The sequence below is a fragment of the Onychomys torridus genome, chromosome 5, assembly GCF_903995425.1.
Source record: "Onychomys torridus chromosome 5, mOncTor1.1, whole genome shotgun sequence".
Taxonomy (NCBI): domain Eukaryota; kingdom Metazoa; phylum Chordata; class Mammalia; order Rodentia; family Cricetidae; genus Onychomys; species Onychomys torridus.
In genome coordinates this window covers 128,890,402-129,012,297 of record NC_050447.1, presented here as the reverse complement: position 1 = coordinate 129,012,297, position 121,896 = coordinate 128,890,402, and the positions used below count along the sequence as shown (strand labels likewise).

Below are 121,896 nucleotides of genomic sequence, written 5' to 3'. Positions count from 1 at the left end.
GCCCAGGCTGACAGGAACTGCCCCTGTGCTCTGCTCCTCCTCAGGTTGGGGATCTGGCTGGGGCCTTCCCGTAATTAGTAGACTCTTGTTAAGACCCAGTCGCGCCACACTTGGGCCAGCACTTGTTTTTGTTCCCATGTGGAGGCCCTTGCAGGAAGACCAGACCCATGTGCGCAGCCCCATAAATCCAGTCGGCGTCGCTCATTACAACGTTCCGCTTCAGGACTCCGCCAGCCTCAGCCTGCGAGGGCTTCTCAGGCCATAGGGCCTCCCAGCAGCCAGGCCCAGCTCTCTGTGCTGCTCACAGGCTCAGACATGAGCTCATCCAGCACACAGCGTGTGAGGAAGTGGCCGGGCGGCTCTCTGGAAACACGGGGACAATGTGCCTATTAAGGCCTTTTCAGCTCCCGCCCCACAGAGCAGGACCACCCCACTCTGCACCCTGCCCAACTCAGGGTAGTGCTTCGAGAAGCCATTTCTCAGAGATGTGCCCAGGGGTGTGGCCTGTGCTCTCAGCAAATGTCACAGGATGTCACTGAGCATCAGAGACAAAACAGTGGCAGAGATCTAGGCTCAGAAATGGAAAGCTTCCAAAGCTGCCCTGACTCTCGGGGGGAATGGCCCACTCTGCAGGTCATCACTCCTCAAGGCCACCATCGCCATGGCTACAAACAGGAAGCTCTTTCCCACCTTGGTCCCCCCTCCCCAGGGGACCCTGCAATAAACAGATGACTGGACAAGGACACATGTCTCCTCACTGGGAAGTCTGGGAAGGTGGACGGACACAGAAGAACCCCAAGTAAGAGGGATGGTGTCCTGTGGCCTGTGACCTCCAGTCCCTGTGTCCTGCCTGGCTGATCTTTTGGTTTGTGTTCCGAGGAACTCCTAGGAGAGTGGAGACCTAAGCTACCACTGTGAGAGCTTGTGAAAAGTCACCTCCCCTCTTGTGTAGGGTTGGTGGTCCAGGGCTAGTCACAAATGGCCTAGAAGTAAGAACTGCTTTCATTCCTTAATCACCACATAGGGTAGAAGCTGTGTGCTGGTCAGAGTTCACACCCAGACTAGCTATGACCAGGTTTTGGGGAGCAGCTTCCTCATCCATGTGGTTATTCCAACCATGGGCTAATTAGGAGTCACCTTTATTGTATGAGGCCAAAAGGACTGAACACTTTGGAGACCCTCTCCATGTGGCACTGTCATGGCTCAGAGCAGCCAAGCAATGTCTAGCTTGAAAAAGAACATTCTAAAATAATATTGGCTAATATGGCAGACACTAATTACAAGTGGTTAAATTTAAACTAATTAAGATTAAATGAAGTCACTAATTCATTTCCTCACCCATGCTAGCCACATTTCAAGCATGTGATGGCCACACATACATAGTCAGTGGGTGCCATGGTTTGATGGCATTGAGGACAGAACATCTCTGGTATAACAGAATTATACTGAGCAGCTCGATTCTAGAACACCAAGTCCACAGCGCCTACCAGAATAACGTTCTGAGTTTTCTGTGTCATTTGATTCAGAAAATGGAACAAATGTCCCAGTCAGGTCATCCCCAAGAGCAAATGATGCTGAGCTACTAAATGTGAGAACCAGAACAGAGAGCACAGCAATGTTCACACAACAAACATTGCTGTGCTCTAGGAACACAGAAATTCCTGACACCCACCATCATGTAGAACTCCTGAAAAGGGCTTCCCTGTTAGTGGCACACCTCCCCTGTCCAGACCCAGGAGGCCACAGGACCCAGGTGCAGTGGCCAAGCCAGGCTTGGCTGCAAAGCTGGCAGGCGTTCTGAATGGATTTGCACAGTGTGAATGTATTTCCTTCTCTGCATTATTCCACTCCTCTGGGAGCCAAGGTCCCCTCAAGTTCTTCATGTAGATGCCATCCATGCCTTGGAGCTGGGAGGGGGCACCCTGAGTCAGTGCTCACCCAGGTCCCCAGATGACCTGCTCCTCTGCAGTCCACCTGGGTCAGTCCCCATGCAGAGATGGTGAACTCAGTCAGCTCTCTGCTACAGCCCTCTTCAGGGGTCAGGTTCGTGGAGCTGGGATGGGCATAAGTGTCAGGTGATGCCCAGTGCATGTGTCTGAGGCTAGGGGTGCCTCATGTTCCTGTTTCAAGCCACAGCCAGGGCACACAGCAGGGAAGAAGGCAGAGCAGGGGGCCCAGTGCCTCAATTTGTTAGCCATCTTCAGCTGTTTATTAAGCAGAGCACTGGCTTCAGGGCCATGTATGCCTGGTAGTCCTGAGGGGACTGTCAGCAGCCACTTCCTCTGGGTCACGGAAACCTCCTCCATTCCAGCTCCCTTCCTCTGACTTGTGTCCTTATAACAAACACGAGTCCAGCACTCAGAGCAGTGACCACGCCCAAGATGACAGGTGGAGAAACTAAGGCTGGAAGAGCTCTGGCAGTTGCCAACCCTCTGTACTACCTTGGGGCTTGTCGCCTGCTCCCTCAGCTGTCCAAGAACAAGGCACCTGGTGCCATCTGTGGCTCCTGAAGTCAAATGAGGAGTCCTCTTCTCCGTTCCAGGCCTCTCAGTGTCCCTTCTTACTGTAGGCCGCCCAGGGACTAAGTCACCCGGCAGGATGACCGCTGAGAACTGTCACTCTGTTAGAAGACATTTCCTCTCCCACAGACACCAGCTTGTTTAGCGACTCAGAACCACCGGCCCTGTAATGGGTCCAAGAAATGGTCCTGGACCACAGAGCTCCCACTCACACCCAGGGGTCACCGAGGACTCACCAGGAACAGCCTGCCAGTCTCGGGGCAGTCTCCCAGCTGGGCTCCTCTGGCCACTGGCATGAGCCCATTGTGATGGAAAGGCCCAGGCATGCACCCAGGCTCTGGCCTGAATCAGCACACTGGAACAGCCCAGGCTCTGCAAAGGGCAGAGGGAGACACAGCACCTCCCTGAGGCCTCATCCTACATTTGTCTTGCGGAAGCCCTAGGACTCCGGTTTAAGAGCCTTTTTATAGACTCCTATAAAGGAGAAAGTGAACTTTTACCATGTTTGCACTCTACTAAGTCAATACACATAAAAAGGATAACAGCTGAGCTTCCTCTGCCCACTCGCAGCCCAGCCAGCCAAGGGCAGTAGGTGCCACCAGTTCCTGTGGGCACCTCAAGGCAGCTCTTTGTCACCCCAGGCTGGAAGATGGCCTATATTTTAGAAAGTAGAGGGTGGGCACTGATGAAGTTGGAGGCCCTACCCTGGCTGGGTGAAAGTGGGGGGTTGGGTGATTCCTGTCTCCACTGAGCAAGATGCCCCCCCCCAAATGCATGGCTTTCATGACTTAAAGATGGAGAGGAGGGGAGAGCAGGAAGCTGTAGTTTTACTAGGAATTCTCCACCATCCTCCTTTAGCCCCAACACGCACGCTGCCCTTCCATTTAAAGAGAGCTTCCTTTTTGCTTTGAACTTACCCCTTAAATCGAAGCAGCCCTGTGCTGGCCCTTCAGGTTGGAGGTCCACCTCCAAAGATGCTTGCCTACCTGCCTGGGAGGAACAGGGGGACTGCTTGGGGCACTGCTCACCTTGGGGGTTGTCCTGGAGGATGCAACCTGCCTTCCTGGCAGCCCATCGGAGTCAAGGGAATCAGGATTTGATGCCTGAGACCTAGTAACATCTCAGAGGTGGGGTTGTAGCTGTTAGTGCAGAGCCATCCACCCACTCACTCATCTGTCCTAGGCAGCTCCTATGTGCAAGTCACAAGAATGATGTCATCATGTCAGTGGTAGCCAGGCTGGGCTTCCAGCTCTAGGTTCTACTAACTGTGATTTGGGGTCTATTTCTTAATCTCTCTGAGTCTATAACTTACCCATACACAGACACACCCCCAGCCACTGTGAAATAGCTGTAAAGATTAAATGACATGATAGATGTGTCTGGAATGGAATGGGTCCTCAATACACAGTAGCTCAGAGCACCAACACCTCTCTAAAGAAGCGCCATGGTTTAGATCTTGTTCTCCAAAAGCCCACACTCAGAGGGCTCCCCTAGCATGAAGCCATTGGTAGTGGATGGTAATGTTAACAGGGGGCCCCAGTGGGAAGGAAGTCTTCGGGTCACTGGGGAGTAAGCTATAGTGTCTTGGTCTCTTCCTCTCTTTTGCTTCCCAGTGTCCCCTGTTTGTAAGGGTTCTGCCCCACTGTGAAGTGCAGCCTCAGCATAGGCACACAAGCAATGTGATTAGCAAACACAGACTGAAACCCCCAGAGCTGGCAGCCAAAATAAAGCCTTTCTCTTCCTCAGTTAGCAGTCAGTCGCAGGCATTGGTTACACTCATGGAAAGGTTCCCTGGCTTGAGAAAGAGCCAGGCTCCTAAGCAAATGAGAAAGTGCGGGGTGATCTTACCTTGATCACGATTAGTGCTGGTTCTCCTGAGGAGGCAGGGTCACTATGATGTTCTTAGGCCTCGGGGGAGTCAGTCTAATACATGACTGCTTTTCCATCTGCTCCAGAAGATAAACACCTTCTTACCTGGGTAGTTAGCTGCACCAGGCTCCCTAGAGGCCAGGGCATCCAAAGCTGCCTAACTAGGGAGGGCCAGCAGGGGTAGGCATCCCAGACAGGGCCACCTAGCATCCCTCTTGCAAGCTAGCATCTCTCTGCTGCATCCCAACTGGGAAATCTCTGGGAAGTTGATATCCCTTTTCAAATTCTAAGAATTATCTGCTAGAGGTCTTTGTGAATTTCATATATCCTGAGGGAATCTGTGCAATAGTTTCATCTTGTTTCTGAATGGGGCAAAACCCCATCAGTGTTGGTCATCTAAACAAGCTGGGGGGAGCTGCAGAGTAGCCCTGTCAGTTAAGTTCTTACCTTACAAGTGAAATCATCACCATCCACATAAAAAGCCATGTACAGTGCACACCTCTGCAAACTCAGTTCCCAGGGCGGTGAAGACAGGTGGATCAACAGAGTCCACTGGCCAGGCTGTCCAGCCAATCAGCAAACAGGTGGAAAGCAATAGAGTAAGACATCTCATGTTGACCTTTGGCCTCCACACCCATGTATGCATGCACATATGTGCACACACAAATATAAGAAAAAAAAAGTTAAAGGCTGAGTCCAGTCCCAAACCAATGAACAAGTCAGACATAAATGGAGTCACAGAGACTGTGTGGGGAAAAGGAGGGAAACAGAGATACAGAGGACAGAATGATGCTCAGAAGCAGTCACCAGACTCCTGGCAATGCCAGGGAGGCAGGTGGCTTCTCAATCCCTCTGCTTTTCAGTTTTTCCCTCCCCCTCCTTGATAACAGCCCTGAAATTGGACTCAGTGGGTTATAAGAAAATAAGGATATGAAATTTGAAGAGTGGGAAGGATGAGGGTGGATCTGGGAAGAGTTAGAAAGAAGGCAGGGGTGAACGTGATGAAAATACATTGTGCACATTTATGAAAATACCCAAAGAACTAATAAGGTTTCATATATATATATATGTGTGTGTGTGTGTGTGTGTGTGTGTGTGTGTGTGTGTGTGTGTGTGTGTGTGCATATATATGTACATATATACATATGTGCCAGGGAAGATGAGCTCTGAGCTGGGCCTGGAATGAGCTCCCTCTCTAGGGATATCCATGGAAACCAATACATTGTTTATTGAAGACAGCTGCAAGGCATGTGCCTTTGTGAGTATTATTCTATCAGAGGAAACCTTGGGGGCTCCAAACTGGCCTCTCAATGACATGAGAGTCCAGGGCTCAAAAAGGAAGGGGCAATTTCTGAAAATGTCAGCTAATTCTCTTAGAGAAAAGACTAGATCACTTACCTCTTAGCCTGGCTTCTACCACAGGGCCTGGGACAGATGGATTCACAGGAAGCAGGTTGCTCTTCAAGCCCATTTGACTGAGGACGAGGAAGGCAAGGGAGCCTCCGGAAGTCCAGCACAGGATGTGCAAGCCGAGCCTCCTGGGCTTACGACAGCTGTACTTTGGGGAAAAAACAAAAACTGCCACCCTGTGATGCAGGCTTGTTTCTGGGCCTCTCCTAGAAGCACAGGCCCTTGCTATCATTCCCAAGAGAACATTCAGCCTAAGCCCCAACCAGGTCCACCAAGAAAGGGCACACCTGATTCTGTCCAAGCTTCCTAACCCCTTCTCACTATTGGAATGGCCTTTGAAAGCAGATACAAAAAAAATCTCCCCTTTTCCATGGCTGTCCAAGGCTTCTCTGAAGATAGTGGCCAACACAAATACCACCCGAAAAATGAGACAAGGAAGTTAACACTCAGCTTTAGGATGGTAAGTATCTACTTGTGGGTGGTGGGCCAAACTTCACAGAGCAACTTCCCAGACCAGGGTCATCCATCCTAAGCCCAGGGACACCACAGGGAAAGTGTTCCCCGATGATAGTTGTTCCAGGATTTTGTCCCTCATAGCACCTTGCTCCCAGGTCCTGAGAAAGCTGGACAGGCAGAGGTTAGGGTCTCATGAAAGCTGGACCCATGCACAAATGGAGAAACTCTGGCCATGTGTGACTGACCAGTGCAGAAACAGTGTGGGTCTCAGAGCTGAGGGCTGGGCCTGGAAGCAAGGCTGAGGTGATTGCTCAGCTCATCAACAAGCATGGTTTGCTAATTTCTATTCAGAGAATCATCTGGTGTCTCCCTGGATGACAGCCCTTGAGTCCCCTCTAAAGTGGTTGCTTATGGACAATCTGCCTTGTAGATAGTCTGGCCTTTCCATTCATGACCACTCAGCAGCATCTGAGCTCGTGTGTGACCTAAGGATGCCAATTCTCCTGTAACCTGTAAACTGCAGTGTAGGAGAAACTGCTCTAGGAAGATACCAGATGCCCTCTGACCAAGTGAGATGGTGGCTTGTAATGTAGGATCCAACTCTCAGGTTACTTTTCTTGTTCAGGACATTTCAGAGGACAAGATAGACCCTGGTCCTTGAAGAGCCAAGAGGTTTCACAACTGGAAAGCCCAATTCTGCTTCTCACAGAACAGCCTCAGAGCCAGGTCTACTGTCTGACAAACCCTTGCCAGGGCATCTGAGCCACTGCAGACAGAGGCAGTGAGTGAGATGATGTAGGACCAGTATGACACTACTGACAGTGTAAAGTGACGAGTCTCAGCCAGCAGTAGAGGCAGCGGAGGCAGTCACTTGAGTCTGTAGAAAAAAACCTTTAAAAAAGCAAAAATGCAGCTTTGCACCATTCAGAACAGGGACCGACTGCCACATGAGCGGGTAGGTTCTAGATTATTGCAGAGAGCAGAGGCCAGCATGTCATAACAAGCAAATACATTTTTAAACATCCAACAGTTTTAATTAACTGTACTCAACTAATTACCTTATCAGTTTTGAACAGACTTCCCTCATCCATCACTCCTTGCATATGACCAGTCAGCATTCTACAATAAGGAGCCCTCTCTTCTACCATGAGGGACTGACTGCTAGTTAATGGCCCTTAACCCATCACCATGACAATGCGTTTTGATGCTCAGACATCCCAGCCTGGACCAGGGGGAAGCTCTTCAAGTCACTCAACTCCCCTTTTTACAAGACCTCATCCATCTTTAAGCCCTTTCTTCATGCCTTCCATAATGAGATGCCTTGAACTGTTCATAATGAGGGTTCAACTGTTCCTGCCCAGGCTTTTCCAAAGAGCCCTGTTGCTTTTGTGGAAAATGCTCTCTCTCTCTCTCTCTCTCTCTCTCTCTCTCTCTCTCTCTCTCTCTCTCGTGTGTGTGTGTGTGTGTGTGTGTGTGTGTGTGTGTGTGTGTGTGTGTGTGTAGGCCAGAGGGCAGTGTTGGGTGTCTGTCTTTATTTATGTATTGGTATTTTGAGACAGAGTCTTACTACTACACAGACCAGGTTGTCATAGAGATCAAGCTGCCTCTGCCTCCTGAGTGCTGGGATCAAAGGTGAGCACAAGGTCTCCAGGCAGAGTCTTTCTAAACTAGAGCTCTCTGATTCAGCAAGGCTACCTGACTAGTGAGCTCCAGGCTGCTCCTGCTCTATGTCCCCGCCCTATGATTACTCAAAAGCACTGTACCCAGCTTTTCACATGGGTGCTAATGATTCAAATTCAGGTCCCCACACTTGCATGGCAAGCACTCTACTTACAATGTCATATCCCTGCTCCATAACTAGATTCTTAAATGTACCTGGCTGCTGCCCCATACAGTTACCTACTGCCTGGCCTTATTGTGGGGTTGGATTGCTTAAATGCGGTTTCTTAAAGCAGTGGTTCTCAACCTTCCTAATGCTGTGACCCTTTAGTACAGTTCCCCATGTTGTGGTGACTCCAACCATAAAATTATTTTCATCACTTCTTCAAAACTGTAGTTTTGCTACTGTTATGAATCATAATGCAAATATCTATGTTTTTAGTCTTAGTCTTAGGCAGCCCCTGTAAAAGAGTCATTTGATTGCCCATTTGAGAACCTGTGTTTTAAAACTCAAGTGAATTATAAACTGCTTACTGTGATATTAACGAACATGAAAATTGTAAATGAACGCATTGAATTGTGTAGCCTTACCCCAGGTTAGCTCTGGACGCCTTCTATCTCCTCCACATTGCCCCAATGTTCTTCCATAACCCTCTCCACTCCGGGCAGTCACAGATCCCTCACCATCTCTGTGGACCTGCCTTTGTGGGAAATTCCACATAAGAGACATTGCATTAGCTGTGCTTTCTCTCTGACTTAATTCAGGCAGCACGTTTTCAAAGTTCATCCATGTTGTGACACTGGTAAGTAGCCCCTTTGTTTTTACTGTGACATCACACTGTGCTTAATGGATGTCATGCTTCATTTATCCAGGAATCAGCTGTCAGCTGATGGACACTTGGCTTGTCAGTTGGTGACTATTATATATATATATATCACTGCTATGAATAATCTCATACAAGCCTTCTCAGAGTAAACATTCTTGTTTATCTTGGGTAATATGGTTGGCAAAGTAATGGGCATGTGTTGGCTGCTCATTAATTGACCTTAAGAAAGCAAGATGATGTGGATTGTTTTATATTATGCCCATGCTCTAATCCCCAGAACCTGTGAATATGATACTGTAAGGAAAGAAGGAATTAAGATCTCCATATACTGCAGGTTACTAATCAGCTACCTGTAAGGAAGTGAGATTATATGGACTATCTGAGGAGGCCCAGTATAATCACAAGGATCCTTAAAGGGGAGCGTAGAAGAGAAAGGCAGTATGATGGAGCATAAGGAGTCCTCGACCTACCGGGGCTGGCTTTGAAGTTGGAAAGGGTGGCAAGGAGCCAAAGGACTCAGGGTGGCATCTAGAAGCTGGCAGAGAAAATGAAAAAGCTCTTCCCTGAAGCCTCAGAAAGGAATATAGCCTGCTCACTCACCTTGATCCAAGAAGACCCTATAGGACCCTGCAGGTCACAACTGTAAGATAATACATTTTTATTGCCTAAAGCCACTCTCTTGGTAGTAATTTGTAATAGTAAGAATTGAGAAAATCAACACAGGTAGGTGTCTAAGGGTGGATGCTGGATTAGACTGGAAATTTAGGTTTGACTTTTTCAGAAATAGACTTTTTTAAGTGGCTGTACCATTTCACAGTCTTACCAGAAAAGTGTGTGTTTAGCTCCTTCTAGAGCCTTGGGACAATTGCGTTTTACTGTTTTGTTAATTTTATTATTGAGTTTCAGGGGAGAGAATTTTCCAAGCTTCTCATCCCACTGTTCCAGGGCAGAATAGCTTGTTGACTGAGTCATTGAGAGAGGAAAGACTCAAAGAAAAGCCAAATGTTTCTTACTGATTTACAGGCACTGTTGGAAGGTGAGAGACTCTGGGGATCCATCTCCAGCTGGTGATTTGGAGTAAATTATCTCACTTTCTTCTGCTTATTCACTATAAAACAGTGTTAACTCCAGGATTTGCCTCCTAGCTGTGTGCTGGAGATAAGACGGTACAGGTGCCAAAGCCGTTAGCTGTCTATAGACCTGTGATGGGCAGGCCAGAGAGAACAAACTAACTTCTGCCAGCTCTGACCCACCGAAGGAGACAGAGGAGGGGGGGCTGAGGATTACAAAGAGCTTGGGTTCTTGAAATGTTTAAACACTTGTCTTATTTGACATGTACATTATTTTGTATATTAATTTTCAAAATGAGTTTTGTTGTGACCCCATCATGCATGTATATAATGTACTTAACTCACATTTACCCCCATGATTCTCTCTTATTCTCCCTTTCCCAATCCTTTACCCTAAAAGTTGCCTTTTATATCCATGTTTCTCCCTTCCCTGCCACCTAGAGCCACATGAAAGAAGCATGTGACATCTGTCTGTCTGAGTCCAGTTGATTTCATTTAACATGGTAACTTTCAGTTCTATCTAGTTTCATCAACAATATAATTTTACTCTTTGTTATGGAAGAATAGTTCCCCATTGTGTAGCTATCCCACATTTTTCATTGATGAACACATGGACTGATTCCCTCAACTGGCTATCATGCATAATGTTGCTATAAGTGAAGATGCTGCTGTATCTGGTACACGACTGTTTCCTTTAGGAATGTACCCAGGAAGAGCATAGCTGGGTTATATGGTATTTCTTTTTTTTTTCTTTTTCTTTCTTCTTCTTCTTCTTCTTTTTTTTTTTAAATTTTTAGGAATGTTATACTGGTTTCCATAGTGCCTGGACTAACAGTGTAAAAGTGGCCCTTTCCCATCATGCTCTCCGTTTGTTATTGCATTCCTTATATCCTCCCTGGATGATGCAGAATGCCAACCTACCTCTGATACATATTTTCCTCACAGCTAAAGACACCAAACAAGTCTTTCATGTACAAATGAGCCACCACATGTACATCTTTTGAAAATCATGTGTTCAGCCCATTTGCCCATTCATTAGCTGGCACATTCACTCACTGGGAGCTTGATGCTTGAAGTTCCTTATACATTTTAGGTATCAATACTCTGTCAGATGACAAGATTTCCTCTCGTTCTAAAGGCTGCCTCTCTTCTGTTGTTTCCATTTTAATTGGTTGTAGTCTCACTTGACATGTTTTGCTATTATTTCCTGAGCTACTGGAGTCTTCCTTAGAAAGTCGTTGTCTGTGCCTACATCTTAAAATGCAGAAACCTAAAAGCTAAGCACTGAATCCCATAAATCACACCTTGCCAGTGAAAGCCACATGCCACCATCTTTCTTTATTGGGCTGGGACTGCAGACTTGACCACAGTCAGCACTTACTTCCACAGTCTTCAAAGTGGCCCCCTGGGAGATGGACTGAGAAGCATGCTATCTGGAAGACTGGAAAACTGAGGCACAAATTTGCCAAGTGGCTCACTCATGGCTCTACAGAAAGAAATGCTGCTAATGTTGTTTATTTTGTGTGAATATGTATGTACATGTTCATGTGTGTGCAGGTGTTCACCCACCTGTGTGTATGTGCATGCATGGTGGAGGCCTGAGGCAAGCCCCCCAGACCCTCTTGATTACAAGCATGTGTTGCCATGCCCAGCTTTTCATGGGGGTGCTGGGGATCTTAACTCAGGTCCTTTTGCTTGCAAGCACTTTAACAACAGCCATCTATCTCCCCAGCCCTCCAAACCTTTTTCCTTTTACAGTGTCACTGGTTGTCACCCCTAGACATGGTTTCCACCCACTGGTGTGGAAAGATTATGGTTCATCCAATCCGATGTTACTAAGGTGTTCAACAACCGCAAGCACATGCAGATCTCATTACCCTACTTCTCACCTTACTGGGCACAGATAGCCACGCGTGGCTTGGTGAAGAGTTGATTCTCTGTCACAGAAAGGAAGCCATGCTTAGGCTAAACTGGCATCTGTTCTGAGCCCAGTACTGTTTTTAACGCTTTTGTAAAAATGGAATAAGTCGAGGCATCCAAGGTCAATACACCTTTCCTTGTTTCCTGCCCCCAGCTCACAGTGAAGGCCTTGCCCATGGATTCACAGTCCTGCCCACAGCTCCTGTCCTCAACCTTGCCAAGACAAATCCTTCCTGAGGGGTGGCCTCCTCCCACATCCCCCACCCCCAAGTCAGGAAAGTCTCTAGTGGCCTCATAGTTCAAGGCCTGTCACTTCCCTCCATTCTACCACAAGGAAGCAGGAATGGGAGGTGGGCTGGCTTGCCTGCCAGACAACTGACAGGTAATCACAGATCTTTTCAAATATTTATTTTTATTTCGTTTTCATTGGTGTTTTGCCTGTATGTATGTCTGTATTAGGGCAGCAGACCCCCTGGAACTAGAGTTACAGACAGTTGTGAGCTGCCGTGTGGGTTCTAGGAATTGAACCTGGGTCCTTTCGAAAAACAGTCAGTGCTCTTAACCACTGAGCCATCTCTCCAGGCCCTAAACCCAGTATACTGAGACTCAAGACTCTTTGAATGCCTCATTCCTCTGCACAGCAGCCTTTGCCGTGGAGACCCCCCCCCCCTCCAGCTTAGCCTTGCTCTGCTCCACCTGACACAAAGCATGCAGTGCACAGGCTAGATGCCTGTGTCGCCCAGGGGAGGGTGTGCAGTGCACAGGCTAGATGCCTGTGTCGTCTAGGGGAGGGTGTGCAGTGCACAGGCTAGATGCCTGTGTCGCCCAGGGGAGAGGTGTGCAGTGCACAGGCTAGATGCGCTGTGTCAGGGAGGGTGTGCAGGCACAGGAGATGCTGTGTGCTAGGGAGGGTGCAGTGCACAGGCTAGATGCCTGTGTCGCCCAGGGGGGAGAGGGTGTGCACAGGCAGTCTGCTGCCACAAGATCTGCTGATCTACTGCAGCTCAAAACCACAAGCTGATGTTTGCGATGTGACAGTCCTTTTACTGAAAAGCAAGGGGTGATTCACTCTGTTACAGTTTGGGATGTTGCTACTCTGGAGAAATCTAATCCATTAAGTGAGCCATACCTGTTCTCCTGAGCCACACCTCTAAACTCTGAGAGGGCAAGGTAGAAGAAAGGGGGATGTGGAGAGAACATGGAAGCAATGTGAAATCACATCAGACCCTGTTTCAAACCCAACATGAGTAGCCATGCCTATGGTCTGTCATGACCCCTCTTTCCTGCCCCCAGGCCTCACAAAGTTGAGTGGAGGTACTGAGACAATGCCCTCTCAAGGCCCCTCCCCCTGCTGTGTGGCAAGCAGTGGGAAGAGCAGCCCCCTCCCCAGCTCTCTGGCCACAGCAGTACCTCAAGCAGGGAGCATGTCCCCAGGACACAAGGGAGGGCTAGGATGTGTGCCCTGTTCATGACTTCAGGAAACTGTCTCCTCTAATCACAGAATGAGATCCCTAGGGGTACTTGGCAATCAGGGCTGCTCCCCACATCCCTCAGGGCCAGGCAAGGCAGTGAGGTTGAGAAAGGCAGTAGACAAATATTCCAATCCCACTTTTGAAGGCCAGCCAGCCTTAATCATTCATTCATTCATTCATTCATTCATTCATTCATTCCTTTGTAGCCTATTCGGTGACAGCAGCCAGGTAGGAATTGGTGACTAGTATTTATTGTGAGATATTTAATTACACTGTGTCAAGGTAAGTCACTGTGATGGGTTTAACAAAAAGCTAAATGGCCAATAGCTAGGCAGGAGGTGTAGCAGGGACTTCTGGACAGAGAGAGCTTGGAAGAAGAAAGGGAAGACACCAACCAGACACAGAGAAAGCAGGATATGCAGGGTGGGAGAGGTAAAAGCCATGGGACAAGTGGCAGGACACAGACGAATAGAACTGGGTTAATTAAGTTATAAGAGCTAGTTAGAAACAAGCCTGAGTTAAGGCCAGCTTTCATAATTAATAATAAGTCTCTGTGTCATGATTTGGGGGCTAGTGGTACAAAGACCTGACTATAAGCATTGCCCCAGCACTCTACAGTTTCCAAATTAATTTTACCTTACTTCTCTTTGGTGACTCTCATGACATCAAAGCAGGGTTAATATTCTGCCAGTTCCCCAGATGAGCATACTGATGTCAGGAATGATTTGCCCTGAACAAGGAAGTGGCCAAGTCATGCTAAAACCGAGAATAGAAGTACGTAGATGGACTACATGTGCTATCTAGAGACCTAGATCCTCTTGGGACAAGATAGGTGTGCTAAAGTGCAGTGTATCAGAAAAATTTCGTGGCCATACATATCTATAATCCCAGCACTCTGAAAGCTAAGGCAGGAGGATTGTGAATTCAACATCAGCCTGACTCAGAACAACCACCAGAAGCATGTCTCTGCTATGTACGTACTGCAGGGCGTTGGTAGTCAGGGTGCCCCTTCCAGCCTTACACTACTACAACACCACTGCTGCCCCCTGTCCGCTGTGGTACTTCACTGTGTGCCTAACCAACCTCATTTGCACACAGCAAGCATCACCACATCATCCAGAGGACTCCAGTGCATGTTCCACGGAACACTTTAGGATGTTTCTAGGCAGCTGGCCTGGCACACTGTGATGGTTCAGGATTCTACACTAGACTGACCAGAGTCCCCAGGCTAGTGAACCAGTTTCCTCCCTGCCTGGCCTCCCAGGAAGAGAAGATCAAGATAGAAGGAGGAGGGGAAGGAGGAGGCGTCCGAAGGGATCTGTGGCTACCTCATGCCCAGGCATTCCCAGTTCTCTCCTTTGTCTACACCCCTGTAACTGAGAGGCCTGTCTAGACTGAGTGGCTACTAGAAGTAATCCCAGGAAAATCTCCCTGAAACCTGATCGCTCTCCTTATCGAGGGGCAGGCAGATTAGCCTGACTGATTGAACAATGGATGAGATGTCTTAACAGGGTCTCTATGTGTCTCTGGTGCAGAAGAGGCTCCAAGAGCACAGGACCCACCTAGTGGGGGAATCTGTCCTTTGGGGTCAGCACTGTGCAGGTGAGAGGTTTGGGAGGATCCACTTCCTCTAGGGTGTCAACTCTAACCTAACCACCAGGGTCCCTCCTGGGGCTTGAGGGCACCACAGTATAAGTGCACAAGTTCCCGTTACACACAGAAAGGTTGTCCAGCCTGGGCAACTCACTCAAGGTCACGTGAAGAGTAGGGAGTCTGGAGCCAGCTTGTCCGTTTGACAGAAGCCCCAAGCTCCTCTCCACATTCCTGTCTTGCCCTTGGTGGTCACAGAGCTGGGGTCAGCTAGCCAACTGTGGGCCTTGTCTGGGGCTCAGATGACATTCTAACATCACCCAAACTGCGTCATCTCCATCACCAATTCGAGGACCAGCCCTCACCCCTGCCTTGTTCTCTGAGGGCTTCTAAGGGTAAGATCAACCTGTGCCTGAGATGCAGATCACATTCCTCAACTACCAAAACTCAGAATTGATTTTCTATTCATCTAAAGCAAGAGGCTAGCAGCAATACACAGGAGGATTGCTCTCTACCTGGTACTTGGGGAGATGCTTATATACTGGAATGGGGACTGGGGGATCACTGTTCTGAATACCTGTGAGCTGCTCTGATGCTCTGCTAGGGCTTCAGGTCACAGATGAGGAAACTGAGGCTCCAGAAGAACCCATCAAGGAAATTAGACAGCTCTTCCCTTAGGATGCACCTGAGGGGTTTCCATGGAAACACTGTCAGCTCATTAACTAGAGTGGGTAGCACTGATCTCCCCTAATACCTCTGAGAGGTTTTGCAACCTGAACACCCAGCCAGGGTCCTAATTCATCTCAGCAAGTGGCATCAAATGTGTTTCTGTCTCTGTGATCTCAAATTGGATAATCCTTGTCCTCCTGGCTTTCCATTGGCCAGAGTAACACCTGGCATGTCATAGCGAGCCCTTTGCTTGTGTGTGATATGGTTCTGATAGCTTCAGCTGTCCGTACGGTACCCCAGCACCTCTGCAGACTGTCCAGAGTGAAGCAAATTCTCAGCTCAGGATCTAGCCCACCCTGTCCCAGACTGTAGTTGTTTGGGTCGTCTGTTGCCTCCGTTTCCACAGTCCACTCAGCTTACAGAAGGCATAGGCAGTGCCTTCATCTCTAGCCAATGGCCACCTTCTTCATGTGTTTTTATGGCCAGGCAAGGATAGCAACTGAGCCCGGCCCTCCCATAGGGATGGGGACCAAGCCAATGGGAGAAGGTCTGAGATAGTCCTGACTCTGTCATGAGGCAGGGAAGGTGGGGCAGAGGAGAGAGAGTCAGGCAGTAGCTTGGTGTTAAGAGCAAAGGAGGCAAAGAAAGCTGGTTGCACACCCAATTTCCCTGGGCAGTGGTGAGACAGACCCTGGTCACAATGCCATCATCAACTCAACTCAGAGGACATAGAGTGTGGCTGGCTGGGACGTTTGAGGTCAGACTCAGATGACACTGCTGTGCAGCTGAGGAAAGGGAGCCATTGATGGCACAGGGCTGAGTGCCCAGGTCATTGTGGGGACAGAGCAGCAGGTGGACTGGGATGGGGCAGAAAGAACGGAGCCATCCATCCAAGAGAGCAAGCTCTAGGATCCATTTTCCTTACCCTTTATAAGCTGTGTGGCCTTGGGTAGAATACTTAACCTTTCTGAGGTGTTTTTCTGCTGAGTTGAAAAGAGACCATAACAGCAGACCTGTCGTGAGGATTAAACTTGATAATGCATGAAAAGCATTTGGCAGGGTGCCTGGCACACAGTAAATGCTCAATAAATGTTTGCTCAGAAAAACAAAAAGGCGAAGGCTGATTCTAGGGGCCCTTCCCTCCCCCAGTCCTCTCAATCAATAAAAGCAACCCTTTTATCTAAATCCCCGGGTCTAAGCGGAAACCAAACACAGCAGCTGCAGCCCTGCCTTCTAAGACCTACACCCCCTGCCCCGGCTGCTCCAGCTCGGCCCTTGCTGCTGTGGCCCAGGAAAGAAGGCTGGCGCTGTGACCTGGCCATGAACCTCCCCCAGCTCCCACACACACACACACAAAAGCCATTGCTTTGTCTTACCAATGCTCTGCTCAGCCCTGACTCCCTGCCCCATCAGGAGCCCACGGACCTGGGCAGATCCTGACAGAGTGGCACACCTGCCTGGGGTTGCTGCCTGGCCCAAACGTTGAAGGCTAAAACAACTCGTTCTTCATACTCATTACTTTGGGTGGTATTTTTTGTGCTTGGTACTGACTCCTGCATGAAGAAGGGAAATTCAATCCAGTGTAAAATATGCTTCACAGAAGACAGGGTAACACAAGCTTTTCATATGCTGGGAACTTTCTGTTGGCCTTTTCACAAGAAAATTGTGGAGTCTTTCAGGTGGACTTGGAGGCACATATACCCAGACTCTCCATGGTGGCTACAGAGAATTACCCTGCTGACCACATGTTGGATGGAGGTGTGGGGTTTCCAGTGTGCTCATCAGCTGCTATGTGCCACAGTCACAGGCAGGCTGGACACCACCTCAGATCTAAAGGAAAAAAGAGGCTGCGCTCCTGCTTGCCTCTGGATCACAGTGCATCTGCCTTGCTGTGCGGCAGATATACCACAGGCCAGGAAGATCCTAGGCTGCAACCCCCTTTTTACCACTTAAAAATCTGCAAGGCTTTCTTGATCTGACCCTCAGCTATAGGGTTAAACTGGGTCTCTGCCAGCTGCAAGAGGGGAACTAAATATGACAGCTGAGCCTGTGTCCAGCACGCCATAAATATCTGTCCCTTCCACAAGTGTCCATTGCAGAAGACAGCACAGCTGAGCCACCCTCATCCCCAAAGTAGGCCAGTGAATCCATTATCTAGAGAGAGCGAAGTCATTTTTAAAATTACTATTACTAGATCATTAAGATAACAGGGATTTTTAAAAAGCATCCACGGATATTATCTAAATAAGCTTCAAGTTTCCTGGGTGTGCAATAAACAGATAAGCATGGAGCCTAGTGGCCCTGGATGAGAACTAAGCCCTGGCCCTGTTTCCAGAAGATGGAAGGGTGCTCCTGTTCTTGCAGTGTTCTGTCTCACAGTAACTGTTCCTTACTGGGAAAACCACATGGAAAAATCCATGGAAAGGTGCAAAGTTCATGTCAAAGTGGAAGGAGGCATAAATCCTTCATGAATGTGTATCTTTCACTTTTAAAACTAGAGGACACAGCTCAGCGGTTAAGAGCACAGCTTCTCTTCCAGAGGACCCGGCTTTGGTTCCCAGCACCTACATGGTGGCTCACCACTACCTGTAACTCCAGTCCCATGGGATCCACATTCTCTTCTGGTCTCTGTCGGAACCAGGCACACATGTGGTACATGCATGCACACACGCTTGCACACATACAAACATACACACACATACATGCAAAACACACATACACATAAAGTAAATTTTTTAAAAAAATTTTAACTTTAAAAAAGTAAAATGAAGAGGCTTTTCAAAATTGGCTTGTGTTTCCAGTTTCTAGTGCAGACTATCTAAAACTATAATACCAAGTTATAAACTCATTCTAATAATGTACTAAAACTTCTTGCTGACAGGTCTTGGTTGGTAGAATTCTCTTTCAAATGTAAAGTGAAATGTTCCCACTTTGTCTCCAGCATTTGTTTTTTGATAAGCACAGACATACCTGGGATCCAACGCAGGCAGACAAGAGCAGGAACACTGTTTCCACAAGTTTTCTGAGCCCCTCCACAACCAATTCCTTCACTCCAGACAGTGGTTCTGTCTGTTCCAGAGACCCATGTGGAAGCATCCTCCTTCTGCTCAGCATGCGGGGAGATGTACCCTGGATGCTGTGTTTATCAGTAGTTCGCTGGTGTGTGGGCTTTGGTTTGTTATTTTATTGCCAAGTGCTATTTCACTGTGCAAATGTACCACAATCCATCCATTCACTGACTGATGAAACTCGGGTCATTCCAAGTTTGAGGCTCTGATGAATGAAGCTGCTATTAATACTCACGTAAAAGTCTCTTGGTGAACATATGTTTCCATTTCTCTTGAATAAATACCCGGGAATGGAATATGGCAAGTGTGTGCTTTACTCTGAAGGAAACTGCCAGCTCCTTTCCCAGAGGGGCTGCCCAATTTTACACTTCAACAAACAGTGTGTGACAGTCCCATTACTCCACCCACCAGCACTTGGGATCACTAGCTTTTGTTTTATTTTTTTTTTTTTACGTTTGAAATATATTCTCCCACAGATTTATTGAGGTATAAATCACAGGCAATAACATTTGCTGGTTTTAAAGACACAGTTTGATTAACTTCAGTACTTGTATATAGTTATGTAACCATAACCACAATTAATATACAGATACACAGTCAGCCTTTTCATTGTCCCCCAAAAGTTCCCTCTGCATGCTCTCTGCAGTTAGGGAAGTCTAATGGCCTTTGACCCTGCCCCCGCTTTCCTCCCCACCCCGACCCGCACCAATCTCCTACAATCTTCCTTTCACAGAATTTCACAGAAATGGGGCCATACAATGAGTGGGTTTTTCACTCAGTGTTTTTTGAGATCCAGCCATTTTGTTGTGTGCAGGACTATTTCTTTTATCAATCAATATTTGACAGTGTAAGTCCATCACAATTTGTTTATCTCTTTGTCGCTGGGTGGTTACTGTGCTGTTCCCAGCTTAGAACTCTTATAAATAATGCTTGTAAGGCTATATGAGTCTTTTCCATTATCCTTGGGTAAATAAAGATTCCCGGGAGAGTCCTTGTTCCCCTCTGAGCTTCATAGTTATTTACGGTCTGTATTCCTACCAGCATTCTGGTTTCCTGAACTCTCACCCATTAAGCTATGCTTACAGCATTCTAGAACTTCTCCAGTTTGCAGCTCCAAGTGTCTCTAAACTGGCCCCATAATCAGTTCCACAGGCCTAGGAACCACACTGTCAGGTTCCATCCCAGTGGCAACCCCCATCCTGGCGCCACTTTAAAAATGTAAGTTGCTTTTCTTGTCAACGGGACCCAACACCTGACAGATAGATATACCTTAAGTGGGAGAGGCGGCTTCAGAGAGTGTAGTCCATGGCTACTTGGGCCCCATGTTGCCTGGGAAACATGGCAGGAACATTTTATGAGGATGCTTTTTGCCCGATGGCAGGCAGGAGATGGAGGAACGAGACAGGAAGGTGTCCCCAAGAGCCCCCAGGGACTCACTGCCTCCAGCTAGGCTCTGTCTGTCTCAGTAGACTTCCACAACCTCCCTGAGGAGTGCCTCCTCCATCTGGAGATGACCTGTCCAAGCTATGAGCCTACGGGAAACACCGTTTATTCAAAACAATAATATCAACTTGAAGAAAAGGAAAAGTTTACTTGGGCACATGGCTTCACGGGTCTGAAGGCACAGCTGCTCAGCCTGTTGCTTCCAGGCTTGTGGCAGGCAGTGTATCCTTTAGAGAGCACAGAACAGAGGAAACTCAACATCCCATAATGACTGGGAAGTGAAGACAAAGAAAAGGGTGGCCAACCCAATATTCCCACGTAAGAGCAGACTCCAGCCAGCTAAGTTTCTCTAACCACACTCCACCTCTTACAGGTTCTGCTGTTCTGAAACTTCAGCACACAATCTCAGACCAGGAGAAATGTCCCAGAGTTAGAACCATCCACTCATACCATGTCTGGCCCCTGAATGGCACCACTAACCAATTGTGCCTAGCGGAAACTTACCAGGATGTTCACCAGCTTATGTAAGGTGCACATTCATCCATAGAGCATGTGGGGGGAGGTCACTGCCCAAGAAGACACATCCCACAGGACCTTTTACTAGGAACCTGTCTATGCCCCAAACAGAACAAGCTGAGGTAGGAAGGAGGAAAGAGGGCTTAGTACTTTCCTGGATGGCACTTGCCTAGATAGTGTTCTGGTAGATTGCTGACCCTCACCACCAACAGGACCCAGATTCTGCCCATCCTTAGGCAGAGTCCAAAGAGAGTGGTGAGATTACCCCTCAGGACGTGGAGCCTAGACCTATCCCCACCACTAACCAGCTGGCATTATTTTCTGAAATAAAGCTAGGAGAGTGCCCTTCATCCTGTCCATCTATGACTAAGAAACTGTGCAACTGCATCAGACACACCAAGGGGTCCAGAAGCATTTGCTCTTAGAAGCGTTAGCACCATCTTCATCTTCTTCTTCCTCTTCCTGCCCCATCTCCCCACCCCCTTTCTCTAGTCTACCTGTGTGGCTTTTCCTGGAGAGACACCTTAAGACATCTGTTCACTCCAAAAATGGCTCCAGTGATGGACCAAATACCCAACTCCACCTACATTTACCTTAGTGAACCTGTGAGTTTACTGGGGTGACTTAGAGGCAGTAAGGGTAAGGAGCTACTTAGAGGAACATGGATGACTGACGGGCAGATGCATCATAGGAAAGTTGGTGACAATTGTAATGGCCACAAGAACAAAGTCAGAGTCTTTACAAAGCACTCAGCATTCCTTGTGGCCTGGGATTTTAATAAAAAAAAAAAAAAAAAAAAAAACGGTTGTAGATGTTTTGTGTATGTGTGTGTGTGTTGCGCCACTTGCATACCTGGTGCTCATGGAGGCCAGAAGTGGTCTTCAGATCTCCTGGAACTGGAGTTACAGATGGTTGTGAGCTGCCATGTGGGTGCTGGGAATCAAGGTCATCTAGAAGTAGAGCCAGGGCTCTCTCCAGCCTCGCAGTCTGCAGCCCTAGTTATGACCTGTCTTTGGAAGCTAACCCTCACCTCTCCCACATCTGCCCTGCCTGGAAAAGAGCCTGAGTTTGTAGCCAGTGGTACCTGGCAAGCATTGGTTTAATGTGATCATAACTTGGGTGGTCAGAGAAATGAAAACACATTTTAGACCAGATTTTCGGCACATTTTAAATTCTTGCCACTGGTCCTCAGCAATGCCAAAGAACATCTGAACCATAAGGAATGTGCCATGGAATCCCATGCCCAAGGAGGAGCATGTGCTGAGCATTGGCCAGTCCTACAGTAGCAGCAACAAGGGCACTAAAGCCCTAAAAGGAACCAGTCCTTTCAGGTTGTCCTTCTCTTTCTGTGGCCACTAGAATAGGTTCCCTCATACAAGAGTATCAGTAGGTAAAACAAATGAACAAGGACTCTCCAGGTCTGAGGACCACAAAAGAGGGGGCCTTGGAAGCTGGAGTGATCAGAAAAACCAACCCCTTATCCCATGTATAAGCCAACAACCTCCTAAGCAAGACCCATGCTGCACATGCACAGAACCTACTCAGACCAAGAGCTGGCCACAGAATGCAAGGCTGAACCTGCAGCTTGAACCTAACTGGTAATGGCCTGCAAAACAATTAACGTTACCTAGAATATTTCACAGAACCCATGGTTTCACAACTTACCATATAGTATCCCAAGTTCAAAATTACCCAACATAGAAAATATCTAGAAAAATCTGACAATTATCAGAGGGAAAGACCATCACTGGGCATCAACCCCAAGATGACTCAGATGCTTGATTTCTCACACTAAGATTTTTAAATGTAGCTACAGAATCACCCACCATAAAATAAACATAAATAGTCTCAGACTGAACAGAAAACAGATGTGTAAATATATAAAAACAACAATGAAGAAGAAAATGCAGATTTCATAACTAGCAAATTGAACATCTGAAATTTCAGATCACAGGATAGGTTCACTAGCAAGGAGATTACAGAAGCAGGAATGGTCAAAATGAACATGGAGTTTTAAAAGAATTATCCAAGTTAAACAATAGAAAGTTTAAGGACAAATGAACAGGATTTCAGAGAGCTGTGATAATTTCAGAAGGTCTAACACCCATGTCATTTCAAGTCCCTGAGGGAAAAGACAGTAGTACAAGAGGGAAAAATACTTGAAGCATTTTCAGTTTGAAACTTTGGTAAAGAATATAAAGCTGCCTTTTCATCAAGATGGCGCCAAAGGCGAAGAAGGAAGCTCCTGCCCCTCCCAAAGCCGAAGCCAAAGCGAAGGCCTTGAAAGCCAAGAAGGCAGTGCTGAAAGGCGTCCACAGCCACAAAAAGAAGATCCGCACATCACCCACGTTCTGGTGGCCCAAGACCCTGCGGCTCTGGAGGCAGCCCAAATATCCTCGAAAGAGCGCACCCAGGAGAAACAAGCTTGACCACTATGCCATCATCAAGTTCCCCCTGACCACCGAGTCAGCCATGAAGAAGATAGAAGACAACAACACACTTGTGTTCATTGTGGACAAGGCCAACAAGCACCAGATCAAACAGGCTGTCAAGCAACTCTATGACATTGATGTGGCCAAAGTCAACACCCTCATAAGGCCTGATGGAGAGAAGAAGGCATATGTTCACTTGGCTCCTGACTATGATGCTCTGGATGTTGCCAACAAAATTGGGATCATCTAAACTGAGTCCAGCTGGCTAATTCTAAATATACTTTTTCACCATAAAAAAAGAATATAAAACTATGAATAAATAAGCTAAACAGAGTTCAAGTTGAGTAAAGTTAAAGAAATCACATCTAGACACACAAAAACCAAACTATTCAAAACTGGAGATATTAGTGGAAAAAAAAAAAAAAACAACAACCTAAGAGCAGGTAGACAGTGCATGGTCAACCCATGTGCATCCACTCAACTGGTTTTTGACAGTTGGGAAAAGACCAACTCAATAGATGGTGTTGGAAAGCTGAATGACCACATGCAGAAGAATGAAAATGGGCCCTTCTCCCACATCAGATCCAAAACCAACTCAAAATGGATCAGACTTCAGTGCAGAGCATGAAACTCTAAAACAGCTAGAAGAAAAGGTCAGGCAGAAGCTCCGCACGGTGGTCAGGATCACCTTTTGGCTATGACCTCAAAATCAAGGGCAGGAAACCAAATAACATCAAAACAAACAAAAACCCTACACAGCAAAAGAAACAATTTACAAAATGAAGAGATAACCCACAGAATGGGAGAAAAATCTTTGTAAATCACCTCTAATAAGAGGCGCGCGCGCACACACACACACACACACACAGACACACATACACACACACAACACAACACTGTGTGATTTTCTCCGGGAGCCATGTAAATAAATGTCTTCACCCCAGATAGGACACTCACCACAGACCAAGGAAACAGCCCCACCTGTCTAGCCTGATGGACCAGTGACTAACTGGGTGACTGACAGGATGGAAGCAAGCAATGACGGACGCGAGGGAGGACAACTGGAGGCTAGAGCAGTCTCCCTGCACCTCGAGCAGGTGTGCACCACTTATACCTCCTCAGGGAGGGGCTTGTGAGTCCTCCCCACTTCCACAAGGGAATGTTAGTAGGTTCAGTTCTGTGAGGGTCTCATGTGGGTACTCAGGGATGCTCTTGTTCAAATGGCAATGACCACATCATGCCTGGGACAGAGCTCTATAACATACATTCAAGGAATGCAAACTCAGTAACAAGAAGAGAACGTGAGCGGGGCAGTGGTGGCACACACCTTTAATCCCAGCACTCAGGAGGCAGAGGCAGGCAGATCTCTGTGAGTTTGAGACCAGCCTGGTCTACAGAGCGAGTTCCAGGACAGCCAGAGCTACACAGAGAAACCCTGTCTTGAAAAAACAAACAAAAACAGAGAGAGAACTTGATTTTTTTTTTTAATTGGCAAAGACCTGAGCAGCTATTTCTCAAATGAAGGCATTCAAATGATCAGTAAGTATGTGCAAACTGCTCAGGATTGAGATGGTCAGTTCTCCCAACTAGGTCCTTGCCTTACCCTCTCTAAAAACCAAGTGGATAGATGGGGAAGAGAGTGTACAGACAGGAAGTACTTTATTGTCAGTTTGGGATTAACAACTTTAAATGATAAAAACAAACTTTAAACAGTTGCCGTGTGGGATGTGACAATGCAGCTGAAGAGATTTGAACTCCAGTCAGCAGCGGGACAAGAGTCAAGAGCCACTACAGCTCCAATAGTACCACAGCTCTCGAGGGTCTCTGAGGCTGCAGGTCAGGAAGATGGGAGAGTGGAAGAAGCTCTCGCAGCTGCAGGTCAAATCCTGGAGGCTAGCTCAAGCCTTCTCTCTGCCCAGGGTAGAAGCCTCAGGTGCAGGGTGATACTGATGAATCTGACCCTGGCACATCTTGAGGGTGGTCTTTCTACTCCTTCTCCGTCAAGCTCAGTGGTGGTTCTGTGCTTTGAAGTCCACTGCATCTGAATGTATAGGGGGCCAGCTAGGCCCTGATTGGTTGAATGTGGGTATGCAAATAAGGTGAAAAAATGAGACCAATCAGGAAAGAGCTGTCAAACCTGGTTTAAAGGAAAGGGAGAGAACTCTCAGTAGGCCAGGAGTAGCCAGGAGCTCACAATCAGGTCTGGCTTTGTGCTTTCTGCCTCTGCAGTGGCAAGGGAAGAGATATTTGCTTGGTTCCCATGTGTTCCACAGTTGGCTCTGGGCACCTCCTTTGCCCTCACAGCTTGAACAAGCTGGCTGTCAGAAAGTTCTGCGTTGGAAGAGGAACTCCTTTCCCTATCAGTGTTTACTAATCACCAGGGATTAATGATTTAAATTAAAACAACAGTGAGACAATTGCCAAAATACAGAGTCAACCTAGGTGTCCATCAGTGGATGGATGGATAAAGAAGTGGTGTGTTACATATGCAATAGAAAATAGTCAGTCTTAAGAAGCGTGAGGACCCTGCCATTGCGACAGCAAAGGTAAACCTAGACGACCATGCCAAGTTAGACAAGCTAAACATAGAAAGTCAAACACTCCATGTGTGTGACCCAAAGAAGCTGGCCTCTGAAAGTAGAATGATGCATACCAGAGGTTGGATCTGGGAAGGGATGGATGGAGAGGGCTTGATAAAAAGGCACAGTGCTTCAGCTAAATAAGAAATAGGTTTTGAGGGGCTAGAAAATGACTGTGTTGGTAAAATGTTTGCTGTATGACCATGAGAACCTGAGTTTGCAGATCCATCACCCATGTAAAAAGAAAACAAACAAACAAAAATCCAGGCATGGCAGCACACATCTGTAACTCCAGCACAGGAGTGTGGAGACTGGTGGACCCCTGAGCTCCTTAGCAGTCATCCTAGTCAAATTAAGGCGCACCAGGTTTCAGTGAGAGTCCTTGTCTCAAGAAACAAGGTGGAGGAGCTGGAGAGATGGCTCGGTAGTTAAGAGCATATATTATTCCTGCAGAGAACCCAATTCTATTTCCCAGCACCACATCAGGGGCTCACAATAACCTGTAATGGCAGCTCCAGAGGGGCTCTGGCCTTTGGAGGTACCTGCACTCAATGTGTACATGAGGGAAAGAAGGAGGGAGGGAGGGAGAGAGAGGGGGAGGGAGGGAGAAACCCTGTCTCGAAAAATGAACAAACAACAACAACAACAACAAACAAAACAAAACAAAAAAAAAAAAAAAAGGAAAAAGGATCCTGGAGCATTTTGTGGTACCAAAATGTAAAGAAGCATTAAATGACTGGGGGCTGTGGCTGCAGGCCTGTGGCTGCTCAGATGGCCTGCACTTGATCCCTAGTGGAGCGTGCTCTCTACTATGGTGATAAAACACTGGCTAGAAGCAACTTGAGGAGGAAAGCATTTATTTGACCTCACAGCTTACAGTCTATCATGAAGGAAAGTTAGGTTGTTAACTCAAGACAGAAATCTAGAGGCAGGGACTGAAGCGGAGATCATGTGCAGGAACACTGCTTACTGGCTTGCTCCCTGTGGCCTGCTCATTCTGATTTCTCCCCCCCCCACACACACACATAACATTTTTATTGAGAACATCACATCATGCACCCCGATCACAATCCCTTCCCAGTCCTTCTATGTATACCCCACCTTGTGATCCCCCAAAGAAGATAACGATGATGATGATGATTATGATGATGATGATGATGACAATAATAAAAGAGTCTACTTTGTGTTATCTATACATTCACTGGAGTATGGTCAAATTCTTAGTGGTCTGCCCCTCAAATAGAACAGAGTCCTTCCCTTCCCACACCTCTGCCAGAAGCCATCAACTGTGGCGAGCTACTCCTCAGTACCTCTGTCACACTTTTTAAGAGTTCTCTTTGGTGGCTTCCTATTAGGTTGTTACTTTTGGGGGTGTTGAGGGAGGTGGTAAGGGTTGTCACAAAAGCCTTCCAAATCCCTCCCTCTCAACTGTGCATCTGTAACCACCTCCAAATCACAGCAAAAGCAGCCTCCTTGCTCTTCAGAGTCAGCAGGATCATGGGCCTCCACATGGTCTTTGGTGACAACACAGATCACAGACCCCCTGTTGCGGTAAGAACACAGACCCAGACAAGGTCCTCAGCAGCAGTGTGGCAGTGCCAGCCACTCAGATCAGTATGGCCCTGCTGCAGCACAGCCCACGGACATCTGCCTGGCCTTTGGTGGTAACTCAGACCACTGACATCAACGCAGACCCTGAATGCAGTAGGGCTTTGGGCCCAGACATGGTCCTTGTTGGCAGTAAAGACCCAGATATCACCGTTGCCTCAGGTAGCAGTGCATCAATATGGCCCCCAGCAGCAGCACAGCCTATGGATATCAGGCTGCAGCATAGACCTCAGATATCTGCCTGGCCCTCAGTGGTAACATGTGCCACAGCCATCATCCCAGCCCCCAGCAGATAAGAGGCCCAACAGGGCGAAGGCCTCAGCTGCTGGCTCTTGTGCCCCACAACCACCCATTCTGATTTCTTATACCACCCAGGACCACCTGCCCAGGAATGACATTGCTCTTAGTGGGTGGGACCTTCTCACATCAATCATTAAGAAAATGACTTGCCTACAGGTAATCTGATGGAGGCATTTTCTCAATCGAGGTTTCTTCTTCCCAGATGACCCTAGCTTGTGTCAAGTTGACAAAACACCAATAACCACAATCTCCAACCCCCCTCTCCTGAAATAAATAAATAAAAGATAAATCCATGTAAGGGTCATAGGGTCACAAAAACCAGCCTCAAAGAATTCTCAATGGCCAAAGCAAACACTATTTGAGCATCAAAACACATTTAAACAGATAATCTATAGAATAAACATATGGGGGTCAATACTGACATAATAAAAGGAGAACATGAGAAAGTGAGGTAGAGGGACAAGTCTTTACAGAGTAATTGCAACCACTACAACCAAAAGGAATAAGGTATCAGTGGCCCGTCACAGTGACTGCTGCAGACACAATCCACAATACCAGGATTAGAGAAATGCTTAAAAACAGTGGGGATTTGCCTAATCTCAAAATAACTCCTCCAAGGTACTTATTACAGATGGAAACTTTCAGCAGAGAATGCTGTCAAGACCACGCAAGTGGGTGGAGCATGTTAAATGCTACAAGCAATGAGACAAACAGGTGGCGAACTAAGAAGGGCCTAGCACTTAGAGGGAACCCTTGCCTCAATGTTCAATCTCCACCTAATCATGAGAAAACAGCCCCAGCTCAAGAGACAAACCACAGAATAGCCCATCTAATATCACAAAAGCCAAGTGAGGAACTGAAGTAGACAGGAGGAGACCAAGGAAGTGTGACAGCAAAAATTCTCCTGACTTTCCTGGGAAAGCCTGTACAGCCAGAATAAAGGCTGTTGTTAAGTTCATAGTATTGGAGCAATGCTCATTTCCCAGTTCTAAGAATTATACTATGGCCATGGGGATGAAAGTAAGGAAGACAAAGTCTCACTACCAACTCTACAACTTTCTTGTAAGTCAAAGTTACTTATTTCAAAGTTTAATTACATGCATGTATAGGTGTGTATATGTGCATATGAGTGCAGTGCCTGTAAAGGCCGGAAGAGGGCACTTTATCCCCTGGAGATGGAGTTACAGTTACAGACTAGGTTTGCTGGTCAGTGAGCCTCTGCTTCAACAGCACTAGAGTTTCAAGCACTTGCTATCATATTTAGGTTTTCACTTGGCTCAAACTCAGCTCTTTGTGCTTGTATGGCAAGCACATCACTGTGTGAGCTTTCTCCCCAAGCCCTGGATTTGGACTCTTGATAATACTGGAATGGCTAAGACTTTGGACTATGTGGATGGGATATATTTTGCATTGAGAGAAGGACATGAATCCTGGGCAGGATGCTATGGTTTGAACATATCTAAATGTGTCTTCCAAAGATTCATGTGTTGGAAGACTGGTCCCCAAAGGCAACCTTGGCAGTGATGTGCCTTTAAGAAGTAGCACACATGGGGAAACACTTGGGTCACTTAGGTAAGGGGAGCTTGGCAGTCTCCCTCTGGCATCCAGTTTTGAGATGTGATCTATTCCTCACACACATGCTGCCACCATGAGGTGATGCACCAAGAGGGCTTTGGCCAGAGAGAAGCCCATGCCAGTGTGATGCCTTGGGGCCTCTGGTCTGTATGAATTTAGCTTGCCCTTGGGTATTAACTCCAGTAACAAAGAATAGATTGATGCAATCGCCAAAGCTAACAAGGGCGTCAAGTCAACTCCCTGGGTGAAAAGCAGAGCTTTTTTAGAGGATGAGTGCCATATACAAAGTAGTAAATCTGAATCCCTTCTTCATATTAGGCACCAAACCTAACTTGAAATGGGTCAAAAATCTAGATGTAAGACTAAAAACTGCACAGCCCTTGAAAGAAACTTTCAACACACATCTCTATGACTTTTGTTTGGGTGATGATTTCTTGTTTCTTAAATATGATTCTATAGATACAAAAAAAAGGAATAAACTGGACACTACCAAAATGTTTAATTCATACTTTAAAGAACATTACCAAGAAATTAAAAGTCAACCCACAGATTTGGGAAGAAAGTTTGCAAATCATATATTAGAAGACACAAAGAACTGGGCCAACTTGATAATAAAATAAATAACCCAATTTTTAAAAACAGGCCAAATATGTAAATAAATACCTCCAGAGAAAATGATAGATGGATGGCCAACACACACATGAAAAGATGCTTGCTACAATTAGCTATCAGAGAAAAGCAACTCCAAGCCATGACATGCTTCTTAGTCCCACTGGGACAGAAGCAATTAAAAAAAAAAAAAAAGGACAGGTGGTGGTGCACGCCTTTAATCCCAGCACTCGGGAGGGAGGGAGGAGGATCTCTGTGAGTTCGAGTCCAGCCTGGTCTACAGAGTGAGTTCCAGGACAGGCACCAAAGCTACACAGAAAAACCCTGTCTCCAAAAACAAAAAAACCAACCAACCAAACAAACAAAGACAGACAACACTTGCTAAGGTGGAGGAGACGAAGAAAGAAAACGGCAGAGCTATTGTGGAAACAATTCGGTAGTTGCAAAGAAAGTTAAATACAAAATTATCACACAACCCCAAATCCTACTCCCAGATATAACTCAGGAGACATGGGAACCTGATATTCAGAGGGCTGTCATTCAGAGCAGCAAAGATGGTGGAGGAATAGTACAAGATAAGCAAAACACAGCATATCTATACTATGTAGTAGTACATATCCATAAAAAGAAACAAGGAATTTTGTCTGCATTTTATTCCACGATTTAAATAAGGATGATCACAAAAATAGTATACTAAATAAGAAGTTAGATAGAAAGGGACCCATAACTCATGAGTCTGCTTATATAACATGTTCAGAATAAGAATCCACAGGGGAAGGGAGCAGGTTAGTGGTTTTCAGGGGCTGGAGAAGAGGTTGGAGAGGGTGATGCTCATAGGTCTGAGGCTTCTTTGGAGCCGGAAGAAAAGGGTCTAGAGTCAGATAGCAGCAACAGTGTCACAGCCTTGCAAATGTACTAAAGCCACTGGTTTGTACATTGTTTTGAAGGTGGTGAAATTTATGGTATATGAACTATCTTAATAATAAAATGAAAACCACAGACCAATATTTGTCATAAAAAGACAATAAACACACTTTAAAATATTAGCAAATGGAACACAATACTATATAAAAAGCCTAATAAACCCATGTGAGGTTTACATGAAAATCAATATAATTTACCGTATCAACAGAATAAAGGCTTGCAACTGCTTAATCATCTCAATGGACTCATATTGGCAAGATTCAATGCTAGTTGCCATGAAAAAAAAAAAACTATACAATGTAGTGGGTAGCCATTCCAGCTTTGACCTGGAAGTTCCAACCCCCATTGAGGCTTCAGTAACAGTCACACCTACAAGGAAGGGCTGAGAGAGGACACTGAAGACCCAAGATCCAGATGCACAGCTCTCTTGGTTCCTAGACCCTGGACACTGGAGATAGACCGAGCAGAGTTCTCCAGAGAACACTGCCAGACTGCGCCACACCTTTCCCAGACCCTGTTACCTATCCCTTCACTTGTAAGTTACCCCACAAAATAAACCTCCCTTTTAAATACGTGGAGTGGCCTTAATAATTACACCAATATCACAACACATCTGGAAAGAAAAGACAAGGAACAAATATTGTCACAGTTTCCAGGCAGGAATCTGAATGTGGCTTTAGTGGTGGATGAGACTCAAGTGTCACGTTAGCAGTGAGTGGAAACTGCTTTCAACTACCTCTGAAGATTAAAGGAGCAGTGGACGCCCTTCTGAGTCATTTCATGATGTCACTGGATTAGTTCCCTGTAAGCTACTGAACTCCGCTGACCATTGACAGGAACTCAGTTGTTCTGCAATGTGGACAGCTTTGCAAGCTAGCCAAAGAGATCGGGCCCCAAGATGGAAGTCTCAATCTTTGATAAACTGAGTTTTGATTTGATATTGATACCCCATCACTTTTGCTGTATTCTGTTCATTGAAGCAGGACAGGAAGTCCATCCAACAGCAAAGGAAAAGAGCTCACGCAGCAGCGTGCAAACAGGAAGTGAGGCCTCTGTGAGCTACCTTAACGACTGCCTGCTCCCACGGGCACATGCAGGAAGCTACAGCTAATGGCACTGATGTTATGTTTAGTAGCTGAATAATGAGAGCTCCCTCCCCAAGGCAGAGAACAGCAGACAGACACAAACTCCCCCTGGCTCTACTTGGAGAGACTCTACAGTGCAACAGACAATAAATAACACATGAAGGCCAACAAACAAAAGGTGAGGCCAAAATTGTTTATATGACAAATTCTAAAGAATGTACATACACCAAATACACACCCTCCACTCCTAGTACTAAGAAGGGAAATTCTACTACAGAATAAAAATCAAAATGCCAAAATCTGTTACATTGCTACATCCTGATAGCAAGCAATCAAAAATACTTAAAACATAATACTTCATGTTATCATTTATAGTACTTTATGTGTGTATATAACATATAGTAAATACTGAATGGGAAAACAATACAATTTACAACACAAAATATCTAGAAATCTAGCAGAAGATATGAAAGGCTTGTGTATGGAAATGAGAATTACAATGTTGACAGAAACTAAAGTGTAGTGGATAGCCATCCTAGCCTTGGCCTGGAAGTTCCAACCCCCAGTGAGGCTTCAACAGTCAGGACAAATCTCTCACCCACCAGGCCCATAGACGCTCAGACCCAACCAAGTAAACACACAAAAACTTATATTGCTTATAAACTGTATGGCCATGGTAGGCTGCTTGCTATCTAGTTGTTACTAATCTGTGATGGCAAAAAGAAAAATGGTTGCTGACTCCAGGTGAGTGAGGAAGAAGCCTCCAGGGGTGGTCATGGGCCTGCTTGTGTTTGGTGCTGGGGTTGGTCCTGTGTGTGTTTTTCTCAAGATTAATCAGGCTACACATTTAAGAGTGCACACAGTAGAAAACTTTACTTCAATTTTGTAAGAGAAACTCTCACACCAACTGCTGAGTAGAGACAAGACAGGGGCATGGCTGTGAGAAAACATCCAGAGCTGTGGCTGTGATGCAGGGAAGAATGGACATGATGTGACCACAGTGGAGTCTGGGTCAGGTTTGAAGTAGTAGTCCCGTCTAGGACATCTTCTCTTAGGGTGTCACTATAAATCTTCTCCTGATACTCCCGGTGTATGCCACTAGCCCATTACAAAAACTACAGCACAAATGTGCTTGGGCACCAGCTCCACACCCACCCTGTGCCTGTACCACCCCATGCCCATCCAAGGTGCGAATCATCTCCTTTCAGAGGTGGTGTGTGTGTGTGTGTGTGTGTGTGTGTGTGTGTGTGTGTGTTTTGTTTGTTTGTTTGTTTTGTTTTTTCCCTAAATATTCATTTCTTTATTATGTACACAGTGTTCTGCCTACATGCCAGAAGAAGGCACCAGATCTCATTACAGATGGTTGTGAGCCACCATGTGGTTGCTGGGAATTGAACTCAGAACCTCTGGAAGAGTACCCAGGACTCTTAACTTCTGAGCCATCTCTCCAGCCCAGAGGTGGTTTTTAATAAAATGGAATCCAGTCTATATGCTATGATGCCTTCTTCCATGTATTAGTTATATCTACATATGTATCTGTATCTATCTCCTGAGGGTTTTTTTATGAGGATGAAATATTGTTTATTTCTAGTTTTAAATAGGATACTGCCTGCTGTGCCACAGGTACTAACAAAATATCATCTTCCTTTTGGGTCAAAAATGCCACAAAGTCAAATGCTGTTCATAGAAGGTTGTGGTGTGTGCACATTTGCTCAGCTGGGAAACACCAACAGAGCTCACAAAATTTTAGATAATATAAGTCTGGCTTCATTAGAACATACAAATGCCAAAGCTTCTAATGAAATTCAGATTTGTGAAGGGTTCAACTTTGTGTTTTTTTAAAAAAAAACATACTTTTAAATAAAATCTTAGGAAAAGACTTATGCAAAAAAGCTAATAAAAACTGATTTGAACAGTATATCATGAAGCAAAATTATGATCTAGCAAAAGCAACAGAGGAAGACTGATAAAGTTAGGCTCTAGCCTACTGACAATATATTAGGGTTTTAAATGTAGGGAAAGTGTGCTTAGCAAAGGGAAAAGGTTCTTTGTTCGCCTCAAAGCATGAACCACTGTAGGAGTTCACTAAGGAGGTCAGTGTTCCTGTGATGGGCCCTGGGTGAGCTGCCATCTTTAGGTCAAATGGTAGCAGACCACTTGTCCCCAGAAGCCAAGCAGAGCAACAGTCTCTCTCTCTCTCTCTCTCTCTCTCTCTCTCTCTCTCTCTCTCTCTCTCTCACACACACACACACACACACACACACACACACACACACACACACACTCACACGGCAGAGCATGCTGTGGAATGCCAGGCTGAAGGGAGCAATGGCCCTCAAGGAAGGGGGTATTGGCTTTCAGTTAGAGAGGGAATGAGCAAACATATACAAAGCCCCACTCTACCCAAAGCCACTGTCCAACCACAGTTCCCAGGGACAGGGAGAATTCAACAGCAGGAATATGAGAAGCTGGACAACCGCTGACAGACAAAGAAGATCTGAAAAACCAAGTTCTAAACCAACAGTAATGAAGGGAGAGAATCAGGGGTCCACACCTACAACATCTCTGTGGTGTGCATTTACAAAGAAGAGGGCTGTTTTAGACTCGTAAAGACTGCCCAACTGTTAAATATCTTTGTCCCCTAAGGTCACCACAGCAGTAGGAGACTCAAAGAATAGGTTCTGGAGAATCTGAGGAAGTCTTGAGATCGCCAAGTCCAGCAGAAGGTAGAAGAAACAGAACAAAACATAAAGATTATGAGAAACAAAACATATTGTCCTGGAATTAACTGTGTTGTCTCCCCTTCCCCAAACATATCAAAGACCTACCTTGGGTAGGATTATATGTGGAGATAGAGCCTTCAAAGGGGTGGTTAAGATGAAAGGACGCTATGAAGGAGGAGCCCTCTGCAATGAGATTTATCTCCTTATAGGAGAAGATAACCACAGAAGTGGGGCTCTGTCCACGTGTGCATGGAGCAAGGTCACGGAGCACACCATGATCATGTGCTCTCTTCAGGGCAAGAAGAGAGGCTTCACCTTGGACCATTTACACCAGTGCTCCATCTTGGACTTCTAGCCACCAGAATGTCAGGATGTATGTGGTCTCAGCCGAGACCGTAGTGGAGAATGATCTCCGAACAGTTGAGTGACTGACCTAGGAAGCACTAGGCAGCCTGAGAAGGTCCTAGGAGGGAGCCCTTCAGGAAGACAAAGCTGACAGAGCCAAGACTGTAAATACAAGTTTGAGATGAATTTAATTCTACTGAGAGTTGGGTGTTGAATTAGTGACACACACATAATCTGCACAGAGTTGCAAAGGTCCAAATCCTGGGAGGAAATGTGGGTCAGGATTGATGTCATTACAGCTCCACTGTGAACAGTGTTTTGAAAATCAGTGCAGTGTAATTACTGGCCTAAGTGCTGGCCTGAGAGACAAATGCTGTAGCTGTTTAACAATGAGATGGGATGTGTGGTGATGACAGGCAGTGAGGAGGAGCAGCTAATTCTAACTCCATCTTCCCTAGTGAGAAGTCAGCAGACGATGTGAGGATGAAGTTTAGATAGATAAATAACATGCATGTTGTTGATACTGGGAAAAGTATGTAAAAGGCTGAACTAGTAAAGTAGGTACCTCTGGGAGGCTGGGAAGAGAAAAAGGCAGAAGATGTCCAGTGTGTGTGTGTGTGTGTGTGTGTGTGTGTGTGTGTGTGTGTGTGTTATGAGTGTGTGTGTATGTGTGTGTGTGTAGGGGTGTGTGTGTGGGGGTGTGTTATGAGTGTGTGTGTGTGTAGGGGTGTGTGTGGGGGTGTGTGTTATGAGTGTGTGTGTGTGTGTGTAGGGGTGTGTGGGGGGGTGTTATGAGTGTGTGTGGGTGTGTGTGGGTGTGTGTGGGTGTGTTATGAGTGTGTATGTGGGTGTGTGTTATGAGTGTGTGTGTGTGTTATGAGTGTGTGTGTGTTATGAGTGTGTGTGTGTGTGTTATGAGTGTGTGTGTGTGTGTATGTATGTGTATGGTATGAGTATGTGTGGTACAAGGGTATAAGTGAGCATGTGGTGTGTATGCTTGTAGCATGTGTATGTGAGAGTGTAAGTGTGTGGTATGTGGGTGTGAGTGTAGATGTTACGTGAATGTGTGTTTAAGTATGAGTGTGTGTGTGGTGTGTATGAGTGTATGTAAGTAAGTGTGTATATGTGTATGTAGGTGAGAGTGTGTGGTGAGTGTGTTTAAGTGTGAGTGTGTATGGTTTGTGGGCATGTCTGAGTATGTGTTGTGTGTGTGTTTGTGTGTGTGTGCACATGTATATGTGGGGGAGGGAGAGAGGAAGGGAATGAGGGAGAGAGACACTTCTTGAACTATTAGACTCTTTAGGGATAAAGGTAACTAATTTTTAAAATAAAATCCAAGATAAAAAACCACTAAGAGAAGAAGGAGACGAGCTGGGTGAGCCCAGCTTTGCAGCCTCTGGAGCTGAGTTACTAGAGCCCTCCTCAGGTGGGCCAGTCTGCTGCACGTGCTGCTTGTTCTGAAGGCTCCTACTTCTAGGGCTGCAGCCCTGGCCGGAGGCCCTGGCCCTCCTGGAGAGGCAGGGTATGAGCAAGAGACTGCATGTGAAAACTCTCTGGGTACCTCTCGCTGACTCTGGAGGCCTGCTCATCTGCTTATAGGGCTTCTAGGCAAACTTACCCCAGGAGAACCTGACCCCTCTCCCCAGGACACCCTCTCCTCAATGCTGGAGTAAGTTTGGTTCTGCAGGTACACTGTGACCCTCAGCCCTCATCCTGTGGGCCATGCATTATGATTCTACGGGGAAATCAGGAACATAGAGCCAAGAGTCTATTCCTCTAGCTCTTGGACGACAAGGCCCTCTGACTTGCTGGATGGCTCAGACCAAACCTCTTGATGCTACTTCAAGTTAATCAAAGCACATCAAGGCCCCAGTTACTGCTGGGACCATCTAAAGGTGTGGTTCTGAACCTTCCCATCAAAGTGGCTTCAATCCAAGATTTACTTCATCACAATGCTCTTTAGTTTGTCCTTTTCCTTCTTAAATTTGAACAACCCATTTCTCAGTTTCCTCACTATTTAAAATCTTGAGGGACTAATCTCACCTCATGACAGCAAGTTTCACTATTTTGTCACCTGAGTAGGCCACCTGCAGGGGTGCTTTGGTCAATTGGTCAGACCGTTCTCTGCGGTGGCTCCTTAGTGTAGTTCTCCTTAGGAAACTCATGCATGGGCTTGGTAGCCACTCTGGCATTTCCAGCCACATATATGCCCGAGGAGTTGGTCATGCACAGGCTTGGCACCACTCTATGGCATTTGCAGCCACATATGTGCCTGAGGGGTTGGTCTGATTCTGGGCTGCCATCAAAGTCAAAACCCACAGTGAACACAAGGGTCCCATGTGGTCTGAGCCCATTGCTTTGTGTTACGACTGCTTCAGACTCATGATGTAACGATGAGGTACTCCACAGTGGCTTTGTCATGCCACATGGGTCCTATGGGTGACCACCTACGGGTCAGTGCTGAGGTGCACAAAGGTCATGTAGATGATGTCACCCAAAGCACAGGTCTGCACTGTATTTTCATCCTGTAGTCTAGAGACTGTTTTTCCCATGCCAAGAACAACAGTGGTCCACGCTCTTTGTATGACTGTGCTTGGATTCTGATAAAAATGCATCATTAAATGTAAAAATATTCATCAGTCTGCACTGCAAAACCTCTATCTTCCAATGTTAACAGAAACTCTTTGAAAATATAGATTTGAGTTACCTCTTGTCTGTTCATTAGCTGCTCATTTTCTTCGAAAAACTTCTTGGAGATATAGACCCAGGCTCATCTGATTTCAGAGTTCCATAAAGACGTGTGACTGACAAGTTAGGGAATGAAGGACAGGTTGCTCACTCCAAATTGAATATGTCTTGATGGTGCTCTGGTAACAGAAACCTGCAGCCTAGTAGTCCGGCCCTGGAGGATATGCCATGTCTGCTCTGCTCCCAGCACCTAGGAAGGTCCCTGACACAAAGCAGGTGTTCAATACATGGTGGCAGTGTGAAGGGATGAAAGAATGGACAACTGTCTTCCCACTGCCTGTGAGCATCCTCAAAGGAGAGGACCACACCCGGCTTCACCTTCCAGAGCCAACTCACAGTGTTACCCAGAGGGAAAAAGCAACAGTGCTGTGTGTTGGCTACAGTGTGCCCCTCCCCAGTCAAATTCTTCCCCACCAGCTTCAGCCTAGTCAAATGGGAGAAGGTCTACAGACCCTGGGAAATGTTCTGCTCAGTGCTTGCACACGACCCCAAGGAAAGCCAGCTAAAGACTGGAACTCATTCATCTGCTTCCCAAGACAGCTGTATGCCATATGCACAGTTAATATCTCCACAGATGATGAAAGGTACAGAGGGGTTAAGAAGCCATTCAAGGACACATTAGCAGAGATAAAATTTTAACCCAAGCAGATCACTGGGCTCTTGTGGCCAGAACACAACCTTTCTGTATATATGCCTGAATGGAACCTGTTCCCTCTCAGACCCTACCCTGGCCACAGCTCTCAGAAAGTCCTCCCCAGGTCCTGGTTCTCAGGTCTTCTGCTGAACCTGCATTTGCTCCTGTTCTGTTTGCCACAACAGGGATGGCATGGCCTTGTTGTTTGGCTACTCAACATAGAGCCTGCCTTCCAAGCTCTGACCCAGCAACCTATACACACTATATACACTTAGGCCCTTCTGCATGTAGGCACACTTCCCCTGGTTCTGTGCAGACATGAGTTCACACTGTCTGTGTGACCTTAGACCAGCTCTTTAACCTTACTTGGCTCTAAGGCAGGGACAATAAGGAGATCTTCCTCACATCCAAAGGACTGGCTGAGAATGCATCATTTTTCCAGACCTATGCTGCTGCAGGAGCACAAATGCCCAGGGTGCCTACTCTGTGGGGACAGTGCTAAGGAAGCCCAGGAGCCTGTCTGTACTATTCCTCTATGCTCGCTCCCATCCATGGCTGCCCCTCACCTCACTGAAAGCCCACGGGCCTTTACCAGATGAGTGCTAGTTCCCAGCTAAGCCTTAAGTTCAAGGGCAACACAAGTCGGTCCCTGCTCCCACACCCAGTTGACTGTTGAGAAGGGGAGCCATGAGAGAGAAATTGTATGAAGATGTCCCCCCTCCACACACCCCAAGAACCTTCCCTGCTATCTGTCCTGCTGGTCCCCAGTGAGCCTCATCTGTCAAGAGTGACAACAGCGACCTCCTCGCAGCCACTCTGGGCATCCCTCACCCACTCTCCCTCCATCCCCTTTCCAGAGCTCCACCGAGCTCGCTCCTAATTAGCCTGGCAAAGCTCAGTCATCACAGGGAAGTCCTTGAAGTTGGAGATTTCCACAAAGCTAAACCACTAAATCCCAGGGCCGCCAGCCTGTCTTCACAGCTTCCCCAGTCTGCCAGAAATCCCGCCCACTCCCACACAGAAACGGCAGTCCTGGGGTTCAGTGTCTCCCCATCTCAGGCCACCTTATCAAGGCGGGTCCAGCCATCCTTTATCTGCCTGCCTCTCTAAGTGCCTCCATCACCCTGATAGGCCTCATAAAAGCTGGTAAAAGACACAGCTGCCTAGTTTTGACATCACTGACTTCAAAGGCCTCAAATTAGGTGGGGCCGGTCTGGCTGCTGTGGCTGAGTTCAGAGCAATGTTTGGTGCTCCTGGAATGACCCCCTTGGCCTGGGGATCAGTGCAGGAGCCCTCGAGCTTATCGATAAATACATAGAAATGGTTATGAGCATGGGCTCTGGAGCCAAGCACTCCCGTTCATGTCCTAGTCTGCCAACTTCTGGCCATCCAGAGACCGTTGGGGTTCAGCCTCCATACCCCTCTTCTACAGTGGCAGGAGTCTGCCCCAGGGGGGTGGGCTTCTACTATTCAGCAGGCATGGGTTTGTGTTGGGCAGAAAAGAGGATCTGGAGTTGGAGATCCTGGCTGCAGAGCCATGCATATTTTCACACAAATGTGCTTCATATATTTAAAACATTGAAAATGGGATAATTTATCTCTGTGTTCTTTTGAAGTCAGATTTCACCTCCACCCAGAACAGAATATCAAGAGTAAGGCACTCGGGCCCTTCCCAGGCTCTGGCTGAAAGGCCAAGCAAACCAAGAGTTGGTCACCTCCTGCCACCAGCCCAATCCAGTCCTGGGACCCAACAGCCCACTATCTAGATGCTGAATACACTGGGTATGGGCGGTAACACCCCCAAAGGCATCTGTAACACTCACTGGCCTGTCCCACGGGCCCCCTGGAGTCAAGCTGTGCCCAACTCCTGACTACCAGGAGCAGCTCCTCAGGCCCCACTCCCTCTGCCTCTAGTAGCCCTGGACAAAACAGTAAGTGCAGAAAGGTGGACAAGGAAGGGGACATTAGGTCACCCTTAGCTTTCCTGAGTTTCACAGAGCAGAATTAAGATGCCTTTTGGGCTCACTGCCCAGAGATAAAATAGGGGATGAAAATATGCATTTGTTTCTAAGGCTCTTGCAATCCCAGATGAAAAGCCCACCTTGATTGTAACTTACTGTGATTCGAGCTGTTCTGAGGCAGGCCCTCCTCCCCACAACCCCACAACCTGCTCAAGTTTTAGGCAAGAGGTTCCACAGTCACCTTGGGGGAAAAAGGGACCCCTATCCCAACAGAAACTGAATACACTAAACTAGAATTATCCCCTATTGGCATCAGGGAATCATAAATAACCCAGTGGCCCCAGCTGACTCACCAGAGCTAGTATTGTGTCAGCATTTCTATATAAACCAGGGCTTGCTAGGGGATTAGCTCACAGCCATAAAAAATTCTGCTGTAGGCTAAAGCTTGGCCTAAGGGAAATCTTAGCCCAGGAATAGATATGCAAAGAAAGCCAGGTGCCACAGCTCCCAAGCCTCCTAGGACAAGGGTGCCTGTCACCAGGGTTCTCTTAAGTAGAAGTCATTTAGGTGATTTAGAACATTGTCTGCAGGTGTCATAATACAAGACTGGTTCTTTAATTGTTGTTGTTGTTGTTGTTGTTGTTGTTGTTTTTAGCTAAAAGATATTTGCTGCTTTGAGAATGTGGAAAAGGTCTGAGCTGTGATCCTAAGCCTTCCCCCGTCCCTGAGCTGGAAAAGGCCTGCGCTGAGCATGTCTGATCCAAAGCCTTCCCTTCCCTGGTGTACAGCAAGAGAAGAGATGCTGAGCTGGGCAGGGCCCAGGGCTCATGCCACTGATACCTTGCACCTGTTGGGACAGTAGCTCTGCCTATCTCACAGGTAACATTCTAAGAGCCAGGGCCTACCTAGTCATGTGTACCACCGGCAGGCAGTGGAGAAAGGATACCATCTAGTAGATAAAACTAGGCCCTTCTGCACACTGCATAAAATAATTATATGACAATTATACTCCATATATGTGCATGTGTATATATAATATATATATATATATAAATATAACCATTCTTATAGTTATACAAAACATTAGGAGAAAATTAAGAGAATGTGTATATAAGCAGGGAGAGAAGCTTTCTGAATCATAAAAACTAGAAGTCCTCAAAAGAAAGGGGCTGGAATATTTTAAAATTTAATTGGTCCTAAATTTTTTTTTCAAGACAAGGTTTCTCTGTGTAGCTTTGTGCCTTTTCCTGGAACTCACTTGGTAGCCCAGGCTGGCCTTGAACTCACAGAGATCCGCCTAGCTCTGCCTCCCAAGTGCTAGGATGACAGCATGCGCCACCACCACCTGGCTTGGTCCTAAATTTTTAAGAAGCTATTTTTGTCACACTCAAAGTTAAACAACATATGGGAGAAAAGTATTTGTCACACATATACATGCCAAAGGTTTTGCATTCTGCTGTGATAAAGGATTTGCGCCATCCCCTCCCCAAATCACCAAGAAAAAATGGAAGAAATAGACAAGAGGCATTGAGGGCAGTTTAAAGATGAGGAAATAGACACTGACAAGAATGAAAATATACAGAACGCTACCAGTATCCAGGGGAAGAGGAATCAGAACAACAAAATTGAACCAGTAGACTGACAGTGTTAAAACAGATGAGTCCCCAGCTCCATTGAGGATGTGGGCGAAAGAGCTCTCATTGGTTGCTAAGGAGTGATAAGAATATAGCTAGTGGCATCTAGTAAAAGAACAAGTCCTGGAGTGGCTGGGGAAGGTGCAGCTGCTGTGCAGCAGAGTATGCTCCATGGACCATGTGCTGTTATGGATGCCTGAAGGACTTGAACCGCAGGTTGGGAGGACAGGAAATGCTGGGCTGGATTAAGTGCCTCATGAGGATGGTGTTTCAGTTGGAGTCAGCATGCAGTTGGTCTGGAAAACTATATAGCTCATCTCAAAGTATCATAAGGAAAATTGGTACCAACTTATTTCTGATTCAGAGTTCAAGAGTTCAATTTTAGCTTACCAGCCATGCAACAGAATGGAGCCCCATCCACTCACCCGGCAGAGGATGTGGTGGCATCTTTTGCTGATATTGGTAGCCATAGAAGGAGAGTGCTCAATCAACTCAGGGCAGAGGTCAGGTTCAAGTCCCCTGCTGCTCAAGGATGGCCTTCCTTGCTTTGAGAAGCCCCGAACAGGCACATTTCCTTCCCAAACTTGTCTCAAGATGGGCCTCCTCAAAGATGACCCTAGCCAGTGAGGAGGCCTTTCAGAAGAATGAGCTCCCCCCACACACACCCACTGATGCTCCACTGAAGTACGTCTGTTCTCAATCTGATTAAAAAACAAAGACAGCAAAACTCAATGCTGGAAAGACTTTGACCAAGAGCCACCCAAAGACACCTGACGTGCCATGAACGGTGTGAAGCTAAGGTCGGTCAACAGGTCAGAGGAGGACGTGGGTATTACTGACCCTGCTGCCCTCGGAGCAGAGGCCCTGAAGAAGAAGTTTGCTTATCAGCATGGGCACTACAGCCAAGGTGAAGTGGAAAGAGGAAATCCGAAGCCAGAGTCAGAGGCCGTCTCAGAGCCCACCCGGTTTGGCCCGCATATATTGAAGTCTATAGGGAAAAAGAAGGCTTTCGTTGAAAATGTTCCCAACTCCTAGCCAGGCAGTGGTGGCGTGTGCCTTTAATCCCAGCACTCGGGAGGCAGAGCCAGGCGCATCTCTGTGGGTTCGAGGCCAGCCTGGTCTACAAAGCAAGTTCCAGGAAAGGCTCAAAGCTACACAGAGAAACCCTGTCTTGAAAAACCAAAAACAAAAACAAAAACAAAACAAAACAAAAAAACCAATGTTCCCAACTCCTAGTGGACAGTGTGCCCAGCAAGGATGACATCTTCGTTTGTGTTTCTACTTTTCTCACTGTTAAGTTAGTTGTTTCTTTGGAAACCCCAAACTTACAGAGAAGCCTAAGTAAGAAGGCAAATCTAACCCTGGATTTCACTGCAGAGGAGTTTCTAATGTTAAATTTCCCCTGCAGGCTTTTCTTTATATTTAAATATAACTAAGTAAAACTCAATCTAATAAAATTTTCATTATGACAATGAAAAAAAAAAAAGTTAAAAATCTATGTAGTGTCCCATTTAGTCATATGTTCCATATACAGGAGAAGAGGAAAACACTAAAATCAAATCATATCCATCAATTGATGTGTAAACTATATTGTTCTTGTGCCACTGGATATAAATTATGAAGCAGTCAGGAAGGAGGGATGAATGGCAGTTTCTATTGGCTAACAAAATGCCATGGTGGACTTTCCCCCTTGAGAAAGTCCTATATCACTCCTATCCTAGAGTGTATTCTCCTTGAACGTGTCCTGTTAGGCATTCTCTTTTATATCACAGTACTGCAGCAGCATTGCTATGGTCCTGAGGTTGGAATTTGCCCACATCCCTAACTGAGGTTTTCTTTAGAAACTCTCTCACTCATTTCATCCAATGATAGTGTTAAAGAGTAGTGTCAAGACAGAAAGATGTGCTTGAGTGCAACATCACAAAAAGAGAGGGAGGAAAGGGTGAGGGAAGGGAGGAGAGGGGGAGGGAGAGGGAGGGAAAGGCAGAGGGGAGGGGAAGGTGAAGAGGAGGGAGGGGGAGGGAGGAAAACATGAGAATGTGGCTCAGTGGGTGAAGTGCTTGCTGCACAAGACTGAGGACCTGAATTTGGATCTACAGACACCATGTAAAAGCTGGACATGGTGGTGCGGGCCTGAAGCCTGGCCTGCGGGCAAAGACAGCTGGGTCTGGGGGCTTGCTGACTAGCCATTCCAACTTAGAGGAGTAAACTCCATGTTCAGTGAAGATTGCTCTCAAAAAATAAGGTGAAAAAATGATCAAAGAAGACAGCCACTGTCAACCTCTGACCTCTACATGTGCCCACGTGGGCAAACACCCGCCAACCTCTGACCTCTACATGTGCCCACAGGGACAAACACCTGTCCCACTCCCCACGTATACATTTTTAGGTTTGTTCACGACTTCCTGAAGAAAGCTAAGGGTGAAATAACTATGTTGACTGGTTCTGACAGTCTTAAGGGTGGGAAGGGAAGCAGATGAAGGGATTCACTTACAAACTATTCCTTCCTTCTTTCCCTCCTTCTTTCCTTCCTGTTTTCTTTCTTAAGACAGGGTCTCAACTAATGTAGCCTTGGCTGGCCTAGAACTCTTTGTATAGACCAGGCTGGCCTCCTGTCTCTGCCTCCAAAGTACTGGGATTAAAAACATGTGCCACCATGCTCTGTGACCTTTTCTTTATAGATTTCTATGCTGCTTGCTTTTTAAAATATAAAACATATTATTTTATAACATTTCAGCAGAAAAATCTTTAATTACCCCCAAATATAAAGTTTATTGGAAAAGGGGAAATGGTTACAGACACTCAGGACATGCTTAACCACTAAACAGACTAATCAATGGCCACTGAGATGTGGTTCAAGAACAGCATAGCCCTTTACCCAGGAGCTTATAGATGAGTGGGGGTGCAACAAAATACCCAACATCCTTAGAGACCAGATAGGAAATCCGCACAGGTGGCAGGCAGATACGATCTGAACATCCGAGGACTTCCTGGTGAGGCCTCCCTGGCAGGACAGGGCCAGTGCCAGGAGAGACCGCAGCGTGAACAGGGTGCTCAATGTGAAGACACCTGGGAAGGAGTGATGGAGACTGAGAAAGGAGGCATTGGCAGCAGTCCACAGCAACACTTCCGCCTGCGGAAGCGTCTAGTCTTCGGAGGGTGTGGAGGCAAAGGGGGAGTTAGCTCGTCTCTTGCTCTCTACTTTGACCCTGGGGCTGAGCAGCTTGGGATATGGGCATTACCAGACTGATAAACAATGGTTTGCCTTGAAAGTCCAGGAGAACACAACACCCATACAATCCTTTCCAGGCAGCGTTTGGACTAAGAGGCCAGTGAATATGTCCATTTCCACAGGGAAGAAAGCAACTGACTTGCAAGTTACTGTTATCGAAGGCACAGAAAGCAATCTGTTTCACCTGTGGTTTCTGCAGACTGAAGACTGTGTGTTTCCCACAGACCCTTCCCTAGTCAAAGGAATGTATGTCTGGAGCTCAGACAAGTCTTGATAAGGCTCACATTCTAGACACTTGGGCACAGTAGAGCCAGCTCTGAGAAGAGACACACCCTTGCCTTCAAGTCCCCTCTCCCAGCCCTCAGAATGTTCATTCTTGTTGAGAAAGTGGACAGGCCTGCTCAGTGTGGCTCACAAGAACCCCCAGAAGACTCGTGTCCCGCTCCTGCCCACTTTCAGTCCACACCTACAGGGATTCACTTTGTTCTGCTCAGCTTACAGACTGTCCTAGAAGGATGTATAAAGGCAGACTCCAAAGACATAAGAAGGCCTTACAATCCAACCCTCAATCTAGCTGCACACCTAACTCAGCCCTCAGCCCTTAAAGCAGGTGTGACCTCTTTCATGGCCTCACAGCTGCCTCCCAACCTTCCTTCTCCCGAAGAACCCACAAATAACCACAGCTTCTTCTGGAACAAAGCCCAAAGGGCCTAGCTTTCTTCCTTAGCATCATCAACATCCTTAGTTTTATGAAATCTTTGCTTTCTGCTCACAAGAGCTCAAGACCCCCCTTTATTTGTCCCACAGACCTTCAGTGAACACCCCTTATATGCCAGGGTTGGGGTGCAGCAGTGAGGGAAACAGACACAGCCCAGCTCTGGTGGGATTTAATTTTTAGCATAACAGGCAAAATCAAGTTCATTCATAAATACCTAGTTTAAGTGCTGTTAGACCTAGCAAGGCTGTGTGGGCCAGGATGGGTAGCTGTGGGATTGACAGGGTGTTCTGTGAGGTTCCTTCCTGTGGGATGGTTATGGCTCTTAAATGTTGCAGACTAGAGTGAAGAGTTTATCTGTAATGGTGTTATTTCTCACCCTGTTCACTTTTATTACAGTTCCATTCTCTCTGCACATGAGACTCTAACTTCAACAAAAGCATATTTGGGTAATCCAATATAAACTAAATTTAAACTTTGACCTCCAACAATAAAATTGCTCCTTTCCCTCTCTGAAGAACCAAAATGCAGATGAAGGGCCTGCTAGCTTCACTTTCTGGGTTTCTGACTTCTAACCTGATTCTAAGCATCGCTCAGAACTATCTGGGGACAGGTTGGGCCTGTGGTAGGCAGCTAGCCCAGGGCCCTTCTCATTCAGGAGAGAAATCACACACTCCTGGTTCTTGAAGCCTAGTTTCTGCTGTGTGATACTGCTGCTTAGGGCCAAGTTTCAGCTGAAAACACAAAATCCAACCACTGCCTTCCACTGTACGAAAATCTGTGCTGACTCCCATTTTGCAAGAACTGCTTTAATCCCCGCTGTGGGTCAAGGTTAAGTGTGGGCTTACTCCAATCTGCCCCACGTCATGTTCTAATTCCTATAGGTTATCTGACTTGGAAACAAAGGCAGGCAATTGCAGGTCCACGTGGGGCTGTCTGAAACCAAGACCACTGCCTTCCTCTGCGCCTCCAGCCGCCACGCCTCGCCTGCTATTGCTCATCTGCCATTTCCTGGATTCTGAGCACGGCCTTCACGTTGCTCAGGCTTTCTATCTACAAAATTAAAGCCTTGCTTTGACTATTTTTTTTTTTAAAGAGAGAAATTAAATGTCACAGTCTGGACCAGAATAAGCAACCAAGCGTTCAGATTCAGGGGTGCCCTGCATTAATAACCGTTCACCGAGGAAGCATTTCCTGTTTATACATGGAGCTAATGAGAATCCATCATGCCTGTCAAATACACTGAACACCAAATTCAAATGTCAAAGCAAATGTAAGAGGTCACACATTTCCTTTGCTAACTAAAAGTGTAATTCATAAATATTATTGCTACCAAACTCTCCATCTACATCATTTGTTTAGAAATATGCACATGTAATATAAATTGTGATTAAGTTAAATGGGTATATTATTTCCTGTTTTAAGGGCTAACAGCAGCATGAATTATGCTTTACTGCAAAGAAGGCTTGAGTCATCAGCAGCTCTGCCTGAACGCAGCCCCACGTTTTACACCCCGGGTTGGGTTTTGCACATCCATTCATAAATACTTTACATTATCCGGCTCTGCTGATAACTTTCACTTCTTCGGCTGCTGTATAAAACAGCTCTTACTGGCGCAGAGGTCAGCTGAATGGATGTAAGCTCTGGACCTCACTACATTTAACAATAAAAGTGAAACCAAAACAGCTTTACAAAAGCTGGGGTCTTCAATTCCATCTGCAAGTCCAACTCCAGAATCCAAAATTAGACTGAGTAGTGAGACACGGCAGTTAGAAGCAAGCACATGAGCACCAGGAAGGAGCCATAGCATTAGGGAGCAGCATTTCATTCCGTTTTGTCTACCATTAATTCATCCACTGTGCTCGGTTTGTTTTTTTTAATGTGTACACGTCACTATTCACACTGTTTTAGAATGTGATGCTTTCCAGGGGACACAGGAAAGCAGAACAGAGGTGGGTTTTCATCTGAAACCCAAGAGTGACAAGTAGGGCATGCCGGAAAATGGATGGGGACATGGAGGACCAGCATCAAAGCTGACCGTTGCTGGTAATGCTCTGGCAGTTCAAGAAAGGAGTGCAGACTCACTCCCCAGTCAATGAAAATTCCCACCAGTGACCCCCCCCCCCCCCCGCGCCAAAAAATATAAACACATGGGGAAGCCCTGCTCTCCCAGGCCGAGTCTGAGGGAGCTGCTCCTACCGGCAGGCTGGGAGCTTAGCCCAAGCCTCAGTACATCAGAGTCAAGCCAGGCCCACAGACAGGCAAGCCAGAGACCTCTTGATACTATATCCAGGGACTCTTGAGCTGAGCCAGCGGGAGGAGGAGAGAGGGTGGGCAAGAGGGTCCCGACTAAGTCTGACTCATCATTGGTTCTGATTCCTTGCAAACCTTCCAAAGGGAGCCTGCTGGACACCATTATGGCAGACGATTGTGCAACACAAGCGACTTTGATGTCACAGATCAGGGAGAAGGCTAAGCTGGGCTTCTGTGAGAGATAACCAAGACAACTCCCAGCTTTTGAAGTCGGGTGATGATCATCTCAGGGACTCCAGCTTCAGAAGAGACAGTTGACAGTCAACAGTGGTGCTTGTGTTTGTGGACATCACCATGACAGCTGCCGCCAAGCCCAGGGCAGGGGTGGCCCCCTTCTCTCTTGCCCAATGACTTCCCTGAAGGCTTATGCTGAAGGAGCTGATGTCAGCTTGTGAACAGGTGCTCCTGCAGCATAAAACTCCCACTGAATGTTTCCAGTTTGGTTTCTTCCAATAGATTTTTCATGGCATTTTTCCCCATTGTAAGATAATTTGGGGGATGGAGAGATGGCTCTGCAGTTAAGAATACTTCTTCTTGCAGAAAACTTGGGTTAAGTTCCCAGCTCCCACATGGTGATTCACAACCATCTATAACTCCAGTTCCAGGGGATTGGACACCCTTTCTGGCCTCCATAGGCACTGCGCATACCAGATGCATACATGCACATAGATGTAGGCAAACACTTGTACACATAAAATAAACTTAAGTCATTTTTTAAAAGCTAATGTTCCATCATTGAGTAATCTGAAATTATATACCATCACATTTGTTACCTGTGATTTGAAGGTCAGTGAAAGAAAATGACCTTTACACCACATTTTTTTTATTATAGGACTTTACATAAGATGAATGCACTGCTTTTGACTGTCTGCTTGCTTTTGCAGTGTTGGGGACAGGACACATGGCCTTGTGTATGCTAGGCAAGGGCTCTGTCACTGGCCTGTGTCTCTGGTCCTCTGCTCAGTTTTAATGAACATATGAAAACACAAGATAACATCCCACACCAGCTTCCCAATCTCCCTAAAAATCAGCCCTGATTTGATTTCTGCCACCACAAATTTCCCCGTTTTAGCCTTTCTTATAGGTAACTTAACGATGCACTTTTTGAAATTCAGTTTCATTTACTCACATGCTTAGCATTCATCCATGGCATTGCATATCCTGCATATTCTGCCAAATGTGTTGGCATGCTGCTGCCCAACCGGACAAGTTTATGCAGTCTTCACGGATGGACACCTGACTTTTGCTTTTTTGTTCTATTGTTGATTTGGGAAGGTTTTTATTTGTTGTGCTGGAGATCAAACCCAAAGCCTTGGCCACACTAGGCAACTGCTCTATCGCTCAATTACAGCCCCAGCCCCATGAGTTTTGAAGGTAAGGTTTTTTGGTGTGTGTGTGTGTGTGTGTGTGTGTGTGTGTGTGTGTGTGTGTGTAGCCCAGACTAGCCTAGAAGTTACTATGCAGTCCCAGGTTGGCCTTAAACTCTCAGTCCCTCTTCTTTCTGCCTTCTAAGTGCTAGGATGATAAGCACGTAGCACCATGCTTGGCCCACTTTCAGAATGTTGTGAATATTTTTATTCAAGGATTTTTATGGAAACTGACTTTTATTTCTCTGAGGTTAATATCTGGGATTAGAATTTCTGGGTCACAGGATATGTCTATATTTTTAACTTTTAAGAAAATGCCAGTTTCCCTGGGTTGTCATACCACTTTATACTCCAACCAGTAATGCATTGGCATTCAGTTCTTCCAAACCCTGCCCCGCCTCCAGCATCATTTCCTCACCTCAGCCAAGGTCATGCCAGTGTCCAGTGGTGACTCACTGTAATTGGACTTCCTGCTCTAAAGATGTCAGACGCCTTTTCATGTGCTGCTGTGTCCATGCTTTTTCTGAAGGGTCCCTGTGTTGGTCTTCAGAGTGGTAGTGTTATAGATGGGAGAACCTATAAGAAGTAGATCCAAGTGGGACATAGTTAAGTCCCAGAGCCTTGTCCTCAGGTGGGCTCCGTACTGGCCTCACTGAGTGAGTGGGCTGTGCTCTGGGAGTGAGTTTTTGTAAAGAACCAAATCTGACGTCCTCTCTGACTTCCTGTCTTCTCCTACGCACTCTCCCACATGTACGTTCCTGCCGTGATGATGCTCTCTCATTATCTGACATCACCAAAGGGGCCCTCACCAGATACTGCATCAGTGGGACTTCCTGTTGTGTCTCCAGCCTCCCAGACTGTGAGCTGCCAAGGCCTCGTTCCCTCAGAAGGACCTGGCTTCAGATGTGCGCTGACCAGCCATTTGTACTTCTTCTTTGATGGAGTTTTAATTCCAGTCATTTCACTCACTTTTAATGGGATGATTGTCGTTTTTTTAATTTTTAAAATCCATCATATATTCTAAAGGAAGTCTTTTGTCAGACATGCCTGTTGGCAAGTTTGTGGCTTAGCTATGAATGTTCTTAACAGAGTCCGTTGAGCAGGGATATCTAACTGTGACCATTTATCCAGCTGTTTCAGCTGGCTAGAACTTCCCGTAACCTCTCTAGGAAGTCTTCTACCATTCCAAGGTCAAAATTATCCTGTCTTCCCTAATAATTTTATTATCTTAGGTCAGTGCAATGACTCACACTAAACTGACTTTATATACGGTCAGAAGTGGGAACATATATTAATACCCATTTGTTTAATAGAGATTCAGCTGTATTCATACCATTTATTAAAGTTATTCTTTCACTATTGAATTCACTAGGTACCCTTGTCAAAGTCACATGACTGTATATATGTGAGTCTATGTGTAAAGTGTTGTATTCCTTTATCTATTTATGTGCCCTGTCACCAGCCCCACACTATCTTGATGACTGCAGCAGTATAGTCCTTCCGGACAGGTCTTCTGTGTTTGACCTACTGTTTTCAATACCATTTCAACTACTCCAGTTCCTTCACCTTAGGAAAACAATATTTAAAATCATTATCAAAGAAAATACCTTGGAGTATCATTTAAGATAGATCAGTTTGGGAGAACTGACATCTGACCTAGTTGGCTTTCTGTTGCTGTGATAAAACACTGACCAAGCTGGGCAGTGGTGGCGCATGCCTTTAATCCCAGCACTCGGGAGGCAGAGGCAGGCAGATCTCTGTGAGTTTGAGGCCAGCCTGGTCTACCAAGTGAGTTCCAGGAAAGGTGCAAAGCTACACAGAGAAACCCTTGAAAAAAAGAAAAAACAAAAAACAAAAAAAAGTGACCAAACCACAGCATGGGGAGGAAAGGGCTTACATTTTCAAGTTCAAGTTGCAGGTCCATCGTTGAGGAAAGCCGAAGCAGAGCTAAAATATGGCGGAAACCATGGAGCAGCACTGCTCACTGGCTTGCTCCCCATGGCTGCCCAGCCTGCTTTCTTAAACCACCCAGGACCTGCTGCCCAGGGATAGCTCCTTGCCGAGAGGGCTGGGCCCTCCCCTACCAATCACCCATCAAGAAAACAATCTGGAGACTTGCTCAATGGACACTCTGATGAAGACAACTCTTCAGCTGGGATTCCCCCCCAGATGTGTCTAGGTTTATATCAGGGTGACAAAATCCAATAGCTAATTAAGTCAAGCATTCCGAGTCAAGGACACTGTGCAGCTCTTTTATTTCTCTGGTTTTCTCTCAGAAATAATTTATAGTTCCAGTCACATATCTTCTATTAGGTTTGATCCCTAAGCACTTTAATTTTTATTTTTAATAAATGTTATTTTAAAGCTCACATTTAATGTTCATTGCTAATATACTGAATTATAGCTGATATGTTGTCTTTTAATTATCATTGAATTTAAAGCATTTTCTAATTCCTTCTGTGACTTCTTCTTTGACCCAAGATGTTACCTTTGGTGTGTGTTATTGAACTACCAAACATTAGAATAATTTCCTAGGCATTTCATCACCACTGGTTTCTACCTTAATTCCATTGTGTTCAGAAAATATATTTATGCATTCAGTCTTTTAAAATGCTGAGATTTATTTATGGGCTACTCCGTGTTTTGTTTTCAGTAACACTGGGGAAACGTGTGCTGTTTATTGAGTGGTGTGGCTTCTAACTGTCAAATAGCTCAAGTTATTGGCAGTGTTGTTTAAACATTACCAAGTCAGCATCAGTTTTTAGTGCCACAACAAACACCTGAGAGAAACAGTTTAAAATAATAACAATATATTTTGGCTCATGGTCTCAGAGACCTCAGTCTGAGACTGACTTGGATCCATTGCTTCCGGTCTAAAGCCAGGAAGAATGTCATAGACATCACAGTATGGCAGCCACAGGAGAGGGAGAAGGGAGGAAGAAGAGGGAAGCGAGAGAGGGAGAGGCAAAGGACTAGAAAAACCCTTCAAAGGCACATGCCCATGACCTACTTCCTACAACTAGGTCCCAACTACCATACTTCCACCACCTCACAAGCCATTCAAAGATTGAATCCACTGTGGATTAAACCATGATTAAGTGAGAGCCCGTGTGAGCTACAGTCTCTGGAGATGCCCTCAGATGCACCCAGAAGTTTCCTTCCTAACCCCCTGGGTGGCTCTCAATCTAGTCAGGTTGACAGAGTTAGTCATCACGCTTTCACATGCTAATCTTTCAGACTGTTAGACGCAGAGAGAGAAGTTCTTTAGCTGTGACTAAAAATATGTACAGTCCCTTCAGTTCTGCAAATTTTTGCTTTATTTTGGCTCTTAGGTATAGATTTATTGATTGATTAAACCTTAAATATAATCATAAAATGCTCCCTTTTTATCACCCTGAAGTCTACACTTTATAGTCTACACTATATAGCTCTATCCATTTTATTGTGCTATGTATTTTTAAAAATCTTTTACTTTCTACTCTGTATCTTTATGTTTGAAGTATTCTTTCTTATAAAGCATATATAGTTGGGTCTTGCATCTTTAGTCTCTGCTTTTAACTGGGATGGTTATTGATGAATTTACTTGTATATTTTAGTTTATATATACCAAATTTGAGATCTATCTTTCTATGTTCCTTTTTTTTTTTTTTTAACTGTTTAAGAATTCCATGTATGCAACTGATGAATTCCTTCTCCTCCTCCCCTTTTCTTTATGCTCTTTGGTTTCTTGTTCCATACATCCTGCATCTTGGAGAAGAATTTTGTTTCATCGACTGTATTAACGTTTTAGTTCTACCTCTCTGAAGTATATTTCTAGAAATTTCTCTAGAGACTATATTCTTTATCTTTAATTCATCACAACTTACATAGAAACATATATATGAAAATCAAAAGTATTCTATTTCTACACTAGCCATTCAGATACTTCATGAAAGTAAACATTGTCATATATGTTACATCTATTTATATCACCAAATCACTTTTCTCACCTCTGTCGCCAAACACCTGACAAGAAGCAACTTAAGGAAGGCTAGCTCTTAGTTTGAAAAGTTGCAACCCATCATGGCTGGAAAGGTGTGGTGGAGGCAGCTCCGTGTCAGCTGCTTGCTCACAACTCAGCACACCAGAAAGTGGCACCAGTGTATAAGCCATAAGGCCCACCCCACTGACCCACTTCCTCCAGCTAGACCGCACCAAAGACTCCAGTGCTCACAAACAGCACCACCTGCTGGGGACCAAGTGTTCTAACACATGTGCCTGTGGGGGGTGCTTTATATCCAACATGACATTGATGGTCCTCATTTGTGGAACTACTTCCTAGCAGACCAAGTTTCCCTCTGAAATCACTGCTGGCCTGCTCCTAGAAGTCCTCATATCATGTCCTCATCACCAGAGACATTTCTGTCACTTTGTCTTCTTAAAATGTATTCTATTCCATTTCTTAGTATCTTCAGTGGATACCAAGTATCAGCTTGCCAGGGTTGTCCATCTGTTTGTCTCTTACCATGCTAAAGGTGGTGTGTCATTGTCTGCTAACTTCTGCTATATCTGATGAGAAGTTACTATTATTATTTTTGTTTGTTTTTGGTTTTGTTTTGTTTTTCGAGACAGAGTTTCTCTGTGTAGCTTTGCGCCTTTCCTGGAACTCACTTGGTAGCCCAGGCTGGCCTCAAACTCAGAGGTCTGCCTGGCTCTGCCTCCTGAGTGCTGGGATTAAAGGCGTATGCCACCACCACCCAGCTTACTTTTATCCTTATAATTGTTCACCTCTGATTTTTCTTCCCTTCCCTTTTCTTTAAATTTTCTAATTTAAAGATTTTTTTTTAATTTAAAGAAAAATAAGGACTTTCTCTCCTCAGTTTTTTTTTTTTTTTTTCATCTATTTGGTGATGATCCTGTTAGGGATTCTTTGTGTTCCTTGAGCTGAGTGGTTTTTGGTTTTTTTCCTTAGTTTTACATTTTTTCCTCTGACCTCATCACTTATTTCCTCTGCCTTTTTCTCTCACCTTCTATAACTCTGAATACATGTTTGTTAGACCAATTGCTATGACCTTTCTTGCTTGTGTCCTACCTATTTTGCTTCCTACCGCTATGATAAACATCATGATCCAAAGCAAAAGATTTAGTTTATCTTACAACTCCTTGGTCATAATCCATCACTGGAGGAGTTCAAGACAAGGCCTCCAGGCAGGAACCTGGTAGCAAGGACTGAAACAGAGACCGTGGAGGAATATTGCTCATTGGCTTGCTCAGATAACTTTTTCATACAGCCCAGGCCCACACACCTAGAGAATGTTACCACCCATAGTAGGCTGGACCTTATATATCAATTAGCAATTAAGAAAATGCCCTACAGATATGTCCAAAGGCCAATCTGATGAACCCAGTTCCTCAGGTGAGGTGTCCTCTTCCCACAAGTGTCAGACTGACCACCAATACCTGCCATTCAAGTTTGGTTTTACTTTTTGTTTCAGCTTGAATCTTTTCCACCGCTACTTTCAACCATCAAGTTCCAGTCTCCCAAGTCCACCAACAAAATGTTCATGTTTGTTATTCTGTCTTGTAGTCCCAGTGTTCCTACTTAGCATTTCGTCTAGTTCTCACAACTCTGCTGTTCATATTTGTTACCTGTCTTTTCATTAGGTCCTTAGATAAATGCCAAAAGATGTTATGGACAGGGACTGTGTATGGTCATAATGTCTGACAATTGGTGTTTACACCAATTTCCATGTGATTATTTCACATCTTAACAATCATATCTTTCTTTGTTTGAGATGCATGTGCTTGGTAAGTTTATACTGAATGTCACATATTATGTTTATAAAATATAGTAGAGAGGAAGCAAAATGCATACTAAAATGGAGAGCTCTATCAGCCTGTTCATGCATGAAGATAAATTATTGTCTGGTTTCTATTGATTGGGATTTGGACTTTGTTGTTTTAGCTACACTCAGTGGTGATCACAACCCCACACTCACTGGTAAGCCAAGTATGACAGTTTCTCTTCATTTTCCTATACCACTGTGTAGCTTGAATGAGAAATGGCCCCCACAGGCTTTTATGTTTCAACATTTGGTGCCCAGTTGATAGCACTGTCAGGGACTGTTATGAAACCTTCGGGAGGTGGAGCCTTGTTGAAGGAAGTATGTCACCAAGCGGTGGGCTTTAAGACTTCATTATTCTACCCTTGTTCCTTGGCTCTTCTACATCCATTACATCTGCAGCTGCTTGCTCTTCAATTCCTCCTCCTCCCTTCCCTCTTCTTCCTCTCCCCTTCCTCCTCTGGCTGCTCTACCCAAGATAAAACAACCATGCTTCTTGGGAGAGCCAACTGTTCAGTTTTAACTAAATTACCTTATATCTTCAAGGCTGCTCTGTGATAGATTGTACATGATTTTGTAAATTGACTTTTTATTTTCAGTTATTAGGGTAGGAACATCATTATCTTATAGATTTTACATTCTAGGTAGAGTTATTCACTAAGTATGAATATCAATAAGTAATAATTTGTCTTTTAGTTTGTGGTCACAGGATTGTTAATGTTTGTCTTTTACACATTATTTCTTTACTAATGAAACTGAAATGAAATTTTCCCCTTCCCTGAGAGTCTCATAACGGTTTGCACATGGAGCTATTCACAGGATGGAAGGAGTTCACATACTATCAACACAGTAATAAGCTCAGAACTGTAACTACAAAGCAATAGCCACTGTGGGTTAGACACACAGCAGACAAAGCAAGTTGTGGTTTATACGTGTGTGATTTTCCCACAACTCATTGAACCACATGCTGGCTATTAGGTGAGGAAATTCATGCTTAGAGAAGCAAAATGACTTGCCTAAGCCACAGGGCTACTACCTGGGGAATGGAAGACTTGACCCCAAGCAGTCTTGAAACTACATTGAATTTACATGTCTTAGGGAGGTGGGTGAGCATTTCAATTTCCTTAATCTGGGTTGTCTTCCAGTAATGATCAGGCATCCAAATTTGGACTGGCTTATGTGTCTCTCCATGTATCCAAGGCCTGAGTAATGCATACACCCCCATCCCCACACACCTCATCCCCACCCCCACATGCTTCTTTCATGAGGAATGTCACCTCCCATATTGTGTACCCAGGTGTGCTGACATTATTCTGTACTTCAGAAGAAGCCTCTCCCCAGGGTATCCACCAGACTCAGGACCAAGGCCGGGTAAGGGTACACAGTGGGGAAGCCATGAAATGCCTGTAAGCAGGGCCAGGATGATGGCAAGAAGAAAGGCCGACTTCCCAGAAAAGCTCCACACGTGCCCTGTCTGCAGAAGAGCTGCTATACACTATGGGTCATCGGCTAACAGATCTGAAGAACAAGCCTGTGGTCTGGAGAGAAACGTCACCCTACTCCACTTGGAATTCAGCAGCAGTTTTTCCCAGACGCATGGCCTCAAATGGAGCTTGGCCTTCTTAAAACAACCCTAATCGTTCAAAGCAAGATTCTCTTCAATCATTTGTAAAAAGACAAACAGTGCTAGTTGGGGACCAGAGATCAAACGCACCTAAATCTCCGCTGTCAGTGGGCAGCTTCTTCCTGAGTCTGAGAATGTGCCTGGTCCTGCTGCCTGGTTGGCCTGGCCACCCCTTCATTGTGAACCTGGGATCCTGGAAGAGAAAAAAAAAAATGTGTTTTTACTTACACAAGTCTCTATCTCAGGCAGATGTATGGGATGATAACCAACAGTCCAATCAGCTCCTGCTCCGATGGCTGCCACAGGCTATTTCGGAATTCATCCCTGGGATGGCTGCGGTTGCTTTCTTTAAAGAGGGATCAAACATTGAAACGCATCCAAGAGCTCTGCTGTGTAACCCGAGAGCAGATGATGTTCATTAATAGGAAAGGCACAAGGTTCTTCCCTTATGTTCTTAAGATTCCCTCAACATTCCCCAGGGAGAAGTGGGCCCCTTGGATGCAAGCACTCCTTTTATAGGACGGCTTGTGCCATAGGCTAGCCCTTCCAGGATTACAAATTTAGGTCACATGAATAGAAGTTCACCTGTAGGAACAAGACAAAATGAGGCTTTTCTTGCTTCCATTTGGGTAACCTGCAAAGGAACAGTATATTCTGGGCTCTTATGGTTAAGGTGGGCTTATAACATTTAGAGAAAGGCCATTGCTGGGTGCTGCAGATGTGGGTGGAGTCCAGGACACTTGACATGCATAGGGCCATGTGTGCATGCCTGCTTGTGTGTTTATTTCTGCTGCTGCTAACCAGCACTCTTCCCCTCACGCTTTCCTCGGGTATTCTCATGTCACGTGTTGATATCTCGGCTCTATTAGTCTCCTGAGGTCAGACTAGAGGTTACCACACAGCACCCAACATGCCCAGGAAATATTTGTTGAATGAACCAATAAATAAGTAGACAATCAAAAGGAGGCGGGGAGACCCCAGATGCCAGCGTCCACCCACCCTATCTCCACAGGGTGAAGGGACCATCCCACCCCTTCACTGATGTAAGCAATGAAATTTCAACTCCCAGTGGGATACCAGGGGCTGGAGGAGCAAACATTTTATGGGTCTGCTAGCGAGGCAGGTTCACAAACAGCACTCCTAATAACAAGGCAGAAACAGTGGGCTGTGACCCTGTGGGGCGTGGATGAACTGCTCAGCGGCCTCTACCTCTGCTTCCTTTGCCCGCCGCATGCCTGTTCTTGCTTCCTGTCTTTTACTGTGGTAAAGTACTCTGTCAAAAAGCAACTGGCGGAGGAAAGGATTTATGTGGCTCCTTTCAAGCCACAGTTTGTCACTGAGGGGAATCAGGGTGGAAACTCAAGCAGGAGCAAAGTAGAAACCATGGAGAAACAGTGCTTGCTGGCTAGGTCTCTGACTTTCTCACAGGCTTATCTTTGGATAGCTTTTATATACTTCCCAGGACCACCTGCCAGGGAATGGTGCTGCCAACAGTGGGCTGAGCTTTCCTATGCCAACTATCCATCAAGACAACCCCCACAGACACGCCCACAGGTCTAGGTTAAGCAGCCTTCCCATTAAGATTCCCTTCTAAGGCAACTCCAGCCTGCGTTGTTGACAGTTAACACTAACTGGGACAATGGCAAAGCTGTGACAAGTTTGCAGTGTGGCTGAAACGTCAGATGAGAGGCTGTTGTGAAGAGCTCGTTAACAGAGCCCAGGGCTCTGACAGAGAGGTGGAGGGGCCGACAGCAATGGAAAGAAACTATTCTAGGTGCTGGGAACACTCCAGCCGAAAACACAAGGTGTGTGGCTAGACTAAGGGGGCTGAAGCTCTCACAATAAGGCAACCAGCCTGGATCTCTGAGCCAGCACCATGTCCTCAGCCAAGAGACTAGTCCTGGAAATGCGGTTGTGGGGGGCGGGGGGAGCTGTGCAGGATCTGTCCATTGGAACAGCAAGACAAGGCCGCTGTTACTATGTTACTAATACAGCATCATCGACACACCTAGCCTCTCATAATTGCACTTCCTCTCACTGGCTGCTAGGAGGCTCAGAGTCTGACTACAGCCATATTGTACCAGGCGCCTGGACTCACAGCCTTTATTGCCCAGCAAGGCAGGAAGCACAGCTGCCTGACACTGTTATTCACCACTGTGCCCACAGACCTACCTACGGACACTTGCAGACTACTCCCCTGACAGGCAGCCCTTGACTTTCCCCTTGCCCCAGTGTTTTCCTATTTAATGTCTGCCCTACTACAGTGTGTACAGTTCTAAAAGCACTTCTGATCGTCTCTTGTGCAAAACGAGGCACAAATTTAAAGAGAAAGAGGGTACCGCTGAAGGAGGAGCCACGGAAGCAGCATTGCCACGCTTCAGAAGCAGAACCGGCTCTGCTGACCTTTCCTGCCCCATCCACCTCCGGAAGACGCTGGTGGTGAAGTTCAGGTTTGTCCTTCGGAGGCCTTGCTACCAGGCTGCTCCCTAGATTGTGTTACCTCAGGCCCCATGGAGAGGTTGCCTAGCAACACCTCCTGGCCTCCCGCCTCTAAATCCCTCATTTGTGTCGGACTGCAAGCAGCACACTGGTCCCTGACCCTGGTCAGCAGTCTGCCCTCCCATCACCCTCCCTAGAGCAGGGCTGAGCTTCCTGCCTGCGCAGGTGGAGGCAGGGGCCCGGACCTTGCTTTTCTCCTGACCACGAGTACAGGCTGTTGAGCATGCGCAGAGACAGGCAAGCAGATACCTTCAGGCTTCCAGAGCTGCTCGATATGTGCCGGGGGAGACAGCAGAGAGGAAAAGAGAGAAAAGGAAGAGAGAGTAGCTGAAGCTTAAAACCCAAGCAGCCATTCCAGCACATGCTTCCTTAGAGACTAGCTCTTGTCGGGTAATGCTTCATCCAGAAGGGTCAAAAGCATGCAAGCAAGTAAACAAACGAAGTTGTACTTACAATGCCTAAACAGTAGGGACAACAAACACAGTGTTCTAACAGGACAGTGTTAGCCTATCTACGGAAACAAAGAGACTAGATGCTGTGGGAGCGAGAGCAGCTTTGTGATAACGCAGATTTCACCTCAACTTCAGGAAGCTGGGGGGGCAGCGGAGGGCTGGGATGGGAATGGGGCTGGAGGTAGAGCTGGGGGTGGGAGGGGGTCTGGGGGTGGGAGGAGGGCCGGGGTTGGAGAGGGCCCGGGGGTGGGAGGAGGGGTGGAGGAGGGCCGGGGGGTGGGAGGAGGGCGGGTGGGGGTGGAGGAGGGCCCCGGGGGGTGGGAGGAGGGCCCCGGGGGGTGGAGGGGGGCCCCGGGGGGTGGAGGGGGGCCGGGGGGAGGGTGGAGGAGGGCGGGTGGGGGAGGAGGAGGGCCCCGGGGGGGTGGGAGGAGGGCGGGGGGGGGTGGAGGAGGGCCCCGGGGGGTGGGAGGAGGGCGGGGGGGGGGGGGGGGGGGCCGGGGGATGGAGGGGGGCTGGAGGTGGAGGAGGGCCAGGGGTGGGAGGAGGGCTGGGGGGAGGGCTGGGGATGGGAGGGGCTGGGGGGTGGGGGGGTGGGGGGGTGGAGGAGGGCTGGGGGTGGGAGGAGGGCGGGTGGTGGGTGGAGGAGGGCCGGGGGGGTGGAGGAGGGCTGGGGGTAGGGCTGGAGGTGGAGGGGGGCTGGGTGGGGGAACCCCAATCACACAGAGCAGCCCCAGGGGTAGACAAGCTCCTGCTCCTTTCTTCTGGAGTAAGAACTTTGCCAGGCTGCCACCTTGCTGCAGGGACCCCAGATTCACCCTGCCCCATCAGGTGCTCTCCAGCTCAATGTAGACATCCTCAGAGGCATCAAAAGGAAAGTGTCCCTCCTCCTGTCACCTGGAGAGCAGGATGTTCTTTCTTGTGCTGAGCCTAAAGCTAGCCAACGCCATCTGGCTGCTGTCTCCAAGCCAAAAGTTCAAACTCCAAACATCACATACATAGAAAGCGAGAGTCATTTTAGCTCTTTATGACGAAATCTATTTTCAATAATTAAATGAAGAACAGACCAGGAGAAAAGGTCAAATCAAACTCTGGAGCTTTGCTGTCCAACAGAGCTGCCACTAGCCACTTAGGTCTGATTACATTAAAATTTAATTAAACTTAAGTGGAATTTTAAAATTAAGCCCTTTAGTTCACAGAGTGACTATTTCAAAAACTAAAGTGACATATGTGGCTAGTGGTTATCATGCCAGACACTTAAAGTTTCTGCTGGCTGGACAATACTATGCTGGAACATTCCATGAATGGGCTGGGGTCACAGTGTTCTGCTCCCAGGTGATGAAGTCTAGTGGCAGGCCCTGTTGGATGCCCATGTGTCCCCAACTATCATTCTAACCTGGCCAAGTCTCCAGTCTGAGAAAAACCAACCCTACAGCCAAGGCATAAGCTGGACTGGTCCCAGTATTAGTTCTATCATTCTGAAGTGAGAAGGAACATTATGACCCACCTCTCTGAAGAAAAAATATTCCCATGCTGCTTTGGGGCATAGTGAATGGACTGACCCATCTCCCCCAACAAAAAGTATACTTACCCAGGGCTTGTGAATATGAACTTATTTAGAAACAATTCTTTACAGAAGTAGTTCAGTGAAAGCTCATGAGATCTAGACCATGCCGATGTATACAGTTGTCCCAGGTCTTGAGAACTAGACCATGCTATTATACACAGTTGCCCTTAAGTCCAATGACAAGTGTCTTCATAAGAGGGAAAGACATAGAACAGGATGCTACAACACGGAAGCAGAGCTGGAGCTGTGTAGCTAGGAGCCAAGGATGGCCAGGAGCCACAGTGAGCCTGGGGCGGATGCTTGCCTGGAGCTTCCATAAAGCATACCCTGCCAACACCTCAATTTTGACTTCTGGACCCCAGACAGGGGAAGAAGAAATCCTTGTTGTGCTTGTGGCAAATCCTAGAAAACCCCTCTAAGATGTTAATAGTAAAAGGGGACTGAATGAGTTTCCTCTCCCCATGCAGATGTGTTCAGCATCTTGCCCATCCCTGGCCCTGGGTTCCACTGACTATGAGCATAGAGGGAGCAGATGAGTTTTGTGCCCATAGCTACCATATCTGTGTGTGCCAAGAGGAAGCACCTGTGAGGAGTCACAGAGTGGGTAGTTTGGGTACCATGAGGCTTTCTCTGTGCCCCTCCAGCTCTGCTATAGAGGAGGCCGTAGTAACCCACCCAGGCTCCCCAAAACCCTTGTCTCCTCATGACTCCCTCCTGTACACCATCCTCACAAGCATGTACACACCATCTCTCCTCCCTCTCCTACTGGCCTCTTTCCAATTCTTACTCCCAAGATTTACCTCAAAACCCACCTCCTTCAGGAACCTCCTCAGACCACCCATCCTGTGGGACAGCCTTATGCAGGGCAATGATCATGGGTTCTAGACTTGTTCCAACTACGCTCTCACTGTGAGACACCCCCAGAACCTCTCCCTCTCTTAGGCCTCAGTATCCCTACCTGTAGCAAGGCAAATGAGGCTGTGATCCAGCCCTTGTGAAGCAAGTTCACTGCACTGTTCACCCTTTTCTCTTGACATAGTAAGTGATATTAATAATAATGACAATGATAAAAACTGGCAATTGCAAAGCTGCTCATTATGTTAACTGCTTTACAAGCACGATCACACCAAGCTGATGTCAAAGGAAAGGCAAGAGAGGTTGCCTTCTAGCCAAGCGCCAGACCCCTGGAAGCCCTTCCTCTTGACCATGCCGCGCTCTGACCTTAGCCTGTCTCCACTGTTGGTAAAAATGCAGACAGGATATCAAAGAACTGACCAAAGGAGGCCATTCTTAGCAAGTCTTTAGATTTGAATGGGACCCTCGTAGGCCCAGAACTTTTTTTGAAAGGGATCAGTGTTCCAAATCTAAGGGCCACTAGCCACAAGCAGACCCAGGTACAGATGCCAATCCACCATGCCAGGGCACCTGATTTTCCTCTCTTGCTCTTGTCTGAGTGCTCTGAAGCCAAGGTAAAGTCATGAGCCACAGAACTAACAGGACTAGCCCCAAAGTCAACACTGGCTGGTGTCAGGGAGCTATTGGGTCCCTTGTGAGTCTTCTGGAATGATCACTCCCTTCTACCCTGGTCTGACTAGGTGGCTGGATTTCATTGTCACCTGATATCTTTAGTAGCCTAAAAAAGGCATAAGAAGAGCACACCTAGCTGGAGAGGACAGGATGGCTGTGGCTGGCCCTGTCCTTCACATGCAAAGAAGGGTCCCTGATTCACAACACCCTACCATTCTGGCACTGTGGCTCAAGGCCTGAAGTCAGCTCTGGAAGGTTTGGTCACTCTGGTCACAGATACCTCTAGAACTTGTCGGATGGAAGGCCTTCACCCACTTCTTCCCACACAAGATGATGGGCCTTCACCCCCTTCTTCCTAGACAAGGTGGTGGACCTCTGGAGTGCCCAGAGTGGCAAAAGGAAGAAGCTTCAAACATTAGCTCAAATAAAAACAATGCCAGGAGACATAACTGTTGTGATTTCTGATCACAAGGTTCTGGCAGCCATGGGCGGGTGGTCTGCCAGCTGGTGATCCGTCTGTCACTCTCGAGAATGCACACGATTTTATGAAGCAGCATGGTGCACTCTCTCGTCTTCTTTCTTAGCAGCATCATGACTCAAATCAAGGAAACCTGTGAAAATCATGGCTCAATCACTTCTTCAGGGCCTATAGGAGCTGGAGAACCAACAAAGAGTTCTGTCAACTAATAAGATGCCTGGGCAAGGCCAGGGGCTACTGGGAAGCAGAAAGGACATGCCTAGTGGACATTAGAGACTCAGGTGCTACTGGTGCCAGGCATCTGCACACAAACCAAGAAAATCATAAGAGGGAGGTAAGGAAAGTCATTCATACCTTAGCACACAGGTCTCTGGCCATGTGTTGCTTCTGGTCTTCTAGAAGTCTGTGAAGTGACTCTTACCTCTGTATTTCTTCCCTAGACAGGAAGTTTGGAGCAATTGATTTACCTAACTGGGCCTGGGGTTTCTTCTACTCTGAGGCCTACTCCAGGGGCTACTCTAAACATTAAATGGAAAAGCTGCTAAGTGTGACATCCTCAGGAGAGCCCAGAGCTTTGTGACTGCTCGAAAAATGATTGCCAATGCCCTCCCTGTGAGCCAGGGGAGCTTTCCATCAGTTTTTAACCAGACACTGTTATTGGCGATGTCCTCCCTGTGAGCAGGGAGCTCTCCATCTGTCCTCAACCACTGGAATGTGAACATCCCTACTCTACAGCAGAAGGCAACTTGATCCCAGGCCTCCACCCTGGGCCTTCCAGCCCCAGCTTCGGGTCTTCTCTCTGGATGTTCCTAGCAATGTGCCTTCTCTAGAGCCTTTCTCCATTCTGCTCAGGAGCTTTGACTTATATAGGTCCTGAACACACTTTCAACCTCTGACCCTTCTCTCTCTCCAAAGAGCTAAAGATTAGTAGAAGTAGCTTCTTTCTGGTGGCCCCACCCCCTCCTCCCACATCATCTCCAGAGGATGAGGTCTTTGCCTTTAAAGTCCCATGCTAGACTCTAATTCCCTAACAGACTTCCCTCCTGGACTGTTATCCTTCAGAGATGTCACCTGCAGAGCCAAAGCTGAGCAATGCTCTTTGGAGGCAGGAAAAGGTCATGTACACTAGAACCTATAGGCCCTCTGGTTGAATTGAGCAATGAGACAGCCTTGTGCCCAATACATGCATCAGGTCTGTATTGTTAGACATTTACTGAAAGCCTGGGCATGCCAGATCATCTCCTTCAATCTATGTCACAATCCTATTGGGCGAACCCCCACCTCCACCTCAGGGCAGACAGAGGTCAAGGTATAGTAGAGGGAAAGGGCTGAGTGAGGGAATGAGGTCCCCTGCTGAGGCTTGGAAGGAGCTGGATGTGAGGGACAGAACAGGGCCCAGAGGCTGCTCCCAGAGCAGTGACTGGAGTTCAGTCTTCCCTCATTCCAAGCTCCCCTACCCCACTTCCCAGTCTCATCCCTGACGCTGGAAGCCCACTAATTAGTACAAGCCCAAGGGGTGAGGGCACCGCTGGACCCCAGCATGTGACAACAGAGCTGCCTAGCTGCAGGAATGTCCTTTTCCAGGGACTCCAAGCCCAGATAGAACACTTCCGTGTGGAGGAAATAGCACAAACTAGCCACAGTGACAGAGTTTAGGCAACTATACTATATGTAACTTATTCCCCAACCACCCCCCCCCCGCTATCTGATAAATGTAATTTAAATTTAAAATGGGACAAGATAGCAAATATCAAAAGTGGGAGAAAATTTTGTTTTGTTTGCTTGTTTGTTTGTTTTGATAAAGAGGAGGCAAAGGGAGAAAATTAGGAGGTAGAGAAGCTGAGGGCTAAAAGGGAGGTTTTACCAGGCTATGAGGATGCTCACGTTCCAAAGGGAACTTCTGGGCCACATTCTCCACGAAAGGGATGGTGACCTTATTGGCCCATAGGGCCTGGAGCACCTGGGGCCTCACTACCATCTAAGCCAGAGATCAGCTTGGGGACAGACCCCTCTAGCAAAAGCTACTACTCAGAGCAAGGAAAGTCTGGCTTAAATGGACAGCAAGTCACCTGGCCATACTTCAATGTCCCAGACCCCAGCTGGCATGCTGAGCTGAAGCTCTAGGGTCCCCTTTGACAACCCTTGCTTATAGATTACCTTCTGATAACAGGTGTCCCCCAAATCCTGACCCTCCTCTGAGAACAGAACTGTGACCTGGCCCTTCAGGATCACTCAGATTCTGACCTTGACCGCCTTTGCAACAGAGTACCCTTTTCAGGTGATAAATCTCATTCCCTTGTCTCATGGACACTAAGAAAAGCTCCTGCCACTCACTCTCCCTGCCCCTCCATGCCCCCGAGCTTCACACGCTGTGACATGGTCCCAGACAGACTCGCAACTACAAAGAGGGATGGATGGTGGATGACTTTCCACAGCCCCAGTCAGTGATGTCTGCCCAGTCCCTCCTTCTAACGTCAGACCAAGAGGGGCCCAGGAAGTAACAAATGGGTCATGGTGGGGGCCAATTACACATGCTAATAACAAATCCGTGCTGGGCCAGGAGTCACCCAGATGGAAGAGGGGATTTATGGCCCAAACCTGATTTCTCAGAATTCAGGGAACTCAGGGACAGAGAGCAAAACCTGACAGAATACTCCCCAGGCCTCCGGGGAACCTGTGTATGTTTGAGAGTTTTGCCTTGCCTGCTTGCCATACTTTATTGCTGGCAGAGAGATGGGAAATTTATTGCTTTACAAATCATACCATCCGCAGCATAAATGAATTGTCTGGCTGCAGCACACTTGAACCCAGATGATTTGCAAAATGTCTAATGGTAAGCGGAGTTATGCTATCTGCTTACGGCCTCTGAGACAAAAGCAAACCATGACGTGGAGTATCTGTGCAGTGTAACTTGAGGTCAGCAAATTGGCTATGACTCATAAATGTTGGCTCAGCAGCATTACATAACTCAGTACGCTCCATCAGGGACTCAGAGGAACACAAAGCTGGGCCTGACAAGGCTGTGGATGACAAGCAGGGCACCACCAGCAGGTTTGGGGGCCCAAGGTCATGGCCAGGCCAAGTTCCACAGCCTGGTTAGTCCCAGGGTCTGCTAGCCATCAGGAGTCTGGGCATACCCCAAGGACTGGCAGGAATAGCCTTTCTGCTCCAAATTCCCCAAGGAGGTGGGAGAGAAGGTGTTGAAATTCTTGACAGGAGTTAGTCAGGGGTCACAGCCCATGGGGTGGCAACCCTTTGCTGGCTGGCCCAGCTGGTGACAGGCTCAGCTCAGTGCCTGGGACTTTGGGTATCACCAAAAAGGAGGTGAAAGCACATATAGTTTACAAAGGAAACTAAGCAAGTCACTCAGCTTCAGGCTCACATGAGTGGTGGTACAGGCTGTTCAAGTCTCGCTCTCCTGCATCTATGATACACTGACAGTTAACAGTCACCATGGTCACAAAGCCGTCAGAGCAGTCTGGGAGATATGGATGTTCGCTCCTATTTTAAAATGAGCAAACGGAAGCTCAGAAGAGTCAAGTTCATACAGTAAGAAGCAGCTGAGCCTAGACACCAGCTCAGAAGATTTTGTTGTGAGGTCCCCAACTTTCCCCAAGGTATCTCCTTAATCCAGCTGTTATTTTAGGGCCTGTCACTACATTGTTTGAGGCAGTACCATCAAGAACTGTTAGTGAGTGTTCTCTGGATGTTCAGCAATGGGTTAGGGAAAGGCTCCTTAAGAGGAGGTTCTGTGCCTGGTCCCTGGGAGTTCACTGTCAAAAATGCCAGAGAAGCATGATGCCCAGAGGCCAGGAGAGTCTGCAGGGAAGGCAGATAGGCTGGGCTATTCCTTAAGCCAGGCTTTGAAAGACACACTAAGGTCTCAAGGCAAGTTCTGCCAAGGCCCAAGCATGTAGCAGAGACCTTGCTTCGAACACAGTACCCATGGCAGTTCTAAGACTCCAGGGTAGGAGAGGGAGCCAGCAGAACTGGCCATTTACAGGTGGACCACAGGACCCAGCCTCGATATACAATTCAGGCACTGAGTATAAAGTACAGCACTGGGAAAAGCTAACCTTGTGTTGATTCTTAACCCGGTGAAGTCTTCAGCTAAAAAGCAAAAACAAAGATTTCTGAACATCAATTTTCAACATGGGGAATGATTTGAAGACACTTCAATCTACAAAAACAACAAAACTGTTTTGATGATAATCGCAATAGTGAATATGGACCGTGCTGCTGGCATTAGAAATAAAAGCTATTTACTGAATACTCATACACACACAAGTAAATAAACATCAGTCTCCCTTATTTTGTGAACCATACACTTGGTCCTAGATAGCCTTTTCTCCCTCCCTCACCTCATACATTCATTCACCCACCTGCCTGTTCTACAGAGCTTACTGCTCCAATATCAGTTTGGGTCCAACAGAAAGAGTCCATGGGATTTTTCAAGCTCATGTGTCAAATGCCAGATGCAGATTAAGCCTCATGATCTCTGGAGAAACTTAAATTCAGCTAATGGACTTTTTATAGCATGTAAATGTCGCCCCGGTAAGGAAGCCTATTAGACACATAAATAGCACGCACATGGCTCTATGAAGTGCAGACACCAGAAGAGAGGCGGCACCCACCCACGGTCAGTACCAGATCTACCACCAGGAGATGGCATTCCAACTGGGAGCACCGGTGTATCCCTATCAGAACCGTCCAGCCTATAACTGATATGGCAGCTGCAGATGTACTCACTGACAGCCTGGTCTCTTAAGAGGAATTCTCAAAGCCCAAGAAGCATGGCTTTGACCTAAACAGGAACCCACCAACAGAATACTATGGATGCAAACCAAAGCGGCCTGGAGTCAAGGTCTCTAAGCTCCCACCCCTGCAAAGAGCCAAGACACTGGGGAGAGTCTTACCTCCAAGGCACATACTGCAGGGGGCTATAGACTCCCTGACACAGTGGGGTCTCTTGTGGGATGATGGGAAGAGGAAGGCAAAACACATTTCTAAGTCAGGGTCTGGCACAGCAGACATATAAGGGACTCAACACACACAGGAAACACAGTCCCTGTTCTCACATCTCACACTCCATTTCATGGAGCAGCCTCACTGGGCTATAATTACAGCAGCCACCACCAGGAACATGACGAGGAAGAGTTCCTTTAATGAGCAAAGCAGTCCCATCTGCTCCACAAGTCTCCCCAAAGTTGAGAACACAAGAAACTGGTTTACTGGAACAACTCAGTGAAGGGACCGTGGGGAACTGAGCAGAGGAATGGAACCCTGCCCATAGACTCAAAACACACTGCTTCTCATTCAATGTCAAAGGATCCCTAACTATCAAAAGCCCCAAATTTCTGCTGTCAAGGACTGGGGTGTAACTCGGTGTTAGAGTACATGCATGTGCAAGGCCCAGCGTCGAGGGGCGTGTGTGTGTGTGTGTGTGTGTGTGTGTGTGTGTGTGTGTGTGTGTGCATCTGTCAACAGAATTCCTTGACAGAAAATGACCAAGGCAGCCAGTCATCACCCTCCTCTGTGACACACTAAGAAGGACTCACATCTGTGGCCACAAGAAGGTTTGAGACTTTCTCTCCATCCCCTTACTACTGGCTAAGTCCAGGGTGAGGAGGTCCAGCTGCTGTTTTACAAAGCACCCAGGTGACCAGGAGACTCAGCCAGGATTAGGAGCTACTAGTTTGGGCCACATACCTTTGCTTCCCTAAGAGTCTTCTCCAATGGTGCTTTCTAGAAGTTCTCTATCAGTGTGCAAAACAAAGCAAAACACTCTCTCTCTCTCTCTCTCTCTCTCTCTCTCTCTCTCTCTCTCCCTCTCCCTCTCCCTCTCCCTCTCCCTCTCCCTCTCCCTCCCTCCCTCTCTCATCTTTTGATATATTGTTTAACACTATGTCCTTGACTGGCCTAGAACTCACTTCGTAGATCCCTATATACTATAGAACTCATTATATAGGTCTTGATCTTATAGAAATCAATCCTCCTGCCTCTGACTCTCCAGTGAGATTACAGGCACCCTTATTCAAGCATTTCTTAGGCAAAGTCATCCAGAAGGGGAGGTTCAGGCCACTGCAGGAGAGAACAGGAACAGGGTGGAAGTCTGCCGAAACTCCTTTCAATCCAAGCTTTTCCCAAGCCCCCGCTCCATTGCCAGCCACTGTCCTGCTCGCCACAGTTCCTATCAGTCTGGGGTGGCTGACACATCACAGACATGGAGAAGGCCTGCCATACAAAAGGTTGGAAACACAGTGCAACCTGAGTTCTCCCGACCTCTTGGATTTCTGTAAAGGAGCCTTGAACTCCTCACTCAACGTCAACCTCAGGTCTGGAAAAAAACGAGTTTGTTACTTCAAGCAATTCCCCAGTGGTCAGTAGTTGATACCACATGCTTTGAAACCATGTGGCCCAAGTCAGGGGAGAAGTTGCATAGCTTCCTAAGGGAGAGCCAAGGACTATCCGTTAACCTTGACAGGCTCTGCAGCCTCCTTTGCAGGCTAGCCAGACCCCCCTACCCCCCTAGGCTGGGGGAAGGCTCTGGCTCACACACACCCCTAGAGTAGCTAGTCAGTGGACAGTAGCTTCCCCAGCACCCCTACATAGAAGGCTAGTGTCTGCCCCCATCCATCTCTGAAGAAACCCTTGTCTCCAGCTGGGAACTTGGGTACACAGAAAATGGGACATCGTGACCAAGCAGACCCAGGGAAAGCATGCTGAACAGGCTCCCTGCTTACAGGTTAGTCTCGGGCAGGAAGTTGTGGGAAGAATCCTTTTAAGAGAAGATTAATGACTGTAGGAGGTTTCTAAGCCACCTGGTAAATTCCAGTCCTTCACCCTGCTAATATTTATTGGGCATCCATTACCTGCCAGTTTCACCATAATAACCTCACAGCCCTAACCTCACATATGGCGATGTGTGGACCAGGGAGAATTCCTCCAATGTGTGGAGGAAGCTATGGCAATAACAATCACATATGGGCTCTTCCTGGCCTTTCAAGAAGACTCACCCGCCTGAGAAAGGCACAGCTGCCGCCACCACCCCCATCGCACAGGTTAGAAAATGAATGTGTTTGTCTAAGCTGCCCAAGTACCATGGGGATTTGGACTCAGGCAATCTGGCTCCAGAGCCTTGACCCTTCGTCACCAGTACCATCTCCATCTTTACCATTATCATAATGAAAGCCTGTGAGCTCCCATTTCTCTGTCCCACAGGAGGGTACCAGAGCATGGCACCCAGGTCATGGTATTTGGTGTAGTGCCAGGGTCTGTCTGAGTCCAGAATTCAAAGTCTTGGCTGCCCTAGTCCAGTGACCCTCAAACAAGATCTTACAGCACTTCCAGTCTCACTGAGTCTTCTGCTTCCCTTCCTTCCAACTGGCAATACCTGCTGTCACTGGGGTTTGTGTAACATGAAGCCCATAAGTTCACGGCTTAATCCAACAATGGTGTTGAGATACAGGGCCTTTGAGAGATCCCTAGTCACTAGGGATCATGTCTTTATCACAAGAGTGGATCTGTGCTGGTTTGAACAAGATGTCTGTCATAAGTCTTGGGCATTTGAATACTTGGTCCCCTGTTGGTGGCTGTTTGGAAAGGATGGGAGTTGTGGCCTTGCCTGAGGAACTATATATCACTGAGGACAGGCTTTTAGACTTCAAAGCCTCCAGTCACCCCATGTATTCTCTCTCCTTCCTGTTTATAGATCAATATGAGAACTCTTAGCTCTACTCCAGAGTCCTGTCTGCCTGCCTGCTGTCATGCTCCCCGCCATGATGGTGATGGACTCTTATCCCTCTGAACTGTTAGCCCAAATAAACCCACCCTCCTATAAACTGCCTCGGTCATGGTGTTTCATCACTGCAGTGGAAAAGTAACCAAGACAGGCTCTGTTGTTCTCTCAAGGTGTGATGGCTTTTGTCACATTGGACCACAGCATGAACATCCTCACCAGATACGGCATCTTGAGCTTGGACTTGCCAGCCTGCAAAACTGTGTCAAATGAATCACTATCCAACAGGAATCACCCAATCTGTGATGTCATATGCCATCAGAAACAGAGTAAGACAGTCACCCATAAACACATGAAGTAAGGGACATTCAAATACTAGTGTATTGTCTACACATAAGAATCAGTTCAGTTACCTGCCCTTTAATAATTATACCTACTCACAGCATTATGACAGGGACAGATTCTATATGAGACTGCAGTGCGTACAAGCCCTGGAGATCATGGCCCATTAACAATTACCATCATCATTTCTGTGTGACACCTCAAGAGAGAATCTCTTGCATCTTGATACATTGTTCAGTGCTGCCCTTCTCTTCCACATTCCTCCTTCCTATGTTTCTAGTGCAGCCCCCAGCTCAGGTCCCAGGGCCCCAGGAATGAGCAACAGACCCTGCCACTACACAAGAGAAGGAAAAAGAAATGTTTCATCCTTTGGCAGGTTGTTCTCCTATTGATCCTTCCAGTAGGTTGGGCAGATGGAAATGTTCAAGAGATACAAGGCAACTCTGCTCAGGAAAGGGCCGCTGGCAGACCACATCATCAAGTACCACCATGAAAGGTGATCCGCTTACACATTCCAAACCTCAGTACCAGTGGCCCAATTTTCCCAGACTCCTTCTGGATCAATTCCTTCCTCCACAGACAGGCGCTTCATGCAGGTCTCCCTGGGTCTTTGGGGCAGCCCAGCAGGAAAATGAGGAGCAGAATGGTGACCAGAGAGAGGTAAAAGGCATGCTTGGGACAGCTCGTACATAGAACAGAGTGGACCAAGGGTGGTGAAGGCCGTAGCAATCCCACACTGCATGTCTCCATAGACTACACTTCTCCCCATACATGGTTAGGCTGCAGAGTCCTCCTAGGCTTGGGTACTGCTGCTACATGGCTTCTCTCCCAGCTGTAGGAGTCTTAGCTCCCTTGAGCTTGAAGTCCATTCTCCATGTGTTGGGGGAAGACGTTAAAGGCTGGCCTGGTTCCCAGATGACGCCTGTCCAGTGCCCCAGGGAGTGGCTATGCTTGGCCCTGTCTATCTGACTGTAGTCTTTCTATTAGTCAGTATTATCACCTGCTGCAAGACTAGACAGCCGTGGAAAGGCTGAGCTCTAAAAGGCCCCCAGCCTCACCCTTGCTGTGTCCCAGGTCTTCAGACCCACAGCTATATCTCTGAACGAACGTTTTAATCTCAGCTTAGCTACCGCCTCTCCCGACCATTGAAGTGGCCCTAAAGGGCGGTGCCAGGCAAACAGCAGCTGAACGCTGAGGGTAATCAGAGGCAGATGGAACCCTGTCCCCTCCTTCTAGCATGGGGGTGGGGAACAAGAAGGTTTGATAGCCCCGGGCCACTCTACCTGTGGGAACTACCTGGTGAACATAAGACTAGAGATGAGAGATGGACACTGATTCCACCCCCACCAATCCTTCAGGATGACCACTGAAGCTCCTTTATGGGCCAGGATTTAAATTCTGAGTGTACAGAACCATTGGCTTAGCTTCCTGCATGCATTCATTTCTTCTCCTATACCTTTCTCTTCCCTTGAGGTACAAAACCCATATCCAGTGGTGTACCACCAGGAAGGGCAATCAGGAAAATCAGGCCAAGCCACAGGACATCATCTTTAGTGACAGCTCGTATTTCTAGAGTCATTTGGCTAAAAGCCCTCACAAGTGTTCCTGAAAGATGCAAGGCTAAAGGTGGGGTCAGATGATGAGAAAGGAGGGGACAGAAGAACCCCAGATTCTCAGGGCACAGATGTGAACCTTTAGGTTGTAGTATGGAGGCCACTGCTCATCAGGATCAACCTATACATACTAAACACTGGCTGCCTGGGGCTGTGTGCCAGAGCTATGTCCCGATCCATGGTCCATAATGAGCTGCAGGGTCCTCCTGACCTTGAGACTTTTGATAATAGTGACCACCGCAGCTGGCAGGGACTCCCTGGTACATGAACAGCATCTGTCACACACATTTGGTGTTCAGTCATAGACAGTGTTCCTTGAGGCCTCCAAATCATAGCTGTCTCCAAACAGTCAACCATCTTCAGCCTAAGGTCCTCAAGCCAAAACCTCCCTGCCCCACCATCTCTGTGGTCCCTAAAGACAGATTCCATGTGCTGTGTGTAGTTCGTTCTGTAGCAGTGGTTTTCAAGGTGTGGCCCTGGACCAGCACCATGGGCATCACCTGGGAACTTCGGGAAGCTTCATTCTCAGGCCCCACCCACCTCCTGAATCAGAACCCCTGGGAGTGGAGTTGGGTGGAGTACACTTTCACATCCCCATTGATTGTAAGGTAGTCACGTTGACACCACTTCTCTACAGAGTCTTGTTGGAGAGACAAGACTTTAGGGCAGGGAGGGGTCCCATTCAGCTTCTCTGCTACCCCTCAACCCTTGGTCCTGCCTAGTAAGCTTCAGGGACCTTTTCCCCCCAGGTTTTTCTGCTGGTCACTGCTGGGGTCTGCTTTATGCTGCAAGTTCCCCAGTCACAAGTGATTAGTCTTGCTATGTGTTGGATACCAAATTTTATTTACCACATAATTTAAATATTAGACCACACACAGAGATCATATCCCTGTCTCAGGCTTCATACTTGGTTGTCTTCAGATGTAGAACTCTTCGCCCAAACAACGTGTTTTGCTGCCCTACATCCTAGGCTCTCCAAGCAAATGTTATCCCTCAGGCATGCCTGCCTGGACCGTCCTACTTAAACCAAACTCCTAACCCTCTCACCCAGCTACCTGATCTTTCCTCTCTACAAGATTCTGTGCTATAGATTCCTCAAGGGGAGTGGGGGAGCATGTGTGAGCACATATGTGGTTATTGTTGCTTTGGTGTGAGTTTAAAGGCTTCAGTCCACTTTAATGTATAGATTACAAACTCTACAAAGGATGAAGGTTTTACATTGTTTATTTGTGCTGTATCTACCAGTCACATGGCAAGAATTCAATAAAGATGCCAGGTAAAGAAATTTGTGAAATGTAGAAACAAAAATTAGAGCTAGCCTAATATAGTTCCTTGTATTTATCACCCTGGAAAAAATTTTTAAAGGGGCAAAATTGAAAATTAAATACAAATAAAAACTAACAACAAAATCAGATGATGTGTTTTGCCAAAGCCAAATTGCCAAGAATGGGTTTACTAATACAAAGATGCCGTCTCGGGTCACTTCTCTTTCTGTATTTTAATTTAATTAATACTAACACAGGGAGCAATACTAAACAGATGTATGCAAATACCCAGTGGTATTAATAACTTGAAGTCTTTGTTTTCAAGCTCAGGATAACCATCCTTGGTACGAAACCAAAACCCTGCACATAATAACCCCCGAGGCACTCATGTTAATAAGGAATTACTTGACAACTGTAAAACTGTCTTGTTCGCCTCATGGTGGTACTAAAATCTGCCTTCCATAGACAGTCCATTTCTTCCTAACCCTAATGCCAGCAGCCTGTACCTTTAGCACTCTGCCCTAGGCAGATCCAGGATCCATTTGCTATATGCACATAACCCAGGCCCCCAGGAAACAATGCCTTGACTCCTGCATTGCACACTCTATACACTTGGGTCAACCTTTGCTTCTCTATCAGAAATGATGCAACCAAATTGAACCTCCTTTGGTAGGTTGGGGTCACCTGGGAACAAGCGAGGCAATTGGCTACACAAATACCTTCACGAAGACCTGGAAGGAATTTGTCTACAATTCAAATTACAGGGTGGGTTCCCAGGTCACCCTGAGATTACACAAATTTCCATAGATAGTTATCAAGATGGAAGGGCAAAGCGGGGCCACCAGTCTCCCTGCCTGTCCGGGCCTGGGCACTTGTTACCAAAGCAAAGCAGTGACATGCCAAAAACATTGCATGGACCAGGCACATCTCTGCCAGCCAAACACAACTGTGAAGCCACCACAGAGTCATTAAAGTGCCAGTTGCCACCATGGCCACATGGGTTTGTGGATCATCTCACTAGTTCACACATTTCAAATGGTCCTGTAACTCTGCCATCTACCCTGGCTTTCCAGGCAGAATGGGTGCCAAAGGTTTAATTAAAAATTTATGGGTGAAAAACTTACACTTAAGAACATTATATCCACTCTCTTTGGTTTGGGGTTTATTTCCTTGCAAATATGGACAAGAGTACCATGATTTCTGTTTTATGGGGAACTTCTAAATCTTGGGCCACTCAGCTGGGTGGCAGCCAGAGGGTAGAGAGCTCTGCAGCCGGGCTGGCCTGGGCATCCTGCCCAGACGCTCATCCTGCAGTGGCCCCATGGTAAGGGTATGGCAAAATCATCCCCCGGGAGGCCAATGCCTCATTTTGATTGGCAAAGGTTTTAGTTGGACATCTTCTCCAATCACCTACCTACAAGTAGATCTCCAGCAAAACCATGGGGCTTAATGGAATCTCTAACATCTGTTCCCCAGTCTAGAGCCCACACAGCTGTCCTTACCCTTGTCTCCCTCAACCTTTCCAGCATGTCCCTAATACAGTGGCAGTTGAGGGGATGAAGAACCCTCCTTGCCTGCTCTATACACTGAGGAGGACATCCCTGTGTGTTAAGGAAGCACTGTCTTTGCTACCTCCATCCAGTGCCACCTCCATCCAGTGCCACCTCCATCTGGTGCCACCTCCATCCAGTGCTATCTCCATCCAGCATGATTGGAAAGGGATCCAGAACAGCACATGGACACTTAAGAGAGCTGGGGGCAGCAGACAGGTCAGCCCCAGGTATGGCCGAAGAGGGAGAAACAGCCTGGGACTAGTTCACGAGCCAGTTGTAGCGCTATCTACTTCCTGAGGGGTGGGAGCAGGTAGAGTGGGCTCCTTTCCACAGCCCTCCAGGATGTGGCTCCAGGCATGCATGCAGACCCCTTGCCAGAGCCCAGTGAATCTTCTGTGCTGCATGTGCCTGTGGTCCAGTAGCAGGCCTGCTTCTAGCTCTAAGATGAGAACAAAAGGAGCCTGGGTCCCAAGGGGAAGAGGAACTTCTCTACAGCCTCCCCAGCCTGGGCCCACACCTGACAGGAGAGAAGCCAGGCCAGCATTCACACACAGCTTGGTTAATTTTCTCTGAGAAACAGACTAGCAATTACTATCACTAACACGAAGGAGTTTTAGAAGTAGCAGGTGTGAGCAGGCTGATTAGACTACCAGCCCTGCGCTCCCAGGATCCTAGGCCAGAAGGCTGAGAGAGAAGACATCTGGTCCAGCCCTGTGGCCAGTGACTGGAAACACTAGGCTAGGTCCTGCCCTCACCCACCTCACCTCACTCAGGTACTGTGTGCACAGTAAGAAGGTAACCCCAGAAGTCACCCCTGACTCTGTGGGGCCTTGGGAAGGTGACAGTTGAGGCTTTGGCATAGAGGCTGTAGGGGAAGGTTAGAGATTGGATGTGGGATGGGAGGGTTCCCTGGTGAGGGAGCAAATGGCCTCAATTCTGCATCCGTCATCAAGTACTATAGTGCCAGCTTTCTTCATTCAGTGCCCCCTCTGACAACACCATCAGTTATAAAATACTATTCCCAACTAGCAGATTGGCAGCCGTGAGGGTCAGAGGGAGGCCAAGGCACTTGCCTCTACACAGTCCGCAGGGTGATCCACATTTCTGAGCCAATCCCTCTGCAGTAAGGAAGGCACTTCCCTTTAGATCCAAGGGACCAATAAAGGGACACTGGCTAAGCCTGGCTGTCTTCCCTGGGCCCCTGTCCCAAGCCACCCTCTCCAGGACTTAGAAACCATGTAACCTCATCGTACGCAATCCAACCTTGCCCTGCCTACACTCTGGCTCCAGCTGTGTACGCATGCTCTGTCTATCTTTCTCTACCTCCCAGGAGCACCTCAGCTAGTGCGGCACACACAACCTCCCCCTGGCCCGGGACTGCCATCTTGGCCCTCCTTGGCAGCTCCTCCTGCTAAGTCACACTCTGACATGAAGTGTGGACTCCATGAAGAATAACACCGCACAACCACAGCCACATGGCTCTTGTACAACTTGGCACCAGGGCTGGAGTGGACTCAGGATTTTTCTGTGAGCCCCACCCAGGGCAGGTCTCCACTATGTGCACATGTCTTGTACCTCAAGACTGGTGGCTATGTGTAGTGGGGTGTTCCTGAAAGGGACATGGGCCTGACAGTAAGATGGTGTGGCTTGTATCTGCTATCCATCTGTCCTATCCACAGTCCTCCGTCTAGCCCATAAAAAGTCCTAGGACCTGGACACACTGGCTGGGAGACCAAAGACCTGAATTTCCTCCCTGCCACTGACTCACTGTGACGTTGGGCAAGTCCCTGCTCTTCTCTGACTTTGGTGTCAATACACAAGAGGAAATGGTGACTTCCCAACTTTTTCTTTCAAACTGAGTTTTTAGATTTTTCTCAGGGACCCTTCATAACCATGTTCCTTAGCAAAAATTTGCCTATGGCCACTACTCAGGGCTGGAATTCTATGGGTACTGGGCAAGGGTTCCCTTCCTAAGATAGAATTCAGGCCTCACCCTTTCTTCCCACTCAGGGCCTTCCAGGAAGTTTCAGAATGTGAGACCTTGCCCAAATCAGTGAGCCCTCTCCCTGGGCAGGGCAGGGTGAGGCAAACGAGGCCAGACAAGTGTGAAAGCTACCAATCAACCTGTGGGCACTGGCAGAGACTCAGGAGCAGGCCCTACCCCTACAGGGAAGGAATTGCATTATCTTGGGCCTTTAGTCAAGTACCTGGATGCCACAAATTAGTCTTACTGGGAGGGGCAGGCAGGGGCTCAGAATCTGTTTTAAAAGTCACCAAAGCCTCAGAGGCCTAGGGCCCAGGCAGGCTGAGGCTGAATGTAAGGCCAGAAGGTACATAGTTTAGCTTAAGAGAGGGAAGCATCCTGCCTGTTCCTTGTTCATTCTCAGCCAGGATCCTGTTAGGAAAACAGCCCGGAGCCCATGCCTTGTAAATTAACATGACGTACCAAATGCAAGGTCCAAAGAACTGCAAGACAATGACATGCCAAGCCTCAATGGCATTAAAATCCAGTAAAGGAACAGAAGGAGCTAAATTCACCCGTAGTGTCCTCAGTGTGGGCCAGCTGAGCCCCTGGAGCCAGGCTGATGACAGCTGGGAGTGCAAAGAGGCAAATGGTAGCCGTCCAGCACTCTCGGGCCATCCCTTCACCATGCTTCAGAGGCTAGAAAGCCTTGGGGACTGAGCATGCTGGTCTGGGGCACCCCAACCCACCTCTCAAGCCACTAGACATGGCCTGCCCATGTGGAGCAGGGCAGGAAGCCCAGGCTGCTTCCCGCTGGTCTCAGAGCTGTCCTGGAAGCGCAGACAAACACAGACTCTGATACACTCGGATATGCTGCCTTGTCCTAAACTATCAGTCACATTTTTTTCCAAGAAAAAAAAAGTTTTTTCAACTAAATATTCCAAGGCCATTTCTTAGGGGAATATATGTTGTTTTTAACTCTTGGACTGGACACACAAAAGGAAGCCAAGTGCTTCCATCTGAAACCAATCTTGGTCCAGCTTGACCTCATAGGGGAAAGTAGGCCAGGAGCTCCAAGGTCTTCACTTCCAGAAGCTTCTCTCTAGGAAAAGTACTTTTAGAGATCACAGACATAAAGATGTTTATGTTGCTGAGTACACTGTAGCCTCTCTAATTTTGTCCTCCAGCCTTGTTCCCTAAGACTAGCCACGCCCTAGCAACATTGCCTCCCTTCTGTCAAGAATACACCCTGCAGACCAGAGTCTGGCCAGCAAGACCAGGGGCCATCTGAAGGCTGTACCACAGCTCACAACACCTGGCAGTCAGGGCCCTCTCACTTCAAGAAGACCTCACGTCAGCCATAGTGTGAATAGTAACATCACAGGTGGAAAAGCAAACGCTTCAAATTGGGGTGTTGTAATGTTTTGCCCTGTTTTGTTTGCTCTCTTGTGGGAGGCCAGCGCCTGCCTTTTAAAGGGTTCCTATGAGGAGGCGAGAGGGATAAGAAAATATTAGATAGAAAGATAGCAAGGAGGAGAAAGACAGAAACACAGGACAGCTTCGGGAGGACCTGGATCAAAACCCAATGGCCCAGAACTTTATTCAAAAGGGCTTTTTATAACATTGCCACAGGGTGAGGCAAAAGACCTCCCCCTTGCTAGATAGAGCCAAGTGTAGACCCTTCCAAACACCTGCTACCCAGGCCCGTGGTCCAGTCATCCTCTCATGCAGCCCTGCTGGTAAAGCGAGCTCAGATTCTCAAACCTTGAGTAGTTTGGGCCTCCACACCCTCTCCTGACTTTCTCTGGATGAGGTCTTTGACACACTGGACACGGACTGCCTGCCATCACTCCCAGCCTTCTGCCTTGCCACTTCCTGCCACCCTCCACAGCTATCCACTCCCTTCTCAGCTTCTCACCACATGCCCAAGTTCTCCCAGACTCCTGCCTCACCTCTTCCTCCCCAGGCACCAGGGTGCAAGTGTGTGCCAGTTCTTCTGTTTAGACCCAGCTGTGTGACCCTGGTCAGTTACCTACCCTCTCTGTTTCCTCACTATAACCAAGCAGCAGCGCTGGTCATCAGGAATACAAAACATTCTCAGCACAGTGCTCACCCCAAGGCTGACCTCCAATGACACCCTTTCCCTCAGGGGAACCCACCCTACTAAGAGGCAGTCCCAGTGACTGGGGTTTGGTAACCTAAGACCAGAGTCCCCTCTGGAGGTGTGCAAGGCAGGCCCCTCCACGTTCTCACTCCCAGGCCAGTGGACCACACACCCCCTCCCTCCTGCTCCATGAGACCTTGTCCTTTCTGCCCAGTAGCAACAGGAGCAGACTTGCCATGTGGGGTAAGAGACACGCCTCCAACCACTCGCCCTGCTGCTGAACCACATGTATAAGCCGAGACTGGAGGCCACCTGCCACTGTCACACAGGAGCATTCCTCACTGAGAAATGAAGTGAGTGCCACACTTACACATGCCTCCTGCCAGCCTGGAAGTGTAAAGATGGACGGGATCAAGTTGGAAGGAGTGGATGGTCACAACCATGGCTGAACTGGGCCATACTGACTGCCTGGTGGATCCCAGGAGATCAAGGGGTAATTAACTCCAGCTCCTGAGACTGCCTCGGCAGGTGCCAGAAATGGGCAGGTGGCATTATTCATCTGTAGCTTGCTGCGTTGCCCAAGTTAACCTCCCAAGGCCTCGGTATCCTCTCTGAGAAATGGGGAGAACAATGGGCCTTCACACTTAAAAGTTATGAAAAAATAAATAAATCAACACTTCAAGCGGTGCCCGGCACACAATAAGCGCCTAGAAAGTGCTAGCTATTATTATTTATTGCCCTCATTTTACACAGGAAGAATTAATTTTAAAAGGCAAACCAGACAGGCATAACCCCAGGAACTCCCAAAGGGAACAGGCATCCTCTTCCTCACCCTCCGTGCAAGGCTAGCACGCGACCAACAACCAGGAAGCCTTGTCTTCCACCAAAGGCATCCCTGTGCGGAGGGGCTGTATTGCCTGCTGGGACTCCACTTGTGAAGTACCCCTGCAGAATCTCAGGTCCACTTGCAGCTTGGCAGAGATCCCCCCAAAGCCTGCAAGGGCAGTCTGTGAACATGTGCAGAAATGGGGAGCAGAGACTATGGGGCCTCACACACACCCACGCACCTGAAAATGGCAGAAGGTAGAGAAACCAAGGCCGCATTTGCCCACTTCTCAGCCGAGCCTGCAGTAGGGCCGCCATCCAGCCCCTACCCCACACAAGAGGGCCTGTTCACTCCGGGAAAGCTGGAGAAGGCAGGCTTGGCAGGGAGATGTGGAAGCCACTGAGCCACAAACCAACTGGTCCCATAGCAGCAGGAAAGAAGAAAGCACGGCTGTGGGAGATCAAAACGTCCCGATAATGAGCCAAATTCTTCTCCCACAGACACCAGCTAATGAAGGGAGTGCGGGAAGGCCCGTGCCACGGGCCCAAACTGTTTACACAAGTGTTAAAAATACATTTCAAAAGAAAGCAAGGAAGCCTGAGGAAAACCCTCCATCGTCTTTGGAAAATGCTCTCTGAAAACCACATTAATTTGTTTTCCAAAAAGGTGTTTGAAGTCTTTCAGAGTACCCTTGGGCAACTTTAATTCCACCTCCTAATCCTCTATTAAATGTGATGTTCACTAACACAGCCTGCCTTGGGGATGCTGATTTTTATTCTTAATTATACAGATACATATTTGGGGCCATGTGAGCTCCTATGTAAATTAAAAGGTCACGCTGTCAGCCACACTTCTCCAAAGTGCCCGAAATAGCCTGCGCTTTATTAAGGCGTGAGGGGTATTTGAAATAAAGTTTAAAGGGTCAGAGAGCATAATTTAAAAAATTAATTTCCAATGCCTTATACCCTTACAGCCAGAGATGAAGGGTTCATGGGAAAGTTGAGAAGCAATCCCAGAAGAGGAGGGGCAAGGGTCACTTTTACTACACATGGCAGAGGAAGAGACACCCAGCCACCCAGCCTTACGGTCCTGACATCACAGGCAAGGGTTCAGCAGAACAGACAGGTGTCTAGGAATAATTGTCGTCACTGACGTATTAGCAGCAATTTCTGTTTCTTGAACACCTACTATGTGCCAGCAGTTATATTTAAGTCTTTACATTGTTCAACTCATTCAGCTCTCTAAGAGAGATGCTGTTCTCAGCCCCGTACGTCACTAGGAGGGCTGGAAATCACTGCTGGCTCATGGCATCTCAGGGAAGAAATGCTCCAAGGCCACAACAGGTGCAAACAGCCCCACCACCTGTCCCTGCCCGTCTCTGAGCAGAGAGAAGAGATCTTACATTAGTTCATGACAAGGTGACATTACAATGCCAACATCCATGAACACTGCTGTCACACCCCGAACGCTCCTGTGCAGCAAGGCAGGTGATGCTGTCCTTCTGACCCTGTGGCACTGGGAGGGTGGCTGGGTGTGTATGAAAGCCAGCATTCTGGGCACCACCCCAGCTCATGGAGCAAGATCTGGACATGGGGATGGTAGACACAGGCCCCAAGAGGAGATGTTATCCTTGACCACAAGAGCAAATGTGGTACCAAGCCTTGCCCCAGGGCTCCTCCTGACATGTGGCTAGTAAAGGTCCCTGATGTCATCAGGTGCCATGGATCTACATACCATAGTCAGAACACAGAGCCACACTGACCCCTAAAAACTATGTGAATTTCAGCCACACTGACAAAGTTGGTCCACCCAGCCCCCACCACCAGCTAAGGAGTTAGGGACCAACTCCCATTGACAGATCACCTGCAGCAGGTTGATCCTGGGCCACAGGAAAATGTGCAGCCCAGAACAGTGTGGCACACAGAGACAACCTTCTTAGAGCCAGCAGCCTCACTGCCAGCCCAGCCTGTTCCATGGTGCTCTTCCCACCTGCCTGTGTACTTGCTCACACCCCTTCTAGCATCCAGGCAGCCCCAGGAGGAAGGCAGAGTGGGCACTCTGGTTCCTGTTTAAAGCTGATGCTCCTGAGACCCAGAGACAGGCAGAATTTGCCCATGACCAGGTGTCACAGTAAGTGACATGTAGGAAGCCGGTACCATGTCTCCCAATGTCATGCTAGCCCAGGCTCCACAACCTTCAAGTGTACACAAAACTCTATCCTACAGTCCTATAGAAACATAGCTCCTCAGCAACTGTCTCCTTCCCTGACCTCAGCTCACAGTCCTGTAGGTATTGCCTATGCCCTTGGCCATGAGGCCTCTGGAATCCCCTGAGAGTGAATATGCCTGTCAGATAGCACCATAATCAGACCATCTTTCCTGCTTTATATAGCGCACAGCCTCTGATACCTCTCATCTATGGGGTCAGCAACTACAACCCAAGGTCCGGAGGAGCTTGGAACATGTGACCCAGAAGTTGCCACACAAAACACACAGATACTAACTCAGGGTTTGCACAAATCAACATCACCCATTCTTCCATCAACAGAATCTAACAGCTGCCCCCACTCATCTCTGCAGAGGCCTCTCCAGACCCAAGCTCTCCCCTGGGTATGCAGTTTATTCTCCACCCCACAACGAGGCTCACCTCGATCATTAGTCTAGGGCAAGCCACTGACATGCTACCTTTCACTTTGCAACATCCAACAAGCAAACCAAAAGCTCCAAGTGGAATGCTCGGGTAGTGACCAATGGGCCTACAGCTTAGGATACAAACACTGGGGGCATTTGAGCCTGATGAAACAGAGGGTGGGGTTGAAAGGTCTCAACAGAGAAGGAGTTCCCCAAAGAGGACATGAGCCAACATTGGTGGAGTAGACTGGGCTAGATACTAAGAGTTGATATGTACCAGGAAGATGAAAGTACCTCTCGGGGACAGAAGCACCTTGCCAGGCACGAGAATTTCAAAAGCATCCACAAAACCTCAATCATCATCTACTTCCCATGCCCACGTGCAGGTCTCACTGTGGACAGAGGAGAAGGTTAGACACTGGGCCCACTCTGGCCGTAGGGAGGGGACAGGAGAGTGTCAATCTGCTGATACCATTCTTACAGGGCTTTGGAAACAGTAGAGAAGACCTACATCATCCTGTGCTGACTGTCTAGGACGTGAGGGGAGTTCTTTGCATAGCCCAATAGCAGGAGTGTACACCGTAACAGAATCTTCTAAGGGGAAGGCGAACCCCCACAGCACTTGAGCACCCTAAATGTCCAAGCTCCTCCTCATACAGACAGGGAAAGCAAGGCTCAGAGAAAACAGAAACAGCGTGGCCCTGAGAACCTGGACCAGTCAGACATATGCCTCATTTCTCCCCCGGTCCAGAGTAGCCCCTTGTACTGTTTTCCTTGAACCTTTCCCATGGCTGTTGACCTATTAGGTGATGGCTGACAAGTGGCCTCAAGCATTGTGCCTGGAGCCCTTTGCTCCATCAACACAGTTGCCTGGTAAAGGGTCTTCACTTGCATAAATACGGTCTCTAGAGTGTATCGCACAGCGCTGAGCATGCACCCCGAGAAAGGACAAAAAAATGGACATCAAATTACATGACAATGCTGAGGCACATGGAGAAAAACCACAAGAAACGTTCTCTCCACATGGAGACCCACTGGGAAAAGGTAAGACAAGATGACCAAGACTTGATGGGTCTTTCAAAGCTTTGTTCGGTTGTAATGTTTGCTCTGATTTTAAAACTTTCTCAGTCGCAGATAAAATCGTTCTCTAATTCGGTCATACATTTGGATTTCATTATTTTCAGAATGTATTCCAGACATCTAAAATTAAACAGATGTCATCAACCCCGTTTAGACCTAACAGACTTGTAACCAAACAGTGACTTCAACCCCAATACAAGAGCGACTTGGAACATCATGCTTCAGTCATTAAAAGTTTTAAAACTCTGCCCCATTTTTCTCATTTCCTATAATGAGATCTGTCCCCCTCCTTAAAATACTCCAGTTCTTCAAGGGTCAATGGAAAGTCAAACCAGAGAGTCAAGCAAATTTAAATATGAAAACTGCAAGAGTGAAATCTGAAATCCTTATCCCCCAACCCTCTCTGAGATGAAGCCGGGGCTTGGCGGCAAGCAACTTCAGCGGTGAGGGAAATCTCGCAAACCCAGCGAGCGCAGGAAGGGGATTTGGCTTCTAAAGCCTATGCTGCACTATCTTTCCCTTTCTGACAAGGATTAGATTAGTGAGAATCCTCAGAGCGAGCGGTGTCCTGGGGACACTTAAGAAGAAAAGGCAGTGGTCTCTCTCCTCCAGTCTTTGCCTCTATACTTGTCCCAAATGAATTTGTTAAGTGGCCTAACGGGGCAAAGGAAAGAGCCTGTTTGAGATGCTGAGAATCACAGTCGGGGCACTTGACCTCTTAGGCTTGGGGTGGGGGCCTGGGTTTGGATTTGCTCACATTTGGGGTCTGGCCTGTTTGGTTATACAATGTCTTCATTAAATTGTCTAAGCAAAATGTATAGAATAAAGAAAAGGGGATGGTAAGGTGCAGACACAAAAGGACCATCACTGACCTCATTGGACCTCTGACCATGCAAGGGAGCAGGCCCTGCCCTCAAACCCAGCCCCTGACTCCACAGAACCTGATGCTTAGGTGGGCGACCTGCAGCACAGCCCACACCTCATGGTGCACCCCATACCCTTACTATTACTCTCCTGAGACCCCCAGGGTGGCAGCTACCCTCCCTCCCTTCTGCACACTAAGGAACTCTCTTTACCCAGCCCTCTCCCAAGGCATCTCTCACCTAAAAAAGTGAGAAGCCAGCTCAATTTCAAATATAGTACATGCCAGGCACCCAGGCCCAAACAAGATCCATCAACTCCAGGATGACTATGGGTCCATGGGAACTAGAAAAATTCCTCAAGAGGGCAGAGGCTTCTGTTAAAAGTCCCCACAAACTTTGGAGTACACAGGAAAGGACCAAATAGGAATGCTCAATTGGGCTCTGAGTTGGATTTGGTCACTATTGTCCCAAATGTGAGAATCCATCTAAACAGCTCACCTTAAAGCATATCAGGCAAAGTGTCTACCCATGCTCCAACTGAGGCCAAGTCCAGCTCTCTGGGGCCTGGTCCTTTCAGCTGTGCCTTCCAGATGATTTGTGAGTATCAGCTCTTGCCCCAGGATGCAGGTCTGTACAAATGAGCACTGGCTGGCCAGCCAGGTTCTCTACTGAAAACGATTCTTGGGAGTTTACCTGTGGTGGCTGCCTTAATTGTAGTAAGAGAGAACAGTACCACTTGCCATTCCGCAAGTGACCACAGGTTGGGAGGCTGAGGCCAAGGTAAGTAAAGAGAACCAGGTAAGGCACACCTTAGAAAAGGACACCATATGATGTCATTGTTTTTCTCTGCTGAGTAGTACTCCATTGTGTATATGTACTACATTTTCTTTATCCATTCTTCAGTTGAAGGGCATCTAGGTTGTTTCCAGGTTCTGGCTATTACAAACAATGCTGATATGAACATAGCTGAGCAAATGCCCTTGTGGTATGATTGAGCATTCCTTGGGTATATCCCCAAGAGCGCTACAGCTGGGTCTTGGGGAAGATGGATTCCTAATTTTCTAAGGAAGCGCCATATTGATTTCCAAAGTGGCTGTACATGCTTGCATTCCCACCAGCAGTGGAGGAGAGTTCCCCTTGCTCTACATCCTCTCCAGCATAAGCTGTCTTCTGTGTTTTTGATCTTAGCCACTCTGAAGGTGTAAGGTGGTATCTCAGAGTCGTTTTGATTTGCATTTCCCAGATAATTAGGGAAATGGATGGATCTAGAAAAAAAAATCATCCTGAGTGAGGTAACCCAGACTCAGAAGGACAAACATGGTATGTACTCACTCATAGGAGGATAGTAGGTGTAAAATAAAGATGACTAGACTGCTACACAACTCCAGGGAGGTTACCTAGAAAACGGGACCCTAGGAAAGACCCAGGGATCACCCAATGACAGAGAAATGGATGAGATCTACATGAACAACCTGGACGACAGTGGGAGTAATGAAGGGAAAGATTTGAGGGAAAGAAAACTTAGGGGAGCAGGAGATCCCAGCTGGATCAAGAACAGAAAGGGAGAACAAGGAATAACAGACCATGATAAATGAAGACCACATGAGAGCAGGAATAGGCAGAGTGCTGGAGAGGTCCCCAGGAATCCACAATGATATATCCTCTGTAGACTGCTGGCAGTGGTTGAGGGAGGGACTGATCTGACATAGTCTGGTGATCAGATGACTACACACCCTAGCAGTCATTTTGGAACTCTCATCCAATAACTGATGGAAGTGGATTCAGAGATCCTCGGCCAGGCCCCAGGTGGAGCTCCAGGTGTCCAACTGTTGAGAAGGAGGAGGGACTGCAAGAGCGTGAATTGTTGAGACCAAGATTGCAAAAAGCACAGGGACAAATAGCCAATCGAATGGAAGCACATGTATTATGAACCAACGGCTGTGGAGCCCCCAGCTGGATCAGGCCCTCTGGATAAGTGAGACAATTGAATAGCTTGATCTGTTTGGGAGGCTCCCAGGCTGTGGGACCGGGACCTGTCCTTGGTGCATGAGCTGGCTGTTTGGAACCTTGGGCTTACACAGGGACACTTTGCTCAGCCTGGAAGGAGGGGACTGGACCTGCCTGTACTGAATCCACCAGGTTTAAATGAGTCTCCAGGGGTGTCTTGGTCCTGGAGGACATGGGAATGGAGGGAAGGGGCTGGAAGAAAGGTGGGGGTGGGGGCGGGAAGGGGGAGGACAGGGGAACCCATGGCTGATGTATAAAATTAAAACACATAATAATAATAATAATAATAATAATAATAATAATAATAATAAAATAAATTAATTTTAAAAAAAGAAAAGGACACCAAAGGCTCAGCAGTTAAGAACACTGGCTGCTCTTCCAGAGGACCCAGGTTCAAGTCCCAGCACCCACATGGCAGCTCACACCTGTGTGTAACTCCTGTTCCAGGGGATCTGACGCCCTCATATAGTCATACATGTAGGCAAAACACCAATGGACATAAAAATAAAAATAAATTATTAGAAAAAAAGATAAAAAGAAAAGGACACCAAGCTTTAACTAAAATATCCTACACTGGGAAACCAGCCATCTGTCAACTGGTCGATTTAGTCCTTGGGGATCTCTGGATTTAAGTCATGATGCACTTTTCAAAGCTCTTGATCTATTCCCTCAGAGCCAGCCCTACTCACACATGCTGGGGGAGAGAGGAAGCGACACTCTAGCTCACACACTAAGCCAGCGACAACGCTGGAGGAGATGTGGGGAGCCTCTCCACCAGACCTCACTTTATCAGTCACATTAGTATCAATACCCAGGAGGCTGGAGCTGGGGGTGCATTGTATCTCAGATAGGAGGGGATGCAGAGGAAAATGAGTGAGCTACCATGCCAGAGAGGGAGTTGAAGAAAGTGATGGGATATTTGTGGGCTCTATCACAGGGTGGTTACCTCACTGCTGAGGCTCAGAAGGGAGAGCAGTGGACAGTAAGATACCAGCTGCTGCGCCTGCTTCCAGGAAGATTTCCCGCCAGTCAATGTCACCCTGTTCTCACAGGCAAAGCTCTTTTAGTACCTGCAATCAACTAATCACAAAATGGACAAATTACCTGCTGTTTACTGCAGATTATTTGCTTCACGAAAAGACTGTTTGTCTTTTTCCGGAGTCCTTCTAAATAGCAGAAGCCTTTCTGGGATTTGGGAATAATCCCATCTACAAAGACTAGAACACACCCAGCCTCTCAGCGACAAGAAGCTGCTGGCTGCAGTGGAACCTGACAGCTCTCCTGGACAAAGCATTCATGGATAGAGTAGGACGCTGGTCTGAGTCCTGAGGGAGCCTGGATAAGGACCACAGAAATGATGCCTGAGGAAAATGGGCCTAGACTCCAAGATAATCCCAAGAGGAGAAGCTGGGAAAGCTCCCAGAGGGCTTGCTGAACCTCAGACATAAATACTCATTATGCAGGCATGGATGGGGTCCTACTGCATAGTAGTGGTTGTGCTAGGTACAGAGGTTTCACTGGAAGTGACCAATGAGTGGAAAGATAAAGTGTAAGTGACAGGCAAGGGAAAGATAGGCAGCAAGTGGTCCAGGGAGAGACTAGAGCATGTGCCAAGGTATTGAATTGGAGAAGAGAGAGAGAGAGAGAAGAATGTCTAGGGAACTGGCCTGGTGGGGGGGGGGGTGTCCAAGTGGCTAAGGAGCAGATAACAAGGGGTAGGTGGGCAGGTGAGGAAGGGCTCACTGTTCAAGCCCTGGTATCAGGGCTTTATGCAGAGGACAAAAGAAAGCCACTGGGGGTGGGGAAGGGGGTTAAGTGCATGAGCCATACCAGTCTTGGGTTTAAAGGGTGGTTTTGGGTTTTAAGAAAGGACCATAGGGCCAAGGTGGGGGTGGGCAGCCATCTTGCTATTCAAGTGAGATTTGGAGACAACTGGACCTGGGTAAGAACAGAGAAAGGAGACAGAGAGGAAGAGGGAAGAATCAGAATGTTTGAGACTGACAAACCTCGGGGCGGGCTGGAAGTGGGACTAAAGTCAGAACACCACCTAGCAGCCAGCTGTGCAAATGGAGGAGACAGGCGGATCAGGATGGAAGGGTTAGAATACAACCTTAGACAGGGCTGAGGGTTCAATTCCAGGAGACAGCCTGGGGGAGGACACCCAGAGTCCTCCTTCAAGAGTGGTTCACCAGAAAGTGACATGGTACACTATTCTATTCTCACCTGCATCCTCCTCTGGAATCTGCTTACAAGGTGATTTCACAGGGTGACTGCAGGCGAACCACTGGCCACAGAGGTCAGACACCTCTGCACACAGGAAATCCTCATGCTCTTTCCCCAAGAGAACAGCAAGGGAATGTACTTCACATCTGCCACTAGGGATTAGGCTAGACACTCAGGAGACCTTCCTGCTCTGCGGGTGTAACACCAAATGCATTATTAGTAAACATCAGTTTGTGCTTTCCCCACCCTGAGCTCTCAGACAGGCTGTCCTTTAGGAATGCCTGGAACACAGTCAGGGCTTTGCACAGGCAAATTGGGGCTTCCGAGGCCCAGGTGACTAAGCCCTAGCCACAGGAATTCTACAACACTCGGTACACAGCTCCTTTCACCACGTGCTCCCAGTGTGCAGGCAGGGCAGGACCACGTGCCTTTATCTGGTCCTCTTTGGGAGCATTAGCCCTAGGAGAAGGTGCAGACACAGAGGCTGGAAGGAGGTAACTGACCTGAACCCACACAAACAGCAATGCACCACTGGGGACAGACTCATCCCAATGCCCATGCTCTCTGCTCCCTTCTCCCCACCCCTTCTCTATGCTCACATTTAATTCAGAGAAGAGGCCCATATTAACATGTTCTAAATATCATAGACTCCAGGTAGCAGAGAAACAACCTGTAAATTGCCTCTCAGTGCAAATCCCTACCATAAATACAATAAAATTTATAACAAATAAGCTATGCAAGTATCTCCTGCAGCAGGAAAATCTGAATGCTTCTATCCAAAGGAAAAAAGAATGATGGGTAAAGTCTATAAGGAAGCAAGCTTTCCAGATACTGACACCAAAATGAAGGTGTGTGTGTGTGTGTGTGTGTGTGTGTGTGTGTGTGTGTGTGTGTGCTTTAAAGTGCCTCCTAGAAATAGTATGAGCACTTTCACCCAGTGATAGCTGAGGTTCCAACTCTTCCTGACCTCACCACAAAAAATTCACGATGCGTATTGAGGTATTATGTGTTCTTCATCTATCACATGACTCAAGTGTAACTTCTATCCGTTCTTTATTATTCTTTACAATCTTTTCTAGAAGCTCTAATAACCTAGTGTACAAAGTTATTTCAATTTACCATTTAGAGAAAAGCCCAAAGGTGGCATCATCTGTGAAGACAGCTCTCCAAAGGCAGGGTCTTAACTCTATTCCCAATGGGTGAGGATGCTGTGGTATCTGATGATTGACATGAGAGCATCCTCTAAGGACAACAGTCCTGCCTCAGGCCCTGGGGTTCACCCAGAGTGGCAGCTGCTAGCTGCTAGCTACTAGGCATGGGCTACAGTTAAGACAGAGAGGGTCAGTGGGCAGTGAGTTCCAGTACCCCAGAGTGCCGCCTGCTCAGGACAAGGCTGGAACAATCTCACCCTGAGGCCTCTCTGCAAACCAAGGCCCAGTCCTCCCTGGAAGCAGGGACTCTGAAGGCTCCTTTGCCTCTGCAGCTTTCTGACTTCTCTTCCCATGATGCCCAGTTATGCAAACAAAGGCATGTCTGGGAGAAGGGTGCTCATATTTAATAACCCTCAAATCTGGCTCCACATATGGCTATTGTTAGGTGTATTTAAACAGCAATTACGGAGGGACCTCCTTCCTCCTCAGCAACCGTCAAGGCCTTTAATCCACCTAAGACCGGGAGAGTTTAGGGCTCAGCTCATAGAGATGAAGATACCAGCTTAGGCAGAGCCCGCCCTGGACTGGGGCTGGAACACAAGCTCTCCCCCCAAATGTGTTCTTCTTGCCAGCAAGTGTGTGTGTGTGGGGGGGAGGTGCCTGCTACAGATGCCATAGCAAATAGGCTTTCTGAGGACTCACATGGGAAGCTTGCAGTGTTGGGGGCTTGTGGTGTTGGGACTGAGAAGTCAGGCACAAAGGCAGTTTGGCTCCATCAGAACCCAAAGCCCAGGCAGAGACGGGAGTGAGGACTGCTCCTTTCAGAAGGCTTGGCATTCAGGGTCACCCATGACGTGACCTGAGCAGAAAATAAAGTTCCTTAGGGGAAGTGTGGTCAGAGGCAGGAGTCAGATGATGTCCCTCAAGCATGCACATCCTCTACATCCCCACCTCCCCAGAGTGCCCCAACCATCCCCTTTCCTTCCTTGTCAGGTCCAGTTGGCCTGGACACGTCCCTGGTGCTGGTCTCTGTATGAAATGCTTGTGTGTGGACAGGCCTTCAGGGTCACAGGGCACAGCCCCTCTGGGCTCTGGATCTCCCACTAGGTAGGGACCCCCCATCTCTGCTGCCTCCTAGGTTGGCTCTTTAAAAATAAAATCCTTTTCTTTTTTTGTATTTCCAGCAGACGCGATAGTACAGACTCATAGTATACATACATATATAACGTGTAACGATTTAACTGGGGCTGCTTTCTACACTTACCATTTCTCTATGTTGAAAACACTAGAAATCCTCTATACTAGGCAAGAGGGTGTGAAGAAGACAAAGGAAGTCAGAAGGAGGGACAATGGGGATGAGGACAGGGAGGGAGTCCTTTCTCTGGATCTGCTAAGGTCCCAAGACCCCTTACTGGGGACATCACAGGACACCCGAAAGGGCCTCAGACTGCAGTCCCCCCAACCTCAGACCTAGAACAGTCTGATGAGTCAGCAACTCTTCAGCTTCCAGCCTTCAGCCTGGATTTCCTCAATCAATTCTTCAGAGGGTCATTTGATTCTGTTTAACTACAAAAAAGAAACAAAACAATTGGCATCAACCATAACCTTGGACAAAAGTCCATTTGGCTCTAAAAGCACACAGACACAGCAGCTGGCAGGTCTTAGGCACCAGTGGGACCTGCAGTGGAAACAACTGCCTGGGATGACCCAACCTGAATTGGAATTGCTGCCTCATCACCTAATGGCTGACTGTGCCACCCTAAGCAAGGGCTCTGATCCTCAAAGGCTACAATCCTCATCCACAAAGTGATGGGGGCAATACCAGGTCTGTGGAACAGCATGGTGACCAGATTACGAGAAGTCACACAGCAACTACCAAAGTGGTTACCATGGCCAGCCACATCCTCATCTCCTGGGAATTTGTGAGAGAAGAGCCTTCTTTCCCTAGACCCACTATGGGGTCTCTAGGACAGACTCTGGATGGTGTATCTTGTCCCCTTCCAGCCAGGAACCTCAACAAACCCTGCGAGTATGAAAAATCACTGCCCTGAGGTGGCAGATGTCAAGGAACAAGGAATAAATGTCCCACAAGCAGGTCACATGATAGGAACTGCCACTTGACTCTTTCTCTACTCCCTGTTGGGCCCCAAACTCAAAATAGCCAAATCCCTTACCTAAATCCAAAAAGGCCCAGTCATGTGACATGAACCCAGAGACACAGTCTTCCCTCTGAGCAGTGGTGTCTGCCTTTGCGGTTCAGATCTTAAAGTGTGTACAGACCTTCCATGAGGCTAAATGGGAGTTCTAATTGCCCCCATGGAGCCTCCTGGGAGGCAAAGAGGCTGGGAACAGCCATTAGCCCTCCAAATGCTTAAGGTCTGGTACCTCTGGTGCAGCAAGAGGCTCCTAAGGAACAAAGAACACAGTGAGGCACTCTGTCAGGAGCACCCAGGTGTCTCAGCCCTCACAGGGCTATGCCTATAAAGGCATTGATTCTGCTGAGAATCAGAATCACATACATGTACACACACACATACAGACACACACAGACATACACAGACACACAGAGACACACACATATGCACACATATCTTCAGATGGGCAAGGGAAAGCACACCTGTGAGCAAGGGCTTTCCTCCCTTCCCCAGCTGCACCAGGGCACGTGCGAGTGCGCACGCACGTGTGTGTGTGCGCGCGCGCGCGCACACACACACACACACACACACACACACACACACACTTTCAGCAAGAGCCCAGAAAGCCATAACCACAGGCTGCCCTGAGAAAAGAACACAGGCATGTGCAGACATTTCACACGAACTCAAAGCCAGTATGAACATTGTTCTGTCTATGCCTTGTTGTATCCTCTAAAGCCAAAGTCCTCATGGCTAAGCTGAATCTGCCTCAGCCCTCCTTCTGGCAAGAACCAGGTTCCAAAGAACTAGCTACACAATAAGACACACAATACAGCAAGCTCAACTTGCCACAGCCTGACTTAAAACCTGACCACCTACTTCATCAGAGCCATGCCAGGCTGCCCAGATCTGCAGCCCTGGTTTGCCTATACTCAGCACATCCCAGCCATGTTGCTGACTTTTATTACCCAGGAAAACATGTTCTGTGTGGTGGTTTAAATGAGAACGGCCTCCATAGGTTCATATGTTTGAATATTTGGTCCCTAGTTGGTGGAACTGCCTGCTAAGGATTAGGAGGTGTGGCCTTGTTGGAGGCGGCATGGCACTAGGGGAGGCTTTTGAAGGTCCGCACCCTTACCAGTGAGCTGTCTCAGCCTCATGCTTTGCCCTGCTTGCCTGATGTCATGCTTCCCACACTGCCGGGCCTAGAACCATGAGCCCCAAATTAAAAGCTTTCTTTTATGAGTTGGCTCAGTTGTGGTGTTCGGTCATGGCAAAAGAAAAGTAACTAAGACACTCTGCCTCAGTTTACCTCAGGGACTTTGTTTATGCTTCCCCTTCAGGCATATTCTTCTCCTCAGTGAGTTCCTTCTCAGTCTAAAGGTCTCAGCTCAAAACCATCTCCCGAGAGAAGCCCTTTCCCTGAGCCTTCTGTGGCACTTTACCTCCACTCTCCTGACAACCCGCTCTATCTTTTGTTTTTACTTGGGTTTCATCTGAACATTCTGCCTGCATCCAGTGAAATGTCAGCTCCAAGACGGTAGGGACCACATCTTTCCTTTCACTCACTTATTTCCAGTGCCTAGAGCACTCTGTATTTGAGACAGGCCCCTCTAGAGTGGGCAGCTTGATGGATGAATGTATTGATAAATCAGTGAGGAGTTTTCAGAGGGACAGCAAATCGGCCATCACCACCATGCAAAGATCAAAGAAAGTGACAGCATCCCTAGTTGAGAGGAGGGGATACAAATATGCAGGCTCCAGCCTCCCTTGCAGAGACTGGCTCGGGAGACTGAAGAGCTTGCCATAGGATTGATGGTGACATTCTGTCTGCCTGTCATCAGTTCTCACAAACCAAGATATCTCCAAGAGCCGGTGGTTGATGACCGGCTGAGCCTTAAGAGAGATTTTCCCTTCCACATCTACCTGTACCTTGCCAAGGCCTGTCGCAGCTCCGTGGGTGGTGAGTACCCATCAGGAGCTTCAGACTGTCAGGACAGACCTCACCCTGATTCTGTCTCCAGCTGGTGAGTTCCTGGAGGCAGGAGGCTGCCAGGCCCGCAGAGCATTTGCCCTTCATGAGAGCCCATGCTTCTCCCTCCCAGGCTTCTATTTGAAACAAGCTGTGACGGATGTTCATGCTGACAGGATGACTAACAGCTGCTCTCCTATACTTAGGCCAGGAGGAACCTCTGCACGCCCGCTTTCCAGCTAAAAGGCGGCCGTGGCCATGCACAGGCCTGTACATGTGGCTTTCTGCTGGAGCCACCATGTGTCTGTGGGCTTCTCATGCCACCATCTCCTTCAGAGGAGGGGCCGTGGGCAATGGAAGCCTTTCTCGAACTCTGCCCTGCTCCCCTGCGCCTGCCTGAGAATATTTATAGATCTGCGAGGCCAGGAGGCTGAGCTCCATTAGCAGGGTGTAAATAGTGCTTTCTCTTCAAAGGCCAGGGCCAGCCATTCTGTGAGGTCTGAGTCAGTCTGCTGGTTCTCTTGTGTTGCAGGCCTTATTCATCTTCCTGATAACTTCCATAAAGGGCCAAGACCGCCCTTCTAGTATGCAAGGCTTGCCAGCAGCACCCAGCAAGATTTTCGCAAGAAATTGGCCTTTGCTGCTGATATGATCCTGTCCAAGCTTGGGGTGGGGGTGGAGAGCAGAAAGCAGCAAATGCAAGCGTGACTCTGGAGGGAACAGAGCACAGGCCAAACCACACACAGACTCAGCATACAAAGGCAGGGCCACTGGGGATGGCAGGTGAGCCAAGGGCGTGTGACCCAGAGGCCAGCACAGACTTCTTCCATACCACAGGGTCCTGGAGAAGTGGCTTTAAATGCTCTGGCTGAGCTTTCCTCAGATTTGGGGAGAAGGCCCACATGAGCAGTGTGTGGACAACACCCAGCATGGTAACAGGCAGGGTGGACACTCAGGATCTGTCTGGAGAAGGAAGTGTGGTAAGGAGTGAGGACACGGCCAGTTCCTAGCCTGTCCTCAACTGAAATGATGCTGGTACAGACTGCTTTCCGAGCCACAGTCAGAGGAGGAGAGACCTGAGGCCAGTCTCCAGCCATTCCCAGGAGTGGAAAAGTCCACCCCCAAGAGCCCTGGATATGGAAATCCCACAGTGTATTAAGCCTTGTGGAAAAGGCTGCTCCAAAGCCCAGCCTTGGCGTGTCCTTGCTATGGGGCAGCCCTGTTGCTCAGGAAAACTGAGTGTGAGCATGGCTGTGGGTTAGGACCCAGAGGTCATTCCCTAGAAGACAGCTTGCTTCTTGTTGAAGGTCCAGTTGTTAGACACAGGAGAGGGTGGTGGGGTAGGAAAGGGGAAGATCACTTCCTTCTGCTGACTAGTCTAGTGCTGACTGCGTCTAACATAAGATGCACTTTTCCTGACCAAACAACAGAGTACAGGGGAGTGTCTCCTGTCACAGTACATCCCTCCCCTGGCATCCTCACAGCATCCCTGTGGGGAACAGCAGGTATGTGTTTGCAGAGAAAATGAGGCTCAGAAAGAACAAGTGCCTTGTCCATGGTCACACAACAAAATGGAGGCAAGGAACTCTAACCCATAATACTCCTGAGCCCGCCCTCCCTCATCGCCTTTCCTACCTGGCCATCTTCCCACCAGTGCAGCCTGCCAAAACTGAGGCTGTTTAGACAGATGAGTATATATATATGACATACATAAAAGTCTCCAACAAAGCACAGGTCTCCACGAGAGCAGAAATGTACATGTAAGAGCTCCCCAAGCGAAGGAGGAGGTGTCAGGACAGAGGCCTCTCAAGTTCTTCTTGAGAGAGCAGTTGTGGGGGACAGAGGAAGCCCTGAGTGAATGTGTGAGGAGTGAATGAAGGCCTGAGTGAGTATGACAGGCAAGGCCTGATGCCTCAGAAACCATGGGAACCAGTAAAGCCTCTCCCCGGGCAAGGCTCAAAGTATGGCAAAGCCTCTCTCTCTGGTTCAAGCCCAGGTGTATATGAACAATTGGCCAATGAGCACATTTGAACAATGACCAGTGTGTGGAAAAGCTAGCAACTGCAACTTCCTCCTGCCAACCTGAGGCTGCTCAATGTGGAGACCTCCTCCCGAGACTAGCTGAGCCCTCCCCCCCCCCCCCCCCCCCCCCCCCCCCCCGCTCATGCTGTCATAGCAAACTCACTAAGGTTCCACACTGTCACATAGCTGGTGCCACTCTGCCGGAGTGCATGTGGCCACCTGATCCCAGCTTTTCTGGACGTGTGTCTGTCTGTCTGGACATTCTTTATTCCCTTGTCACCCCAGGCAGGTTTCTAGGACCAAACTACAGGGGACACATTGAGCAGACAAGAAATTATAGCATGCCACCCTGGGGACACCCAGCTACAAGAGAGCAAAGTTGTGTTGTGCCAGCATAAGCAGAGCCACAGGGTACCCATGAGTGGAAAGTACAATTATGCCAGCAGGTGGTATGGCCCAGAGAGGCTAAAAAGCCACTAATACTGAGACCTGTTCTCTACCAGCCATCCCAGCCCTGCCCTCTGGTCCTCTCTCCAGGGCTCACAAGAGTGAAAGGTGCATGGGTGATGTTCCTGCCTCCTAGTCACCAGGAGTGCCAGCAGGTCAAAGTCAAGAAAACTAAGGTTGGAGTGTTAGCTGTTCCCTACGATGGGGGTCTGGAATGGACACCTCCTCACTCTGCCACAGGGCCCAGCTCCCTCCTGCAGCCAACCCTGCAGCTCACTGTGCTTACCCGATGGCCCTGCTCCTGGCTTTCCATGCTGTCTATACAGTCAAACTTCTAATTCTCCTAGGAGAGGGTCTTCTATCTCTAGGACAAACCTAAACTGAGAATGGAAAGTAACAGGGTGGGATGGGGCAGTGGGGGAAGCTTAGACATCGGTAGTTGCTTTGGTCTAGAATTCTATGCTTTTTACTTTGCAATGTGCAAAATTTCAAACACATACTAAAATAGAGATGCAAGAATAAGAAGTGAGCTTCAGCTACCATCAGCCCCAGGCCCAGCTGCTCCCCACCCCAAGATCATCTTACAGCACCCTGAGACAATGTGTGTGTGTGTGTGTGTGTGTGTGTGTGAGAGAGAGAGAGAGACAGACAGACAGACAGACAGACAGAGACAGAGAGACAGACACTGACTCTCACTAAGTATCCAAGACTGGCCTTCAGCTGCCTTAGCTCCCTGGACACATGGATTATAGGCATGTGCCTCCACACTTGGCTCACGTTTTAAACTTACAAAGAAACTGTATTTTTATATTGTCCAAGTAATTAAAATTTAACAGAAAGCCAAGGAACTGTGCCCTCTGTCTAGTTTAGACCAGTTCATAGCTTTTCTCTGACCCTGACCTGTGGCCAAGAGGCTGATCAGGTAGCTTGGGCTATCCTGTAGTGGACCGGGTTTCTACCAGGCTCTCTGAACAGAAGAGATCTTGTTACTAATGCAACAGTCACAGACATGCCTCATATCACATGTGGTTTGCTCAGCCTATGACAGACCTCCCTTGAGTTTGGATTTTATTTATTTATTGACTCATTTATTTAATGTGGGGAAGGGTGTGTGTTTATGTGTGTGTATGTATGAGGGTGGGAGTGGGTGTTAGCATGTGTGTATCTGTGTGTGTATGTGTGCATGTGTGTGTATATGGGGGGGTGTTAGCATGTATACATGTATATGTGGGTGGGTGTGGGTATTAGAATGTGTGCATGTGGGTGAATGTGGGTGTTAGCATGTGTGCATGTGGGTGAGTGTGAGTGTTAGCATGTGTGCATGTGTACACACAGGTGGATGTACATGCAGCACCTAGATATCAGTATTGAGTATCTTCCTTGATTGTTTTCTACCTAACCTTTATTTTAAAATGTGTATGTGTTTCATCCACATGTATGTCTGTGTACCACCTATGTGCCTGGTGCCTGAAGATGCCAGAAAGGGCATCAAGTCCCCTGGTCCTGGAGTTGTGAATGTTTGTGAGTTGCTATGAGGATGCTGAGAATCAACCCAGGTCTCTCTGGAAGATCAGCCAGTGTTCTTCGCCACCGAGCCACCTCTCCAGCAACTACCCCCAAGTTTGGGGACAAGGTATTTTACTAAACCTGAAGCTGGCTAATTCATCTGGTCTGGTTGGCCAGCAAGCTCCAGCAATAAGCGTATGTCTACCTCCTTAGCATTGGGATTATAGGCATACAATGCTGCCCGTTTTATGAATCCAAACTCAGATCAGCATGCCTATGCGAAAATACTTTACTGACTAAGACATCCCCCTAAACCCCGCTTTATTTGGGTTTCTGAGATACCTTTTAACTCACTAGCAAGTCCAGACTGACAATTCATTCATCTCCTCTCTCTCTCTCTCTCTCTCTCTCTCTCTCTCTCTCTCTCTCTCTCTCTCGTGTGTATGTGTGTGTGTGTGTGTGTGTGTGTGGTGTGTAAAACAATAATGAGGAAGAGGTCAATAATTTGAGAAGAGGCCATGAAGAAGTTGCAGGGGAGGAGGAATGGCAATAATATAATACAGTCTCATCTATGATTTTTTTTAATTAAAAAAAAAAAGAAATCTGCCTTCGCCTCTGATTTTTAAACCTTCATTTAATATAAAAGTATGTATTAGAAATGGAGTAAGAATACCCCAAGGAAACCACTGGTGGGACAGCAACACCAAGAAGTAGTGGCCGTGTGACAGCATGTGAGCCAGGCCATCTCCTGAGGTCCATGACACCCTCATCAGTACCACTGCTGAGAACCAAGGCTGCCCATCCGTCCACATGGTGAGAGCAAAAAGTGGCTCCACCCGAGGCCATTTCCATCAAGAGAAACCTCAAATGGCTCAGAGAATTCTTTTAGACTAAAAAAAATTACCAAATACTTAACAAGATGTCAGCACCTGAACCTTAAAGCCACGCAGCAAAGTCCACATCTACAAGGACAGGCTTTGGGAGCTGGAGGAGCAGAGCCTTCTCTCCCAGAGGTCGGTCTGCTTCCCAGCCTGCTGGGGAAGTTTTCCAAATGCCCCAGCAGGGGGCCTGTGGGCCACTGAGAATAATGCATGCCATGATTAACACACTGGTCTCATTAGCACCGAATATATTATCCCAAGTAATTTTCAAAGTATTTGTTGAAATGACAAACTTCCCTTTGAAAGCCAATGTTTGCACTGTTTAAACAGCAGTAAGTCTGAAAGGTCATGGTGGCCTCCTAAATCCAAACCTCTCCTTGCATCTTCAAAATAAAACAGAATTAAGATCAACAAGAAAGAAAAAAAAAAAAACCAAGACTACAACTGACTCATGCCTTCAGCATTAGTAGGATTCATATATGACTAGAAATGTCAAATACATGTAAGAATTAAGTACCAAGTCCCAACAAAGCACCAGCACTACTACATGCCTGTGATCATGGAGAACAGGGGTTCCTAGGAAAGTTCCAGGAAAGCCAGTCATGGTGGCACATCTGTAATCCCAGCACTCAGGAGGCTAGGGCAAGGATTAGGAGATCAAGCACTCTCTGGGCCACTTAGCAAGCCCTTGCCTCAAAAAACAAACATGAGTCCATTGGGGAGGGGGGCGGGTGTTGGAGCAAAAGATTAAAAACAGAATTGTCCAAAAAGAAAAATCCAACACTAAATAAAAGAGTGAACTTAAGTCTGAACTTGGTGTTTCAGTTTTGACTTCAGGGGAAGTTTTGAACAACAGCAGGGCTGAGCCTGGCAACAGTAGAGCACCATTACTTTGGAGAGAAGAAAATGAATTGGGAAAAGGTATTTCCCCTCAGCTTTGCTCCACTCCATTAGCCAATGAACAAATTGCACTACACTGCACTGACAAAAGGGGGCAGTCTTGGAACACCCTGCAAACCAGCTATGAATGGTGGGGAAATCTTGGATTAACTCTATCAGAAGCTATGATAAGAAAGAGAGAGAAAGTATCAGGCTAACATTTCGCCTGGTGAAAACTCTGCACCCAGAAGTCAAGGAAAGATGAAGTAAAATGTAACATAGTATTCCAAATTGAGTGAAATATTATAAAACACAGATTTGTATTCAGAAAAAGCAACAAGAACTGCTTACGGGCCTTTCAGCCAAGATCCAGTGCAGTTACGTGCTCTCAGTGGGTCCTCCATGTTCTTGGCAGGTACTCCACACTCTCTGCGGGTACTCACTCCATGCTCTCTGCGGGTACTCACTCCACGATCTCTGCGGGTACTCACTCCATGCTCTCTGTGGGTACTCTATGCTCTCTGTGGGTACTCCATGCATGCTCTCTACAGGTATTCCATCTCTGAGCCTGGAGTAGAAGCTTGTTCTACCGGCTGCACAAAGCTACCTGGTATTTCACAACTCTGGGAACAGTGCACTCCTCTGGGAGACTTACCAAACAAACCCCCCAAAATCAACAACTAAGATCACATATTAAAATATAAAAATGAAAAAGGATTTTTTGTAAGGAAGAAATGGAATTGGTATTGATATATTTTAGGAGAAATATTAAATAAAAAGTCAAAAATTCTTCAGTAATAAAGAACAAACTATAGGATGTCCAAACCAGATGGGCTCAGATTAAATTTTACTAAAGAACATTTTTAAAGGTAATAAAAAGGAATCAAAAAGTAACAGAAAGGAAGCTGCTGAAATAGAAGAAAGGCAAAGAAGGTATAAACTAAGAATAAGTGGAGACCACAAAGCAAAAAAAACAATGATACAGGAATGATGTTTCCTTACATAAGATAGGTTCTGAAGCCTACTGTGATTTAGGAAACTGACTTGGAGTGCACACATCTGAAATAGACTCTAGTAAGACCCGTCAGCATTAATAATAGAAAAAGAAACAGCAGCAGGACATGTAGAGGAAGAATGTTCAAATTCTCATTCAGGTAAGAAACTCAGGCTGTGGAGAGAAGGCTTAGCAGTTAAGAGAACTTGCTCCTCTTCCAGAGACCTGGCTATGTTCCCAGCACCCACATGATGGCTCACAGTCCCCTCAAACTCCAGACCCATGAGATCTGATGTCCTCTTCTGGCTTCTTCAGACACCAAACACACACATGGTGTACACACACATGCAGACAAAACACCCATACACATAAAATAATAATAATAATATAAAAAATCAGGCTGACAGAATTTCCTAAGAATGACACATGCAAGTGGGCAGGACAGGAGGGAACCACATTCTAAGGGCACAGAGGAAAAGGTGCAGGTGCCCAGGCTTTCACATCTAGCCTCCATCTGCCAAAGGAGGACTGGGGCTCCAGATAAGGCCTGGTGATGACAGCTCAGTGCAGCAGTGACAGAGATGTGATGAGGTGAGTGGGTACCAAAAGATTATCAACATGATGTATTCTGAGAGTACAAAAGTGTAACATTAAAAATGGCAGCAAAGAGGAGAAAGGTAAAACGTGGTTTTTATTATTAATTCTTATTGAGGCAATAGGCAAGAGCCAGAAGAGACCACATAAAACTGTCAGCCCATATGGTAAAAGCTAAGTAAGAAATGGGGAAAGCTGATGTTACTATTTAAAAGTAGGGAAAACTGGAGAGATGACTCAGTGGTTAAGAGCACTGTCTGCTCTTGCAGAGGACCTGGGTTCAGTTCTCAGTACCCATATGGTGGCTCATGTCTATTTATCTTTAAATCAAGTTTCAAGAAATCTGATGCCCCCTTGTAGCCTCTGTGGGCACTGTATACATGCAATACATATATTCAGGTAAGCACTCATACACATAATATATACACTACGACAGCAGCAAAATCAAAGCCACAAACATTCCCAAATGCTAAAAAGAAGAGTCTGACCATGAAATACATTCACACACAAAGCCTAATACACAGCCTTAAGCCAGCAACTTACTTGGTGGGTATACTCCAAAGACAGAGAGGAGAAAAGGACCCAGACACACACACACATATTGCCCCACCAACAATGGACACATCTCCAGTGCAGCAGACTGACAGGAAGCCAAGAAGAGAATTGAGAACCAGAAAAAGTAGACAGAAACCTACTACAGTATATCTAGAAAATGCTATAGAAGCATTATAAAACTCAAAGTTTCCAAATTTCTGATGATCAAACTCCTTTATACTCTTATATTTTTATGTGTTTTACAACTCTTCATATTTTTTAGATGAGAAATTTAAACAGAGAAAATTGTATTAATTTAAAAGTATATGTTAAATATGTCAACATAAAGAGCATATTTTCAAATATAAGCAAAAATTATCATAAAGATTTTATATTTTCATGTGTATTTTTTATTATCCAGAGAGCTTTTCATATCTGCTGTGGAAAAACCTTCACTGTATGCTGAAGAGAAAATGAAAATTTAAAGAACAAATTCTTAGTGTCATTATGAAAATGGTTTTGGCCTTCTGAATCCACTAAAAGTATCTCAGGAATTGCCATGGGTAGGGGAAGGTACCTAGAACCCATACTGAACTAACCTAAATGAAACAATTCAACATAAGATGAGGATATGGGGACATAAAATTAATACCAAAACACAATGGCCTGTGAAGGCACAAGTGATACCTCATATGAAACAATAGAAGAAAAATTCTCATTTACAAGAGCAATGGAAAATTGAATTTTTAAAATCAAACAAGAAATGCTGAAATTTGACATGAAGAAAACTTAACACTCCCAAAGAAGAGTTAAGTCAATGGATTCTCCCTCAGTTAACTTGTAAACTTATTAAGATCTTTAAAAAGTTCAAAGGACTAGGGCTAGAGAGGTGACTGAGCTGTAAGCAGTGTGATCTGCTCATTCAGAGGACCCAAGCTCAGGTTCCAGTACATGCCAGGCTCACAGCTGCTTGTTCCTTGAGCTTCAGGGGCTCTGATGTCCTCTTTTGGCTTCCATGAGCACTGCGCACGCGCGCATGTGCACACACACACACACACACACACACACACACACAATTACAAACAGAATCACGCCTTTTTAAAAAAATTCAAAGTAGCTTCTTGAAACTAGACAAGCTGATGCTAAGGTTACATGGGAAATTAGCACGTAAGCACTGGTATGAAACAGAAAAGAGCTACAAAAAAGGAATTAGAACCACCAGGTTTTTAAATTTTACAAAGTCTCCGCAGTGAAGAGAGGATGACAGTGTTACACAAATAGATGGAGCAGTGTGACAGATGTGCATCCAGAGCCATAGCCAGCCACACTGGTAACCCTGCACGTGGTGGAAATGTTATCTCTCACCATCAGGCAAAGGAGATCTGGTGACTGGAATGAGAAATGTCTCCAGAAACTCCAGAAACAGAAATGCATTTCAACACTTGGTGCTGGTAATGGCACCACTTTAGAAGGAGCAGCTTTGCTGGGAGAAATAACATCACTGGGGCAGGCTCTGAGAGCTTGTAGTCTTGTGTGTACTCCTACCTCCCTGTCCTCTTCCAGCCATAATGGACTCTCTCCGTCCAGAACCACAAGCCGAGATAAACCCTTTCTTGCCTAAGCTGCTTTTGTCCTGATATTTTACCGCAGCAACAGAAGAGTAATCCAGAAACTGGTGGTGGAAAATCGGGCTGTTGCTATGATGAACCAAGTGGCCTTTATGTCCTTGGACTATTCAGTGGAAGAATCTGGGACTTTGTGCTGTGGGCAGAACTTATGGAACATTCTTGTATAATCTTAAGTCAGTGATAGTGCCCAGAATGTGGATGGGGAGGCCTGGCCCATGAGGCTTATCAGAGGGACAAGGGCTGCACTGGACTTGAGCTGGGGCTGTTTGTGGGATACTTTGGCTAACAATCTGGCTGCATTCTGTCCATGTCTTGAGAATTTTCATGAAGTTGAATTAAAAAGAAATGGATCAACTTCATTGGCAGCAGAGATTTCAAGACAACATAACAGCCCATGGCATAGTTACTGCCGATTTACTCTCGTGTATGTCTACAATAAAAAAGAACAAGTGGGGTCAAAGAAAATGAGCGATTTGTAAAGAAAGGGGGCCTAAGAAACTTAAGATTGAAGTTGTGTGCTGGAAAAGACACTGTAATTATTAAAGAGAAGCTCCTGGCTCCACACCGGAACAAAGGGAAGGGGTGTCCTGAGGGAAGACCCAATCCAGCTAAGCCTCCAACTTCGGAAAGGAGAAGGTCTTGGGGTTTTATATTCCTAGAAATCATGTATCTTGGGAAAGTTTTCACCATCTTCAAAATACAGAAGCTCATGTCCCTGTGGTCCTAGGGTGCCATACTTCATCCAAAGCTGGTAGCGGAACTTGGCAATGTCATCCACTTTGTTTTGGTTTTGGAGCCTAGAAAGATGTAAGAGTGAAAGGTTTATAGGTTCTTCCTCTGCTTTTACAGAGAGCCACTGAGGACAGGCAATGTGTGGCAGGTTTAGACTCCCTGAGATGAGGCCATTGCATGAAGCTGTGAAGGTGAAGCCTGGGTTGCAGTAGATATCCAAGATGTCAGAGATATCAGGGATGAACACAGACAAGGAGTAGAACCAGCCCAAGACAGATGTATGCTGCAGGTAGCAAAAAGGGAGAGGTGGAGCCATTTGAAACTTAAGCCCTTTGAAACCTAAGTCCTAGATATCAGACATGAAACTAAGAGTTTTGTGCTGTGGGATGTTCTGTATGTCAAATGTGTTGCTCTGATTGGTTAATAAATAAAACACTGATTGGGCAGTAGCCAGGCAGGAAGTATAGGCAGGACAAGCAGAGAAGAGAATTCTGGGAAGTGGAAGGCTGAGGCAGAGAGACACTGTCAGCTGCTGCCATGACAAGGAAGATGTAAGATACTGGTAAGCCACAAGCCACGTGGCAAGTTACAGATTTATAGAAATGGGTTAATTTAAGATGTAAGAACTAGATAGCTAGAAGCCTGAGCCATTAGGCCAAACAGTTTAAATAATATAAGCGTCTGCGTGTTTATTTTATAGGTGGGCTGTTGGACAGCCCAGGACTTGGTGGGACCCAAAGAGAAAACTCTAGCTACAGTTTTGATCTTTCTCAGGCCCTGCCTTTCCTCACTATGCCTTATTCTTCCCTTTTGGAGTGGCAATGTGCCATTCTGTGCTATTATATGTTAGGAGTATATATATTAACATGGGCTAACAGCTCAGATACTGTCTTGAGTCTCAGAAGAGTTTTGGACTTTGAACAGGTTTGAGACTGTTAAAGACTACAGAATTGTGAGATGGCCATGAGCCTACAGGGGCTAGGTGCAGAATGTGGTGGTTTGAATAAGAAATGTCCCCCATAGGCTCTTATGTTTGAATGGTTAGTCTCCAGTTGGTTTGAGAAGGTTATGAGACTTTTAGTTGGTGGATCCTTGCTTGACAAAGTGCATCAGGGGATGTGGCCTTTGATGTGGGCTCACTGCCTCTTGGGGGCAGTGACAGGCTGGCTGGCTCTCTGTGCCATGTCTTCCTCACCATGATGGACTCTACCTCTCTGGTGCTGTAAGCAAAAAGTAAGCCCCTTCTTACCTAAGCTATTTTTGGTTGTGTTATTTTATCACAGTCACAGAAAAATCACTAATAGGGATCTTTTTTTTTTTTTTTGGTTTTCTTTTTTGGTTTTCTTTTTTTGAGACAGGGTTTCTCTGTAGCTTTGGAGGCTGGCCTGGAACTTGCTTTGTAGATCAGGCTGGCCTCAAACTCACAGAGATCCACCTGTCTCTGCCTCCCGAGTGCTGGGATTACAGGTGTGCACCACCGCCACCACCACCCAGCAGGATCTTCTAATAAGTGGCTCCTGAACATCAAACAGACACTTGTAAAGGTTTAAAGTAGATCCCTTCCACACATCATGCACAAAAGCAAGTTCCAAATGAGCCAGTGAGGTAAATATAAAACATTCTATGGTTCGTGTGCTAAATGAAAATGTGGCTCATTCTGCAACCCAAGAGTAGTAATGCTTTATAATTATAAACCCAAATGTAAGTAAAAGTGGATAATAATGAATAACTGACATTTAATAAAACTGAATAGCAGAAATATATTGAGAAAGAATAGAAGACAGTGTGCAAGGGAATATTTGCTCTATCTGTGTATCACGGGCAATGAGCTCTATGGATTCCCTTTAAAACTGTATGGAAGTGGGCAGTGGCATAAACAGACAATCCAACAGGAAGGCATAAAAATGGCTCTAAAGTGTATGAGAAAAACATCTGCAGAAAAAACTACACATAATCAGAGAGGTGCAAATTAAGACCTCCCTGACACAACTATTTCTCACCCAACAGACTGGCAAAAATCCAAAGTCTCAACAACACATGGTGTCGGCACAGTTCTAAGGAAATAGGCATCCCCTACATTGCTAGTGAGGATGGATATTATATGCCCCTGTGAGGAGGCTGTTGAGACTAACACAACCACTCAGTCATTGGCCTTCACTCCATAATCCTACTTTAAGAAATAACCCTAACGATAACACCACCATGGAGAACATACTACATTCAAACCAGGCAAGGCGGCAGACTTACCTTCTCAGCACTCAAGAGGCTGAAGCAGGAAGAATCCAAGTCTGAGGCCAGCCTGGGCATATAGCGATACCCTGTGTCAAAATACACAAACAAATTCACAGTACAGGAATATATCACACCCAACTTTCTACATTGCAGAGTAATACTGGAAATTCTCTAAGTTCTCAAGTACAGAAAAAAACTGGGAACAACAAAAACCAACTGGGTTACGTCTGTGCAGAGAAATAATATGCTGTGGTTTTAAAAAAGAAATAACTCTGAATTGATATGGAATAATTTATAGAGTATATCACTTATTTTGAAGTACATCATATATATTCTGTGTATATCAAGGTTACATATGTGTGTATATATGTGTATAGATATGCTTAGCATGCTACCTTTTGTATAAAAAGGACCAAAAATATACCTGTTTGCTTGTTTTTACAAAAAGAAAAGGATAGTAACTAAAAATGATCAACATGCTTTGCCTAAAAGTAACAACAAAAAAAAAAAAAACAAGAAAAACAAAAACAAAAACCTCTGCTCAGGGGAAATCCCTTCTTTTAAGCTTCTTTCTGCGTCCTCCCTCTCCCTCCAGAGATTCTTGGCTTGCTCCCCTCTGGCCTATTTCTTCGTTTGCTTTTTTACAGGATTTTACACATGCACATGCCTTTGTAAAGCTTTGGCTATTAGAACTTTATTTGTATTCTATAGAATCAAAAATAAAATTAGCACAGATTTAAAAAAAAAATTAAATTGAAAGCAAACAGAAGTGAGCCATAATGGAGTTCAAACATGTCTAACAAGGAGAAAACACTGACAAACTCAAAATAAAAGGAAGAAGCAAAGAAATGATCCAAAGGATTCTTTTAAGAACATACACTGACTGTATACTGTCAGTATAGAGGAAGGACAGAGTGCACCGCCTCCTTTACAATCCATGTCTGAGAATGTAAGTACGCAATGGTGTCAGGAGCCAGGCTTCTTACTGAAATGAGCTTCAAAGCCAGTGAAGAGCCCATGGGCTACTTGTGTGTGTGTGTGTGTGTGTGTGTGTGTGTGTGTGTGTGTGTGTGTGTGTGTCTCTCTCTCTCTCTCTCTCTCTCTCTCTCTCTGTCTCTACCATGGACTTGACGTGACCTGTGGCCTTACCCCTGAGACCATGCCTTTTCCTCCATGATGGACAGCACCCTCAAACTATGAGCCAAATGAGCCCGCATGCATAATCTATACATTTTAAAGCTGGAGCAGATGGAGATTATGTTCTGTATCCACCTTAGACTTGAAGCAGCCCAGAGCACAGACCCACCAATAGCATTGGGCAGACTGACAACCTAGAACCTAGTACAGGAACTATGAAAATATCTATTAAACAGCTGACACTAAGATCGGGAAGGGGAGGTACAGATAATAGAACAGCTCAACAGACCCAGAAAGCAAAGACGTCCTCACAGTAATGATGGCGGCAAATCAAAAGGACACAGGCATGCAACCTGGAGGTCTAGGCAGTCTGAAGAGAGAATAAATAATGACTGCACTATAACCCAGTGAGTCAAACAGAAAAGCCGTTCTATATTGATGGCAAAACCACAAAGAGGAGGACAAGGAGGGAGACAAGAGAGGAAAGCATGCGAGAGTTCATCATGGAATGTTGGGTACATAGAGGAACCAGAAAAGCACACATGTGTGGTTGTTGCTTCAAAGACTGATTGGCAAGAATCACCATGGACTCTACACTTGCAGAGGGGAATGTCTGAGAGAACATTTACAAATTTCCACAGCTCCACAGCTCCAAGGAGAAAGTGAGCAGAGTAAGCAGACAGGGCCCCAGTGAAGAAATCAGGGCCAACATCACTAATGGGTGTGGAAGATCACATGAGCTCCGGAGAGGAGATCCTGAAGGATCCCGCCAGGGGTGTTCAATCAGGACCTAAACATGAAAGAACAGCACAAACCCAGATGAAGGATGCTTGACACTCTGACCTCCTCTCCAGCAAAACTGTTGTGGCTGACAAAAGGGAGCTGAAACACTCCCAATTAGAAGCTTTTCCAAAGCTGTGCCATCTGTGATTACGAATGTAATCTGTAGCATCAGCCTAGCATACAAACCAAGAGGGGCAATTCAGAATTCCAGCTGTAAAGTAAATATAGAGGGTTAAAACCAGCCATGCTACCAGGCAGTGGTGGCGCACGCCTTTAATCCCAGCACTCAGGAGGCAGAGCCAGGAGGATCTCTGTGAGTTCAAGGCCAGCCTGGGCTACAGAATGAGATCCAGGACAGGCACCAAAACTACACAGAGAAACCCTGTCCCAGGGCAAAAACAAAACAAACAAACAAACAAAAACAGCCATGCCATAGCAATGCCTTCCAACTCTGAAGGGGGTTTGAAACCTTGGTTATGCAAATGCCAACATCTCCTTCCTGCCCCCCCTCTCCCCAGTGAGACCAGACTGCCCTTCACCAGTGAATGAGCACAGATTCCAAGCTGGGGTAGTGACAAGGAAGGCCTGAAAGGGAAGTTCCAGAATCATCAAGTTTCATCTGTCCAGAGAGTACATCCCACTTAAGCTCTTCCTCACTTCCACAGTGGATGCACTTGGCAGGAAAGAACACCCTGATAGAGTCACCAGAGAAGCTCTTGGCTATGCAGAGGCCTAGAATCGAAGGGTGTGGTTCTCTCTAACCCTTAGCCAGGTTGGATGCAGCCCACAGGGCAAAAGCGCAGAACTTTCCCCAGCTGGAGCTCACTGATCTGCACAGATCTGACCAGGCCCAGGCTGCAGAAAGCCTGGAGAACCCTCTTCCCAAATCCTGGCCAGCCTCCAGGGGCTGTCAGCAGCCACCATAGTGACTCACCCCACATGAAATTTGGACAGAGGGGATATGGGGAGTGATTGGTGCCATTTGGATCCACTTCTCTTCCGGGAAATTGATTCTGGATTATTACATCTGACACCCTCACATATTGAATGGCTTTTATGCAGAAAACAAAAGGAAAATTTGAGAGGGACTTCATTTTATATTGTTGATTTATTCGATTGGGTTCTGTCTGGCCTCAGTGTGCCTCCAGCTCTTTTTAGACTCTGTTGGCAGGACACAGGACAGACCACCTGAGGATCTTGCATTTTCTATGTCCTCAGCTCCCTGTGGCAATTCCAGAATTTCACAATATTCCCTTATGCAGCCAGGTGAACACACACAACTCCTGGCAGGGGTAAGGGGGAGCAAGCAATAAAGAGGGGCCATGAAAGACACCCATGACGATGGCTGTGTCACCTTTTAGTTCTTGCCTAATTCACATGAAGCAAATAACGAGGGCTTGAGGGGCAGGGGGCAAGGCTTCACTGCCGTGCTACAGTCACACAGAAGAAACACAGGGCTACACTTTATCTCTAAAATGGGGGTGACCCAGAGCATGGCCTCTCACAGGGATTAAGTGGCTAACGGTAATGACACTCAATGGCCGGAGCAAATGCTCTCTAAGTGACTGTTTGAAGAGTTACCCAATTGACTGTCCTGAAGTCCATTTTGTCTTCTCCTTCCTCTACAGATAAACACCAGTGTGGATTCCCCAGCTGATAAGTGCAGAGGATTCCAGTGTTTTACAAAGGAACGAAAAAAAAAAAAGAAAGATGTCTTATCAGCTTCAAATCCAAAGTACCGCTACAGCCTCATCACCTCTCTGCTGTGTCGGTGATTGCCGAGCAAGGAAGAACGGCCCCATTTAAAAGGCTTTCCACACGGCACCTCCCTGGCCTCTGGAATCTGTTATCTCAGGAGAGGGAAAGTTAAAGGAACTGTGGCCGCTGGGAGAAAGACAAGAATGGCTCAGGCATTTCTTTCTCCACACAGGCGTAGCCAAGGTGGAAAGCGGAGTCCTTCATTGCTGTCAGGGTAAGGAAAAAGAATGCAGCCACTTTGACCGTGGTGGAGGCTATGTTTCTAGCAATGACACACTAACTAGACAAGGGTTCTTCTGGGTTTCAGTTGTGTCCAAAGAGGAAAGTGACCCACTCTCAGCCACCTGTTCCTGCTCCTGGGGACTCCATGAGGGGTTTGGTCAGACTACTTCAGCCGAGGCAGCAGCATGCTGGGTGGGATCACCTGGGGGCAGTGAGAACCTGTTCTGTCTTGAAGGTGATCATAGAGTGGAGACCCCACAGCTCTGTCCCTGAGATCATTCCCTTGGCTCAGCAGAGCAGCATTGAGCTCTTTTGAATCCCACAGACCCAGTAGGATTGCTTATCAGACAGGTGTCCCAAACTCTCCTCAGGCAGCTCACTGGCCTCATTTTTAGTGATACGTTGCCACAAAGAGAAAGTCAACCTGTTAGAATTCTTCTGGAGAACTCATGAATGGAGCCAGGGCAGCCAGTTGGCTGAAGGCCATTCTAAGCAGAAAGGCAAAGCCCAGCTGGGCCAGGTGTGTTTAAAGTTTGTCTTACCTTTGCCCACCCCACCCCCCATATTTCATGATGGACAGTATTGTGGGAAGGTGCATTCAGTCAGCTGTGTATTTCTGTCAGAAAGGCTAGAAAAAAAAGGAGGTACTGGGTGGGAGGAGGCTTTTGTACTGAGGTAAATAGCCAGTTGCTCAGTCTTTCTATTCACAGTCGTGGGGCCAGAAGGGTAGACGTTTACTGACTTTCCTACATTCTTTCTTCTCCATAAAAACGTGAGTCCTGGCTTGGTTCGTTCATTCTCTCTCTCTCTCTCTCTCTCTCTCTCTCTCTCTCTCTCTCTCTCTCATTCTCCCTCTCCCTCTCCCTCTCCCTCTCCCTCCCTCTCCCTCCCTCCCTCCTTCCCTCCCTCCCTCCCTCCCTCCCTCCCTCCCTCCCTCCCTCCTTCCCTCCCTCCCTCCCTCCTTCCCTCTCCTTGGCTGCCCAACCTAAGACAGTTCAGTGAGTCCTTTTCTTCGCTGAAAGCACAGAGCTGTGTGTCAGGACTCTTGACCACAAGACATTCTCTGTATATATTGCTCTAAAGGCAGTAGGCACCCAGGAGAAAATGTGTCAAGGATTGTTTCTGCCTTAAATTATAACAGGTGCTGTGAGCAGGGGAGGACCCACTCAATTACATCATTCCATTTCAGGGTTTCCATGAGGCCCTAGACTAAGAAAACTATTTTTTCATGGCTAAACCATCAACAGATATTAGGCCAAATATCAGAGTACCTATGATTTTACAGATGAAACATTAAAGCCTTTTTGTCCTCAGGTAAGTTAGGAGAAATTCATTCAGAACAAAACCCTGGGTCCTCACAGCCAGCTCTCTATTTGGGGCAAAGAAAAGATGTCTGAGCTGGCCAATTGCTACCCATTAAAGGCTAGGTAAATGAGGTCTAGCCTCTGCTAGCTGGCAAGGGGGCAAGTGTGGGCCAACCATTCTTCATGGCTGCCCCATGTGCTGCAGGTATCTGGGCTGAGAGAGTGGCCCAGCCTGTGTGCATAAAGCCCATGGAAAGAAAAACTGTGTGCCTACAACTGGCCAAGGACCAGAGGCTCAGCCCTCTCATGGGACCTAGGAGAAATCCCTGTTTCAGATCCCCACACAAACATACACACACCCAAAATAGGAATGCAGGCAACACCAGCATGCACGGCCTCCAACCCCAGAACCGTGGAAGCATGAGAGAAGTTCTCCAAGTCTTGCTGGATCCATTGCTCCCGTGCCTTGGATCACAGATAACCTAGGGAGATAGTTTCTTTGTTCTGGAGGTGGGGGGTGGTCCCAAGCATGCCTGCCACCCTGTCTTATATCCCTAACCACCATTGGCCACCATAAGCCACATTTTGCTAGTGGCTGCCTACAGAAATATTTCCTGGGTGAATCCAAGTACACAGCCCTTCCAAACACAATGGTTCATCTGTAATATTTGGAGGTGATCCCTGACTTCCAAAGGGGAGAAGGTATGGCTTTTTCCTTCCACTAGAAGCTCCCATACATTTCTTTCTGACCCCTGGCTAAAGTTCTCTATACAACCCTTCCATCTAGACCTGGGAAGGCCCCATACCAAGAAAAGGAAGACAAAGAACCTGTACTCAATGGCAAGAAATCCTGGACCCCACAGGCAGCTCTAGGGGCAGCGTATCAAGAAGGCTAAGTACATCAGAAGTAAAGCCTTGTCTATCTCTCCTAGAAGGCTACTTATACATTGGATCTGTGCCCAGCCAGGATGGCCAAAGGAGGCCAAAAGAGGAGTGAGGATGTCCAGCTCAACTGTCAGAAATCCGGTCCACAGAGGCAGGGGTCTGGACGTCGTACTTCAGGGTCTATGTACTTAAACTGCCCCACAGCTCTGTTGTGGTGGTCTGACCAGATGAGGATGCAGGAGACGCAGGGGGTGCCTGACGGGTCACTAGGAGACAGGTGCTGGTCACCAACCACTGCAGCCTTGGCCCCTTCTCTAAGGACTATTTGGATGCGCGGTTTCTCCCACCGCGTCAGCACCACCAGCGGCCAACAGGTGGCAGGCGAGCTTCGGGGAGCGCTCACCTGAAGGCCTTGCTGGTCCTCACGCTATAGCAGGCTTTCACTGAGCTTGAGGACAGGAGCAACCAGGCACTGGAACAGCCTGGGAGAGATGCAGAGAGCCACTGTGAAGCCCTGGCCTTCGCTCTATCCCCACCCGGAGCCAGCATCTGGGACTGGGTACCACGGATGGAGTGCAGGGGACCCTACCCCATCCCAGCTGAGCCCAACCCCCCGAAGCTCCGGCCCAGAAAAGAAACCTGCTAGTCTTCGCTGGGTGGAGGGTTTTGAATTACTTATAAAGATTCAGAATTGGACTGGGAAGTGACTGGAGGTGAGACAGCCCAAAGATATGGGGTCCAGGCTGTCATCAGGCACCCTGTTCTTGGCTGTTTGCTATAATTGCTGACATAAAAGTATGTTTTGTTTTGTTTTGTTTTTTGCTTTTAAACCGGAATGGCAACAGTGGATGCCCCCCACCCTGCTTTTTAAAAGTAACTAACATTTCCTACCACCAAATTCCAGAACTGACAGAGGGAACCCCTCAGTGTGGCCACAGCACTTTATGATGTATCACCCCACACGTCAGACAGCAAAAGGAACCCATCAGCTTTCATTTGTTCTGTTCTGGTCAGAACTGAGGTCTCTCTAGAAGCCGTCCATACACTTTCCAATTTTCAGTTTGAGAACGCTAAACTAATGATGTGAAACTAATGTAGTGTGACTCTGAGTGCCCTCTCTGCCAGTAGGAAATAATTTCTGCAGTGCTTCTAAAACCCAAACCAAACAAAACAAATAAATCAAATGGTTTTACAATGTGGAAAAGCCGAGAGTCCGCTAAGTTGCAGCCCTGCTTGGGGGGAGGCAGGCAGTTTGAGCAGCATGGAGCCAGCAACTCAGTCACTAGCAAGAAGTTGCTGGCTCTGGGTGTCTGCAGCTGGGAGCAGCGCTCAGCTCCGGCCCAGCACACCTCAGGAAAGCAATCTGGGCCACAAATTCAACATGACAGTTTTAACAAATACGATTTCAGCTTTTATATTTGGATTTAGGAAGGGGATGATGGCCTTACCCCGGAATCACTATTAAATAGTAAGCTTATAACATGTTTGCTGACGGCAATGTAGACCCTGCTTCTGATTAACTTTAAAGCGAGCTGCCGATCCTGCTTCTGTGCCGACAAGGGAAACAAAGCCGGCCGCTGGGCAGATGCAGGCAAGAGGCAAAGGCGCAGAAACTAACACAACATGGACAGGAGATTTTCCTACCGCAACCTGCCGGAAGAGCCTTTAAAATTCAAGTTGATTTTTAAAGATTTACAAGATTCCCCCCCCCAAACAATTAGCATATCATTTTTTGATATTTTAAATAAGCTGAAAGTAGCAGCTTCAGCTTTAAGACTACAGACATTTTTTAAAATAAATTTACCTTATCGTGAAATTGCAGTATTTGTTAATGAAAGAGAATTGGTTGTATCTGTCTATTTACAGGTTTTTTAAACATCCACTAGTCATTTGGCCAATGTAGAACGCAAATAAATATTTTCCCTCCTGACAGTTTTTTAATTTCCCAGAAATAAGCTTCTCCTCCTTATCTGTGACCCACTGAAATGGAAAATTATTGTTAAAAAGTTGCAGGTTTTTATATCTGCTGGAATGTGCAGAGCCCAGAACTTCATATTTCTCAGGTGCATTTTTGTTGCACATAAGTACAGTCTTGCCTGACTATCTTTTACTTGAGTCTTAGCAACATTTATCATTCTGAAAAAGACAAACAGGCCACCATAAAAGAGAAGAAATAAATAATGCCTAAGAATGCCTTTGGTCCCAGCAAGCAGAAAGTTACTATTATCCTAGTATTCGAAAACATTAATTTTGGAATTAACCAAGACTTGAATAATCCAACTGTCTGTTACTGTGTGTCCATGTGAGGTTAAGGGTTAAGGGAAGAGTTCTCACAACATTGAGTTTGGTTTTATTTGAGAAATTAAGGCTATGTGAGTTAACATTGACGACTGAGGTCAGATCACTTACTGCTCACTTTTCAGCACAAGAAAGGTATCCCCGGGAACATTTTGCATGTGTGCGCCTCTGCATTTCTCAGGGAGCAGAGGCACAGAGGAGAAACCTTCGATGCTGTTGTTTAAAAATGATTACAGCTAATACCTGACCACGGCTGATTTTCCTGTCCTTCCCCACTTTAACATCGGAAGCATGTGATCGGCCCTCCAGATGCCCATTATTAATTGCATGCCCTTTGATGTCTGAACGTGGATGGAATCTACAAAGGCATTAGCGTAAGAAAATATGCCTCCTAAAAAATTCCCAAGCCACTGCCTATGATCTGCGCACGCTCCTGTTCATTTGTTCACCTCCAGTGGCTCTGGGACCACGCTCCTGGATGCCGGACATTTTGCCAACAGTTCTAGCAAAACGTTTTTGTCTTTGTTTTTGTTTTAAAAAGAAGAAGAAGAATTTCAAAACCCGTCTAAAATCTCTACATACTGCAATGGCCCATTTACTCATTTACGAAGAATCTATGTAATTAAAAACAGCAAATTTCTAAAATATTATAGCTTCAGGAAAGTACCGGAGAGGACTATGAAGAAGAAAAGGCATACAGAAAGTAGCTAATAAAGGTTCAGCTGTTCTACTGGACACGTGAATAAAGCCACCTCTTTGCAAATATCTACACCTCATTGATGACTTTTTTCCCCAGAAACAACTTTATTTTTTAAAGGTTTATCATGAGGGAAATCACTGACTATATTTAAATTCCTTTTCTCAGGAAGAAGGCAAATAGAGATATTGTTATAACATGGTTTCTTGTGTGCAATTTCAAAACAAATAGACTTTTGTTTTTACAAACCATTTATTTGGGGGGATTGATTTGAAGAAAAATTTTCCTTTAGAGTGAAAAATTTATAAAAAGATACATGTTCAGATTACTTGACCTACCGCCTGTCATAACATCTTCACACACCTCAAGGATTTAGCGTGCCGAAAGGAAGAGAGAGAAGAGGCTGGAGGGTTAGCCCAGAACGGCTTGCATGGATGGTTGCTCTCCTATGCAAGCTCAGAAATACAGCCACCCGAGAATTATTTGTTTATCGTGAAAAAATATTTGAGCCACTCATATTGAATTCTTGCACACTTGGGGCAAAATCTTTTTTTTTTTTCTTTTTATACTATCTGGAATTAGGCATGTTAGCAAAGCTTGTATTTTCAAATATTAGATTTTCTGTCATTGTCTGGGATTCTCTCAAAGCACAGAACTGAACATGCACACTGCCTATAAACATGCTTCCCATGAAACAACCAAAATTAAGAACTTTTAAGGGGAAACTTCTTTCTTCCATAAAGTGAAGCTGGAAAAAACATTCTCATACTCTACAACTTTGTTCAATCACGTCATCAACAGATCTTACAGGGGAAAAGAACTGACCGGGCAGCTCACTATCTACAAAGCTGACCAACTAAAGGTAAAGTAAATATTGTTAAAATCATCCCGATCTAAAGAAGAATTGGAAAATTAAACATTTACAGGCAGGAATCTTGGAATCTCCATTCCTGTATTCTTGGAGGAGTACATAGTCAATGCAGGGATGGAATTTCCAATTGTTTAAAGATTCTCTCTGCCAATAACATCATGGCTTCTACGTGTGCAAGCACCACAAATATAATGATGCATTAGCCCACGTAAAAACTCTTGCGTTCCCAGTAAATCTAAATATGTACGAAATTAAAATTGGAACGAGGACCAAGTCCAGTGTTACTCCTTTCAAAATACTAATTTAATAACTCTCCAAGAAATAGAGTGTTTTAGGAAAGGCAACCCAGATGTCAGCATATAAAATCAGGCTATAAAGTGCCCTTCAAATATATTTCAATCATTTTTAAATATTTACATTTAATAAGGACAAGTTTTTATGGCAAGAGAGAGGTAATTACACTTATCATTCATGGAAAAATGTAGTTTTAATGGCTTGTATATTGATTTGCAAAGGTGAAATAGTACCCTAAAATATGTCATTGTCTTTTTTTCCCCTTCTGTTTGGCAATTCAGTGCTTTTGCAAAAACAAAATATGTAACACTAGACGTGTGGCTGGTAGGCAGACATTGCTGGTCAGGCATACTGACAGCGAACCTTCTCCTATTCTAACAAACTGAAACTCCAAGAATTTGTGCTTTGCGGGATAATTATAAAAATCTTATCAGACTTTTATAGCCTTTCCTAATGAGGCTATTTATTTGGCAAACATCAGCCCCAAGGATTGGTATCACCGTGATCAGGATCCGGACCTTACTGAAGCTGCTCCCTCCTGCCCACTCTACACAAAAGCCTATCTTATCAGAAGAAGCCTGTGCAGGCAGACCACAGCTTCTGAAAACTCACCAGGGGTCAGACTTCAAACCAGAAGCCAGGCAGAATCAGGTTCAGCCACTGTGAGCCAGTAGCTCTGTTACAACTCAGACCAGCAAACTAGTGGGAAGAGGGAAAGACAGGAGCCCAGGAAGGACTTGGGCCTTCAACTAGAAGAATCTCTCTCTTAACAAGGAAGCACTTACACTTTGGGGACCTCATTGTGTAACGTGAAATAGGCTTTCTCCACTCATCTACTCCAGATGCTCCCCTGTCCTTGAATAGCTCGCTCCTACCAACAGCCTCTCCATTCTGGGGCTTTGACATAGTTGACATCATCCCAGAGAGCCTTAATTTGATTAAAAGTGATTTCAGGTGAATTCATAAAGAAAATCTGTTCACCTCTAGCAGGGAGGGCAAAGGGCTTTGCATGTCTGGGCTGGGCAGTCCTGACTCTAAGAAGGGCAGACCAGAGAAATAAACAAACCATTTGGGACAGCGTTTCAAAGTCGGCCAAGATAGAATTCCCAATCCACTGCTTCTGACTTCATTTTGGGCAACCAGACTTGGAGGGGACAACCTTGAGGTGGGATGACAGGGGTTAGGTTTGCAAATGACCTAAGGTGGATAAATATTTGTAAAACACTTTGAAATTTAATGAGGTACAACAGCACCCCAGCTACAGAAAAGGCCTCCATTCTGACACTTAGGAAGTTTTTAAGCAAGAGTTGAATTCGAGGCCCAAGACAAAATGTGCTCTAAGGTACAGATCTCTGTGGGCTATGGCCAGGCTCTGGGCGGCAGAAAGCTCCATAAAGAATGCTCTATCATTAGTTTGCCTAGAGAGCAAGGAATGTTTAGCCTCATTTTTGCTCTGACTGAGCAGCTCTTCACCTTAGGTAAACCCAATTGCATTCCCCACTCCTGAGAGTGTGAGATGACCTCTCCCTTCTGGTAAGGCTCTTGGAGCCCCAGAATAAAGCCAGAGCAAAATGGCTCCTCTCAAGGCTACCATCCCCTCCTTCCCAGACCAAGCCAGCAACACCCAAGGCCTGGAAGACAGTGGGATTGTGCTGTTGGGACAGCCTTGATCTCTTTTGTCTGAGACAGTCACTCTAACCACAAAGACAACTCTTGCTTGCAATTGGCACTGTTTCCATCACCATAGCAACTGGCTTCTAGAAAGGCATTGGTTTGAGATTCACAGCCAAATTAACATTTCCACAGCTCTGTTTGCTCCCCGCTAGTCTCTACTACCCTTCCTCTGGGACTTTCAAGAGCCCAGTCCTGAAGGAGCTGGATTGCTTCCAACAACTGGACTCTCCCTGCAAACCCATACTCCAGATGCCCACTCACCACCCCAACTGAAACAAGTGAGCCCTGGAGGCTTCCCTTGGACTTTCATGATAAAAGAATAGCTGTCAGACTGAGGTCTCCAGAGGAGAGGAAGCAGAAAGAAATGGTCCATCACTCCTCTGTAGAAGCAGCCGACTCAGTGAGCACATAGGCCTCACCTGGCCAGAAAACATGAAGCTGGACTCTGAGCACAGAGGTAACAGGCTCAAGACACTCATCGATGCTTTCAAGGAAGCCTGGTGAGGAGAAAGACTTTAAGGGTCCCTTCTGCCTAAATTAGCCACACCAACTAGACAGCACTGGAGGGTCTGCCACTCAGCAGTCCCAGTAAGGCTGCATATGAGAGAGTACATGCACACTTCTTCCTAAACTCTTCCCATGATATGAAGCTCTGTGGGACACTCTGGCTCAGCCTTTGGACTGTAGAGGTGAGACTTGGCAAAACCATGGAGAACAGCTTGGCCTAAAATTTGGCCTCTTAGACACGCCTTTGGCTGCGTCAGTCCCACAAGCTAGGAGATGACTGTTGCTGACTGTCTGGGTCAGTAACAATTTGCAGTGAGGACCTATTCCACAAACTCAGAGAGACTGGAGATGGGCTATTAGCCTCAGCCCCTTTCATGTGAAATTACTTCTACTGGCACTAATATGCCATCATTTGAAAGCCTTAACCCAAATGGACGGCGCCCGTCCCAAGCCAGAGCCCAGACCTAGGCAGCAGGTCCATGTGCTAGCTATTACAGGGTTGTTTAGGCCGCCCCAGCCGGCATTTGCTGCTGCACACTGAGCACTGCTGTCAGGAAATGTTCTTTTCTAAATTACATAATTAGGGTATTGGGGAGTGTAGTGAAGGCAGATTAGGGGCATCACTTGTTCTCGGTGCAAGCAACGATTCGAAGCACATAAGTAAACACTTAAGCTATGTGAATGGTTTAATATTGATTAAACAATGATCTCCAGGTCTAAACGCTAAGCATGGCAGGTAGAAGGCGCTGGAAGGAGAAAAAACAAAGAGTGGGCTTAATAGTGTGCATTGATTTACAGAGCAGCGTGGACTTTGACCCGACAGATCAAAATCAGGATTTGCAATGATTACCTGAAATAAAGTTCAGGGTCCCACCCCCTCAAGCTCACGGTGGGGCTGGGGGCTAAATGGTCTAGGTCAGGGGGGGTCAAGTTCTTCTCTCAGCAAGACCAGCTTCTCACCCACACCCACTTCCAGCAAGCAAGACCCAGGCAAAGTGCTAGCTCAAATTGCATTTCATTTATTGTTTCTAACTATGGGCCACAGACTCCAACTTGATTAGAACATGGTGCTGGTGCTTCCTGGGAAGTAGATACTGAACCTTCCAGAGGAGATGAAGGAGGGGATTTTCTGCACACAGCCACTTAGTCCAAACAGCATTCCCAGTGTTGGCAGTGCCTGTGACCACACATCATCCCAGTGCTCGAGCAGGAGCTCAGGGTGAGGGCAGCTGTGACCAACAGGCAGGCTTCCTGCTGGGAAGTTTGGAGAACAGACAATAGTCCCTAACTTAGTCCCAGGAACCTGCACTGGCTGTTCCTGGAGTCTTTGTTTGGGGAGGGTGGGCATTGCTAGCCTCCTCTGGATCCAGATTTGCCAGCCAGCTCACCTGCCTTCGCCCTGGCCCAGTGTTTGGGCCTTCTTTCTTGGCCCCTCCTCAAACACAGAACAGAGAGAAGACTGAGTCGCCAGGAGGCTCTAACTCTTGCCAAGTGTCTTCTACTCAGCTGCCCCTCACACTACGGCCTCCTCGGCAATCCTCTGGGGTAGGCATCATTATCCGCTTCATCTGCAGCTGCATAACAAAACTGAGACTCAGTAAGAGTAATTTGCCCCAGAATTTGCCACAGAAAATTTCATAAAGTTTGCTAATTTAAAAATAATCATGTAGCTTTTATTTTATACTGGGCAATATGCTAAAATTTTTAAGTATTGGCTATAATGTTTAATATATCTTTCATTAATTGATATGATAATTTTTCATCTCAAAATGAATAAACTGAGTCACAGATGGGCTGTTATGTGCTTCAGGTCATATAGAACTTGACTTAGTTACAGGCTAATACTGTTCCTCTTGTTCCAAAGTCCACACTCCCAGGCTGTCCACTGAGCCGAAGGCAGTTCTGAACAAAAGGTGGCACAAACCCCCTCAGGCTATCTGCTACGAGCCTTTGTGACAGGGCCCACCTACCAGTGTCTGAGGTTACCCAGGTGCTACAGGGTGATGGATGAAGCAAGGTTCTTCTATGGGTCTCACACCTGGAACCTGAGCTGGATGCAGTCCAGGGACCCCTCCCACCATGGTTTCATACTCTACCCAGAGAGGACTCACAGAGTATAAGTCTACCAAGAGGCTTAGGAGCCTGCAGGTACTGGATCTGTTCTTCTCTAGGCCACCGCCACACTCCAGCTACTTCCCCCTGGGGTCAGAGCCTGAGCGGTATGTGTTGAGAAATTGAACACCTGCTCATGCTCTATCCCCACATGCAATCAATTCAAAGGGCATGCCCATCTCTGCTGATGCCATGGAAACCC

General features: G+C 46.9%; 1 protein-coding gene, 1 long non-coding RNA gene and 1 pseudogene across 2 annotated transcripts; 2 read left to right on the top strand and 1 right to left on the bottom strand.

Moving 5' to 3' along the window:
- Positions 1-1,140: 1,140 nt before the first annotated feature.
- On the bottom strand, positions 1,141-59,823 carry LOC118583494. The gene is made up of 9 exons (XR_004944946.1): positions 59,671-59,823; positions 56,809-56,911; positions 49,691-49,848; positions 8,505-8,614; positions 5,787-5,941; positions 4,836-4,949; positions 4,368-4,465; positions 3,548-3,708; positions 1,141-2,891 (listed from the first exon to the last, which is right to left on the bottom strand). It is a non-coding gene; the product is annotated as an uncharacterized LOC118583494 (long non-coding RNA).
- LOC118583493 (60S ribosomal protein L23a-like) lies at positions 22,706-23,218 on the top strand. The gene has a single exon (XM_036186861.1). The coding sequence runs from the start codon at positions 22,706-22,708 to the stop codon at positions 23,168-23,170; it is 465 nt and encodes a 154-aa protein (XP_036042754.1). The 3' UTR covers positions 23,171-23,218.
- LOC118583492 lies at positions 41,878-42,680 on the top strand (annotated as a pseudogene).
- Positions 59,824-121,896: the final 62,073 nt, after the last annotated feature.

What these genes read in the sequence shown, in the direction of transcription:
- LOC118583493 (XM_036186861.1), top strand. Translation starts at nt 22,706, where the DNA reads ATGGCGCCAAAGGCGAAGAAGGAAGCTCCTGCCCCTCCCAAAGCCGAA.